The 137,426-nt window shown below is 44.2% G+C and overlaps 3 protein-coding genes across 3 annotated transcripts; all 3 read left to right on the top strand.

Moving 5' to 3' along the window:
- Positions 1-17,939: 17,939 nt before the first annotated feature.
- On the top strand, positions 17,940-59,896 carry LOC110070440 (cytochrome P450 2C18-like). The gene is made up of 9 exons (XM_078384583.1): positions 17,940-18,166; positions 21,368-21,530; positions 31,559-31,708; positions 33,945-34,105; positions 50,701-50,877; positions 55,886-56,027; positions 56,818-57,005; positions 57,798-57,939; positions 59,041-59,896. The coding sequence occupies exons 1-9, from the start codon at positions 17,984-17,986 to the stop codon at positions 59,220-59,222; spliced, it is 1,488 nt and encodes a 495-aa protein (XP_078240709.1). The 5' UTR covers positions 17,940-17,983; the 3' UTR covers positions 59,223-59,896.
- An 18,448-nt stretch (positions 59,897-78,344) lies between these two features.
- LOC110071190 (cytochrome P450 2C18-like) lies at positions 78,345-107,153 on the top strand. Its single transcript, XM_072986959.2, has 9 exons — positions 78,345-78,567; positions 80,602-80,764; positions 90,864-91,013; positions 92,329-92,489; positions 94,698-94,874; positions 97,506-97,647; positions 98,348-98,535; positions 99,445-99,586; positions 100,799-107,153. Exons 1-9 carry the CDS (start codon positions 78,385-78,387, stop codon positions 100,978-100,980), a joined length of 1,488 nt encoding a protein of 495 aa, XP_072843060.2. The 5' UTR covers positions 78,345-78,384; the 3' UTR covers positions 100,981-107,153.
- A 9,342-nt stretch (positions 107,154-116,495) lies between these two features.
- Positions 116,496-133,922, top strand: LOC110071381 (cytochrome P450 2C18-like). Its single transcript, XM_078384607.1, has 9 exons — positions 116,496-116,722; positions 117,933-118,095; positions 120,225-120,374; positions 121,447-121,607; positions 122,221-122,397; positions 125,186-125,327; positions 126,051-126,238; positions 127,624-127,765; positions 131,987-133,922. The coding sequence occupies exons 1-9, from the start codon at positions 116,540-116,542 to the stop codon at positions 132,166-132,168; spliced, it is 1,488 nt and encodes a 495-aa protein (XP_078240733.1). The 5' UTR covers positions 116,496-116,539; the 3' UTR covers positions 132,169-133,922.
- Positions 133,923-137,426: the final 3,504 nt, after the last annotated feature.

Here is a 137,426-nt window from a genome sequence, read left to right as displayed (position 1 = left end):
TGGAAAGATGTTATAGCCCAAACTTGGGCCAGTTACAGACAGACAGAGGATCTGAGTTAATGTCTGGAAGGTTCCAGATGTGGCTGACAAAGACAGGGAAACATCGTAGAAAAACAATTTTCTATTCTCCATTTCAGTATGGTGTTGCAGAACACAAGAATGGAGTTCTGCAAACCATGAAAGAGGCCCTGTTAGCGGATGCTAACGAGTAATTTATACTGGTGGGAGGGAGTTCAAACGGGTAAATATATAATTAATCAGAAGTGTTCATATCTGTAAACAATGGTGAAAAATGGTTGTTGTGGATTTTTCGGGCTCTTTGGCCATGTTCTGAAGGTTGTTCTTCCTGATGTTTCGCTAGTCTCTGTGGCCGGCATCTTCAGAGGACTGGAGTAGGAACTCTGTCCATGCTCTGTGTGTACATGGTGAAAAACCTCAGGGAATAGAGTTGGTTTCAAGGCAAGAGGCTGAAAGATGCTCAAGTCCCAGCAGCTCACAAGTGGATGATGGGGAATGTAGTGAGGCACAGAAGCAGCCTATCATCAAAGAAGAACCAGAGGTTCTCAGAAGGTCATAAAGATCTAACAAAGGAGTACCTCCATCAAGGTTTGTTGTGTGTGTTGAGGGGGAATAAGAGTTTGTCACTGTTACATACAGCACTGATGTTACCTGTCTGTCATGGGTTTGGAGGGAAAGTTCCATCCTATGGGGAGTGGAAGGCGGGACATCAGGAGGAGGGGCTGTACTGTATATATATGTGGAGCGTGTGTGGAGAAGAGGAGAAGAAGGAGAAGAGCTGAGAGAAGAAGCTTGAGTGGGAGTCTGTGTGTCAGACAGGGTACTACTGTGTGTCAGTCAGTACCAACCTGATAGGTTCAGGTGTCTGTATGGTTAGCCAGAACTGATAGGTTCAGGGTCTGTGCTTCAAGTTAAGTGTTCTGTGTGAACCAAACTGGGTGTATGTATGATTGAGACTAAGCCACGTTACTGTATCTTATTCATTTGATCATTTTATTTTCCCTGTGTGTTATGTAAATAAACCTTGTTCTTTTATTTGTTAAAAATCCATCCCTGGTCTGTGTGACTTCTTATAGGGAATGGTTGGTGGCAGCTTAGTGAGACTGTGGCATCCTCCAGTAGGTCTGGGTTTGTTACAGTCACGTGTTCCATGAACCCAATAATTATTAACAGGTGTTGCTTCTGCCTGAGGCAGGGCAAATGAAATGGCAACAAGCCATGAAAGAAGAGTTACAATCCATGGATGACCATGGAGTGTTTACAGAAACCACATTGCCACCAGAACACAAAGCAATTGGGAGCAAATGGGTCTACAAAAGAAAAATGCAACTCAATGGGAAATATAGATACAAAGCCAGACTTTTGGCTCAGGGATACACACAAAGAAAAAATGTACACTATGATGAAGTTTTTTATCCAATAGTAAAGGCAGAATCTTTGAGGCTAGCATTAACTCTGGTTGCCTCAAGAAATTACCTAGTTAGTCATTTTGACATAACTACAGCATACTGAAATGCAGATCTGCAAGAAGAGATATACATGCCTCAGGCACCTGAGTTTGAGATTTCTCAACTAGGGATGGTGTATAGATTAAACAAGGCAATTTACAGACTTAAACAGTCTGCTCAAAACTGGAACAAGTGTCTAGATTTAGTATTGAAAAGATTGAAGTTTAAGGGTAGCCTCGCAGATCCATGTGTTTATGTTCAAGAAAATGGAAAAGAGCAAAATATTTTGCTAGGATAAGTTGATGACATATGCTTAATGTCAAAAGAACATGCTTAAATTGATCTGTTCAAAAAACATTTGAAAAAAGAGTTCAAACTAAAGAACCTAGGCCAGATACAGAATTATTTGGGGGTTCAAGTTCAGAAAAAAAAGACTATTTATTTATTTATTTATTTATTTATTTATTTATTTATTTATTTATTTATTTATTTATTTATTTATTTATTTATTTATACCCCACCCATCTGGCCTAAAAGGCCACTCATAACAATGGTTATGTCCTAAATCAGAAATTGAAGACAGAGGAAATGCTAATAAAATACCACATGCAAGACTGCAAAAGTATATAAACGCCCATGGCAGTAGATTTTCAAAAGTCAGAGGATGAAAGCAAAGAGTGTGAGGAACAAGAAGTGTACCAGTCAGCAATTGGGAGTTCACAATAGCTAGCAAACTGGAAAAGGCTAGATATTGCTGCAGGAGTTTGTATTCTGAGTAGGCATACTGCAAAATCAGCACAGAAACACTTATTGGGGGTGAAAAGAATATTTGGATACCTAAAAGGTACCCTTTATACATGTTTGGTAATACAAGCCTCCAGTGAGAACCTTTACCTATGGAATAGTGGCAGCATGGGTGGCAAATGAAATGTTAGTTATTTAATATACTGAAATCATATACATAGCCTTCTGCAGAGACTGTGACATCATTACATCCATTGTGACTGGGACAGTGAAGCTGACCCCTGAAAGTTTGGGATGAAATGCCCCCATTCCAGTCCACAAGCCATTAATGTACTGTGGGATGTCATCTCTCATTCTGACTTGGGACCTCTCATTCCTTTTGTCTTCTTCCTCCAACAATCTGCCTGTCAGATACTCCAGGGTTAAGTTCCTCTCTGGCATGGATTCAAGGCTTGTTACTAGCATATTGCAGTCTTCTGGGGAGTGGAAGGCGGGACATCAGGAGGAGGGGCTGTACTGTATATATATGTGGAGCGTGTGTGGAGAAGAGGAGAAGAAGGAGAAGAGCTGAGAGAAGAAGCTTGAGTGGGAGTCTGTGTGTCAGACAGGGTACTACTGTGTGTCAGTCAGTACCAACCTGATAGGTTCAGGTGTCTGTATGGTTAGCCAGAACTGATAGGTTCAGGGTCTGTGCTTCAAGTTAAGTGTTCTGTGTGAACCAAACTGGGTGTATGTATGATTGAGACTAAGCCACGTTACTGTATCTTATTCATTTGATCATTTTATTTTCCCTGTGTGTTATGTAAATAAACCTTGTTCTTTTATTTGTTAAAAATCCATCCCTGGTCTGTGTGACTTCTTATAGGGAATGGTTGGTGGCAGCTTAGTGAGACTGTGGCATCCTCCAGTAGGTCTGGGTTTGTTACAGTCACGTGTTCCATGAACCCAATAATTATTAACAGGTGTTGCTTCTGCCTGAGGCAGGGCAAATGAAATGGCAACAAGCCATGAAAGAAGAGTTACAATCCATGGAATATACTGAAATCATATAGATAGCCTTCTGCAGAGACTGTGACATCATTACATCCATTGTGACTGGGACAGTGAAGCTGAATGGTTGGTGGCAGCTTAGTGAAACTGTGGCATATCCCAGTAGGTCTGGGTTTGTCACATTGATTGGTGTCCAGCGTGTGGGATACGACTGGTCCAGTTGTCCAGTGGTCCAGCAAAGCCTTGGCAAGTGTGCCCAGAGCAAGGGGGGTCTAGTCAGGGACAATTTGAGGGCGCGTAGGTAATCTTCTAGGCGTACCTCACGGGGAGGTGCGCTAGTGGAGGAACGTGCCAACTGGGGAGACTAGATTAGGGAGCTCTGAGGCAACCTGTTTTGGCGGGAAAAAAGCTGAGGCAAAACTGTGTGAAGTAGCAGTGATCTAGCCTGCCTGCTGAGAGGCCTAGCAGAGGGGGGTAGACTCTGGCTGGCTACAGTTGCAAGTTGGTGCTGAAGAACAGCAGCAATCTATAGAAGGCTGGTTCTGAGGCAAAAGAAAGAAAGAAAGAAAAAAGTGGTCGCTTTATTTTGAGGCTTGACTTTTGAAGGCAGCCTGTTCTGGGGGGGGGGATTATGCCCTTGACTCGAAGCCAAATGGCAGAAATGGGTGAAGTGAAAGACCCCCAGGTAGACCAAGGTTCTGAGGATGAATTTGGCTCAGTGCAGGGTGACAGCACGGGAGAACAGAACCCAGAACTCAGAAGATTGCTCATAGCCCAACAGCATGAACTGAGGATGAGGCAATTTGAAGTGGAGGAAAGATTAGAGAGAGAAAAAATGCAGGAAAGGGAAAGGCAAAGACAATTTGAAATAGAGAGAATGGAGAAAGAAGAAAGATTAGAGAGAGAGAAAATTGCTCTGGAAAAAGAAAGGATGGCGTTTGAGTTGAGAAAATTGGAAATGATGAACCAGAACAATAATAACAATAGGGATTCTGAGGGAGGCCAATTGTCTAAAACTGACCTGAAGAAATTCCCTGTATACCACAAGGGAGATTGCCCAGAGGTGTTCTTTTCCCTAGTGGAAAGAGCGTTTGTGGACTTCTCAGTAAGGGAAACTGAGAAGATGACCATCATGCGATCTTTAATCAGTGGCAGCCTGGCAGAAGTCTATGCAGAGATGCCAGAGGAACTGCTAAAAGATTTCGCAGAGTTTAAAAAACTGGTGTTTGCCAGACATGGGATAAATGCGGAACAGCTGAGGCAGAGGTTCAGGTCACTCACAAAGAAACCAGAACAGACTTTTACCCAAGTGGGGGCCCAACTGGTGAGGCTGCTAGAGAAATGGCTATCTCAGGAGGGAACAGAGACCTACCAGCAGCTCAAAGACCTGATAGCGCTGGAACAGTTCTATTCAGTCCTGCATGGGGAACTGAAGTTCCAGGTGAGGGAAAGGAAACCGAAATCTGTGGCCGAAGCAGCAGAGATCGCAGATTTTATTTATCAAATAAGAAAACCCTTAGGTGCTGAGTGGAAATCTGTAGATAAACCCAAAGAAACCTACAGCAAGTACTCTCAGGGACCAGGAAAAAACCAGCAAGTGGGAGGGGCCCATGGTGAAGGGAAGCCCTCAGACATGAAACCAAGACCTCAGATTTTGGAGGGAAAACCAAAACAAGATGAGAAAGACTCAAAATATAGCAGAAAATGTTATTTCTGTCAAGGAAAGGGCCATCTAATCTCAGAGTGTGAGAAATTAAAGCAGTTAAAAGGAAATGTGCCTCATGATTCGAGTGGAACCAAGCCAAAAGCTGTGTTCTGTGTCCAGAAAGAGCAAAGCTCCTTGTCACTGAGGGAGCCTGTTGCCATGGCTACTCAATCTGGAACAGTTACATCTGCTGATCAGGCTGAGGAAAATGGTCCTCTTGTGGAGGTCAGGCGCTGCTTACTTGTGAGAACAGATTCACAGTTGTTTGAAACCGCAGGGGTGGACGTAGGAATACTTGACCATCAGTATAGGGGGCTAAGGGATACTTGTTCCCAGGTGACCCTGTGCCATCCAGACATTATTCCTAGGGAGTATGTAATCCCAAATGAGAGCATAAAGGTGGCAGGGATTGAGGGACAGGTGATCTCGCTGCCAGTAGCTGAGGTACCTATGAACTTTCAAGGCTGGAGGGGAGTTTGGCGGCTAGCAATTTCATCGACTCTGCCAGCAGCCGTGGTCGTGGGAAATGACCTGGCTGAACATGTGAAACGGGTGCTAGTGATTACACGCTCACAAGCCACCACGGGGACAGTTCAGGGGGGTACTGAAGTGCCCGAGGTTGAAGCAGAGGGGAGTTCCGAGGCTGTGGTGGAAACCTTGACCACAGACCACAAATTTGGCCAAGAGCAAAAGGCAGGCGCCACTCTCCAAGAGTGTTTTGAACAGGTGACAGACGCCCAGCTAACACCTGAAACCCCAGTGAGATTTCTAGAGAAAAAGGGAATTTTATATAGAGAGACCCTGAGGAATATCTCAAAAGGGGGAGATGGGATCAGAAGTCAGCTAGTGGTACCTGAAAAGTATCGCCCCATGATCTTACAAAGGGGGCACTCTGACATGTTTGCTGCACACTTAGGGGTGAACAAGACACAGCAGAGAATCACACAGAATTTTTACTGGCCTGACATAGGGAAGCAGATCAGGGAGTTCTGTAAAAAATGTGATGTGTGTCAGCGGCAGGGGAATAATCGTGACAGGACCAAAGCAAAGTTGTGCCTTTTGCCTGTGATTGACACTCCGTTCAAATGCATAGGGGTGGATATTGTGGGACCTTTGCCCAAGGCCACAAAGAGGGGGAACAGGTTCATTCTCACCATTGTGGACCATGCCACGAGGTACCCTGAAGCCATACCCTTGACTAACATTGAAACTAACACAGTGGCAGATGCCTTGGTGGGGTATATGTCCAGGATGGGATTTGCCTCAGAAATAATCACAGATTTGGGCGCGTCGTTTACATCGAAGCTCATGAAACGGTTATGGCAAATCTGTGGAATTAAACCCAAGGAAACCACTGCCTATCACCCTGAAAGTAATGGGTTAACGGAGAAGTTCAATGGGACTCTGATGCGCATGATTAGGGCTTACTTGGCAAAGAATCCAAACAATTGGGACCAGAAGCTGCAATCCCTTTTGTTTGCTTATCGATCAGTGCCACAAGCCAGTACCGGGTTCAGTCCGTTTGAACTTTTATTTGGGAGAAGGGTGAAAGGGCCCCTTGATTTGATCAAACAAAATTGGGAGCAGATCACCCAGGATGACCCACAAGATGTTGTGACATATATAGACTCTTTAAGGAATGACCTAAAGAGAAACCTAGAGCTAGCAGCAGAGACCCTGCAAGCTCAAAAGGTCAGAAAGAAAGTTTGGGATGACCAGGAAGGCAGGGAGAGGCGCTTTAATCCAGGGGAGGAAGTGCTTTGGCCTAGGCTCTGCAAAGAGAACAAACTGCAGCTGGGTAGCCCAGAAATAAAATACTGGGGTCACATAGTAGGGGGAGGAGTGATCAAACCCCTAGAGGCCAAGATAGAAGCAGTTCGTGATTGGCCTAGACCCAACACCAAGAAAAAGGTCAAATCATTTCTTGGGTTGGTGGGCTACTACAGAAAGTTCATCCCGAGGTTTAGCGAGATTGCGGCTCCGCTGACCGATCTGACGCGGAAGAAGACTGATGACCGCATCCCGTGGACCAGCGACTGTGAGGAGGCGTTCCAGAGGTTGAAGGAGGCCCTCATCAACTATCCAGTGCTCCGTGCTCCAGACTTCGATCGGGAGTTCATCATCTACACCGATGCGTCTAACAGCGGGGTAGGAGCAGTTCTTTGCCAGGAGGATGAAAATGGTGACCAGCATCCAGTGTCCTACCTGAGTAGGAAACTCCAGAAAGGTGAGAGACATTTGGCAACCGTGGAGAAGGAGTGCCTGGCCATAGTCTACGTGATCCAGAAGGCCAAGCCTTACATCTGGGGAAGACATTTTATTCTGTGCACTGACCATTCACCACTGCAATGGTTAAAGACAATGAAAACCCACAATAGTAAACTTATGAGGTGGGCTTTAAACCTGCAAGACTATGACTTTGAAGTGAAGGTGGTCAGAGGGTCAGTGAACTGTGTTGCTGACGCCTTGTCAAGAAGACCCGAAGAATGAAGACGGCGAAAGAAACATGGACTATGTATATAATTTTGATGACCCAAGGTTAAAAGTGTGTGTTTATTAAACATGTTGGTTTGTATGAATAAAGGTAACTTGATGTATTGTAAATGGTAAATGTTTAACTTAGAGTGTAAGTATAAGTAAGTATGATATTGTATGTATAACTGTTTTTGTGTGTTTTATCCAGGTTGTTTTTTGGTGAAAAGCACCTTAGCTTTCCCCCTACAAAACAACTTATAAAGAGGGGAGGTGTTACATACAGCACTGATGTTACCTGCCTGTCATGGGTTTGGAGGGAAAGTTCCATCCTATGGGGAGTGGAAGGCAGGACATCAGGAGGAGGGGCTGTACTGTATATATATGTGGAGCGTGTGTGGAGAAGAGGAGAAGAAGGAGAAGAGCTGAGAGAAGAAGCTTGAGTGGGAGTCTGTGTGTCAGACAGGGTACTACTGTGTGTCAGTCAGTACCAACCTGATAGGTTCAGGTGTCTGTATGGTTAGCCAGAACTGATAGGTTCAGGGTCTGTGCTTCAAGTTAAGTGTTCTGTGTGAACCAAACTGGGTGTATGTATGATTGAGACTAAGCCACGTTACTGTATCTTATTCATTTGATCATTTTATTTTCCCTGTGTGTTATGTAAATAAACCTTGTTCTTTTATTTGTTAAAAATCCATCCCTGGTCTGTGTGACTTCTTATAGGGAATGGTTGGTGGCAGCTTAGTGAGACTGTGGCATCCTCCAGTAGGTCTGGGTTTGTTACAGTCACGTGTTCCATGAACCCAATAATTATTAACAGGTGTTGCTTCTGCCTGAGGCAGGGCAAATGAAATGGCAACAAGCCATGAAAGAAGAGTTACAATCCATGGATGACCATGGAGTGTTTACAGAAACCACATTGCCACCAGAACACAAAGCAATTGGGAGCAAATGGGTCTACAAAAGAAAAATGCAACTCAATGGGAAATATAGATACAAAGCCAGACTTTTGGCTCAGGGATACACACAAAGAAAAAATGTACACTATGATGAAGTTTTTTATCCAATAGTAAAGGCAGAATCTTTGAGGCTAGCATTAACTCTGGTTGCCTCAAGAAATTACCTAGTTAGTCATTTTGACATAACTACAGCATACTGAAATGCAGATCTGCAAGAAGAGATATACATGCCTCAGGCACCTGAGTTTGAGATTTCTCAACTAGGGATGGTGTATAGATTAAACAAGGCAATTTACAGACTTAAACAGTCTGCTCAAAACTGGAACAAGTGTCTAGATTTAGTATTGAAAAGATTGAAGTTTAAGGGTAGCCTCGCAGATCCATGTGTTTATGTTCAAGAAAATGGAAAAGAGCAAAATATTTTGCTAGGATAAGTTGATGACATATGCTTAATGTCAAAAGAACATGCTTAAATTGATCTGTTCAAAAAACATTTGAAAAAAGAGTTCAAACTAAAGAACCTAGGCCAGATACAGAATTATTTGGGGGTTCAAGTTCAGAAAAAAAAGACTATTTATTTATTTATTTATTTATTTATTTATTTATTTATTTATTTATTTATTTATTTATTTATTTATACCCCACCCATCTGGCCTAAAAGGCCACTCATAACAATGGTTATGTCCTAAATCAGAAATTGAAGACAGAGGAAATGCTAATAAAATACCACATGCAAGACTGCAAAAGTATATAAACGCCCATGGCAGTAGATTTTCAAAAGTCAGAGGATGAAAGCAAAGAGTGTGAGGAACAAGAAGTGTACCAGTCAGCAATTGGGAGTTCACAATAGCTAGCAAACTGGAAAAGGCTAGATATTGCTGCAGGAGTTTGTATTCTGAGTAGGCATACTGCAAAATCAGCACAGAAACACTTATTGGGGGTGAAAAGAATATTTGGATACCTAAAAGGTACCCTTTATACATGTTTGGTAATACAAGCCTCCAGTGAGAACCTTTACCTATGGAATAGTGGCAGCATGGGTGGCAAATGAAATGTTAGTTATTTAATATACTGAAATCATATAGATAGCCTTCTGCAGAGACTGTGACATCATTACATCCATTGTGACTGGGACAGTGAAGCTGACCCCTGAAAGTTTGGGATGAAATGCCCCCATTCCAGTCCACAAGCCATTAATGTACTGTGGGATGTCATCTCTCATTCTGACTTGGGACCTCTCATTCCTTTTGTCTTCTTCCTCCAACAATCTGCCTGTCAGATACTCCAGGGTTAAGTTCCTCTCTGGCATGGATTCAAGGCTTGTTACTAGCATATTGCAGTCTTCTGGAAGACTGCTCAGGATCACATATACTTTGTGATTCTCTGTGAACTCCATGCCACTCTGCTCTGATATGCTTCCATTATGGTCATGCCTTGCTCTGTATAATTTATGTATCAGAGCAACCTTCCTGCCAGCAAAGTCCAGAACATAGACATGGCGCAAAGCTTGCCAGCACTGTGTAGCTGAGGTCAGCCCATGCACGTGTATTAATTGGCTGTCCTCTAAGCACAGAACCATTGTTGTTAAAGCCTTGTCATTTAGTTTCATCTGTTCCTCATTCAGGACAGTGTGTGTGTGTGTGTGTGTGTGTGTGTGTGTGTGTGTGTGTGTGTGTGTGTGTAAACAATCTTCCAAAAATTCTCCATTCTCATCACCATTTCCACTTTAACTGACCAAGTCAGATAGTTCCATTCATTTAGCTTTGTGAGAGGGAATCCTCCCATTCCTGCTGTCCCAACTGACTGCATTTTGTTGCCTTTTCATCTCTGTCCTCCATCCTCTACCCCTCCTGGGCTCTAAATGGCAGGACGCTCACCTTACTGGGCTTTCTCAACTTCTGGTCTTTGTGATACCCTCTGGCACTCACCGGCTTCTCTGGCACAAGGAAGACATCTCCGGGTCCATAACCCCTTGCTGTAAATTTGCAGAGTTTTGTCCCAATCCAGGCAGTTCAGTTGAACCACACATACAAAGACAGCTTCTTCCAACACCAAGTATATTTACAATATATACAGAAGTTTTTGGCAGTACAAACCAGCAGCATGACAGCACGACATTCGGAAGAGTTCCTACATCTTCTCCACGTGTCCACACAGTTATACACATGCACAATTTACATATAGCCAATAAGTGAAGACATTGCATCACCCCAGACACTACTTCATTTAATACACATTCTCCATGATTCAGCATTTGCTGAATCAAATATGGTTTGATTCAAATATGGCTGTCAAATATGGCTGATAATTATTATAGGCCTTGTTCTGCCTTAGTGTGGAAATTATCCTTGACAGGATTCCCACCCTTACTGGAGTTGTAGATAGAAGTCACCTTCCTGGGCAATGCCCAAGGGACCAGGCAGAGGGGAGTTGGAACAAGACGTACTTCTACTTTGTGATCCAACAAGGGACCGCAGACCACACAGGCAAGATTTTTAGCACACATGTAGGATATTCAGGAAATGAACATAGTGTGCATGTTTTGGAAACATCTTCCTTGAGGGGGAGGATGGACAACGGTATATTCGTTCCCTTAGCTGGTAGGGCTTTAAGTTTTAAAAAAATTAATTCTTTTTGGAGCTTATTTTTGGCTCTTGTTCAGCCACAGTGGGGGGGGGGAATTTGTGTGGATGGATTGGAATCCGTTTTCCTAATTTACATTACACTTGTTGTTGTTTGGTCGCTTCGTTGTGTCCGACTCTTCATGACCCCATGGACCAGAGCACTCCAGGCCCTCCTGTCTTCCACTCCCTCCTGGAGTTGGGTCAAATTCATGTTGGTCACTTCGATGACCCCGTCCAACCATCTCTTCCTCTGTCGTCCCCTTCTCCTCTTCCCCTCGCACTTTCTTAACATCAGGGTCTTTTCCAGGGAGTCTTCTCTTCTCCTGAGGTGGCCAAAGTATTGGAGCCTACATTGCACGGGGGGGGGGGGGCGCTTTGTTTAGGCAAGTCACATTTTAGTAAAATAATTAGTTCACCACTCCCCACCATCATTTAAAAAACAAAATTCACACTCTCTCTGACTCTCTATTAGGTTCCTTCCCCAATCCCCATTGCTTTATTATTTGTTTAGTTGGTTTGGCAGGCAGTAGAAAATGAAGAGAGTTCTCCATCATGGGGAATCAAAGGGGAAGAAGGCTGTGAAGCTACGTGGGCTAGGCAGTGGCACCACCACATCCACCACCACCACCACCATTCCTCCTCCGGTGGCCTTGCAGGCAAGCATGGAAGCAAAGCTTCCAGAGGTGCCCAAAGAGCTGCCACTCCTCTTCCTAGAGGACTCTAAGGAGTTACTGGTTTCTGAAGATCCCCTGTCCAATTTGGAACCAGTAATGGCAGAGCAGGTTTCACAGCCCCTCACCCCTGTCCCCGGAGTAATCTGTTCCCTCCTCCCAGACTAGCAGCACCCCTGGGACACAGAGTTCTTTCCAGGCCAGTGGTCAGGGGCAAGAAGTGGGTCATCATTAGGGCAAACATGGCAGAGGGGCCATGCGGGATCATTTCACAGTGGTCAGTGATGACCCACAGTTGGCATGCTGCAATGCCTGCCTTGTGGTAGTCCGGAGAGGGTCAGACCCCAGGGATCTGTCCTCCACCGCCCTCCACCAACATCTGGAGAGGCAGCACCCAAGGCTCCTGTCCGGGGAAGGCACTTCATCAGCACCATCTGGGGAAGGGAAGAGAGAAGCTCCAGGGAGAGATGTCAGGAGATGTAAGGAGGCACCTCTTTCCAAAGGGGCAGCCACAGGGGGTTCTGGGTCCGGGAGCACGAGGCAGGCCAAGCTCCACAAAGTGGCACCCGTTGGGTCTGCCATGACACTCAGCCAGTGGTCGAAGGGGGAGGCCCAGCAGGTGGCCACTCATCTTGTCACCGAGACAACTGCCCTGCTTGAACTTCCACTGTCCACCATGGAAGCCTCAGCCATCCACCAGTTGCACTCCACCTACACCATGGTGTCCTGCCTGGTGGAGCATAAGGCCATTTTGGAGGACATCATGTACCTCATGCCAAATCTGCCCGGGGGGAAGAGAGGTAGGCATCAGTGCCACAGATTGGCTAGCCCTCTCCCAAATCCATTCATCAGTTCATCAAAGGATATTCCTAAATTCGTATTCATTAACCTCATGAATCAAAATGAATCACTGTTTTTTGGATTCATCTCCATCTCTACTCTACATCCATGGTGAATGTGTGTGTGTGTGTGTGTGTGTTTAGTCGTTTAGTCGTGTCCGACTCTTCGTGACCCCATGGACCAGAGCACGCCAGGCCCTCCTGTCTTCTACTGCCTCCCGGAGTTGTGTCAGGTTCATGTTGGTTGCTTCGCAGACACTGTCCAGCCATCTCATCCTCGGTCATCCCCTTCTTCTCTTGCCATCACACTTTCCCAACATCAGGGTCTTTTCCAGGGAGTCTTTTCTTCTCATTAGATGGCCAAAGTACTGGAGCCTCAGCTTCAGGATCTGTCCTTCCAGTGAGCACTCAGGGTTGATTTCCTTTAGAACTGATAGGTTTGTTCTCCTTGCAGTCCAGGGGATTCTCAAGAGCCTCCTCCAGCACCACAATTCAAAGGCATCAATTCTTCGGCGGTCTGCTTTCTTTATGGTCCAGCTCTCACTTCCATACATCACAACAGGAAAAACCATAGCTTTGACTATTCGGACTTTTGTTGGCAAGGTGATGTCTCTGCTTTTCAAGATGCTGTCCAGATTTGTCATCGCTTTCCTCCCAAGAAGAAGGCGCCTTTTAATTTCAGGGCTGCTGTCTCCATCTGCAGTGATCATGGAGCCCAGGAAGATAAAATTTGACACTGCCTCCATATCTTCCCCTTCTATTTCCCAGGAGGTGATGGGACCAGTGGCCATGATCTTAGTTTTTTTGATGTTGAGTTTCAGACCGTTTTTTGCACTCTCCTCTTTCACTCTCATTACAAGGTTCTTTAATTCCTCCTCACTTTCTGCCATCAGAGTGGTATCATCTGCATATCGGAGGTTGTTGATATTTCTTCCGGCAATCTTAATTCCGGCTTGGGTTTCTTCCAGTCCAGCCTTCCGCATGATGTATTCTGCATATAAGTTAAATAAGCTGGGGGACAATATACAGCCTTGTACCCTCTAATTTTCCACCCCGCTTAGTGGGGCTCCAACTATCGCACCTGCAACTTCACCCTGTCATGGGGACACTATATGTCACCTAATGGTTAGTATCTCCGTTTCTGAATGAATGTTGCTGCAGTGCCTATTAACTGGTGCTGTTGATTGTTTCCATAGAAAACCTTTTCCAATAGAATTGCAATAAATACAATTCTTTGTTGGTCAGCAAAAATGGTATTCATAGAGTTGCTGTATTTTTCTGATACTTTAATAAGAATGTAAACACTATATGGTGGTTCCATTGACACATTCTGAAAAAAAATATTGATTAAAAAGTTCTGTGGCATGGGCAAAATACTGTTTCCATAAACTACTTTCACTGCTAGGCACTTACCAATTTTGCAAAATATATAGTTGTTTTCCAATTTGGTTTCAAAGGTAAGTATATAAGTATTTCTAAAGAAATAAATGCATGGTGCAATAAGCCCCATTGCAAGATTTCCCCCACTGTTGACTTTTACACACAAAATGTGCCTCCATTGGGGCAGAGGAGCTACCTTAATAATACTGCCCCTTCTTTCTCTGGGCGTTATTCATTCAATGCTTCTGAGGACTTCACTTGGTTTGCCATCTGTTGTGTGCACTCTGCTGAATGATAATTACACAAATAGCAAAATAGAGAGTTTGGCTATTGTAAGGGGCTCTGGACACATTCTTAGCTTTAACCTAGAGATGTAAATAACCAGCTGGATGCGTGCCATTGAAGAGTACCATTCCCAGCATCCTGTGACTGCAACAGTTCCCTATGCACCTCCTAATGTGCAACATAGCTCCTCTTCCACCTCCATGACAGGTGGTGAAAGGCTAGGGTGGATCCTTGTTAGCGGATTCCCAAATGAAAGAATGTTGGAGAAGTCCCCACGGCCAAGTCAGGGACAGGAAGACAGCACTTCTTAAACCCACATACATTTCCTGGAGAAAGCAATGTGATGCCAAGAGAACATCATTTTTCTGGTTAGCATACATGGGCGACGCCTATTCCTACACAGTGTTCCATCGACATGATGGCAACATTATGCCATATTTTATTCTGTGCCATAGCACCTGTCTTCTTTAGTAATTGACGGGTTGTGCATGGGTTTGGCTACTATTGCAGCCAGCATAACCCCTCTCTTATTACAAAACCAACATGTAAAACATTAAAACAGCCACAACAGTTTTCCTTGGTTATTGTACAGAGCCAGCATCATTGCATTCCATTGTAGGATGCTTGGATAGAATAATTGTCCGTTAAAGCCTACGTTGACAACATGAAAAGATCCATTAGCATGGCCATGGGAACGGCTGGCAAAGCCAAATGGAAGTTGTTAGTTTACTATCACTGCTGTCAAGATCCCAGATCAACAAAGTGTGATTAAAAGACCATGTATCATCTGGAAGAGAGGAATGAGCCCAAGAAGGATGATCCTTCCGCCAACCAACTACCCAAAGAATATAGCTTGTTTTCTGGATGTGGTCAACAGAATACACCAGGGACTTAGAAAAATGTCCCTATTGAACTTTGGCTTCTTAATCCGAGGGGTCCAGAAACAGTAGCAACAGTCGGCAAAGCAGAATGGAATTGTCCCAAAAGGACTACCCTCAAACAAACTCCACCCCCAAACCTCCTCATTAAATGTGGTGTTGCTCTTAATTTGATTTCTAATTGGGACTCGTAAAAAGGAAGTTTCTGCCTAAAGGGAAAGACGTTTGGGCTGCATGAAAGAACCTAACAGCTTGCAGTACGGAGCGCTTTTATTGTGGAAGAGCCCTTGTCCCAAACCAGGCAGAGAGAAATTGCTCCCTTTCACTGCCCCTCCTGCATGTGTACCCTAAGTGCCATTGCTGAAATCCAGGAGGGTATCAGCACCTCCTTCCTACTTCGGGGACAGCCTCCTTCCCTCTCCAGTCCCCCCCCCCTCTCTGGGAGCATCACAAGGATCCACTCCCACCCACTGGGTTGGCCGGCATGGTCCCCAAAATGGCCCTTGCGCCTTGCATTTGCACCCTGCATGCAGCTCCTCCTTTCTGACTGCCCCCTTCTGTTCCTCTGGTGGATCAGGACCCCTGACTCTTTACCCTCTGCACTCAAACAAGAACTAAGATACACATACACTGGGTTGACCCTGAACTTGATATATCTTTTGTTGTTCTTTAGTCGTTTAGTTGTGTCCCATTCTTCGTGACCCCATGGACCAGAGGACACCAGGCCCTCCTGTCTTTCATTGCCTCCCGAAGATGGGTCAAATTCATTCTGGTAGCTTCGATGACATTGTCCAACCATCTCATCCTCGGTCGTCCCCTTCTCCTCTTGCCTTCACACTTTCCTAACATCAGGGTATTTTCCAGGGAGTCTTTTCTTCTCATCAGATGGCCAAAATATTGGAGCCTCAGTTTCAGGATCTGTCCTTCCAGTGAGCACTCAGGGTTGATTTCTTTCAGAATGGATAGGTTTGTTCTCTTTGCAGTCCAGGGGACTCTCAAGAGTCTCCTCCAGCACCACAATTCAAAGGCATCAATCCTTTGGTGGTCAGCTTTCTTTATGGTCCAGCTCTCACTTCCGTACATCACTACATGAAATACCATAGCTTTAACTACGCGGACCTTTGATTTATCTTTGCTCATCCATTAAACTGGCAGGATCCTCCCATTGTGGAAACTGCTGAACAGAGTTGGCTTAAGTAACCGGAAGAACGGGCAGGAGGCCCAGAGTGGCTGAACTCTGGTGAACTGCACAGAGGCTTTGATGGCAAGGTTGCCTTGCTAAGATTTCTTTTATAATTAGTTATATAACATAGGTTTTATTTATTTATTTATTTATTTATTTATTTATTTATTTATTTATTTATTTATTTATTTATTTATTTATTAAATTGATACCCTGGCAATTTAGAGCCAAGTCTACTCTGGGTGGCATATATAGTTGAAACATTACCCTAAGTTGGTCTTCGGTGGACACAGGATGACGAAAGCACCTCTAATTCACACCAATGGGTGTTTCTCTTGCCCCAGGGGAGTCATCAGCACTTCCAACAAAGAACCCAGAGAGACAGTCCAGCCACTTGATGTCAGATGATGGTCTGTGGAGATGATTAAAAGTGCAGCACTGGCTGGAGAGCTCAGTGGTTTAGGGGCCTGGCTGCAGAGCCAGTGGTTGGGAGTTGGAGGGGAGGGGAAGAGACACCCCCTTGTTCCCCTTGACCCCACCCAATTAAAAACAACAACAGATTATAAGGATGCTCTGCCACCTGTCTAGGCCAGGTATCCATCAAGACGTGCCCGTGGTGTCCATGAGCCGCCCCTGATACAGCTGTTGGTCTGACAACTAACGTCAGAAACCCCCAGCACAATCCGTTGGGAGGAACTCAGCGCCACCTCTGGCCCCTCTGCAAGCTCAGGCTGAGGAGATCCTTGGGCAGCAGGGGGTGGGGGTGCACCAAGAGGGCCCCAAGGTGGTCTCATCACCAGTCACCACCTCTTCACCCGGGGTCAAATTCTGGACCACGCAACTCTTTCTGGCATTAAAAGAAGAAGAAGCCAGAGTTTTGTGACTGGCCGGTGTCAAGGATGCCCTGGTCCCTCTGCTGGAAGGCTTTCCTTCTCTTTCCCTTCTTTTCTTGCCCAAGGTCTGCTTTCCTGCCACCATCCGGGGACCCTGAGGACATCCCCCAAATTCTGAACAATGCTTTGCTTGTTGGATGACATGGACTTTTGTCCAGGGAAGGCCAAGCTACCCTACGCAGATTGATCTTTTCCTTTTCAAACATTGCAGCAAGAATCTCTCTTGGTTTTGCTGCCACAGAGGACCCCGGCTGCCCCTTTGGCAAAAGTCACAAGAACACAGCCACCTTCTTGCCTAATAAAGGTAAAGGTAAAGGTTCCCCTTGACAATTCTTGTCCAGTCGTGTTTGACTCTAGGGGGCGGTGCTCATCCCCGTTTCCAAGCCATAAAGCCAGCGTTTTGTCCAAAGACAATCTTCCATGGTCACATGGCCAGTGTGACTTAGACACGGAATGCTGTTACCTTCCCACCGAGTTGGTCCCTATTTATCTACTTGCATTTGCATGCTTTCGAACCGCTAGGTTGGCGGGAGCTGGGACAAGTGGCGGGACCTCAGTCCGTCGCGTGGATTCGATCTTACGACTGCTGGTCTTCTGACCCTGCAGCACAGGCTTCTGCGGTTTAGCCCACAGCACCACCACGTCCCTTCTTGCCTAATAAACCAGTATTAAATAAAAGAGAACACTTTGAGAACACTCAGGTTCAGAGAAGTTGATCATGAACAAGGCAGAATACCTACTGGCTTACCGTAATTTGGCAATTAAACCAGGAATCACTAATGATTAACTTGATGGTGCCCCAGAACATCAGATGTGCAAAGTCCAGGCTGTGGAGCATAAATAAGGTTCCCCTCCTGGCCGCTGGAGATCCTGCTGCGCCCACTGCCAGCCACCATGGAGCCTCTGGGGACGGTCACCCTTTTCCTGGGAGTTTGTCTCTCTTGCCTTCTCCTCTTGGCCGTCGTGAGGAGCAGGACGCAGGGCAAGGGAAGGCGGCCGCCGGGCCCAACGCCTTTGCCCCTTCTGGGGAACATCTTGCAGCTGAAGACCACCTTCCTCAGTAAGGCTCTCCAACAGGTGAGTCTGAGGAGGAAGGCCTCCCACCACCAGGCTCTCTCTAAGGGGTTGTGGTTTCATGGATGGCTCATTTGCTGACTCTCCAGATTTGGTTTGTTCAGCAGCTGAAACAAGCCTGAGCAAAGTTAGTTTGCAGACAGATCATGACAGCAAGGAACTTGCAGTCAGTCCAGAGCAGAGAGCAGAAGAAGGATAAGGGAGAAAAGGCAGGGAGGGTGGGGGGCATAGAAAGGCTGGGTTTGAAGGAAGGGCCAAAGAACGCAAAATTATCTTAGAATGGTGTTAGATGAGGAGGATGCATCTAGCTAGAATTATGCTAGATGCATCTTCCGCATCTGGTTATTGCCCAGACTGCTGTGCAAGAAAAATGTAGTCTTGATTGCCAAGTGCAACTCATGAGAAAATGTTTCACTTCAGGAACATCGTAGCGAAGGGGTCAACAACCCAACTGAATCATTGCTAATTGCTGAAAATAGTTGTGTATCTCCATGAGAAGATAGACGGGCAGGCGCTTCTGATTTTAGACATTGCAGCCATAGACGATCAGGTTGTGCTGCCTCCAAACTATTTCCCCCTGATTCTTCACTCAAGAGATTCTTCTCTTTCCTTCACTTCCTCTCCTCTTTTGCGTAATCAGCTGTAACAATTTGTGTGAGAGAGATACAGAGAAGGAAAACTGATATGCATGGAACACCTTTGCCAAATGCTCTTTTATTTCCTAGTATTGCTTCCCCAACCTGATGATGTGGGTTGTTTTTTTTTTTTTTGAAAAGTGATACCCACGTACCTCTGCTCACTAAGACATAATTAGCTCCTTCTTTCCCCAAGAGCTTCTTTTTTATTTAAAACTGTGTTCACAGGTTCTGAACACAGTTTTTGGTTCTGCCATTCCTCTCCTGCATGCACACGCACATGAGCGCGCGCACACACACACACACACACACACACACACACAAACGCAAACGCAAACACAAACACAAACACAATCACATACCATGCTGATAAGAATAAATACACTTGTATTCGCAAAGGCTTTCATGGCCAGGATCTAATGGTTGTTGTGAGTTTTTCAGGCTCTTTGGCCGTGTTCTGAAGGTTGTTCTTCCTAACGTTTCGCCAGTCTCTGTGGCTGGCTTCTTCAGAGGACAGCAGTCTGTGCTCTGGTGTAGTTGGTTTGGGAGTGGACTATTTATGGCTGTGAGATAGGCTTTTGTCTTTTTTCTGTAGGTGGGTGATTAGTGTGTCTTGTTGTGGGTGTATTGTTGTGATAAGGAGGAGCGATTATCTGTTACTGTGGTTGATGGGTGTCATTAGCTGGTCTTTTGTATATAGTGATCCCCAGTCCTTGTGGCTGGGTAGAGTTCGTTGACCTTTTGCATGCTGTATTTTTGAGAGCTGGGAGCCAAGTTTTGTTGAGTTTCAAACTTTCCTCTTTTTTGTTGAAGTTCTGCTGGTGCTTGTGGATTTCTATGGCTTCCCTGTGCAGTCTGACATAATGATTGCTGGTGTTGTCCAGTATTTCAGTATTTTAAAATAGAATTTTGTGTCCAGATTGTTTTAGGGCATGTTCAGCTACTGCAGATTTTTCTGGTTGTTTTAGTCTGCAGTGTCTCTCATGTTCTTTGATTCTGGTGTGGATGTTTCATTTTGTGGTTCCAATAAATACCTGGCCACAACTCCAAGGTATCCGGTATACTCCTGCGGTGGTGAGGGGGTCCCTTCTGTCCTTTGCTGACCGTAACATTTGTTGTATTTTTGTGGTGGGCTTGAATACTGTTTGTAGGTTGTTTTTTTTTCAAAAGTTTCCCCATTCAGTCTGTGACCCCTTTGATGTATGGTCCATTAATGGTTCCATCTCCAACTGGGAGGAGGTAACTCGTGGAATACCCCAAGTCCTGGATCCACTGCTCTTCAACATGTTTATTAAGGACATGGGGTGCAGGGAATGCAAACCAGATTTGCAGATGACACAAGATTGGGTGAAACAGCTAACATCCTGAATAACACTTTAAGAAGTATGCTAATAAATTGAAACCTTCAAAAGCCTTCAATAATAAATTGAAACAAATTCAGAAGAGGGTAACAAAGATGATCAAGGGCCTGGAAACCAAGCCATATGAGGAAAGACTGAAAGAACTGTGCATGTATAGTCTTGGAAAAAAAAGACTTACAGGAGATAATATGATAGCACTTTTCAAAGACTTGAAAGGCTGTCATTCAGAGGAGGGGCAGGATCTGTTCTCAATCATCCCAGAATGCAGGGCACGCAACAAGGGGCTCAAGTTACAGGAAGACAGATTTTGGTTGAATATCAAGAAAAATGTCCTAACTATTAGAGCAGTACCATAATGGAATCAATAAATTTGAGAGATGGTGGGTGCTCCAACACTGGAGGAATTCAAGAGAAATTGAGACAACCACTTGGCAGATATCCTCTGATGTGTATTCCTGCATTGAGCAAGGGGTTCAACTTGGCCTTGGAGGTCCTTTCCAACTTCACAATTCTGCGGTTTTATGATTCTATGAAACTGTCTGTGGAAAACTCAGCAAGTCAGAGTCCAAAATTAACTTTGCCAGGAACAGTTTATTCATTTATTTTATTTTATTTGACTTTTATACCACCCATGAGCCCAAAAGCCCCTCTGGACAGTTTACAAAATTGAATATAATAGTAGCAATACTACTACTACTACAACATAGCTAAAATTCAAAATGTAAACCAAATAGACAATACATTTAAATACTTTTAAAACATATTAAAAAGTAGGTGGTAATTAACACAAGTTAGTGGCCACTAGAATCAGTGGTCTCCTTAGAGGACATGTTTTGGAAAGCCTGTTGCTACAACAGAGATTTTAGTGATTTCTCAAAAATTTCCAGAGAAGTAGCCAGGTGGATTTCAGGTGGAAGTCTGTTCCATAGCCAAAGAACAACCACAAAGGTTTAGTATCTTCAGCCACCTTGCCTGGGATGAGTGGATGGTAGGCCTGGATGGATGGGTCATTGTGTAGCACAGGGGAGACCCCTGTAGAAGTAGGTGTTCTGCCACATGTTGAGGTTCAATCCAAAGGGTGATTAAGGTCCTATTAATCAGTACCCCATCATCTGTTGAATGGAAATGAATGGACCAACTTCTGGTCACCAACACTAGGGCTGGTTTTTGACTAAGTGCAGGCATAACGTTCCCTGGTCTTTCTCCAGCTCAGTGAGAAGTACGGCCCCGTGTTCACCGTGCATTTCGGAGGGGACCCTGTCGTGGTTCTCCATGGCTATGATGTCATAAAAGAAGCACTGATTGATCGTGGAGATGAGTTTGCACCCAGAGGACCCCTACCGTTGCTTGACAAAATCAACAAAGGGAAAGGTAGGTTATCCTAGTTGCCGGCTCCCATATGATAGTTGGGACCATAACCTCTACCCAGAAGGAGGGGAGAGTCGTTGAGATAAAAACCTGGAATCAAAATCAGCTCACATGCACTGATGTTCAAGGAGATAGTTTATTATTCACAATCAGGGTGTGAAGGATGTCAGTCCCAATTTGGTTGCATTTGTTCAAATTCCACATGCATTTTCTCCTTGCCCTTGTTGCACTTGATGCTGCGAGATGCTGGTCTTGATCTCACACAGGAACTCATAGACACTTTTTGCACGTTCCCCTCAAACGTGCAGATTTATTTACATGTTTTTCCCATCAACTAAAGTAATTTTATTAATAACTTGAATGAGGGAGTGCAGGGAATGCTTGTCAAATTTGCAGATGATACCAAATTCGGTGGAACAGGTAATACCCCAGAAGACAGAAACAAAATTCAAAATGACCTTGATAGGATGGAGCCCTGGGCCGAAAGCAACAGAATGAAATTCAACAGGGAGAACTGTAAAGTCCTGCACCTCAGAAAAAGCAAGCAATTGCACAGTTACAAGATGGGGGATGCCTGGCACAGCAAAACTATGAGCGAGAAGGATCTTGGAATTGACATAGATCAGAAGCTAAATATGAGCCAACCATGTGATGTGGCTACAAAAAGGGCCAATGCTATTTTAGGCTGCATTAATAGAAGTATAGTTCCTAAAATCCCACAGGGTGCTAGTCCCTCTCTATTCAGCACTGGTTAGGCCTCACCTTGAGTCTTGTGTCCAGTTCTGGATACCACACTTCAAGAAGGATGCTAACAAAGTGGAACCAGTTCAGAGGAGGGTGACAAGGAGGATCAATGGGCTGGAAACCAGGCCTTATGAGGAAAGGCTGAAAGAATTCGCCATGTTTAGCCTTGAGAAAAGAAAAATGCGGGGTGTTAGGATAGCACTTTTCAAATATTTAAAAGGCTGTCCTACAGAGGAGGGGCAAAACACTGGAGGCATTCAAGAAAAACGTAATCACCTGGCAGATGAGCTTTGATTGTATTCCTGCGTTGAGCAGGGGGTTGGACATGATGACCTTGTAGGCCCCTTCCAATTTCACTTTTATATGATTCTATGAATCTTCTTCACTCATTTTCTTCTAAAAATAATTCAATCTAAGACTGATAAGATTTGAATAAGATGGTCAAATCATGGCAAAAGAAAAGCACAAACAAATGGCAATACCCAGATTGTACCAAAAAGATCCACCAAGGTTGAAACTTATTCAGTTCTTTAAAAACCTCTGGTTCATGAATGCGATATATTGTTTTTCTGTACCCATGATTCAAAATGCCACTAAATGGCATAATCTTGCTGCAAAATTCCATGCCCATGTAGCCAACAGGAAAAAGGATGCCAAGTTTTACATAGCTAAGGGCAACTTGAATGTTGATAAGGCCAATGGCAGCAATCAAGATGGTTTACAGGATCCCTTCTTATGCTTGCTGACATTCATAAAGAGACACCATGCAAGGGAAAATCCCAACATCTGGCTTCTTTTTCAGTTAACCACTTCTCATCCAAAGACAAAGCTATTGCGAAGGATCTGGAAGTTGAGTCATGGCAACTGGACTTCTTTCTTATTAGGTTGAAATATTTCACTACTCATCCAAGTAGCTTCTTCAGTCTGAGGAGAGTTAGTAGGAGACCCTGGATATATCCTCCCCATTTGTTTCACTTCGCCCTGGTCTGAATATGCTTGTTAGATGAACAAAGGATGGGGAGTGACTGAAAATCTCACCTCTGCAATCTTTCTGCACCCATTGTCATGGGTCATTAACAGTCCTTATTAATAGTGGTCTCCCTAGATGTCGAGCTGGATAAACGCATTGGGAAAGCAGCTACCATGTTCTCTAGACTCACAAAGAGAGTATGGCTTAATAAGAAGTTGACGGCATACACCAAAATACAGGTCTATAGAGCCTGTGTCCTGAGCACACTCCTATATGCAGCGAGTCCTGGACCCTTTGTGCACGGCAGGAGAGAAAGCTGAACACCTTCCATATGCGTTGTCTCCGACGCATTTTTGGTATCACCTGGCAGGACAAAGTTCCAAATAGAGTAGTCCTAGAACGAGCTGGAATTTTCAGCATGTATACAATATTGAAACAGCGCCGTCTACGTTGGCTTGGGCACGTCATGAGAATGGCTGATGGTCGGATTCCAAAAGATCTCCTGTATGGAGAATTAGTGAAGGGAAGCCGCCCCCGAGGGAGACCACAGCTGTGTTACAAGGACATCTGCAAGCAGGATCTGAAGGCCCTAGGAATGGACCGCAACAGATGGGAAACCTTGACGTCTGAGCGTTCAGCCTGGAGGCAGGCGGTGCATCATGGCCTCTCCCAATTTGAAGAGACACTTGTACAGCAGACCGAGGCAAAGAGGCAGTCCCGAAACAAGCAAAATCAGGGAGCTGGACAGGGGACAGATTGGATTTGTCTCCAGTGTGGAAGGGATTGTCACTCTCGAATTGGCCTTCTCAGCCAAACAAGACACTGTTCCAAGACCTCCATACAGAGCACGATACCATAGTCTCTCGAGACTGAAGGATGCCTACAAGATTTTGGTCCTGATTGTTCTGGGGATGGATGAAAGGAGACAGACTGTACCTAAGGCTGTGAGGGTTTAGGTCGAGAATCATGCCTGCTCTCTTCCTCCTGGGGTTTTACTTCCTCAGACATGGTGACAAATTCAAGTTCTAACGTATTAACATTTATTTTAGGAACATCAATAAAACTGTTCGTATAAAAATGAACATTTTCTCTCTCCTTTCCTTCCAATGGGACTGTGAAGGGGTTCCATTCTTCTTTAACAAACAGATTCCCATAACTAATGTTCCAAGGTCCTGGTTGATGGACCAGGTGCAGTCTTTTACTGTATTCCCCATCAATAATGGCAATAAGGGCACGATGGTGTCTCCCATGTATTCTCCCCACCTCGTTCTTTCCTCAGGTTCCATGAACTCCCAGATTTCCAAATCCCTGCCTTCTTCCTCACCTCCCATGCTCACCATTCAATTTTTTTCTCTCTCCTCCTGTTCTGCCCTTGCCTTTTCCTCTCTCAGTTTGTGCCTGAGGGGTGTTGTGAGAGAGACCAGATAGTTTACATCCCAGGTACTAAAAGAATTGGCCTATGTGATCTCGGAACCACTGAATTTATTCATTTAATTTATACCCCACCTATCTGGCCCACCGGACCACTCTAGGCGGCTTCCAAATATAAAATCCAATAATAAAACATAGACAAATACATAATAATAAAACAAGAACGGCAGTAAAAATAAAAAGGAAAGGTAAGAAAAAAATCAAGAGTTGGCTGGAGGGAAGGCCTGAGTAAACAACCATGTTTTTAATTGGGTTTTAAAGGTGTCCAGCGTCGGGGCCGCGTCAATCGCTGGAGGGAGATTGTTCCAGAGGCGAGGAGCCACCGCCGAGAAGGACCAGTTTCGTGTCTTCTCCTTCCGGGCCTCTCTCGGAGTCAGGCTCCTCAACCTCACCTCCTGACTCGCATGGGTGATCTAGGTAGACCTTGGTGGGAGGAGGCGTTCCACCAAATATCGAGGTCCTAAACCGTTTAGGGCAGGGGTGTCCAATCTTTCACCTTCCCTGGGCCACATTAGAAGATGAAAATTTGATTTGGGCCGCACATAAATTTGGTTTGGGCCGCATGGGGGGGCAGCCCTAGCCGTCCTCCACAGCCCCGCTCCAAGCGCACTTACCGGCAGCTGCGATCTCAGACAGCAGAGGCTGCCAGCTTCAACTCTGGCGGCTTTATGGGGCCGGGAGGGGGTCCACCTATTGATGGGGATGGCACAATGCAATCATGCAGCCCCCCTGTCCCCTCCCCTCCCACTGCTTTCTTCCCTCTCTCCCCCTCTACTGTTGTGATGTGCCCCGGCCGCAAGCACCGGCAGTGTAACTTGAAACTTTGGAATTTCTATAAAAATAAAAAATTGCACTGGGCCGCATTATGAGCTGACCTGGGCCGCATGCGGCCCTTGGGCCGCAGGTTGGACAAGCCTGGTTTAGGGCCTTATAAGTAAGCATTAAAACTTTGAAGTTGACACGGAAACAGATGGGCAGCCAATGCAATGCGGCCAGCGTTGGAGAGATGTGTTGATATTCTCTCACTCCTGTAAGGAGCCTGGCCGCCGCATACTGCACGACCTGAAGTTTCCATGTCAGCCTCAAAGGCAGCCCCACGTAGAGCGCATTACAGTGATCTAATCTTGAGATTATGAGCACCAAGGTAGTGAACGCCCCCATGTCGAGATAGGGTCGCAGCATGGCAATCCGCCAAAGATGGAAAAATGCGGTGCGGACTACCGACGCCACCTGAGTTTCCATGGTGAGCGTCGGGTCCAAATATATGCCTAGGCTGCGGACCCCACTCTTCGTGGCCAAGGTGGCCTCCCCAAATGTGAGAGAGCCACTCAAGCCACCTACCACGGGGGCACCCACCCTCAGAACTTCCGTCTTATCCGGGTTCAGCCTCAGCCCGTTCTCCTGCATCCATTGCAGTACGGCCCCCAGGCAACGCTGAAGGGAACGGACAGCATCACCTGCAGTTGGTGAAAAGGAGATGTAGAGCTGGGTGTCATCAGCATTTTAATGACACGACGCCCCGCATCCCCTAATGACCCCACCCAGCGGCCTCATATAGATGTTAAACAGCATTGGGGAGATAATCGACCCCTGTGGAACCCCACAATTGAGACTCCATGGGACCGAGACGCTCTTCCCAAGCTGAACTCTCTGGGGACGGTCCCCCAAGAAGGAACGGAGCCAGGCAAGTGCCGAGCCACCAATTCCCCACTCGGAGAGCCTCCCCAGGAGGATACCGTGGTCGACGGTATCAAAGGCCACCAAGATGTCGAGGAGGACCAGCAGGGAGATTTTGCCCCTGTCGGCCTCCCTCAACAGGTCATCGTACCGGGTGACCAATGCCATCTCAGTACCGTGGCGCAGCCTGAAGCCTGACTGAAATGGATCCAGGGCATCTGTTTCATCCAGGTGAGCCTGGAGCTGATCGGCCACCACCCTCTCGACCACTTTGCTCATGAAAGAAACATTGGCGACTGGCCTATAATTACCAATTTCGTCCGCCGCCAAACTAGGTTTCTTTCTTATGGGCCTAATGAGTGTCTCCTTGAGGGCGGATGGAAATCTAACCTCAAGGAAAGACTCATTTATTATTACTGTGGCCCATTCTGTTGTTATCAGCGTGGCTGCTTTGATTAGCCAGGCCAGGCAAGGGTCCAAGGAGGAGGTGGTGGCTCGGCAGCGGTCAAGCACCCTGGAGACAGAATCAGGCGTTACAGGCTGAAGAGTCGAAAGTCACCGGGCAAGACGGAACGCTGGACATCTCTGCTCGACTCACTGTTTTTAAAAACGGAGAGAGCTCCCGGCGGATGGCCTCCACTTTAGATTTTAAAAAGGCTGCAAACTGGTCAGGGGAAAAACTAGGGGGAGGCCTATCACCTGAACCAGTTCCGGATAGGTCGCGCACTATACGGAATAACTCCGCCTGCTGGTTGGATGCTTCGCTTTTCCGGTTAGCGAAGAATGATCTACATGCAGCCTTTACCTTAGTCAGGTAAAGGTTAGTTGTGACCCTGACAGCTATCCAATTGTAATCCGTTGGGTTCTTCCCCCACCTACGCTCTAGCCTTCTCCTATGTCGCTTCAGAGCTCGGAGCTCCTAGTTAAACCAGGCTGCAGGCCGAGCTCTGAGCCAGAGAGTGCGTTTAGGTGCGATCGTGTCTATAGCTCTAGTGGCAGTGATGGACCAGCTGTCAACCAGAGCCTCGACAGGAGCGCCAGCCAGGTCAGCCGGTACACCTCTCATGGCCTCCTGGAATCCAACAGGATCCAGTAGCCTTCGAGGTCAGACCATAGAAATAGGTCCTTGCTCCCTGCGAGGGGGGAGCACCACTGAGAGGTTGCATTTTATTAGGTGGTGATCTGACCATGACAAGGGGACTGACATGAGGTCCATGACCATCAGACCACACTCGCTCCAATTGGTGGAAAAAAACAGGTCTAACGTATGTCCACCCACGTTGGTGGGGCCGATGACATGTTGGGACATGTTCAAGGAAGCCATGGTTTCCAAGAACTCAAGAGCTGGCCCTGTGGTCTCTGCCCCCGCGTGCACGTTGAAATCACCCAAGACCAAAAGCCTCAGGGATCCCAACAATGCCGCGGAGACAAAGTCGGCCAGCTCTGGAAGGGAAGTGGCTGGGTCGCAGGGAGCGCGGTAACCCAGCAAAATCCCAATACCATCCCTAGCCCCCATCAACATGTGGAGTACCTCTAGACCTGGCTTTACCACCGAGGAGCGCCTAGTAACCTCTAGGTTGGATTTTTAGACAATGGCTACTCCCCCCCGCCCCTCCAGTCTACCCTGGTGCTGGACAGCATAACTGGGCGGGCAGATGAGGGCCAGGGGAGGACCCCCCCCCATTAATCCACGTCTCGGTTATGCATGCCAGGTCTGCATCCTCCTCCAGGATGAGGTCGTAAATCACCTGGGGTTTGTTGGCTACAGACCTGGCATTCAACAGTACCAGATTTAGAGTGGAGGGCTGGCTGAACTGCCTACCTCGATATTGGGGGTTGGTCAGTCTCAGAACAATGAACAGCTTTCAAACATCTGTCCATCGTTCTACTGACACGAGTAGGGACTGTGCCAATGCCATACCTCCCTCTACCCGTGATCACAGGGATGTTAAAAGACCCCCTGCTGGGCGAACAGGCCTTCCACTCCATATCCAAGAGAAAGAAAAAGAAAAAGAAAAATAGAGACCAATTAACCTAAATTAAGTAAACCAAACAAACTTAGATACAAAACAGATACATAAATCAAATATATGTGAAAGAACAGGAAAATTACAAAGAATAAAAATAGAAATCCCAAATTTATGAACCCCCTGTGTAACATTAAAATAATTGAGGAATCACATACTAAAGCCCCACATATAAATCTGATCCTCCCTCCTCCTTCACACAACCTTGTCCATTAAACAATATTTGTTTCAATGTTATTTTGAATATTGGTGTTAAAGATGATGTTGAAGGAGGTGATGTATTACTCGTGGAGGTGAGACAAGTTGTTTCAGTCAAGGGGCCCTTCCTGCCCCTTGTGTGGGGGCAGAGCGTCTTTGCAGATGGTCCAAGAAAGGGAGAGTGAGTGAAACAGTCTTAGAAAAAGTCCCGTCCCCTGGAGATCCAACATGGTGAGCAGCCAGGACAAACAACTCACTCTCACTCACCAACACCCAATATTCCCCCCCACAGCCTTCGACACTTAAGCCTTCACTCCCCCTAAGCCAGGTGGCTGATGATTGCGAGGGGTGAGGCAATCAGGAGTAGCAGGGCCTAGTCCTGGAAAACGGAGGGAGATAGAGCCAAGCTCTGGATGGCAGTTGGCAACAGCCCAGCCACAGTTCTTACTGTCTCTCACCCAGTGAGATTGTGGCAGGCTGAAGATCTTCCGCTCCCCCAAGGCAGGAATGCTGAATGAAATCTTTGAGAGTTCCTGGAGCAAAGGGCAAACGGCCAGAGGACTGGAAAAGAGCTGATGTGGTCCTAGTCTTCAAAAGGGGAGAAAAAGTGGATCCAGACCAATCTACAGACCAATCAGCATGACATCAATACTGGAAAAATCCCGAAAAAATAATCAAGCAGCATATTTGTGAGCACCAAGAAAACAGGGTGATTACTAGAAGCCAGCATGGCTGTGTTAAGAACAGGCCATGCCAAACAAATCTTATTGCCTTCTTTAATAATGTGACTGAATCAGTGGACCAAAGCAACACAGAGAATACAGTCTACATAGACGTCAGTAAGGCATTTGATAAAGTAGACCACAACCTGCTTCTGCATAAGATAGAACCAAGTGGGGTAGACAGTGCAGCTACCTGATGGATTTGCAGCTGGCTGATCAACTGCACTCAACTTGTGGTCCTAAGTAGAACCACATCTACGTAACAGTGTGCAGTGGAGTCCCTCAAGGTTCTGTCTTGGGCCCAGTGCTATTTAACATCTTCATAAATGACCTGGATGAGGAGACTGAAGGAGCACTCATCTTGCTGATGACACCAAGCTGGGGGGAATTACTAATACTTTGGAAGATAGACTTAACAGGCTCGACAGTAGTATCTGTGAGAGGGATTTAGGGGTCCTGGTGGACCACCGCCTGAGAATGAGTCAGTCATGCACTGCAGCTGCCAAGAAAGCCCACACAGTCCTAAGATGCACCAAGAGGGGGATAGCATCAAGATCACAGGAAGTGATGGTACCACTCTATACCACACTGGTGAGGCTGCACTTGGAGTCCCATGTCCATTTCTGGTCACCACAAGAGAAAAAAGATGCTGAGGCCCTGGAAGGGGTGCAGAGAAGAGCAACAAAGATGATAAGGGGATTGAAGGCTAAATCCTATGAAGAACAACTAAAAGAATGAGGTATGTTTAGCTCAACAAAGAGAAGACTGAGGGGAGACATGACATCAGTCTTCCAAGATCTGAAAGGTTGCCACAAGGACGAGGGCATTGATTTATTCTCTGTTGTGCCTGATGGTAGGAGAAGAACCAACGGGTGGAAACCGGTCTGAGGGAGATCTAACCTGGAAAAAAGAGGAATTTCCTGACAGTGAGAACCATGAAGCAGTGAAGCAACTTCATGCCTCTCGATATGGTGGGTGCCCCATCGCTGGAGGTTTTCAAGAAAAGATTGGACAGCCATCTGGCCAGGATGGTGTGAGGTCTCCTGCCTTGGGCAAGGGGTTGGACTAGAAGACCTCCAAGGTCCCTTCCTACCCTACAATGATTCCATGATTCTATGTAGATGTAGTCAACATGGGAGAGAAGCCCAAACCGGAAAATGTCTTGGCACAGCTAGGCCACCTAGAGTGGTCAGAAAATCAGATAGGTGGGAAATAAATAAATAAATAAATAAATAAATAAATAAATAAATAAATAAATAAATAAATAAATAAATAAATAAATACATACATACATACATACATACATACATACATACATACATACATACATACATACATACATACATACATACATACATACATACATACATACATACATAAGCCTAGCTGCCCAAGCCTCTGGTTGAGAAAGGCCTTTCTCCTACATGAGCCAAAGTCAAGGTATCTGTCCACTTGGTAGAACCCCCAGAATGAAGAATTCTGGAATCTGTAGTCCGAATTTTTTTCAAGGGCAAATCCCCATCAATAAGAATTTCCCTTTTGGGATAGGATTTTATTTTAAAGAAATTATACAATATTCAATCCCAGAAGCCTCCTAGAATTCTATTGGGAGACCTCCAGAACTGGGTGAGAAGAAACCGGAAGGGGAGAGAGGTGTTTCTACCTCCATATTGGGCTTGTCCCCTCCTTTGTATGGCTTCCTGGGAATTGCCCCCAGAGGTCTTGGGGTAAGGTAGCCTCACTACCCATAAGACTATGGGGGGGAGAGTAAAAACTACCTTTCTTTTGCTTCCCATCCAAACAACATGGAGTGAAGCAGAAAATGGTAGCAGGAGGCTCCAGCTTTTGCCATCCGGTTCGTCTTCTCCCAGTCCCCAAAGTCTGCCTGTTGGGTTTATGCGCTTTTTGGGACCAGAACCTCCAGAATTATGAATTAGACACAAATCCATTTCCCTCTGAGGCTACAAGCTTACAAGCTGTCAAAGACTGGTCATCCCTCGGATCCATTAGCTTAGGAAAAAAACGGGACTCTGAACTGTGTGTGTACCAGCTAGGAGAGCCTCACTGCCCATAAGACTCTATATGACACTGGTTCCCAGCCTTGTTTTCTCCGGATGTTCTTGGACTGCAACTCCCAGAAATCCTGGCCAGCCCAGGTAGCCAGGTGAAGGCCTCTGGGAGTTGTAGTCCAAGAAAATCTGGGGCTCTGGCTTTCCTTTATGTCTGTGTGTTCTCTATTCCCACATCCCCTTCCTCTTCCAGGGATTATCTTCAGCAATGGGGAAAGATGGAAGGTGCTCCGGCGTTTTGCCCTCACCACATTGCGCAACTTTGGGATGGGAAAGAAGAGCATCGAGGAGAGGATCCAGGAGGAAGCCCAGTATCTCCTGGAAAAGCTCCAGGACACTAAAGGTAGGTCAGGACCGTCCATCTCTCCTCCATCCACAGGCTTCTTTTGGGTAACAAGCTGCCAAAGGCACACCTAGCCCCCCCAGGCCATGCGCTAATCTCCAGTTCCATAAGGAACTGGAGATTAGCGCACCATCAAGGTTAACACCAGTGAGCTGGCAGGAACAACAAAAAGGATTTTGGGAACAGACTCATGCGGCTGGAAAGTTGGAACGGACTTCAAGAGTCATCAAGGCAAAGTCCCTGCTTTGGTAGGAATGGCAGCCTGATCCATGATATTGGACTCATCCCACCGCTGCCACCATGTCACAATCAGCCTCCTCTAAAGGAATGTTTGACCGGTCGGACAGAGAGTAATTAGAAGTCTGTGCACCCTTATGCAGCTGGGGTGAGTCCTAGATGCCCTCAGCCAAGGCCTGCCCCAAACATCTTCTTACATGTCTGCCCTAAAAAGAATACCTGTTCAACCTTAGGCAAAATCAAGAAAAAATTACACATGAGCTTTCTAGTCATTAAACCTACGTTGCCCAATAAAGTAGGACTCAGTAGCTTAATGTGGCCTTGCTTCCCCCTCAGGGTATTGCTAAGACAGCTACACTGTTCAAGAAGCGAAGAGATTTTATATTTATTATTTTATTGAAAAAATATAGATTTACAGAATGAAGTCAGTTTGATGCAAAAGCAAAGCATATTACCATTTCCAAGGTTTGTTACAAAATAGAAATGAGGCAAATAATTCTCTTTAATTACAAAAACACTAAAATCCCTAAAAATCTCTAAAAACTCTCTTAGGGTAGGCAAAAGGCAAAAAGACCCCTTTCTTTCTTTCTGGTCTCCCTACATCTTCCTCAGTCTTTTACCTGCACTGAGCAGCAGGCATACAGACCAAGAAAAACTATAATGGAAAAGTAGTCCAAAAATTGTAGAACAAGGAAAAGTATTATCATCTCTGCACATAGTAAAAGTTCCTTTTTCAAGCTTTGCTGGAACCACCCTTCTCCTCCGTCTCTCAAGCTCTCATCCAATCACGGCATGATGTCCTGGAAACAATTCCTCTTTTTCTTCTCATGGGAAAAAGGTGTTGTTTTTCTTAGTTCATCTCCTTTCACACCATAACAAGTGTCTGGTCTTCTTATCTTGGAATGGCTCGTCCTGGACTAAAGGAAAAACATTCCCACAGCCCTCTGGAAAATACACTGCCAGCATGCAAAATCATTTATACAGAGAACCAATATGGAATCCATTTTGCATTGTTCACAACTACATATCCCATCTTCAATACAAGAATTAAACCACATAAATCAATCCATGACAGGAAGAGTTCCCTTTTTTTTAAGACTGAAGTTCCTATAAAGTCTCAGGCAGTATTCACTCCCTTGGCATCACAGCTTTAGAGGTACCTTCTGCAGATTTTGTGGCACTTAACCAGTGGAGGAAGGCTTCTTAGGCTATATGGCCCTGGTGAAATCATGTGATAGTGTGGATGGCTTCATTTCCAGGCCGGCATCACATTGTTCCTGCCACGTAATGAACCAAGACCGTGGGCAGATCTCCAGATCCGTAAGGGGTGGAGACTCATTGGCTGAAATCCCGCTGAGAGAATGAAAACTGAGTGAAGGCATGGATGGCACTGGCCAGGGAAGATGATTAAGGAGCTCCTGCTTTGATCCCAGGGCCCACACCACGTGCCAGGAAACCTGCCTACCAAATCATTGTGGGTGAGCTGGGTGAGCCCTGAGAGTTTAGCAGGATCTTCCTGTGTCCCAGCAATCTCCCCCTCACCCTAATAATGATCTCACCAGCAGCAACTGGTTCCGGGCAATGATGGGGTTCTGGCTTTGATGTCAGGACTTGCCTGACTCACTTGTAATGAGACTGCTTGGGGCAGTCTTCCTCTGATGGCCACCTCATTGTCCTTACACAAAGGAACTCTCACTCCAAGCAGTCAGAAAATGGTGATGCAGAAACCTTGTCGAGGCTGTTCTGCCAAAAGGGGAAGCACAGCACCCTCCCCTTCATGGTCCTCATTGTGATGGGGCTGCAAAGAAGCCATTTGTGCTTCTATGGAGGCTCTTGTTCATGCGGAGAGCCTGGGCAGGAACAGGGAGCCTCTCCTCCGCTCTCCCATCAGATCATGGATGGTGCAAAGTGAGCAGCTCTGACTCCAGCTACATCTATCACTGTTGCTATTGGGATTGGCATGACTGATGACATTGGATGAATCTTTTTGCACTTCCAGGAAAGCCCTTCGACCCCACCTTCTTGCTCAGCTGTGCTACGTCAAACATCATCTGCTCCATCGTCTTTGGAACCCACTTTGATTACCACGATGAGAGGTTTCTAGCAATGATGAAAGTGATGAACGACAACTTCTGGATTATTAGCTCTCCCTGGGGACAGGTACGCCCTTTGCACATGGTCAACAAATCATTTTCGTTCAATATTTTAATTTCATTCTGCAAAGACAGCTCCCCTGTGTGCACAAATCCTAGAATCGTAGAATCACTGAGTTGGAAGGGGCCTCTAAGACCATCGAGTCCAATCCCCTTGCTCATGGCAGGAATCCACATCAAATCAGATCTGACAGATCGTTGTCTAATTTTCTCTTGAATGCCTCCAGCATTGGAGTACTCTGCACCTCCCAGGGTAATAGATTCTTAAGAGCCTCGTGGCGCAGTGGTTAAAACGCTGTACTGCAGCTAAAACTGTGCTCACGACCTGGGGTTCAAATCCCAGGTAGCCGGCTCAAGGTTGACTCAGCCTTCCATCCTTCCGAGGTCGGTAAAATGAGTACCCAGCTTGCTGGGGGGGCAATGTGTAGCCTGTATAATTAAAATTGTACACCGCCCGGAGAGTGCTTGTAGCGCTATGGGGCGATATATAAGTCCAATAAATAAATAAATAAATAAATAAATAAATAAATATTGTTGTTAAGACATTTTTCCTGATATTCAGTAAAGATGATCACAAATTTAAAAAGGAATCATCAAATGTGTTCAAAGATTCCTAATGCATTTATTCATATTCATACGAATCAATGCCCCAAGGCATCCAAATCAATGAATTTGATTTTTGATTCATCAATTTGTTGGGCTATAAAATGGCTCAACAAGCACCAAGAGATACCAAAATTTCCAAGAAGCTTCCTCAGACACTCCTCTGCAAACTACCCAAGTTTGGTGATGATTGGTTTTCCTGAAGCCAGATGTTAAAGGGCACTTTCCTGGGGGGAACCACTTTGTGGATGTATTACTCAGATGAGACCAAATCTTCATCAAACTTGGAAAGATTATAGAGGGTAGTCAGGAGAAACTTCGCTGTGATACTGGTGTCTCTAGGTGCCTGGGTGGAACTTTCCTGGAGGGATCAAAGTTGTGGGTTGTACAAATCAGGTCTGACACTTAATCATCAATAAACTAGGAGAGATTGTAGAGGGGAGGCAGGGGAAGCTTCTCTGCAATTTTGGTGAATTTAACTTTTGAGGGGGGTTATAGGGTCTTAAATGCCAAAATGAATAAAAAAATCATAAATTCATAATTTGTGATTTGTTGAAATTGACAAATGATGAATCAAGACGAATCACCATTTTTCTGATTTGTGTCCATTTCTAATATGTTTCCACTATATTGGAAGCCGCCTAGAGTGGTCTTTTAGACCAGATGGGCAGGGTATAAATCAAATAAATAAATAAATAAAAATAAATGTTCAGACTAATCTGGTTTCCTGTACTGTAACTTTAACCCATAATTGCTTGTCCTACACTCTGAGTTAACTGAGAACAGATACTGCTCCTCCTTTGTAGGATGACCTTTCAAGTATTTGAAAAGTGCTATCCTATTCTCTGCAGCCAAAGATGGAGAAGCTCTATACAGTCAGCAAAAACAATTTGTAAGGCCTTGTTGAAAGCCACTTTGTTTTCTTGCATTTCCTTTTCTTTGGGATGGTTTTTGTTGCTGCCTCCTGGACAATGTTACGAGCCTCCATCCAGAGATCTTCTGGCACTCTGTCCACCAACTCTAGTTCCTTAAATATGTTCTTCACTTTCACTGTATATTCAAAAGGGATTTGGTTTAGATTATACCTGGGTAGCCCAGTGGTTTTTCCTACTTTCTTCATTTTAGGCTTGAATTTTGTTATAAGAAGCTGATGATCAGAGCCACAATTAGCTCCAGGTCTTTTTTTTTGCTGACTGTATAGAGCTTCTCCATCTTTGGCTGCAGAGAATGTAATCAATTTGATTTCAGTATTGCCCATCTGGTGGTCTATGTGTAGAGTCGCTTCTTGTGTTGTTGGAAAAGAGTGTTGGTGATGACCAGCTTGTTCTCTTGGCAAAACTCTATTAGCCTTTGCCCTGCTTCGTTCTGAACTCCAAGGCCAAACTTCCCTGTTGTTCCTTTTATCTCTTGGCTCCCTACTTTAGCATTCCAGTCCCCTAGAATGAGAAGAACATCTTTCTTTGGTGTCAGTTCTAGAAGGTGTTGTAAATCTTCAAAGAATTGTTCAATTTCAGTCTCCTCAGCAATGCTGGTTGGTGCATAAACTTGGATTATTGTGATGTTGAAAGGTCTACCTTGGATTCGTATTGACATCATTCTATCATTTTTGAGATTGTATCCCATTACAGGTTTTCCCACTCTTTTGTTGACTATGAGGGCCACTCCATTCCTTCTACGGGATTCTTGCCCACAATAGTAGATATGATAATCATCTGAGCTGAATTCGCCCATTCCTGTCCATTTTAGTTCACTGATGCCCAGGATGTCGATGTTTATTCTTGCCATCTCCTGTTTGACCACCTCCAGCTTCCTACGGTCCATAGATCTTACATTCCAGATTCCTATGCAGTATTTTTCTTTGCAGCATCGGACTTTCCTTTCACTTCCAGGCATGTCCACAGCTGAGCATCCTTTCGGTTTTGGCCCAACCACTTCATGAGCTCTGGAGCTACTTGTCCTTGTCCTCCGCTCTTCCTCAGTAGCATGTTGGATGCCTTCTGACCTGAGGGGCTCATCTTCCAGTGTCATATCTTTTAGCCTTTTGTTTCTGTTCATAGGGTATTCTTGGCAAAGATACTGGAGTGGCTTGCCAATTCTTGCTCCAGGTGGATTGTGTTTAGTCAGAACTCTCCACTATGACCTGTCTGTCTTGGGTGTCCCTGAATGGCATAGTCCATAGTTTCTCTGACTTACTCAAGCCCCTTCGCTACAACAAGACAGCAATCCATGAATGGGAGGAAAAATATATATTCCTGCATAGAAATGTGAAAAATACATATTCCTGAAGGATCATTATTTAGCCCCCTAAATAATGATCCTTCTTGCCCTCCTCTGAACATGCTCCAGTTTGTCAGCATCCTTCTTGAAGTATGGTCTCCAGAATGGGACTCAAGATAAAGTTTAACCACTGCATTCCTGCCGCCGGGGGAGTTGCCTGTAATATCTGCCGTCCCCAGGCACTGGGTGAGTGACTGTGTCTGGGAGTATTTCTGGCCTGCACTCCCTTGGCCTTCAGGACTGGAACCCTGCTGCTGCTGCTGCTTCGGGCTACCCCACCCCTCCTGCAACACCAGCCACCTGGCTGGAGGGAAGGGAGGCTGTAAAAGCCAGAAGCCTGGCCCTGGGTGTCATTCTTGGTGGAGACCGTGTTGTATAGGAGCGCTGTGGGTCTCCGGTTGCTGTGCCGGAGAGGCAGATTACCCCAGGTGCCTGTGGAGAGCTGGCGGGAGGAAGATCTTCAGCGACCTAGGAGAGAGCTGACTCACTGGGCGGTCGCCATGTTGGGCTCCCTGCCGGCAGCTACTTTCCCAGAATCGGGTTGCTCATCCCGCTCTTCCTGGATTAATTATAAAAACACCTTGCCATCCTTTCAAGGAAGGGAAAAGGGGAAACCAGGGACTAACTATCTCCTTGCCTGGACTTTGCTGCTCTCGACGCTGCCTGTATTCTTTACCCTGATATACCTCATGAGTAACATCCTCACTTCGGCATTCTCCTTGGGTCTAACACCAACAACACTGTGTGTGTGTTTAGTCGTTTAGTCGTGTCCGACTCTTCGTGACCCCATGGACCAGAGCACGCCAGGCCCTCCTGTCTTCTACTGCCTCCCGGAGTTGTGTCAGGTTCATGTTGGTTGCTTCGCAGACACTGTCCAGCCATCTCATCCTCGGTCGTCCCCTTCTCCTCTTGCCATCACACCTTCCTAACATCAAGGTTTTTTCCAAGGACTCTTTTCTTCTCATGAGATGGCCAAAGTACTGGAGCCTCAGCTTCAGGATCTGTCCTTCCAGTGAGCACTCAGGGTTGATTTCCTTTAGAACTGATAGGTTTGTTCTCCTTGCAGTCCAGGGGATTCTCAAGAACCTCCTCCAGCACCACAATTCAAAGGCATCAATTCTTCGGCGGTCTGCTTTCTTTATGGTCCAGCTCTCACTTCCATACATCACGACAGGAAAAACCATAGCTTTGACTATTCGGACTTTTGTTGCCAAGGTGATGTCTCTGCTTTTCAAGATGCTGTCAAGATTTGTCATCGCTTTCCTCCCAAGAAGAAGGCGTCTTTTAATTTCAGGGCTGCTGTCTCCATCTGCAGTGATCATGGAGCCCAGGAAGATAAAATTTGACACTGCCTCCATATCTTCCCCTTCTATTTCCCAGGAGGTGATGGGACCAGTGGCCATGATCTTAGTTTTTTTGATGTTGAGTTTCAGACTGTTTTTTGCACTTTCCTCTTTCACTCTCATTACAAGGTTCTTTAATTCCTCCTCACTTTCTGCCATCAGAGTGGTATCATCTGCATATCGGAGGTTGTTGATATTTCTTCCGGCAATCTTAATTCCGGCTTCGGTTTCTTCCAGTCCAGCCTTCCGCTGATGTATTCTGCATATAAGTTAAATAAGCTGGGGGACAATATACAGCCTTGCCGTACTCCTTTCCCAATTTTGAACCACTCAGTTGTTCCATGACCAGTTCTAACTGTTGCTTCCTGTCCCACATATAGGTTTCTCAGGAGATGGATAAGGTGGTCAGGCACTCCCATTTCTTTAAGAACTTGCCATAGTTTGCTGTGGTCCACACAGTCAAAGGCTTTCGCATAGTCAATGAAGCAGAAGTAGATATTTTTCTGGAACTCTCTGGCTTTCTCCATAATCCAGCGCAAGTTAGCAATTTGGTCTCGAGTTCCTCTGCCTCTTCGGAATCCAGCTTGTACTTCTGGGAGTTCTCGGTCCACATACTGCTGAAGCCTACCTTGCAGGATTTTGAGCATAACCTTGCTAGCGTGCGAAATGAGTGCAATTGTACGGTAGTTGGAGCATTCTTTGGCACTGCCTTTCTTTGGGATTGGGATGTAGACTGATCTTTTCCAATCCTCTGGCCACTGTTGAGTTTTCCAGATTTGCTGGCATATTGAATGTAGCACGTTAACAGCATCATCTTTCAAGATTTTAAATAGTTCAACTGGAATGCCATCACCTCCACTGGCCTTGTTGTTAGCCAGGCTTTCTAAGGCCCACTTGACTTCGCTCTCCAGGATGTCTGGCTCAAGGTCAGCAACTACATTGTCTGGGCTGTACGGGATATCCAAATCTTTCTGATATAATTCCTCTGTGTATTCTTGCCACCTCTTCTTGACGTCTTCTGCTTCTGTTAGGTCCCTCCCATTTTTGTCTTTTATCATGTTCATCTTTGCGCAAAATGTTCCTCTAATATGTCCAATTTTCCTGAACAGATCTCTGGTCTTTCCTTTTCTGTTATCTTCCTCTATTTCTTTGCATTGTTCATTTAAGAAGGCCCTCTTGTCTCTCCTTGCTATTCTTTGGAAGTCTGCATTCAAGTTTCTGTAACTTTCCCAATCTCCCTTGCATTTTGCTTCCCTTCTCCTCTCTGCTATTTCTAAGGCCTCGTTGGACAGCCACTTTGCTTTCTTGCATTTCCTTTTCTTTGGGATGGTTTTCGTTGCTGCCTCCTGGACAATGTTACGAGCCTCTATCCAAAGTTCTTCAGGCACTCTGTCCACCAAATCTAGTTCCTTAAATCTGTTCTTTACTTCCACTGTGTATTCATAAGGGATTTGGTTTAGATTATACCTGAGTGGCCCAGTGGTTTTTCCTACTCTCTTCAGTCTAAGCTTGAATTTTGCTATGAGAAGCTGATGATCAGAACCGCAGTCAGCTCCAGGTCTTGTTTTTGCTGACTGTATAGAGCTTCTCCATCTTTGGCTGCAGAGAATATAATCAATCTGATTTCGATATTGCCCATCTGGTGATTTCCATGTATAGAGTCGCCTCTTGTGTTGTTGGAAAAGAGTGTTTGTGATGACCAGCTTATTCTCTTGACAAAACTCTATTAGCCTTTGTCCTGCTTCATTCTGAACTCCAAGGCCAAACTTCCCTGTTGTTCCTTTTATCTCTTGGCTCCCTACTTTAGCATTCCAGTCCCCTAGAATGAGAAGAACATCTTTCGTTGGTGTCAGTTCTAGAAGGTGTTGTAAATCTTCATAGAATTGTTCAATTTCAGTCTCCTCAGCAATGCTGGTTGGTGCATACACTTGGATTATTGTAATGTTGAATGGTCTGCCTTGGATTCGTATTGACAACACTAAGAATACCAATACCAGTAAATCTCAAAAGGACAAGGTTGCGAAGTGGTGGAGGATGGCCCTGGTCTAGATGGGGGGGATAACGTTTCTGGTATTTTATCTTATTTTTAAATTTAATTTAATTTAATTTTGTATTGTATTTTATCATTTGCATTCCAACGTATTTTTTGTATTTTGTTAAGTTGTTATATTATTTAGTGTTTGCTTTTCTGATTTATTTTTTTCTTTTCTCTCTTTTGTCTGGCATGGAGTGGGAGGTCATGGGTAGAGGGAGATATGGTGTTGGCACAGTCCCTGCTCATGTCAGTAGAATGATGAACAGATGTTTGAAGACTGTTCCCTGTTTTGAGACTGTGACCAACCCTCAGTATCGAGGTAGCCAGTTCAGCCAGCCTTCCACTCTAACCCTGGTGCTGTTGAATGCCAGGTCTGTATCCAATAAGCCCCAGGTGATTCAAAATCTTATCATGGAGGAGGATGCAGACCTGGCATGTATAACTGAGACCTGGCCTAATGGGGAGGGTGGCCCTCCCCTGGCCCTCATCTGCCCACCCGGTTATGATGTCCAGCACCAGGGTAGACTGGAGGGACAGGGGGAGTAGCCATTGTCTATAAATCCAGCCTGGAGGTTACCAGGCGCTCCTCGGTGGTAAGGCCAGGTCTAGAGGTAATCCACGTGTCGATAAGGGCCAGGGATGGAATTGGGATTTTGCTGGGTTACCGCGCCCCCTGCAGCCCAGCCACTTCCCTTCCGGAGTTGGCCAACTTTGTCTCTGCGGCACTGTTGGGATCCCCGAGGCTTCTGGTCTTGGGTGATTTCAACATGCATGCGGAGGTAGAGATTACTGGGCCAGCTCTTGAGTTCCTAGAAACCATGGCTTCCTTGAACATGTCCCAGCATGTCAGCAGCCACACCCACATGAGTGGTCATACGCTAGACCTTTTTTTCCCTCCAATTGTGGCGAGAGTGGTCTGATGGTCATGGACCTCATGTCAGTCCCCTTGTCATGGTCAGATCACCACCTGATAAAATGTAACCTCACAGTGGCCCTCCCCCCCTTCGCAGCGAGCAGGGGCCTATTTCTATGGTCCATCCTCGAAAACAGCTGGATCCGGTCGGATTCCAGGATGCCATGAAAGGGATTACTGCTGACTTGGTTAGCGCTCCTGTCGACGTCCTGGTTGACAGCTGGTCTACCACTGCCACCAGGGCTATAGACACAATCGTGCCCAAACGCCGTCTCTAACGCAGAACTCGCCCGGCGCCTTGGTTTAATCAGGAGCTTTGGGCGATGAAGCGAAGGAGAAGGCTAGAGTGTAGATGGAGGAAGAATCCGACGGATCATAATTGGATAGCTGTTAAGGTCACAACTAACCTTTACCTGAATAAGGTGAAGGCTGCATGTAGATCATTCTTCGCTAACGGATAAGTGAGGCGTCCAAACAGCAGGTGGAGTTATTCCGTATAGTGCGCGACCTATCCGGAACTGGCTCAGGTGATAGGCCTCCCCCTAGTCTCTCGCCGTACCAATTTGAAGCATTTTGTAAATCTAAAGTGGAGGCCATCTGCCGGGAGTTCTCTCCTTTTTTGAATGCAGCGAGTCAAGCTGAGATGTCCAGCGCTCCGTCCTGCCCGCTTATTTTCTGCTCCTTTCAGCCAGTAACGCCTGACTCTGTGGCCAGGGTGCTTGATCGCTGTCGGGCCTCCTCCTCCTCCTTGGACCCTTGCCCGGCATGGCTAATCAAAGCAGCCAGGCCAAAAACAACTGAATGGGCCACAGCAATAATAAATGGGTCTTTCCTTGAGGGCAGGTTCCCACCTGCCCTCAAGAGACACTGATAAGGCCCATAAGAAAGAAACCTAGTTTGGCGGCAGATGAAATTGGCAATTATAGGCCCGTCACCAATGTCTCTTTCATGAGCAAGGTGGTGGAGAGGGTGGTGGCAGATCAGCTTCAGGCACTCCTGGATGAAACAGATGCCCTAGATCCGTTCCAGTCAAGTTTCAGGCCGCGTCATGGTACAGAGACGGCATTGGTCACCCTGTATGATGACTGGTTGAGGGTGGCTGACAGGGGCAAAACAACCACGGTATCCTCCTGGGGAGGCTCTCCGAGCTGGGAATTGGTGGCTTGGCATTAGCCTGGCTCTGTTCCTTCTTGGAGGATCGCCCTCAGAGAGTGCAGCTTGGGGAGAGTGTCTAGGCCCCGTGGAGTTCCAATTGTGGGGTTCCACAGGGGTCGATTATCTCCCCAATGTTGTTTAACATCTACATGAGGCTGCTGGGCGGGGTCATCAGGGGGTGTGGAGTATCGTGTCATCAGTATGCGGATGACACTCAGCTCTACATCTCCTTTTCACCAACTGCAGGTGATGCCATCCTGTCCCTTCAGCGCTGCCTGGGGACTGTACTGGAATGGATGCAGGAGAATGGCTTGAGGCTGAACCAGGACAAGACGGAAGTTCTGATGGTGGGGGCACCCGTAGGTGGCGGTCTGGGTGGCTCCCTTTCATTTGGGGAAGTGGCCCTGGCTCCAGCAGCTTGGGCGTACATCTGGACACGACGCTCACCATGGAAACGCAGGTGGCGTCAGTAGTCCGCTCCGCCTTTTTCCACCTTTGGCAGATCGCCCGGTTGTGGCACTATCTTGACACGGGGGCGCTCACTACGTTAGTGCATGCGCTCGTAATCTCATGATTAGACCACTGCAACGTGCTTTTCATGGGGCTGCCTTTGAGGTTGATGTGGAAACTTCAGATGGTGCAGAATGCAGCGGCCAGGCTCCTTACTGGAGGGAGAAAATATCACCATGTTTCTCCTACCCTGTCCAGACTGCATTGGCTGCCCATTCGTTTCCGCATTGATTTCAAAGTTTTAATGCTTACTTATAAGGTCCTAAACGGTTTGGGACCTCGATACTTGGTGGAACGCCTGCTCCCACCAAGGTCTACCCGGATCACCCATGTGAGTCAGGAGGTGAGGCTGAGGAGCCTGACGCCGAGGGAGGCCCGGAAGGAAAAGACTCGAAACCAGGCCTTCTCGGCAGTGGTTCCTCGCCTTTGGAACAATCTCCCTCCTGAGATTCGCGCCACCCCATTGCTGGGTATATTTAAAACTCAATTAAAAACATGGCTTTATATCCAGGCCTTCCCTCCTGCCATCATTTAGTTCAGTTTTCTTTCTCTTGTCTATCTATCATTTATTATTTTCTGGAATGTATTTTTAGTAATGATGTTTTTGAATTTATATTATTTTAATTGTATTCATGTTTGCTGTTAGCCGCCCAGAGTGGTATAATATACCAGATGGGCGGGATATAAATCAAATCAAATCAAATCGAATCAAATCGAATCAAATCAAATCAAATCAAATCAAATCAAATCAAATCAAATCAAATCAAATCAATCAATCAATCAATCAATCAATCAGTCAATCAATCAATCAATCAATCAATAACAAGAACTTATCGGGATTTGGAGACTATATTTCTATTAATGCATCCTAAAATCTCATTTGCCTTTTTTTTTGTAGCCACATAGCACTGTTAGCTTATATTCAAGTTTTGATCTACGACAATTCCAAGATCCTTCTCACTTGAAGTCTTACTGAGCCAAGTATCCCTCATCTTGTAACTGTGCATTTGGTTTGTTTTTCCCTCTAGGTGTAGAACGTTGCACTTATCCTTGTTAAATCTCATCATGTTTTCAGCCCAATGCTCAAGCCTATATCTTCCATTTTTTGTAGGAGAAAATGATCAGCCACAAAAGCTTGGAATTTCCTGGCAAAATTTGTCCCCCAGCAAGTATCAGGATAATTGGAATCTCCAATTACTACTACACTGTATCACTTTGAAATTCTTGCAATTCCTTTTTCAAAGGTTTAAACCACATGTTCTTCTTGTTTGGGTGGTTAGTAGTAGACTCCAACTACTTTTGTTTTTCAACCCAGTTATATTAAATCATGGGACAAGCAAGCTCATCCTCCTGTATTTCTATGCAGGAACCTTGTTGCATGCGCTCACTACCTTGGTACATGCGCTCATAATCTCAAGATTAGATCACTGTAACGTGCTCTACGTGGGGCTGCCTTTGAGGCTGACAGGTCTCAAAGTCAACCTAGGGAATTGTTCATTGCAATTCAGTATATAAGTTGTTACAGGATCAGGATTTAGTAAAGCAGCATGTAACAAAGGAGCACAGCTGAGTTAATTGAGGCAGCTGTGTGACAACCACTTTGATTGGAGAATCCAAGAATAAAGCTAGCCAAGCTTGCAGACACAAACTGTTGGGTTGTTTGGGTAGTTGGGCTGTTGGATAGTTTGGGTGGTTGGTTGTATTGTTGCTGGTGATCGTGTTGCTGAGAACTGTATTTACTGCATCGTTGGATAAAGACTTACCATATTGCAAGGAGAAGATCCTGAGGAAGACTATCTCCGTGGTGAGAGGAGAAGACTTCGTGGATGCAGGACTATTTACATTGGTAACAATACTTGGTTACTGAAAACTGTAATTTACCATTGCTAACTGAAGAACTACTGTGAATGACCAGGACTGTATAAAGACCAAGAGAAGCTGTATTTACCCCTGTATATATGGACTTTAATGTAAATAATAACTTTCAACACTACAACAGTGTCTGTTTGGTTTCATCTCTGAGCAGTTCACTTCACTATTACGCCCCCTGGCGTAGTCTGGTAACGCAGCACCTCTGTCAATTGGTTATGGGCCCAGACAGCGCACCAGACTGCATCCAGGTATAAATTTAAGAAGTTATTGAAGAAACTGCTGACCAGAGAGAGCCAAAGTAGTGTGGCTACAGTCTGTGGTAAAAATGGCCAACGAAATGTCTATGGCTGGACTGTGCATAAAAAAGTTGAATGGGGAGAATTATGCAACTTGGCAGCAGAAGGTTCAGTTGCTATTACAAAAGGAAGCATTGTGGGACATTGTAGAAAATCCCCCAGCAGTCCTAAATGAGAGGAAAAAGAAACTAAATGCAAAAGCTCTGGCTATTATTGGGTTAACTCTAGAAGACCGTCTTCTTATCCACCTGAGAGGCCAAAACTCAGCAAAGAAGGCATGGGAGGATTTAAGGAGACTCTTTGTAAGAGATAACGTTGGAAGCCAGATTCAAATTGCCAGAAAACTTTTTCGAACTAGACTGAAGGCTGGAGGGTGTATGCTTCAACATTTAGAGGCACTGAAGTCAATGTTGATGGACTTAAGGGAAAAGAACATCACATTTACAGAAATACAAGAAGCATTTATTATCCTGTCTTCATTAGATGAGTCATATGATCAGCTGGTGACCAATTTAGAAATTCTTCCTCAAGCAGAGCTAACAGTAATTAATATAACGAGCAAACTTTTGGAAGAGGAACAAAAGAGGAAAGATAACAAACAGCTCCGAGACTCCAAACTCACTAATCACCGTGATAAGCTGAAAGAAAGTGAGGAGGAGGGGGACACAGCTGCAAGCATTCATTCTGGAAAACGCTGTTTTTCCTGTGGCTCAAGAAAACATCTGATGAAAGACTGTAAATTTAAGAAAGTAAAAGAAAAACAAACCAGACGCAAGAGAGAAACACTAAGCCTGACTGAGGAAATTTATAACTCTGAACAGGGAGAAGAGTGGATTGTCGACTCTGGAGCAACTGCCAGCATGTGTAAGAGCAAACAGCTAATATTTAACTACCAACCTGTATCCAACCAACAAGTATGCTTAGCAAATGGTGTTAGTGCTAAGGTACTGGAAAAAGGTAAAGTGAAATTGCCTTATATTGCTAGACCAATAGATGTTTTACATGTTCCAAATTTGAAGCATAATTTACTTTCTGTGAGTTCATTAGCAAAGAATGGGTTTGTTAGCACTTTCTATGAGGAGAGATGTATAATAACTAGCAAGAGCAATGAAAAAGTGAATTGCTATGCTAGAAACAATTTATATAGATTAAACTGTACTAAGGCTAACAATGTCTATGAAAACAAATGTATACACAAAGATTGTATTCATTTATGGCATCAAAGACTAGGACATGCAAACTACAAAACATTGAGAAAAACAATTGAAAACTCAGTAGGAGTTAATTTAAAGCAATGTAATGAATATGTGAATTGTCAAGCTTGCCAACTAGCCAAGAGTAAGAAAGCTCCTATAATGAAACATAGTGATGTACAAGTGAAAAATATATTAGATTTGGTGTCAGTTGATGTAATTGGACCCAAAAGGACATCATTAGGAGGAGCTAGATACATTCTCTCTATCCAAGACCAAAAGTCCAGGTTTGGATACTGCTATCTCATGAAAGATAAAAGTGCAGTGCATGTAGAGTTTGAAAAATGGCTCAAATTTGTAGAGCGCAAAACAGGGAAAAAGGTTAAGGTGGTACAAACTGACAATGGAACAGAGTTTACCAATGCCAAATTTCAAGCAATATTAAAGAAAAATGGTATTACTCACAGGAGAGCCGCTCCCTATACACCTACTCAGAATGCCTTTATTGAAAGAAGGGGCCAAACTCTGCAGAATATGGCTGAGGCAATGATTAGGGGGAGTAATCTATCAGAGAAATATTGGGGGGAAGTTACACTTTGTGCGAATTTTTATATTAATATTCTTTGGCACAGTGGAATAAACAACATACCCTACACAGTTTGGACTGGCAGAAAACCAAATTTAAAATTTTTACATGTATTTGGATCTCCTGCATGGGTTCACATCCCAAAAGAAATAAGGAGAAAGGGAGAGAAGAAAGCCAGGTTGATGTATTTCCCTGGATACCAACAAAATAGGAGAGCATTTAGGTTTGGGTTGCCAAATACCAACAAACTTGTAATAAGTAGCAGTGCTTCTTTTAATGAGCACAGTAACTGGGACAAAATATGTAAACCCCCAGAAACAATAATTAAATTGCCTGAAAGGAATGAAAGTAGTGAAGATAGTGGAGAGGATAGTGACTCACAACCAGAGCAAGAAATAAAGAGTGGTAGAACCTGAGGAAATGCAAACAGATAAAGAAATTCCATCCAACTCAGAAAGGAGGGAAACTCTCGAGGAGGACAGAGAATTACCTAGGAGGTCTAGCAGAGAGAGAAAAACTCCTGACAGGTACAAGCCTGAGACCTATTATTGTCTCAATGTGGCTGAACCAGAGACATATAATGACATATGTAATATGCCTGAGAAAGAACAAATAAAATGGAAAGAGGCAATGGAGAAGGAGTTAAATTCATTAAAACAACTGAAAGTTTATGAGGAGGTGAAACTGCCTGAAAAATCAAAAGTAATTGGTTCCAGATGGGTATTTAAAAGGAAGGTGGATGCCGATGGTAATGTGAGGTATAGAGCAAGGTTAGTGGCAAAAGGATATGCACAAACTTCAAACGACTATGATCAAGTTTTTGCCCCGGCTCTAAGACCAGAGACATTGAGATTTGCTTTAACCTATGCAGCCAAGCATAATCTCATGACCAGGCATGTTGATATAGAAACAGCCTATTTATATGCTGACCTGAAACACACAATTTATATGGAAATACCACCAGGAATTGAAAGTGAAGGTAAATGCTGGATATTAAAAAAAAATCTATATGGTCTCAGACAAAGTGGCCATGAATGGAACCAACATTTAACTAAAACTTTAAAGGATAATGGTTTTATGCAAGGAAAGGCTGACCCTTGTTTATTTATAAATGAGAAGACACAAGCTATAATATTAGTGTTTGTGGATGATTTAGCCATATTCACTAAAGATAAGAAAGAGGCTGAAGAAACAATCCAAATATTAAAGAGACACTACAAATTGAGAGATTTAGGAGAAATAAGTAACTACTTGGGAGTAGAAATAGAAAGAAGCGAGAAAGGATTTAAAATAGCCCAAAAGAGCAAAATATTAAAACTCCTAAAACAGTATAAAATGGAGGATTGTAAAGGTGCAGCAACTCCAATGAACATAGAGTTTGAGAAAGAAGATATGAATGGCCCAGATTGTGATATTGATGTATATAGATCACTGATAGGCAGCTTACTATATTTGAGCAGATGGTCAAGGCCAGACATCTCTATAGCTGTAAACTTGCTATCAAGGAATGTGAGCAAGCCGAATGAAAGGCACATGCAATCAGCAAAAAGAGTACTTAGGTATTTAAAGGAGACACAAAATAAAAAGCTAAATTTAGAACCAGTGGGAGAACTGTCTATTACTGCTTATGCCGATGCTAATTATGGTAGTGATTTGATAACCCGAAGATCAACATCAGGCATGACTGTGCATTTGGGAGGAAGTTTGATAAGCTGGAAGACAGCTAGACAGAAATTTATATCGTTGTCTTCTGCCGAATCTGAGTATGCAGCATTATCTGAATTGTGTACAGATCTAGTATTCTATAAACAATTAGCACAAGATCTGGGATTGAATATAAAAACACAAATAAAGGTTTTTGAAGATAATCAAGCTGTCATACAAATGGCAAACTCACCAAATGTAAAAAGCAGATCTAAACACACAGATATCAGGTACCAAAATGTAAAGCAAAGTATAGAAAATGGGTTAATTGAACTGGTATACTGTGGAACAGAAAACAATAAAGCTGATTGTTTGACAAAGGTATTGGGGCCAACTAAACATAATAAAGCATGTGAAATGTTGGGAATGATATAATGTATGTAAAAAAAAAAAACTCTGTATATGTTCAAAGCAATGTACTATGTAAGATACATATGTAACAGAATTGCTATAAACAATTGGAGGAGATTGACAGGTCTCAAAGTCAACCTAGGGAATTGTTCATTGCAATTCAGTATATAAGTTGTTACAGGATCAGGATTTAGTAAAGCAGCATGTAACAAAGGAGCACAGCTGAGTTAATTGAGGCAGCTGTGTGACAACCAATTTGATTGGAGAATCCAAGAATAAAGCTAGCCAAGCTTGCAGACACAAACTGTTGGGTTGTTTGGGTAGTTGGGCTGTTGGATAGTTTGGGTGGTTGGTTGTATTGTTGCTGGTGATCGTGTTGCTGAGAACTGTATTTACTGCATCGTTGGATAAAGACTTACCATATTGCAAGGAGAAGATCCTGAGGAAGACTATCTCTGTGGTGAGAGGAGAAGACTTCGTGGATGCAGGACTATTTACATTGGTAACAATACTTGGTTACTGAAAACTGTAATTTACCATTGCTAACTGAAGAACTACTGTGAATGACCAGGACTGTATAAAGACCAAGAGAAGCTGTATTTACCCCTGTATATATGGACTTTAATGTAAATAATAACTTTCAACACTACAACAGTGTCTGTTTGGTTTCATCTCTGAGCAGTTCACTTCACTATTACGCCCCCTGGCGTAGTCTGGTAACGCAGCACCTCTGTCAGAGGCTGACCCGGAAACTTCAGGTGGTGCAGAATGCCGCAGCCAGGCTCCTCACAGGAGTGAGAAAATATCAACACATCTCTCCAACGCTGGCTGCATTGCATTGGCTGCCAATCTGTTTCCGTGTCAACTTCAAAGTTTTAATGCTTACTTATAAGGCCCTAAACGGTTTAGGACCTCGATATTTGGCGGAACACCTCCTCCCAACAAGGTCTACCCGGATCACCCGCGTGAGTCAGGAGGTGAGGCTGAGGAGCCTGACGCCGAGAGAGGCCCGGAAGGAGAAGACACGAAACCGGGCCTTCTCGGCAGTGGCTCCTCGCCTCTGGAACAATCTCCCTCCGGAGATTCACACGGCCCCCATGCTGGGCACCTTTAAAACCCAATTAAAAACATGGCTGTTTATTCAGGCCTTCCCTCCAGCCAACTCTTGATTTTTTCTTATTTTCCTTTTTATTTTTACTGCTGTTCTTGATTGATTATTATGTATTTGTCTATGTTTTATTATTTGCTTTTATATTTGGAAGCCGCCTAGAGTGATCCGGTGGGCCAGATAGGCGGGGTATAAATTAAATAAATAAATAAATAAATAAATAAATAAATAAATAAATAAATATGTATTTTTCACATATACTTCACTTCCACTTCTACCTCCATTTCATTTCATTTTCAACAATTTCTTTCCTTCAATTGCTGTATTCCAGTCATTCATATGTAGACATCATGGTACTCAGTGATGGGGATAGGACAAATTCCTGGGTTTTAAGAGTTGACAATCTGCCTGTAGACTAAGGAAGGAACATTTCAGAGATGAAGATCCAAGGAACTATTTGGAGACCAAGAGCCTTATGTCGTTATTAGTAATCGCCAACTGCCAGGCCCCCACAAAGTTTCTGCAGTTCAGGATGGAACCTCGGTTTCGAGCTACACAAGGGCCGATCCTCCATGCCTATTCAGGCATCCAAGAAAAAAAAGGAACTGTTGACATCATGTATGACATATATGTGTCTCTTCTGCTTTTTCCTTTAGCTCAGCAATATCTTCCCGACTTTCATGAGCCTCATTCCTGGGCCTCACCATAGACTATCAACAAACAAACAAAAGTTGGAAGAATTTGCTTTGGAGGCATCTAAGCAGAATAAGGATACACTTGATCGCAGTGCTCCACGGGATTTCCTTGACTGCTTTCTTCTTAAAATGGAGCAGGTGGGTGAAAACTGACCACCAATGTAGTACTCTGCACAGAGTGTTGGGCGAAGACACAGGAGATCTGGGTTCAAATTCCTCCCTGACATTGGAAACTCATGGGGAATTTGTGCGGAGGAGTCACATTAAGAGCCCACGTCTCACATCTCTTGAAGATCCTTTTGGCTGTGCCATAAGTAGGAAGCGACTTGATGCAGGAGTATGGCAAAAAAAGCCAGAACGGATGAAGCCTGAAGGCAGAATGTGCTAGAGATGGACCACCTTGTAAGAAAAGTTGAACAGTTGGTTAACAGTCATGGGGCTATTGTTGAGAATTATACTGAGCTCCCTCGTGGTCGATGCCACTGTTCCCACCTTCCTGTTACCTTTCCCATCCCTGGAACATTCTTTTCCCTGAGACATCCACAACGACACCCAATACACATAGGTCTGCAGCCTAAGTGACACCAACAACACCTGACCAGCGGCATGGTATTCAGGGGTAGGGAAATGCTGGTGGAGTAAACACATCTCACACATAGATATCATACATTTTCCTCCAATATTTGCCCTGGCTACTATGGTACAGAAAAAGCAAAATATTTTTAAAATCTTTCTATTACTATTTTTCTGAGCTTCGGGGGACGGGTTATGTCTAAATAGGCATTGTTAGAGCTGGCTGGATCATGTTAAATAGGATCGTCTAGGGTCAGGTAGAGGTCTGATATGCCATCCTCACATCCAAATGGCATATAGACCCTAAGAAACCCCATTTGGTCCAGTTCCTTCCACTGTCAACTTGCCATAGCATGTAGTGGCTTAAAACTATATGGAGTATCTGGACTGCCCTAATGCAGTCTAAAAAAAATAGTGTTACTTCCTCTGCCCCTCCATGGAAGAAGTGTTTAATTTGCCAACGTCCTGAAGTGGCTCTTTTTCAGCCACTTCACAGTATGAGAAACTGACTGCAGATTGAGCCTTGCTAGCCAAAAGCTCACTTTGGCTTGCTTCCAGTGATTACCCGCAAAGGAAATGAACCAAAATGTAAGAGTAATTCTACTTACAACAAAAAAGTAGAAGCGGTGGGAGGGGACCACAGCACAAACACTCTGGCCATGCCCATCCTTTGCTTAGTACAATCAAGTATTAAAAGTCCTGACTCTTGCTGAGTAGGTCATTTTGAACAAAATAAAACTTCATTATGCAAACACTTTAAAAGTTTCTTTTTTAAAAAAATTAAAAGGTAGAAAAAGGAACCCAGAAAGGTTCAGGCAGGGGTGCTCTTGGGAAGGCCTGTGGTTCGCTCCAGCAATTATGTTGTGTGATTGCCAGACAAAGCAGTGACCCAACTCATTCCTGCAGCAGAGCAAACAGCAGGCTAAGCGCCATTCTGATTTCTGCGCATTTGATTTTCATCTATTCGTTTTGTTTCATTTAGTCGTTTAGTCGTGTCCGACTCTTCGTGACCCTATGGACCAGATCACGCCTATCTTCCACTGCCTCCCAGAGTTGGGTCAGATTCATGTTGGTTGCTTCGGTGACGCTGTCCAACCATCTCATCCTCCGTCATCCCCTTCTCCTCTTGCCTTCGCACTTTCCCAACATTAAGGTCTTCTCCAGGGAGTCCTCTCTTCTCATGAGATGGCCAAAGTACTGGAGCCTCAGCTTCAGGATCTGTCCTTCCAGTGAGCACTCAGGGTTGATTTCCTTTAGAATTGATAGGTTTGTTCTCTTTGCAGTCCAGGGGACTCTCAAGAGCCTCCTCCAGCACCACAATTCAAAGGCATCAATTCTTTGGCAGTCACCTTTCTTTATGGTCCAGCTCTCACTTCCATACATCACTACAGGAAAAACCATAGCTTTGACTATTCGGACTTTTGTTGGCAAGGTGATATCTCTGCTTTTTAAGATGCTGTCAAGATTTGTCATCGCTTTCCTCCCAAGAAGCAGGCGTCTTTTAATTTTGTGGCTGCTGTCTCCATCTGCAGTGATTATGGAGCCCAAGAAGGTAAAATCTGTCACTGCCTCCACATCTTCCCCTTCTATTTGCCAGGACGTGATGGGGCCAGTGGCCATAATCTTAGTTTTTTTGATGTTGAGTTTCAGACCATTTTTTGCACTTTCCTCTTTCACCCTCATTACAGGGTTCTTTAGTTCTTCCTCACTTTCTGCCATTAGAGTGGTATCATCTGCATATCGGAGGTTGTTGACATTTCTTCCGGCAATCTTAATTCTGGCTTAGGATTCCTCCAGTCCAGCCTTCCGCATGATGTATTCTGCATATAAATTAAATAAGCCGGGGGACAATATACAGCCTTGTCGTACTCCTTTCTCAATTTTGAACCAGGAGATGGATAAGGTGGTCAGGCACGCCCATTTCTTTAAGGACTTGCCATAGTTTGCTATGGTCCACACAGTCAAATGCTTTTGCATAATCAATGAAGCAGAAGTAGATATTTTTCTGGAACTCTCTGGCTTTCTCCATAATCCAGTGCATGTTAGCAATTTGGTCTCGAGTTCCTCTGCCCCTTCGGAATCCCGCTTGTACTTCTGGGAGTTCTCGGTCCACATATTGCTGAAGCCTACCTTGGAGGTTTTTGAGCAGAACCTTGAGCAGAACCTTGCTAGCGTGTGAAATGAGTGCAATTGTACGGTAGTTGGAGCATTCTTTCGCACTGCCCTTCTTTGGTATTGGGATGTAGAATGATCTTTTCAAGTCCTCTGGCCACTGTTGGGTTTTCCAAACTTGCTGGCATATTGAATGTAGCACCTTAACAGCGTCATCTTTTAAGATTTTAAATAGTTCAGCTGGAATGCCATCACCTCCACTGGGCTTATACTTAGCCATTCTTTCTAAGGCCCACTTGACTTCACTCTCCAGGATGTCTGGCTCTAGGTCAGCAACTACATTGTCTGGGTTGTCCGGGATATCCAAATCTTTCTGATATAATTCCTCTGTGTATTCTTGTCACCTCTTCTTGATGTCTTCTGCTTCTGTGAGGTCCCTTCCATTTTTGTCCTTTGTCATGTCCATCCTTGCACCAAAGGTTCCTCTGATATCTCCAATTTTCCTGAACAGATCTCTGGTTTTTCCTTTTCTGTTATTTTCCTCTATTTCTTTGCATTGTTCATTTAAGAAGGCTGTCTTGTTTCTCCTTGCTATTCTTTGGAAGTCTGCATTCAATTTTCTGTAACTTTCCCTATCTCCCCTGCATTTTGTTTCCCTTCTCTTCTCTGCTATTTGTAAGGCCTCGTTGGACAGCCACTTTGCTTTCTTGCCTTTCCTTTTCTTTGGGATGGTTTTTGTTGCTGCCTCCTGGACAATGTTACGAGCCTCTGTCCAAAGTTCTTCAGGCACTCTGTCCACCAAATCGAGTTCCTTAAATCTGTTCTTCACTTCCACTGTGTATTCATAAGGGATTTGATTTAGATTACACCTGAGTAGCCCAGTGGTTTTTCCTACTCTCTTCAGTCTAAGCTTGAATTTTGCTATGAGAAGCTGATGATCAGAGCCACAATCTGTTTTTGCTGACTATATAGAGCTTCTCCATCTTTGGCTGCAGAGAATATAATCAATCTGATTTCGATGTTGCCCAGCTGGTGATTTCCATGTATAGAGTCGCCTCTTGTGTTGTTGGAAAAGGGTGTGTAAGAAAGTCTTTCTCCAGCGGGGGGGGCGCTTGTGGTGAAGGCGGGAAAAAGGCAAGGAGGCTCGTCTGAATTTTCATTAACGATATTTTTATTACAAATAGTTCTGAACTCGCAAGGATCAAAAGGATCTTGTAACAGGTGATCCGGTAACAGGTTATATTTCTTGGAATGAACAATTGGGGGGACGTCCTGATCCCCTAATAGGGAGCCGGCCCAAACTTCTCTCGATCCGTCATTTGTCGTATGGGCGCGCTCTTCACTGCGCACACTGTGCCGCAGCACGGGTGGAGGGCCCAATCGCCCTCCAAGGGCTTCTTCTGAAACTCTGGGCCAGGACGAATCATCCGCCGCCCACCTCCAGGGTAGTTCAGGGGGAAAACAGATACCTTCCATTTTAGAGGCTCGATAACTTTACCTCTAGCCCCCATGGTTAATGGATCTCCTGTCATTAGATTGGGAAATCCCAGAGTCACGTCAGCCCCTTGAATCTGGCCAAGAATGGGTTCCGTTTCCATCCCTCTGTGCCTTGGTCGGTCTGGGTTCAGATCCGTCCACGTTCTAAAATCCCGCGTGCCCTTTTCCTCTTTTATATCCTCCCACACAATTAAATCCAACTCCTCCCCTCCTTCCTCCACAAGACACACCTCCGCAGCTCTTTCAGTCACTATGTCAGTTTGATCCAGTTCTATTAATACCCCTTCCACACATCCTCCTTCCTCTACATCTTCTTTCCCAACAGAGGATGGCACACTGCCTTGAGCTCCTTCACAGAGTGTTTGTGATGACCAGCATGTTCTCTTGGCAAAACTCTATTAGCCTTTGCCCTGCTTCATTTTGAACTCCAAGGCCAAACTTCCCTGTTGTTCCTTTTATCTCTTGACTCCCTGCTTTGGCATTCCAGTCCCCCAGAATGAGAAGAACATCTTTCTTTGGTGTCAGTTCTAGAAGGTGTTGTAAATCTTCAAAAAATTGTTCAATTTCAGTCTCCTCAGCAATGGAGGTTGGTGCATAAACTTGGATTATTGTGATGTTGAAAGGTCTGCCTTGGATTCGTATTGACATCATTCTATCATTTTTGAGATTGTATCCCATTACAGCTTTTCCCACTATTTTGTTGACTATGAGGGCCACTCCATTCCTTCTATGGGATTCGTGCCCACAATAGTAGACATGATAATCATCTGAGTTGAATTCACCCATTCCTCTCCATTTTAGTTCACTGACGCCCAGGATATCAATGTTTATTCTTGCCATCTCCTGTTTGAGCACCTCCAGCTTCCCAAGGTTCATAGATCTTTCATCTATTAGTTACATTGTTTTTACATTTTAGCCAGCACAATGAAGTTAATGCCACTGTTTATCTTGTACGTTTCTACAGGAAAAAAAGAACGGAGCATCAGAGTTCACCACTGAAAACATGCTGACCTCTGTAGCTGATTTGTTTTCAGCTGGAACAGAAACAAACAGCACAACCCTCAGATACGGGCTCTTGATTCTCCAGAAATACCCGGAGGTAGAAGGTAAAACAGCCCCTTCAACTACCTGCCAGGAGCTCCACTCCATTCCCTCCCCTCTGTGGTTTCCCCTTTCAGGTTCTCCATGTCTCATCACAGCTCCATGGAATTCCTGCCTTGCTCCCTGGGTGATTCCAGGCTGAACTGCAGGGCAGGATTTTGGGTGATCATGAAATTTAGCTTGGGTGCCATTGGGTAAAGAAGGACAGTAAAAACGGAAGCGAAACCAGGAAGGATTCACCAGAACCACCACCAGAAAAAAAGGTGGGAACCGAGACGCTGTTGTCTTTCAGCCAAAAGGATTTCTTCACAGGAACTGTCCAGAAATAATCTCGGAGAGAGCTCTGCTTCTAGGATTCAAAAGCAGAGAGCATGTGTTTCGGACAAAGGGCATTATTCATGAGAGCTAACTGCCCAGAAATACTCTTCCAGAATACTTGAAAATTGCTCTGCTTCTAGGATTCAAAAGCAGAGAGCATGTATATGTTTTCCCTTCAATAAAAGTAGGCACCCAACTCCTCTGAAGAACACCTGTCATCTGAAATACGTTGGACCATGAAGAAATGATGGCCTGCATCTCGGAGTGCAGCCTCTTTGTAGAGGGTGATCAGGGAATAGAGCTAGACAATGGGGACTTATCAGAAGAAGAAAAAAGTTACATAAAATAGGCCAAGCCACCCAATCCATCATCCAGCCTGTAGGGCAATCAGCCACCAGGTCAACCCTCCTGGCCAGATTTCAGGGCTTCTGGGGAATGTCAGGGAATTGGTGCTGACCCTTTCCCATCCCTTTCCAGAGAAAGTGCATGAAGAGATTGACCGCGTGGTCGGCCGAGCCAGGGCACCGTGCATAGCTGACCGTGGGCAGATGCCTTACACAGACGCCGTCATCCACGAAATCCAGAGGTTCATCTCTCTCATCCCACTGGCTCTCCCCCACTCAGTGGCCAAAGACACCCCCTTCCGACAATTCGTCATCCCAAAGGTACCGGCTCTGCTTCTAGGCCAAAACAGGAGCTCCCAGGTGACCGAGAGACTCTCCCTCTGTTTCTCCCTCCCTCCCTCATTCCCTCCCTTTCTGTTCCCATTTGCCAATCTGTCATCAGCCACCTTTGTCTGAATCCTGATATGTCCCCCGTACTCAACAGGCACTTACCCCACCAGCTTCATTTGATGTTCCAGAAGCCATGGACTCCCTCCTCATTTCAATACGTCATTGAGCAATACATCAATCAGTTCACACAAATCGGTCACATTAAAAACCGTGGGAGAGATTTGGAGGACCATTAATATAATGTTTGGTCATACACATCTAGACTTTTCAGAATTTTGGAATCAGAATCAGACATCACCTAAAATCTGGGGCCCAACCAGTGAGGCCAGGAGAGGGATGGGAAGAGCCACTGCCTGACAAAACAACACTGAATCAGGAGTCAGGCCAACGTCCATGCACTCGTCCAAAGGAACGGCAAACATAAAGGCTTGAATGCAACCGTTGTCCTCGGGAAGGTTAGATTCCTTGCACCAGAGAGGAAACCAATAAGTCCCAACCGAGCTCAGTTTCACTGATTTTAAGAGGTCCACCTTTGTTTAAAACATTGGATTTGGACAGAAAAGCCAAGAGGAATGAGAAGGAAAGGCAAAGGTGTTAAGAAGGGGGCTTGGAAACCTGGCTCCTGGTCGGGTGAATGGGGGAGAATCACAAGCTACATCAGAAGCATCTCAGCTCAAACACAGACAGCAAACGGCATAACTCACTTCTTCTTCCTCTCCTCAGGGCACCACCATCATCCCTGTCCTGACCTCTGCGCTGTACGACAGCAAAGAGTTTCCAAACCCCACAGAATTTGACCCACAGCATTTCTTGAACAAAGACGGGACCTTCAGGAAGAGTGACTACTTCATGCCCTTCTCGGCAGGTAAAAAGGGCCCATTTCCCCCTCCCCAATTGTCCACCTCTTTGGGGGTCATCCTCATCTCCTATCTTTGGGGCAAGGAGGCAATACCAGTGGGAGTCAATGTCAAATCTGATTTATCCTGGAAAAGCCTGAGCCCTCCATGGAGGTCTCAACAGGACCTGAAGACAAAAGCTGCACATACATAAAGGGAAACTGCAGAAAGAGCCAGTTGTACAAAATGATAACAGTGGCTGCTTTCTGGCATTCACTTTGAAGGATGTCAAGTATTTTGAACATCAGCCCATTCCCTCCAGGCTTTCTTTGTTTGTGTGTGCAAATTTGATGTTGCTCAATACCCCTCAGTGTAGACTAAATACACAGTGTAAACCCAAATAGTACAGTAGTTATAAAATGTTCAATGGTTTAAAAATGTATTTTGGAAATGAAGACAGAGGTCACTTAGGGTTCTTCAGCAATGTAGCACTATGCCACTTAGCAAAAACTAATTTTAGAAATGTAGAAAACACAAGGTTGAAACATGGCACCTGCCCCCCATTTGTGCAATCAAACAGCATTAATGGCTACTGGCTGACAGCTCTTGCAACAGAGAAGGCAGGAAGTTGGGAGTTAGAAAGGGAGGGCCACATGTCAACCAAAGGGACTGAAACTGAGTGATCCAACATCAACATGTAGTTGACTTGAGGGCAACTGCAGGGGCTCCAGGAATTCTGTCCGTGTGTACAGAAGTAGTAAATGAATTAAGCGCAATTGTACCAAACCATTCCAAATTGATTCAGGCTGGATCCTTCTCTGTCCTTATTACAGCTTCAGCTTCAAATTCGGTTCCTCAGTGGACCAGAATGAAGAAATGAGCCAATAGTCTTTGTTATCCCTCTACTCTTCTGCCATGCCCAGGACAGTCCCTTGCCCTTCCCCTTCCACACCACAATAAGTGGGAAAGAAGCTGAACATGCCCTGGGAACAGATAATCTTCTCAGGAGATGTTCCTGAAGGGCCACATTCCCTGCATTTGAGCCCCTTGACCTTGTTGTGAGGTGTTCCCCCCAGCTGTTAAGGAAGCCCCTCCTCGTGCTTACCTTCCCGCCTTGGTTTCCCTTACAGGTAAACGGATCTGCGCAGGGGAGGGCCTCGCCCGCATGGAGCTGTTCCTCTTCTTGACCACCATCCTGCAACACTTCAAACTGAAGCCCCTCCAGGATCCCAAGGACATCGACATCAGTCCCCTCATGAGCAGCACCAACAACTTCCCTCGGCCGTATCGGCTCGCCGTTCTCCCTCGCTGAGAAGGTGGACTCCGAGCACCAGAAACCGCCCAGCAGTGGGCGTTTTATTTCAGCCTGTTTACATTTTCCAGCTGAGCAGCAAAACTGTACATTTATGAACATAAGAGGGACCTTTATTTGGACAGAGGCAATCTATTTTCAAAACATGTATCAATTGTTTCCCCAAAAAACACATTTTGATTCCCTCCCCTCTTTCTTGCTCAACACAAACTTCATTCCCCCTTAATAAGTTTCCAAACCACTGCTTCCGAAAGCAGCAGGACATTTGGGGGAGTGGACTGTATTACATAACTGGAAGCCAGAAAATAAAATGAACCCATGAAAAAAGGGGTATCTGGAATATGTTTGGAGGGGAGGGTAGGATTCTAACAGAAATTCGAAAAAGTGACAAGTAACGTTTACATACATATCAATTCCAAGCATTAATCCATAGGATTACCTTTTTTCACCAATCTTTCTCTTTTGCTCTACAAATTCTATCAGATTCACCTCATTGTCTGCTCTTCCCTCTGGAAAACCACACAACTTTACATTTTCCCCATCCTCCGTCTTCAAAATCAATCAGGATCTTATCAATCTCGCTCAATGTATTTGCATGCCAATTATGTTTTTCCACATTCATTTTAGCCATTTTTTCCTCTCTCCTCAACTTTGGAACCCAGTGCTTTCAGATGCTTCTCAACTGCTGAAAGTGATTTATTCATCTCAGCCTTTAACTGTGATTAGCCAGGCAGGGCAAGGGTCAACGGAGAGGTGGTGGCTCAGCAGCGATGAAGGACCTTGACCACCTCCGCGGACATCACAGGTTGAAACTGAGTAATTCTGAATGGACAAGGTACTGCGCTGGATGTCTCACCTCAATCCACTGTTTTAAGTATGGTGCAAGATCCCGGTGGATGTCCTACACTTTTGATTTTAAAAATGCTTCAAATTGGTCACAAGAAATACTAGATGTAGGCCAATTGTTGTGGCCAATTCTGGATAGTTTGGTGTGACGTGTAACACGTGGCCCCTGCTTGTTTCCCCAAACAAAGAGTTCACACTATGTCATCCCACCAGCTGACACCAATTGTGACGTCCACTCCTTTGATGCACCTAGGTGTTGTGCATTCACAAAGGATTCAGTCTTCTCTTTCCCTCACTGCCACCAGTGGATTTCCTTTATCCATAATATAGAAGACTTTAGTCTTAACACTTGTCTGGTAACTGCCAGCAGAACTTACTTATTGAAGTGCATCAGACTTAATCATAATCACAGATGATCCTCAGATATTCATTGTACACAATCAAATCATTAAAATACCATATATCTTGCCACATAACCAATCGCCACCTGCCCTATCTATTTATCTTGACCAGCTTATCTCTATTAGTACCTGTTCCTTCTCTCTCTCTTCTCTCACTGTCTCTCTGACTATCTGACTATCTCTCTGCAAATTCTATCTCTCTTCTCTTTCTCTCTTCTCTTTCTCTTCTCTTTCTCTTCCTGCCGAACCTTTATATATCCACTGACTCTGCCCCTCCAATGCTCTCATAGGCTCTTGCAAATGAGATCCTGACTATGAGTGACAGGAGTGACATTGGGCAATCGTCACAGTTGTGTACTATATGGAAAAGTTCCAACTGCGGATTCCTATGCTTCGCTTATCTGGACAGTGAAGTAGGCTTTTCTAGCAGCCTCCACCTTAGCAATATAGAGGTTAGACGCAACCTTGGCAGCTTTTAAGTTATTTTCCATTGGGTACCACCTTCAGAGGCTCTCTAGTCCTCTCCTATTCTGTTTCATAGCCCACAGCTGCTGGTAAAATCAAGGTGCTGGTCGGGCTCTGCAGCAAAGAGGCCATTTTTGAACAATCATGTCTACAGCCCTGGTGGCAGTGGAATACCGGCCATCCACCAGAGCCTCAATAGGAGCGACAGACAGATCAGTTGGAATCCCACACATGGAATCCTGGAATCCATTAGGATCCAGTAGCCTGCGAGGCCGGACCATGAAAATAGGTCTCTGCTCCCTACAGGAAGGGAGTACCACCGTGAGGTTGCATTTTATCAGGTGGTGGTCCCACCACGACAAGGGGACCAACAAAGGTAAATCACTATCAAGCCACACTCTCTCTACTCAGCGGAGAAAACCAGGTCCAAATTGTGGCCACCCATGTGTGTGGGGTTGTTGGGACATGTCCAAGGAAACCATGGTTTCCAAGAACCCAAGAGCCAGACCGGTAACCTCCGCCTCTGGATGGATGTTGAAATCACCCAAGACAATCAGTCTCGGGTATCCCAACAGAACCACGGAGACAAAGTCAGTTAGCTCTTGTGGTTGTTGTGGGTTTTTCAGGCTCTTTGGCCATGTTCTGAAGGTTGTTCTTCCTAACGTTTTGCCAGTCTCTGTGGCCGGCATCTTCAGATGCCAGCAACCTGTGCTCTGGTGTGACTATTTCAGTTAGCTCTGGTAGGAAGATGGGAGGAGCACGGGGAGCACGGTGTGCCAGCAGGATTCCATTGCTGTCCCTGGCCCCCATCGACACGTGGAGTGCCTCTAGGCCTGGCATTGCCACAGAAAAGAGCCTGTCAACCACAACAGTGTCCTTGTAAACAATGGCAATTCCATCCCCCTACCCTCTGGTCTACCCTGGTGCTGGACAGCACAACTGGGGGAGACAAGCAGGAGACAGGGGCACACCCCCTTCACTACCCATCCACATCTCCGCTATGCAAGCCAGATCTGCATCATTTTCCAGAATAAGATCTTGTATTAGCTGGGCTTTATTGCATACAGACCTGGCATTCAACACCACCAAAGTTAGAGCGGAGGGATGAGCGAGCTGGCTACCTGGAACCTGGCATCTGATCACTGTTCTTTTGGAATGACTAGCAGCTGCACCAATGCCATATCTTTCCATGCCCATCATCACCTGTATATTTTTGAAGCCCCCACTGGAAGGCAGCCCTTGCAGTACGGAGCTCTTTTGTTGTGGAAGAGCCCTTGTCCCAAACCAGGTAAAGAGCCATTGTTTCCTTTCACTTCCCCTCCTGCATGCGTACCCTGAAGTGCCATTGCTGAAACCAGGGGATGATGAGCACCTCCTTCCTACTCCCAGGAGAGCCTCCTTCCCTCTCCCGTCCTCTTTCTCTTTCTCTCTCTCTCTCTCTCTCTCTCTCTCTCTCTCTCTCTCTCTCAAGGGGAACATCACAAGGAGAGCCCCTTCCTAAGGATCCCACCCACCCACTGGGTTGGCCCACATGGTCCCCAAAGTGGCCCTTGCGCCTTGCATTTGCACCCTGCGCACAGCTCCTCCTTTCTAACTGACCCCTTCTGTTCCTCTGTTGGATCAGGACCCCTGACCATCTACCCTGTGCACTCAAACAAGAAGAAAGATACACACACACTGGGGTTGGTCCTTGATTTATCTTGATTTATCTTCCCTCCCCTGTTAATCAGGCAGGATCCTCCCTTTGTGGAAACTGAACTCTAGTGAACAAAGTTGGCTTGTATACCTGGAAGAGCAGGCAGGAGACCCAGAGCAGCTGAACTCTGGTGAACTGCACAGAGATTTGATGATAAAGTTCCTTTCTTAGGCTTTGTTTTGTAGTTTGTTATATAACATAGGTTTTGTGGGTTTATATATAGTGACAGAGTTAGTGGTATTACCAGGGTTACCCCAGGAGGTGAGAACCAGAAGAGCTTCCCAGTGATGTGAAGACACAAGCACCAAACAGTCTTGATAGCAGAATACTTGTATTATATACAGGATATGTACAGGTATATACACAGCGTAGTCCTTGTTCCAGTTCCAATTGTCATACACGGCACTTCCACAGAGTACAGAGCATAAATCATTATTATTATTTATTTATTTATTTTATTTATATCCCGCCTATCTGATCAATAGACCACTCTAGGCGGCTTACAACAGGGATAAAACAGTAACTAAGGCAACTTATATAAAAACACATTCAACAATTAGATTGAACGCAAGGAGGGAAAAAAGAGGGGAATCAGAAATTGGCTGGGGGGGGGAAGGCCTGCCGGAACAGCAATGTTTTTAGTTGTTTTTTGAAAATACCCAAAATCAATGTCAGAGTCCAGTAATGTCAATATACCATGCAGTCAGTCCGATCCGCCAGAGTTCCACTTCTCCCAAGCTCGCAGATACGGCTTCCACAGGATTCACCAGCATGACGACAGCACTCCACAACCAACAGCAACACCCACAACAACCCACAATGGTGTACGCTTGGTCTCCCAGCTATATCCCAGTGATTAGCCAATCCTGGGATTGTTCATACTGCTGATACTATTCCCACAGCTGTATTAACTCTAGCTTAGCTTTACTTTACAGCTCTGATTCTTTACAAAACTTATGCTTGTTTGCCAAACTGCATTTAACAATTTCTCTCCAGGTTTAGCCCAAACCTGTCATATAGTTTGTTTTCAATATTATTATTATTAAGGTACAGGGTACAAAGAGTAAAGGGGGAAAGAAAAAAACGAGGGAGAAGAGAAACACAAAATGTACTGACATCCAATCTATTCATGTTGCAATATCAAATTAACTTTCCGCATTTCTACAATTTGATTGCCCTCCAGATTTCAACTTACAGTTACATCTTAGTTTAATTCTATGTTATTCAAGCACTATCTGGTAACTCAAGCCATTTGTGTAATAAATCCCATCGTCCAGTAGCCTTCTGTATTTGACAGTCTTTCAACACTTCTGATAAAATATCCATTTCTGCCGCTTCCCGTATTTTCTCAGTAAGTTCCTCTTAGTACGGTATCACTGGTTTCTTCCAATTCTTGGCATAAAGATTTCTGGCTGCACTGACTATATATCTAACTAAGTAGTTATTTGTATTATCTATATTGTCTGGTATAATACTCAGTAGAAACAGTTCTGGGGTTAGTGGAACCTTGCAAACCAATATTTTTTCTAACAGAGTATGTACTCCTATGCAATACTGATTTGCTACTCTGCAAGTCCATCACATATGGTAAGAGCTTCCCTCGTGCGCTTCATACTTCCAACACATTTTGGACACCTCTGTGTAAATCTTTGACTCTTTGACAATTTTACTGGAGTCGTATACCACCTGTAAAATATCTTGTATATATTCTCCTTGAAATTAACCCATTTTTTGAGTTTTGTTATTTTTCCATATTTGCAACCATTGATCAATATCAATATTATGTCCTATATTTTATGCCCACCTAATTATACATTCTTTGCCCATCTCATCTTGCATTTTAATTTTTAACAAATAATCATACATTTTCTTAATTACTTTATATTTTGAGCCCAGCAGAAGTTTATCAAATATTGTTTGTTCTGGGTAAACACCCTCTAATTTATCTTTTCTATACCTACATCCCACTTGTGCTCTAGACCACTGGTTCTCAACCTTGACTTACTCAGGAGTTGTGGACTGCAACTCCCAGAAGCCTTCACCATCAACTGTGCTGGCTGGGGTTTCTGGGAGTTGCAGTTCAAAAACATCTGAGTAACAAAGGTTGGGAATCTAGGCTCTAGACCAGTGGTCCCCAACCTTGGGCCTCCAGATGTTCTTGGACTACAACTCCCAGAAACCTTCACCACCACCTCTGCTGGCCAGGATTTCTGGGAGTTGAAGTCCAATAACCTCTGGAGGCCCAAGGTTGGGGACCACTGCTCTAGACCATCACAATCCTTTTAAAATAAATCTTGATAAATCAGATCTACCCAAGTCACCCGACATAGCCAGCAGGGGCGGCTGAGGGGACTTACGCCGAGGGAGGCCCGGAAGGAGAAAACAAGAAACCGGGCTTTCTCGGTGGTTGCCCCTCGGCTGTGGAACACACTCCCCACTGAAATCCGGCTGGCACCCTCGCTGGGGGTTTTCAAAAGCCAATTAAAAACTTGGTTGTTTAAACAGGCCTACCCCCCAGTCAATTAAGTCATTTTCCTTTTCTCTTTCTCTATATTTTTTTATACCACCATCTTGGAAACCTTTAATTTAGAACTAATTAGTATAAATGCATTTTATATGTTTTTAACTTGTTTTAACTGATGAAAGCCGCCCCGAGTAGACATTGTCTAGAGGGGCGGGGTAAAACTTGAATAAATAAATAAATAAATAAATAAATAAATAAATAAATAAATAAATAAACAAATAAATAAATAAATAAATAAATAAATAAATAAATAAATAAATAAATAAATATCCTAAAAGGTTCACTTCCATCATGAGATTTGGATGTGTAAAGGCTTCTATAGGTGATACCCAGACTGTTTTTGGTTTTTTTTGGTAAATCTGTTGGATGATCTTTTTCCAAGTCCCTAGTAGAGTTCTTATTATATATGAGTTAAAATGTTCCTGCTCTTTACCTTTTTTGTACCATAGAAAAGCATGCCAACCAAACTGCAAACTGACCTTCCAAACTGAGTACAGTGATGCCCCGCATAGCAACGATAACTCATTCCGAAAAAATCATCACTATACGGATTCGTCGCTATGTGGAACAAAGAAGCCCATAGGAATGCATTAAAACATGTTTAATGCATTCCTATGGGCAAAAAACTCACAGTTCTGCGAAAATCCTCCATGCGGCCACCATTTTCGCTGCCCAGTAAGCGAGGAAAGGGCGTGAAAACACTGCGGACGGCCATTTTATTTAGCCAGCAGCCATGTTGGAACCACCGATCAGCTGTTCTTAAAACATTGCTATGCGAAAATCGGTAAGCGAAACACATCGATATGTGGATTCGTTGTTAAATGAAACACTCGTTATGCGGGGCACCACTGTAATCTATTATTTTCTAAGGTAATCATTCCTTTATCCAGTCTAATACAGCGGATCTATAGTAGAAAACCCAACCTGGGAGACCAAAACCCGCTCTTTGTTTGGCATCTTGCATTGCTTTAATTTTAATTCTTGGTTTGTTACCTTGCCAGACAAATCTCATAATTATCTTGTTAATTTCTTGGGGAAAAGACCGTCTTAATATCATGGGAATTGTCTGAAATGAAAATAGAATTTTAGGTAGCACATTCATTTTAATGGTTGCTATTCTTCCCATCAATGATAGCTGTTACTTGTCCCATCTCTCCAAACTGGTCTGTATCTCTTTAATCAACTTCATATAATTGTCTTTAAATAATGTACTCATTTTCTTTGTGATTTGGATCCCTAAATATCTAACTCTCTTTTCTTCTTCAAAGTGAGTATTTTCTAATAGCTCCTGTCAATCTTCTTCTCTCATATTTTTAACAAGTATTTTTCTTTTCTTTTGATTTATTTTCATTCCTGCCATATCACCAACATTTTTCAACATCTCCTTCTGATCTTCCATTGAGCCCATTGGATCTTCCAGTATAACTAAATCATCTATAAAAGCTTGAAGCTTATATGTATGATCTCTTACTTTCAATCCTTTTATTTCTTTTTTATCTTTAATTTGTTCAGTTAATATTTCTAGAGTAAGAATGAATAATAATGGAAAGAGAGAGGACACCCCTGTCTAGTACCTTTCTGTATTTGTATTTGTTTTCTTCTCCATTAATTCTAACTTTTGCCTTTTGCTGAGTATAGATTGCTCTAATTAATTGCAAAAAACTTTCTCCAACTTGTAACACTTCCAATTGATATATCATAAAGTTCCAATTCAGATTATCGAAAGCTTTCTCAGCATCCAAGAATATCATAGATATTTGCTTTTTTGGGTGAGCTTCATAATATTCCAGAATATTAAATATTGTCCTTATATTATTTTTCATCTGCCTTTTTGGAAGAAAGCCCGACTGGTCTTGATGTATTATTTGTATTAAAATTCTTTGCAATCTAGTTTCCCACATGGTTGCACGTATTTTATAATCCACATACAACAATGAGATCAGCCTTAGTTTTTGATTTCTTTACCCTCCATGTTTTCCTTATGTATGAGAGAAATTATTGTTTCAGGCCACTTCTCCCTTTTCTTCTGGCAATTCTCCCTTTTCTTCTACAAATTCCAAGAGTTTCTTATATGGTTTGAGCAATACATTTTCTAATTCTTTATTATATTCTGCTGGTAGACCATCCAGCCCTGGTGATTTCCCTTTTTTTTTTTTTCTTGTTGAGGGCTTCTATAATTTCTGCATATGTTAAAGGCTCATTTAAGGACTATGTTTGGTCTTTAGTCAATTTCATTTTGTTGTATTTCAGTACTTATTCTTTCTGTGCTTCTTTGTCTACTTCCTTTCTATTGTATAAATTCTAGTAGAAGTCCTCAACAATCTTTTTTATTTCTTCTTGTTTAAATTTCTCAGTCCCTGTTTCATCTTTCAATGTTTGTATTATTTTTTTCTTCTTCTCTTTCCTTAATTTATATGCTTGTTTGCATTTTCAAAAAAAATTGCTTTGCAAATTTAAGCTTCTTTGCAGTTTCCTCAGAACTTTATGTTCTCTTTCAGTTCTGTATTTGTTGGGTTTGCTTCAGCTGTAGTTCATCTGAGACTAATCTATTTTCCAAAATCGTATATTTCTTTCTGTCTTTCTCTTTTTTGTTTTGATGCAAATCTTATGGCTGCTCCCCTAAAAATACCTTGCTTGCCTCCCAAACCATTGTAATTGGTGTTTCTGGCTTCATATTCTGTTTGAAGAAGAAATCCATATCTTCTTTTATTTGCTTAATAAATTCCTCATTTTTTAAATGTGAAGTATTCAGCTTCCCATTAAATTCTCTTGATTTACTACTCAATTGTAATGAAATTGTACTACTCAATTGTAATGAAATTTACTACTCAATTGTAATGTAACAAAACCCACAAAAATACAACAAATGTTATGGTCAGCAAAGGGCAAAAGGGACCCCCCCCTCACCACTGCAGGAGTATACCAGATACCTAGCAGTTGTAGACAAATATATATTGGAACCACAAAAAAACAGCATTCAAACCAGTATCAAAGAACATGAGAGACACTACAGACTAAAACAACTGGAAAAATCAGTAATAGCTGAACATGCCCTAAAACAAGCTGGACATGAAATTCTATTTCAAAATACTGAAGTACTGGACAACACCAGCAATCATTATGTTAGACTGCACAAGGAAGCCATTGAAATTCATAAACATCAACAGAACTTCAACAAAAAAGAAGAAGGCCTAAAACTAAACAAGACCTGGCTTCCAATGCTGAATAATGCAGCAAGGTCAACAAACTCTACCCAGTCAAAAGGATCAGGGACCATTGTACAAAAAGATCAGCTAACAACACTCATCAATTACAGTGACAGATAATCTCTTACCCCCTTATCACAACAAAAACACACTGATCACCCTATCTCCTGAAAAGGACAAAAGCTGTTCCCACAGCTATAAATACTCAACTATCCAACAAACAGCAACAGAGCATGGACAGAGTTCCTACTCCAGTCCTCTGAAGATGCTGGCCACAGAGACTGGTGAAACATTAGGAAGAACAACCTTCAGAACAAAAGAGCTCAAAAAGCCCACAACAACCATCAAATTGGACTGTGATCTACAAATGTATAAGGTAAAATGTCTATTTGCTCCACTTCTTTCATTAGGCTTGTTAAGATCCAGCATGCATCAATTCTTGGCCATGATTTATGTATGTTAGAATAAAAGATATAGTCTCTTGTCTTTGGGTTACATGTCCTCCAGGCATCTATGATATTTTCTTCATCCACTAGTTGTAGAACATGGTCTAGAGGGGCGGGGTAAAAATCCAATAAATAAATAAATAAATAAATAAATAAATAAATAAATAAATAAATAAATAAATAAATAAATAAATAAATAAATTAATTAATTAATTAATTAATTAATTAATTAATTAATTAATTAATTAATTAATTAATTAATTAATTAATTAATTAATATTTATTTATTTATTTATTTATTTATTTATTTATTTATTTATTTATTTATTTATTTATTTATTTATTTGATTTTTACCCCGCCCCTCTAGACCATGTCTACTCGGGGCGGCTTACAAAATAAAACAAAACAGTATAAAAATATATAAAATCATAAAATTACAAATTTCAATTTAAAACAATTAATTTAAAGAAAGGATTACCAAGATGGAATAGTTTTTTCCTTCCGGGCCTCTCTCGGCATCAGACCTCTCAGCCGCCCCTGCTGGCTATATCGGGTGATCCGGGTAGATCTGGGTGGGAGAAGACGATCTGCCAAATATTGAGGTCCCAAACCGTTTAGGGCTTTATAAGTGATCATTAGCACTTTGAAGTCAACGCGGAAACGGATGGGCAACCAATGCAAAGCAGCCAGGGTGGGGGAGATATGCTGGTGTTTTCTCACCCCACTAAGGAGCCTGGCTGCTGCATTCTGGACCATCTGAAGTTTCCGTATCAGCCTCAAAGGCAGCCCCACGTAGAGTGCATTACAATGGTCTAATCTCGAGATTACGAGCGCATGGACTAGAGTAGTGAGGGGCCTCCGATCAAGATATGGTCGCAGCTGGGCAATCCGCCATAGATGAAAATAGGCAGAGCGGACCACGGACGCCGCCTGGGTTTCCATGGTAAGCGCCGGGTCCAGATGTATTCCCAAGCTTCGGACCTCGCTCTTTGCGGCAAGGGTCATCCCTCCAAAGAAGAGGGAGTCACCTATGCCGCTGACGGAAGGGCCGCCCACCCTCAAGACCTCCGTCTTGTCCGGGTTCAGCCTCAATCCATTTGACTGCATCCATTCCAGTACAGTCTCCAGGCAGCGCTGGAGGGACCGGACGGCATCCACTGAAGTTGGTGTAAAGGAAATGTAGAGCTGTGTGTCATCAGCGTACTGATGACACGATGCCCCACACCCCCTGATGACCCCGCCCAGTGGCCTCATATAGATATTAAACAGCATTGGGGAGATGATCGACCCCTGTGGAACCCCACAATTGAAATTCCACGGGACTGAGACCCTCTCCCCAAGCTGTACTCTCTGGGGGTGGTCCTCCAGGAAGGAGCGGAGCCAGGCAAGTGCCAGGCCACCAACTCCCAACTCAGAGAGCCTCCCCAGGAGGATACCGTGGTCGACGGTATCAAAGGCAGCTGAATAAACAAATAAATAAATAGAACATTTCTTAAGATTGTTCCTCTTCTTTTTTTAGCTATTTTATCTGATTTTGTATCTAATTCTTTGTCAAAAACAGCATTACCTATCACACAATAATAGTCATAAGCTTTATTTGATAGTTCTAGTTGTAGTTGTTTAAATTTTTTCTTGATTTCCATTTGGAGGATAAATATTGACAATTAGCATTTTCTTTGATTCTCTTTGGATTTCCACCATTAATATCCTTTCTGAGGAGAAAATTAGTTTTGGTTCCAATTCTTTCTTTATGTACATAGCCACAGCTTTCTTCTTTTTACTTGTATTCAAAGCTACAAACAATTTTTCCTAGGCTTGTACATTCCAGCAATTTCTGATTTGCTCTTTTCACATGGGTTTCTTGAGTGCAAATTACATCAGATTTCTGTTTCTGCTGTTGTAGAAAGATCTTTTCCGTTTTTGAGGTGAATTCAGGCCATTTATATTGACTGAAAAAAAATCTTCATTTGTTTTCTAGTCATCTTGTTGTTGAATGCTACCTTTTTGTTCTCTCCTCATCATACCTCTGGTACGTCTTGGCTCCGCTACTTCCTGTTCTCCTAGCTCTGTGTCGGATTCTGATTGTGATGAGTGATCTGATTTCTCTTGAGGTCTTGCTTCTGGTTTCCCCTCCTCCTTTCTTTCTCCCTGTATTTTCAGATTCTTTTCCCTTTTTTCCATAAAATCTTGCACTTCCATCAGCGATGTTATATTATATCTCTGTGTCGATTCGAAAAAATAAACCTTCTGGTGTTAGCCATCTATATGAAATTACATTTTGTTAGAGTAACGATACCAGGGAGGAGTATTTCTTCCTGGCCTCATTTGCCAGGGAATTTGTTTTAAGACAGTAATTAGATCTTAATGGGGTCCATCTGTATATTGTGATCCCGCTCTTCAAATTTATGAATACTGTGATCTTTGACCTCTATTATTTCTCTAAACCTGGATTGAGTTTGTGTGGACTTAATACTTGCGGGCCTTCATAAGAAGGCTGATCAGTCATAGTTTGGGTTGTAAATAAGAATTTAGCATGAAGCAGTAGGGGGAAATGGTCACTCTCTAAGTAGGGCAATACCTGGAAGCTGGTTATGAGTGGGATTAGAGAAGCACAAAGTAGCATATAATCAATAGTACTAGATCCTTGGCCTGACACATAGGTGAACTCTGTCGGATGATCCTCCGGAAAGGTTCCATTCAAAAGGTACAGATCCAATTTGGTGGCTACTTTGGCCAGATACAATCCTGCAAGGTTTGAGGTTGAGCCTTTAAAAAGCCTTGGGAAAGGGAGAAATTTATAAGAGTTATCTGGATCATTAAAAAAATTCCTTGTACTTAAATTCAAGGCTGGTATCATCAGGGCCAAGACGTGCATTAAAACACCACCTGGGATTCCATGGTGAGCACCGGGTCCAGATGGATCCCCAGGCTGCAGACCCCATCCTTGGCAGGGAGGGTCACCCCCCCAAAAGTGAGGGAGTTTCCCAAACCCCCGACTGTGGGGGCGCCCACCCTCAATAACTCCATCTTGTCCGGGTTCAGCCTCAGCCCGTTCTCCTGCATCCATTGCAGTACGGTCCCCAGGTAGCGCTGGAGGGACAGAATGGCATCTCCTGTGGTAGGTGGAAAGGAGATGTACAGCTGAGTATCATCAGCATACTGATGACACCGAGCTCCACATCCCCTGATGACCCCACCCAGTGGCCTCATATAGATGTTAAACAGCATTGGGGAGATAATAGACCCCTGTGGAACCCCACCGTTGAGGCTCCATATATTTATAACAGTTAAAACTATTTTAGATAGGGAGCGTAGCTCACTACAGACTCTCCCTTCTCCCTCACCAGAAGCGGAACTCTCCAGTTTCCCAGGAGGAAATTACATCCCATATTGCCAGACTGAAAATAGGCAAAGCACCAGGGTCGGATGGCTTGCCTCCGGAACTGTTCAAAGAAAATATTGACTGGTGGGCACCTTTTTTAGCAGCATTATTCACATACATCGACTCCACAGGCCTCTTTCCTGTAGAATGGAATACAGCAATAGTAGTACCTTTATTTAAAAAAGGACTAAGAGATGAGCCGGCAAACTATCGCCCTATTAGTCTCTTAAATATATGCAGTAAACTATATGCTAGGCATCTGCAGGACAAATTCGAGACCTGGTTGATCGAAGAAAATAGGATTGCTGTAGAGCAAGCTGGTTTTAGAGAGGGTAGATCCACTATGGACCAATGTCTTATTATTCAACATCTTATAGAGAAATATGCGACAAAAGGTCCAACCTCATTATATGCTGCATTCGTCGACATGAAAATGGCTTTCGATTCAATCTCGAGACAGCAACTATGGGACAGTTTAGAAGCCACCTCAATAGATAAACGTTTACTTCTATTGTTGCTTGTGCTACACAATAATACCAATCTTAAGGTCAGGCTCAACAGGAAAGGGAATTTAACAGAACCGATTAATACCTATAGAGGAGTCAGACAGGGCTGCTTACTGGCCCCCTCATTGTTTAATTTATATATAAATGACATAGTAGAACATCTGAATTCTCCTAGTCTTCATTCTCCGAAATTACACCAAAGACATATTTATATCCGTCTCTATGCGGATGAGGCCGTGCTTCTAGCAAGAACGCCAGTTGGCCTAAAGAGAGCCCTTAAGAAATTTGCAGACTTCTGCAGAAAGAAGGAATTAGAAATAAATTATAAAAAGACAAAAATCATGGCCTTTGGTAGAAGATAAAAGAGAAGATCTTGGATTATAAATGGGCAACCTCTTGAACAGGTCTCTTGCTTTAAATACCTAGGTATGGCCCTGCAATCCACTGGGGACAGGAATGCCCATATCCAATATGCAGCCACCCAAGGGGAAAAAACAGCAAACACCATCCTAAGGTTCTACCATTCAAAAGGGGGTCGTTATATTCCAGCAGCCCAAAAACTTTTTCAAGCAAAGGTGGTCAGCCAGATGCTCTATGGCACCTTTATGGGGCCTTCACCCAGTAGTTTTGACCCGATAGAGCGGGTTCAGTCAAAATTCCTTAGAGAAATACTTGAAGTCCCTAGATGCGTAATGAATGCACAAATCCGATTAGAGACCAGCTCACTAAAAATGGTAGCCAAAATTGTACTAGCCTCCCTTCAGTACTGGCTTAAAATAAACTTTCAATCACAGGGATTAACACACCTACTCCTAGAAGACAACTTCCAATCGAGCTGGTTAAAAGCGGTCCTAAATAAATTGCAAGTAATGGGATTTTCTCCACAAACAATATTAAGCATGCAATGGGATGAAGCAAAATCAGCCCTTAAACAGAGATTAATGGATATGGAGAGACAGGTAGATATCAGTAGATGCCCCAATTTTAGAGCAACAGACATGCATAAATATCGTCCACTCCCTATGGCCTACCTATCACAGTTGGAAACGTATACGTTTAGGAAAGCCTTTATTCTGGCTGGATGCGAGGCTTTCCCTTCCGCAATGCTGGAAGGCAGTTTTAAGAAAATCCTGAGGGAACAGAGATTCTGTCCTTGTGGCTCTGGCGAGATAGAATCTATCGAGCACATGATGCTCAGGTGTAACAGGCATAATAAGATCCGAGGAAAATATATTGCAGGCCAATCGGATTCAGACTACAGTAATCAATTGTTAACCAACCAAAATCGGACTACTACAGAACTGGTAGCGAAATTTTGGGTGGCATGCTATCGCAGACAGACTAGACAGCTAAACCCTTAGACCTTGGCCTTACATTGCTATATTTGCTGTTTTAGATATTTTACCTTTTGTATGATTTTGTAGTGCATGCCAGTCTTTGAAGTTTTGTATTCAATTTTGTATGGCTTGATGCCGTAACAATAAAGTATAAGACATTAATTTTCTTATCTTCTACTATCAATTGTTTATCTTGTGAAGCTTTTAAAGCCTTGCCTCTAATTGATTTCTTCGTAAATCTCACATGTATTTCTTTGGATACCTTTTTTCTTCCTGTGTATGCTGTGTTCAACCTGTAAGTTGTTTCCAAACAATGATAGCGATCAGCTGCTTCCATCCCTATTTCTGCAGCCAAGGCTTTACTCATTGATATCTCTAGGTCCTTCCCTTCCTTTTCTGGCACATTTTGAAATCTCAGCATCATCGATGCTCTCTCCAGCTCTAGCATTATTAATCTGTTGTCATTTTGTTTTTGATTCTTCTGTACTGCCTCTAGTGTTTCTTCAGTTTCATTCACTCTAGCATCTGTACCTCTCACTTTTTCCTCAAGATCTTGTGTTTTTGTTTTCATTTCAGTTATATGTTGTTTGGCTTCCGATATCTCAGTTTTTATCTCTTTCATCTGATCCGCTATTTGGCTGAGACGTTTATTTACTTGTTGATATCCTGCTGTTAGCAAATTTTGCATGGTCGCCTGCCATTCTTTGTCTGGTTGTTGTGTCACTAGTTTTCCCAGACTTTGAGACTGGGCAGGAGAAGTTCCAGGCCTTTGGGGCTTTGGTTTTTGGAGGCCATTTCATTCTTTTCAATAATATCTCAGTATTCCTCCTACTATCTCTAAATAGGGATTTTATGAATTTTACTATACCCTTCCCAAAATGTCCAAACCTCAAACGCACCACTTCCTCTTTCAGAAATTTCCACTATTTAACCAACAAACAAAGCTCACAACCAAGAACCTCCCCTAGGATCTTCCTCCAATTCTTTTTTTTGTTTGTTTAGTCATTAAGTCGTGTCCGACTCTTTGTGACCCCATGGACGAGAGCACGCCAGGCCCTCCTGTCTTCCACTGCCTCCCAAAGTTGGGTCAAAGTCATGTTGAAAGCTTTGATGACACTGTCCAACCATCTCGTCCTCTCTCGTCCCCTTCTCCTCTTGCCTTCACACTTTCCCAACATCAGGATCTTTTCCAGGGAGTCTTCTCTTCTCATGAGATAGCCAAAGTACTGGAGCCTCAGCTTCAGGATCTGTCCTTCCAATGAGCACTCAGGGTTGATTTCCTTCAGAACGGATAGGTTTGTTCTCCTTGCAGTCCAAGGGACTCTCAAGAGCCTCCTCCAGCACTTTCTTTATGGTCCAGCTCTCACTTCCGTATGTCACTAGAGGGAAAACCATAGCTTTGACTATTTGGACTTTTGTTGGCAAGGTGATGTCTCTGCTTTTTAAGATGCTGTCGAGGTTTGTCATCACTTTCTTTTAATAGCTTTGACTATGCGGACCTTTGATCTATCTTTACTCATCCATTAATCTGGCAGGATCCTCCCCTTGTGGAAACTGGTGAACCGGGTTGGCTTGCGTAGCTGGAAGAGCGGGCAGGAGGCCCAGAGTGGCTGAACGCTGGTGAACTGCACAGAGACTTTGATGCTAGGCTTTGTTTTATAATTAATTATGTAACATAGGTTTTATGTGTTTAGTATATACAGTTCATGCATTACGCTCAGGTGGACTTTGGTAGGCTGGGAAGCAGCAAGGAGTTTTGTTTTATTTTTATTTTATTAGATTTATACCCCGCCCATCTAGACAGATAGTCTACTCTGGGCGGCAAGATTGGATGCAGAAGACGCAGCCTCAGATCCCACTTTGAAATCAGTGGCGGCCAGACGTATGTATCAGCCTCCTATTCTGCATTGGACCCAACTCCACTTTAATGGGGGAAACAATCCAATTCATCCTTTAACATTAAAAATTACAGTAGGAAGCCCCTTGGGATCAGTATCCACGGATTCACTCATCTGCAGTCTAAAAATATTACAAGAAAAGCATAAAGCCATTTCTTTTCGAGTTCAGTTTATAAATGGGAAAGACAGTGTGTTGTAAAAGATGAAGTGCTCAGCTAGAGTTCCGGTTTGCATCCCCACTCCAAACATGGATGAAACATGGGTTTAGTCTGTGCCTGCGCTGACGTCTCAGAGCATTCTAGAGCTAAAAGTAACAATTTTATGGGATGATCCCCCATGAGGCACAAGCTCCTCCCATCCAAGATTCCCCTCAGTTCCTGCAATTTGTCCGCCGGGCATGAGAGTTATACAGCAATAAGATGCCTGTGACAGACAGAGGGGAGGATGAGCGGGTAGTGTGAATTCACAGAGGTCCCTCAAAGAACCATGGTCACAGGTAAGTAACCTTTCTTTCTTCTTCGTGGCCTCTGTGAATACACATATGGGTGACTAGCAAGCTTACTTATTGGCAGGTGGGACGTCACGGTAGGAAGGATGCCAAAACATTTCTGCCAAATCCAGTGGTATTGCATGTACCTACGTGTAGCCAGTACTGCTCCGCAAAGGTAGATGGCATGGATCATATTGGTGCACGGTAGATGTCAAGAGTCTCGATTCTACTCTGGATAGAAGGTAGACAGCACTCCATGGTTCAAGACCATTTCTTGAACATCTAACCTACTTCAAAAACTCTGTTACAGCAGCCCTAAGTCAGGGGTCCCTTGACAGCATGTACAGGTGTAAATAGAATTAGGAAAAACCAACCACGATTTCTTCAGGTACACAGATGCATTTCTAGACAAGCCAGACATGACCCTAGTGAATCCTTCTATGATGGGAAAGGAAAATTCAATCACGGGGAGGTTTATTAAAAAGATACAAAAGGGGATTCCAGGCTTTCCAGGGAATGAGGAAAAAAAGATATACTAACAATAGGACCTCTGAATCTATACCAATCTGTTTTGCGGAAAACACGGAGGGGTGCTTTTGACTCTGCAAAGGACACCACGCTGTTCCACTCATTTCACACCAATGGGTGTTTCTCTTGCCCCAGGTGAGTCATCAGCACTTCCAACAAAGAATCCAGAGAAACAGTCCAACCACTTGTCCAGCCACTTCATGTCAGATGATGGTCTGTGGAGATGATTAGCACTGGCTGGAGAGCTCAGTGGTTTAGGGATCTGGCTGTAGAGCCAGAGGTTGGGAGTTTGAGGGGAGGGGAGGGGACAACCCCTTGTTCCCCTTGACCCTACCCAGTAAAAAAAAGCAGGTTATGAGGATGCTCTGCCATGTGTCTAGGCCAGGTATCCATCAAGACATGCCCATGGTGTCATTGAGCTGCCATGATATGGCTTGTGGGTTGACAACCAACATCAGAAACCCCCAGCACAATCCGTTGGGGGGAACTCAGTGCCCCCTCTGGTGACTCTGGAAGCTCAGGCTGAGGAGATCCTTGGGTGGCAGGAGGAGGGTTGGACCAAGAGGACTCCAGAGCTGTCTCGTCCACCAGTCACGGGACAGGCATGCTTGCACAAAACGTGCTTGGAAATGTTACTTTTTTGGCATGCCAATTCCCAACATTGCTTATCTATCCCAAGTAAAGTTTCTAAGCCAAGGACTTTGGAGATTGCTGGGCAGAGGACAGGATACATGATGGGTCACGATGATCACCAGATCATGCCAGCTGCGTCTTCCAGGCACCTGCTGGGCCCAGCTGCATATAAAACTGACACCAAATCAGCCTCCAGTTACACCAGTCACAGCCTCTTCACCCGGGGTCAAATTCTGGACCATGCTGCTCTTTCTGGCATTAAAAGAAGAAGAAGCCAGAGTTTTGGGACTGGCCAGTGTCAAGAATGCCCTGGTCCCTCTGCTGGAAGGCTTTCCTTCTTTTTCTTTTCTTTTCTTGCCCAGGGCCTGCTTTCCTGCCACCATCCAGGGACCCAAGTTCTGAGCAATGCTTTGCATGGCGGATGACGTGGACTTTTGTCCAGGGAAGGCCAAGCTAACCTACGCAGGTTGATCTCTCCCTTTTCAAATATTGCAGCAAGAATCTCTCTTGGTTTTGCTGCCACAGAGGAACCCAGCTACCCCTTTGGCAAAAGTCACAAGAAGACAGCCGCCTTCTTGCCTAATACATCAATATTTTAAGTTCAGAGAATTTCATTTCCAGCTGATAACAAACAAGTTGGAGAACCGACTGGCTCACCATGATTTGGCAATTAAACCAGGAATCACTAATGATTAACTTGATGGTGCCCCAGACCATCAGTTGTGCAAAGTCCAGGCTGTGGAGCATAAATAAGGTTCCCCTCCTGGCCTCTGGAGATCCTGCTGCGCCCACTGCCAGCCACCATGGAGCCTCTGGGGACGGTCACCCTTTTCCTGGGAGTTTGTCTCTCTTGCCTTCTCCTCTTGGCCGCCGTGAGGAGCAGGACGCAGGGCAAGGGAAGGCTTCCGCCGGGCCCAACGCCTTTGCCCCTTGTGGGGAACATCTTGCAGCTGAAGACCAGCTTCCTCAGTAAGGCTCTCCAACAGGTGAGCAGCAGAAGGAAGGCCTCCCACTGCCAGGCTCTCTAAGTCTAGGGGGTTGTGTTTTCATGGCTGGCTCTTGTTTCCTGGTTCTCCATGTTTGTTTTGTTCAGCAGCTGAAACAAGCCCGAGTGAAGTTAGTTTGCAGACAGACCATGACAGGAGAATCAAAAGGGAGAAAAGGCAGGGAGGGTGGGGGCATAGAAAGGCTGGGTTTGAAAGAAGCACCAAAGAATGCAAAATGATGCTAGAAGTTTTCCTTTAACACATCTTCTGCATCTGGTTATTGCCCAGACAGCCGTGCAAAAAGAATGTAGACTTGATTGCCCAAACTTGATTTTTCATGAGAACATTTTTCCAAAGAGGTCACTCTGTTAGCCTCTTTCAGCAAAAACAAAAGACAAACTGAGACAAAAGCCTTGGGGAACCTCTGAGCCCCCAAATTGTGTTCCTTCTGGACAAAAATCCATTTCAGGAACATCATGGCAAAGTGGTCAACGATCCAACTGAATCCTTGGCAATTGCTGAATATATTTGTGTCTCTCCATAAGAAGACAGCCGGGCAGGCTCTTCTGATTTTAGACACCCGTCGGGTTGTGCTGCCTCCAAACCAGTTTCCCAGATTCTTCACTCAAGAGATTCTTCTCTTTCCTTCGTTTCCTCTCCTCTTTTGAGTAATCAGCTGTAACAATTTGTGAGAGAGAGATACAGAGAAGGAAAACTGATATGCGTGGAACACCTTTGCCAAATGCTCTTTTATTTCCTAGTATTGCTTCCCAAACCTGATGATGTGGGTTTTTTTTTAAAGTGATACCCACGTACCTCTGCTCACTAAGACACACTTAGCTTCTTATTTATTTAAAACTGTGTTCATAGGTCCTGAACACAGTTTTGGGTTCTGCTATTCCAACCCTGCATGCGTGCGCGCACGCGCACGCACGCACACACACACACACACACACCTACACACACACACACACACACACACACACACACACACACACACACAATGGAGGCAAAAAGGAAGAACCTGGGAACTACAGACCAGTCAGCCTGACATCAAGTCAAGGGGAAAAAATCTGGTACAGATTATAAAGCAGGCATTATGCAAAGATCTAGAAAAGAAGGCAGCAATAACTAGAAGCCAATATGGATTTGCGAAGAACAAATCCTTCCAGACTATTCTGATCTCATGTTTTGATCAGGTCACTTCCCTAATAGACAAAGGGAATGTCGCAGACGTAATGTATCTTGACTGCAGCAAAACTTTTGACAAAGTGCCCCATGACATCCTGATGAGCAACCTAACTAGGTGTGGGCTGGATAGATCAAGTGTCAGGTGAATCGGGCCTTCTCGGCGGTGGCTCCTCGCCTCTGGAACAACTTATCTCCTGAGATTCGCGCGGCTCCCTCGCTGGGCATTTTTAAGAAACAATTGAAAACACTGATGTATAGGCAGGCTTTCCCAACAGATAATCCCTGACGATTTTTCTTTTATATTCTTTGATTTCCATTTTTGTCTATTTGTAATGTTTTTAATAATTTTATTGTTGCTCCAATTGTAAGCCGCCTAGAGTGGTCTAGTATGACCAGATAGGCGGGATAGAAATAAAATAAATAAATAAATAAATAAAATACACAGCTGGCTACAGAATTGTACTCAGGAGGTGATGGCTAATGGCTCCATCTCCAACTGGGAGGAGGTAACCAGTGGGATACCCCATGGCTCAGTCCTGGATCCACTGCTCTTCAACATTTTTATTAAGGACATGGATCAAGGGGTGCAGGGAATGCAAACCAGATTTGCAATGACACAAGATGGGGTGAAACAGCTAACATCCCAAATCACACTTTAAGAAGGATGCTAATAAATTGAAACGAATTCCACATGTTGAGGTTCAAACCAAAGGGTGATTGAGGTCCTATTAATCAGTACCCCATCATCTGTTGAATGGAAATGAATGGACCACCTTCTGGTCACCAACATTAGGGCTGGTTTTTGACTAAGTGCAGGCATAACTTTCCCTGGTCTTTCTCCAGCTCAGTGAGAAGTACGGCCCCGTGTTCACCGTGTATTTCGGAGGGGACCCTGTCGTGGTTCTCCATGGCTACGACGCCATAAAAGAAGCACTGATTGATCGTGGAGATGAGTTTGCACCCAGAGGACCCCTACCGTTGCTTGACAAAATCAACAAAGGGAGAGGTAGGTTATCCTAGTTGCCGGCTCCCATATGATAGTTGGGAGCATAACCTCTACCCAGAAGGAGGGGAGAGTCGTTGAGATAAAAACCAGGAGTCAAAATCAGCTCACATGCACTGATGTTCAAGGAGATAGTTTAGTATTCACAACCAGGGTGTGGAGGGCTGTCGGTTCCAATTTGGTTGCATTTGTTCAAATTCCACATGCATTTTCTCCCTGCCCTTGTTTCACTTGATGCTGCTAGATGCTGGTCTTGATCTCACACTGGAACTCACAGACACTTTCTGCACGTTCCCCCCAAATGTGCAGATTTATTTACATGTTTTTCCCATCAACTAAAGTAATTTTATTAATAACTTGGATGAGGGAGTGCAGGGAATGCTTGTCAAATTTGCAGATGATACCAAATTGGGCAGAACAGATAATACCCTAGAAGACAGAAACAAAATTCAAAATGACCTTGATAGGAAGGATCACTGGGCCGAAAGCAACAGAATGAAACTCAACAGGGAGACCTGAGAAGTCCTGCACCTCGGAAAAAGGACACCATTTGCACATTTATAAGATTCGGGATACCTAGCTCAGCAAAACTACGAGCGAGAAGGATCTTGGAATTTTTGTAGATCACAAGTTGAATATGAGCCAACAGTGTGATGTGGCTACAAAAAAGGGCAAATGCTATTTTAGGCTGCATTAATAGAAGTATAATTTTAAAATCTTGTGAGGTGTTAGTCCCCCTCAATTCAGCATTGGTTAGGCCTCACCTTGAGTCTTGTGTCCGTTTCTGAACACCACACTTCAAGAAGGATGATGACAAATTGGAACAAGCTCAGAGGAGGGTGACAAGGCTAATCAGGGAGCTAGAAACCAAGCCTTTTGAGGAAAGGCTGAAAGAACTGGGCATGTTTAGCCTTGAGAAAAGAAGGTGGAGGGGTGATAGAATAGCACTTCTCAAATATTAGAAAGGCTGTCATCCAGAGGAGGGGCAAGATCTGTTCTCAATCATCCTAGAGTGCAAGACATGCAACAAAGGAAGCCAAACTTCTCAGAAAAAAGTTCGTAACTGTTAGAGCAGTACAACAGTGGAACCAGTGACCTTGGGAGTGGGTGAGTGCTCCAACACTGGAGGCATTCAAGAAAAACCTACATAATCACCTGGCAGATATGCTTTGATTGTATTCCTGCATTGACCAGAGAGTTGGACTTGATGGCCTTGTAGGCCCCTTCCAACTTCACTTTCTATGAATCTTATTCACTCATTTTCTTCTAAAAATAATGCATTCTAAGACTGAAAAGATTTGAATAAGACTGTCAAATCATGGCAAAAGAAAAGCACAAACAAATGGCAATACCCAGATTGTACCAAAAAGATCCACCGAGGTTGAAACTTATTCAGTTCTTTAAAAACCTCTGGTTTATGAATGCAGTATATTGTTTTTCTGTACCCATGATTCAAAATGCCACTAAATGGCATAATCCTGCTGCAAAATACCATGCCCATGTTGCCAGCAAGAAAAAGGATGCCAAGTTTTTTATAGCTAAGGGCAACATGAATGTTGACAAGGCCAATGGCAGCAGTCAAGATGGTCTACAGGATCCCTTCTTATGCTTGCTGCCATTCGTAAAGAGACAACATGCAAGGGAAAATCCCAACATCTGGCTTCTTTTTCAGTTAAACATTTCTCATCCAAAGACAAAGCTATTGAGAAGGATCTGGAAGTTGAGTCATGGCAACCGGACTTCGTTCTTATTAGGTTGAAATGTTTCACTACTCATCCAAGTAGCTTCTTCAGTCTGAGGAGAGTTAGTAGGAGACCCTGGATATATCCTCCCCATTTGTTTCACTTCCCCCTGGTCTGAATATGCTTGTTAGATGAACAAAGGATGGGGAGTGACTGAAAATCTCATCTCTGCAGTCCTTCTGCACCCATTGTCATGGGTCATTAACAGTCTTTATTAACAGTGGTCTTTTTGGTATGTGGTCCTGATTGTTCTGGGGACGGATGAAAGGAGACAAATTGTACCTAAGGCTGTGAGGGTTTAGGTTGAGAATCATGTCTGCTCTCTTCCTCCTGGGGTTTTACTTCCTCAGACATGGTGACAAATTCAAGTTCTAACGTATTAACATTTATTTTAGGAACATCAATAAAACTGTTCGTATAAAAATGAACATTTTCTCTCTCCTTTCCTTCCAATGGGACTGAGAAGGGGTTCCATTCTTCTTTAACAGATTCCCATAACTAATGTTCCAAGGTCCTGGTTGATGGACCAGCTGCCAGTCTTTTATTGTATTCCCCATCAATAACGGCGATAAGGGCACGGTGTCTCCCATGTATTCTTCCCGCCTCGCTCTTTCCCCAGGTTCCATGAACTTCCAGGTTTCCAAATCCCTATCTTCTTCCTCACCTCCCATGCTCACCATTCCATTTTTTTCTCTCTCCTCCTGTTCTGCCCTTGCCTTTTCCTCTTTCAGTTTGTGCCTGAGGGGTGTTGTGAGAGAGGCTTCTACATCTAGATGATCAGTCACACTCATGAATTAACTGGCTGTTGAATGGATTGCAGACGTGTAAGGAGAGAGGTGGCTTTGACTTCCCATTTCAGATCTGAGCTTCTGCAGGTTCAGAGGATAGAGGTCTCTCCATTTTTCTCTCTTCTGCATCAGAGATCTTCGTTTTCTTTGCTGAAGCATGGTACCAGCTGAACTTGATCTTTGCCCTTGGTTTTGAATCTGGACGCTTCTGATGTTTCAAACACAAAATCATGATTCATAAATAACTAGCATAAAGAAAATGGCTGAGAAAAGAATTAACAATATTTGCAGCGCCATTCATCTTGATGTATGGCAGCAGCAGAGCAAATACAGAAAGGATTCTGGGATGTCAACTAACACTGGCAAACACCTAGATATGGCTTGTGTATTTATGCAAACGGAAAGATTGGTCCACCCAATCAAAAGCAGCACTGTGGGAGATAGGAGAGGGACGCAGGTCAAAATAGGTAAGGAAGTGGTAAAAGAACACCCAGCTGCTTTGAATGAGTTCACGTCTCCTGGACCAAATGGTTTAGATCCCAGGGTACTAAAAGAACTGGCCGATGTGATCTTGGAACCACTGAATGAAATATTTGAAGGTCCTGGAGCAAAGGGCAAATGGCCAGAGGACTGGAAAAAAGCTGATGTGGTTCCAATCCTCAGAGAGAGGGAAAAAGTAGATTCAGGAAACTATGGACCAATCAGGTTGACATCAATACCTGGGAAAGTCCTGGAAAAAATAATCAAGCAGCAGATTTGTGAGCATCTAGAAAACAACAAGGTGATTACTAGAAGCCAGCATGGCTGTGTTAAGAACAGGTCATGGCAAACAAATCTTCTTACCTTCTTTGATAAAGTGAATGAATCAGTGGACCAAGGCAACGCAGACGATACAGTCTACTTAGACGTCAGTAAGGCATTTGATAAAGTAGACCACAACCTGCTTCTGCATAAGATAGAACCGTGGGGTAGACAGTGTAGCTACCAGATGGATTTACAGCTGGCTAACCAACTGCACTCAATGTGTGGTCCTCAGTAGAACCACATCTACGTGGAGGGAAGTGTGCAGTGGAGTCCCTCAAGGTTCTATCTTGGGCCCAGTGCTATTTAACATCTTCATAAATGACCTGGGTGAGAGGACTGAAGGAACAACCCTACAATGATTCTATGATTCTATGTAGACACATAGGTGTAGCCAAAATGTTTTGGCCCACCTAGGCCTAGCTGCCCAAGCCTCTGGTTGAGAAAGGCCTTTCTCCTACATGAGCCAAAGTCAAGGTATCTGTCCACTTGGTACAACCCCCAGAATGAAGAATTCTGGGATCTGTAGTCCAAAATTTTTCAATGGCAAATCCCCATCAATAAGAATTTCCCTTTTGGGATAGGATTTTCTTTTAAAGAGATTATACAATATTCGGTCCCAGAAGCCCCCTAGAATTCCACTGGGAGACCTCCAGGACTGGGTGAGAAGAAGGGGAAAGAGAGGTCTTTCTACCTCCATATTGGGCTTGTCCCCTCCTTTGTATGGCTTCCTGGGAATTGCCCCAGAGGTCTTTGTTACGGTTTTGGTGACAGTAGAAAACGCAGAGTTATTCTTTTGTTGCAAGACGGATGTATTTACAAGTATTTACAGTTATATACAGGCAGGTATCTTAACAGCACAGCAGGAACTCTTTGTACAGTCTTGACAGCATGCGTGGCAGCAAGTGATAGTGGAGGAAGAGAGAGAAGCAAAGACACAATCCACTTATATACATGTACATGGCTCATTCAGTCCAATCAGAATACAGATGACTTCATCCTCTTGCACCTGGTCTTCTTCTGATTTCAAGTCATTGCATCAGCTCCAGAGTGATTCAGCACTCTCACATCTGTGCACAATAGCAGCTCATTAATGAAACACATATACAGGTTCAGGCTTATAAAATTTCTATACTCTGACACCCCTCCTAATTTTTATGCCTGAACATAACACAATCCCAACACATTTACACATTTCTCATGCTTCTGTGTTTCACTCTTTCTCTTTCAGCCATGTAGTGTTGTCTTGCATTACCTTTTATTGCACCATTTGTTTTATTCAAAACCCATATATTTTCTAACTTTCATTTAAACACACATTTGTTACCTGTAACCTCTGTGTTCTGTATGTAGCTTTATTTCTGTAAACACCTTGTGTTTTTCCATGTACTCCATTTTCTCATCCAAGGCACCTAGCCATTTTCTCTTTTCAAAAGCAGGAAGTTTCAAAACCTCTTTGTTATTTCTGGGTTCTACATAAACATGACAGACTCTCACTCCACCCACTCCAAATCTCTTGGGTGGCACACACTTATTTGTCCTTTCAGACCTTCTAGGACCTTGTGTTTCTGTCTCTATCTCTGGCTCACTAATCTCACTAATGTGTTTTTCTTCGTGTTCTTCATGTCCTTCATCATCTTCTTCATCTTCACCAGCAGAGGACTTCGTGTCTTGCTCATGTGTTTCTGTCTGTCTAAACTGACTTCTTCTTCTGTCATTTAATGGGATATATATTTGTGAATTTGCATGTACCTTGTCCCAGTTCTCTCCCTCATTGAAACTGGCAGACCTGGAAATTACAATGTTTCTGTCACCATCCACAAATCTATACACTTTTGATCCAGGCTCATAACCCAGGAACCTCATTTTCTTTGTTTTCTCTTTACCTTTTCTCCTTAGCTGCTTTGGCACATGTACCCAAGGGGTACATCAAAACACTCTTAAGTGCTTTAAAGAAGGTTCCTTGCCAAACAACATGAAATATGGGGTCTGATCTATGGCAGATGACCAAATTCTGTTCACCAAAAAATTCGATGTCTTCAACGCCTCCGCCCAAAAGCCATGATGCATCCCTGCGTCCGCTAGCAATTCATCCTTCATTTCCTGGAGCACCCCATTTCTCCTTTAGGCCACACCATTCTGAAATGGACTATATGGGCTTGTTTTTCTGTGTCTGATTCCTGTGCATTCTAGCCACCTTTGGAATTGTGTATTCATGAACTCTGGACCTCTGTTGGACTGCAATTGTGCCACCTGGTGGCCAAAGCGCCATTCAACTGATTTCAGCCAATTCCTAAATGTCTGGAAGACCTCTGTTTTTGACTTCAGTGTGAAACAATATGAAAAACGTGTATAATCATCCACAATCACCAGTGCAAATTTTTCCCCTCCTAATGAGGGTGGAAATGGCCCTATCAGATCAGCATGTACCAACCCAAATGGCCTGCTTGTCTCTCTGACACTCTGTCTCCCTTTTGGAGCCACATGCGCTTTGCTCTGTTTACAAACTTGGCAATCCAAGTAATTTTTACAATCCTTTATGCTCACACCTCTAGCCATGTTCTCCATTCTCTGCACAGTTTTTAAATTTACATGACCCAGTCTCCTGTGTAGTAAGTGGGTGCAACTGTCATGCTGGGGCTTGTTCTTGTGTACCATGTGCGTGTCTCTATGTGTTCTGTTTTTTAACACATATAAATTGTCTTCTTGCTTTGCTCTTGCAACTACTCTGTTATTTTTCTTAATTATGCATTCCCCTTTTTCAAACATCACACAAAACCCCTGTCTGTCGAGGGCTGAGACGCTTAAAATGTGATAATCGATTGTGGGTGTCAGTAAAACATTACTTATCTCTTCCTTCAGACTGGGAACATACACTTTCCCTTCTGCTTCAACGTCGGCTTTCTGTCCATTTGCCAGCGTCACGCTCCTCAGCTCCGTCTTTCCTAGAAAAGAAAACATCTCTACATCATTAGTGAGGTGATTTGCGGCTCCTGAGTCAATTAACCACTCAGCTGTGCTTGCGACCTTGGACACCTTATCTCTTGTTTTGCTAACAAGAGAAATTCCACTCCTGCTCCTGCTTTCTTCAGAGCGTCTGTAATCTGTTGCTTTTCTGCTGCTCGAAGGCGTCTCTTCTTTCAAACAATCTCTCTGAAGATGATTCCTTGATCCACATCGGTAACAGGCTTTAATCATCATGGCACGCCCACGCTGCTCTCTGTCTGTAGCCGGCGTCCTGCTTCTCATGCTGCCGTCTGGACTCTGTCTCCGTCTCTCCCGGTCAGCTCCCACGTGGCTTCCTTCAGCAGTTTGGAATCTCTCCTTCCAGTGTTCCTCCTGCTGCAAAATTCTGCTTGTAACATACTCAAGAGTTAGTTGTGTATCGGGCAGACTTTCCAAACTTGTAATAAGCATACTAAATTCAGGACACAAACTACTCAAAATCAGGTAGACTTTCTGCTCCTCTGGGAAAATGTGTGTCTGTTTAGTCGTTTAGTCGTGTCCGACTCTTTGTGACCCCATGGACCAGAGCACGCCAGGCCCTCCTGTCTTCTACTGCCTCCCGGAGTTGTGTCAGGTTCATGTTGGTTGCTTCGCAGACACTGTCCAGCCATCTCATCCTTGGTCGTCCCCTTCTCCTCTTGCCATCACACCTTCCTAACATCAAGGTTTTTTCCAAGGACTCTTTTCTTCTCATGAGATGGCCAAAGTACTGGAGCCTCAGCTTCAGGATCTGTCCTTCAAGTGAGCATTCAGGGTTGATTTCCTTTAGAACTGATAGGTTTGTTCTCCTTGCAGTCCAGGGGATTCTCAAGAGCCTCCTCCAGCACCACAATTCAAAGGCATCAATTCTTCGGCGCTCTGCTTTCTTTATGGTCCAGCTCTCACTTCCATACATCACGACAGGAAAAACCATAGCTTTGACTATTCGGACTTTTGTTGGCAAGGTGATGTCTCTGCTTTTCAAGATGCTGTCAAGATTTGTCATCGCTTTCCTCCCAAGAAGAAGGCGCCTTTTAATTTCAGGGCTGCTGTCTCCATCTGAAGTAATCATGGAGCCCAGGAAGATAAAATTTGACACTGCCTCCATATCTTCCCCTTCTATTTCCCAGGAGGTGATGGGACCAGTGGCCATGATCTTAGTTTTTTTGATGTTGAGTTTCAGACCGTTTTTTGCACTCTCCTCTTTCACTCTCATTACAAGGTTCTTTAATTCCTCCTCACTTTCTGCCATCAGAGTGGTATCATCTGCATATCGGAGGTTGTTGATATTTCTTCCGGCAATCTTAATTCCGGCTTGGGTTTCTTCCAGTCCAGCCTTCCGCATGATGTATTCTGCATATAAGTTAAATAAGCTGGGGGACAGTATACAGCCTTGCCGTACTCCTTTCCCAATTTTGAACCACTCAGTTGTTCCATGACCAGTTCTAACTGTTGCTTCCTGTCCCACATATAGGTTTCTCAGGAGACAGATAAAGTGGTCAGGCACTCCCATTTCTTTAAGAACTTGCCATAGTTTGCTGTGGTCCACACAGTCAAAGGCTTTCGCATAGTCAATGAAGCAGAAGTAGATATTTTTCTGGAACTCTCTGGCTTTCTCCATAATCCAGCGCAAGTTAGCAATTTGGTCTCGAGTTCCTCTGCCTCTTCGGAATCCAGCTTGTACTTCTGGGAGTTCTCGGTCCACATACTGCTGAAGCCTACCTTGGAGGATTTTGAGCATAACCTTGCTAGCGTGCGAAATGAGTGCAATTGTATGGTAGTTGGAGCATTCTTTGGCACTGCCTTTCTTTGGGATTGGGATGTAGACTGATCTTTTCCAATCCTCTGGCCACTGTTGAGTTTTCCAAACTTGCTGGCATATTGAATGTAGCACCTTAACAGCATCATCTTTCAAGATTTTAAATAGTTCAACTGGAATGCCATCACCTCCACTGGCCTTGTTGTTAGCCAGGCTTTCTAAGGCCCACTTGACTTCGCTCTCCAGGATGTCTGGCTCAAGGTCAGCAACTACATTGTCTGGGTTGTCCGGGATATCCAAATCTTTCTGATATAATTCCTCTGTGTATTCTTGCCACCTCTTCTTGACGTCTTCTGCTTCTGTTAGGTCCCTCCCATTTTTGTCTTTTATCATGTTCATCTTTGCGCAAAATGTTCCTCTAATATGTCCAATTTTCCTGAACAGATCTCTGGTCTTTCCTCTGGGAAAATAACATTCATTAACTGCAGTTCATTGAACAGTCCCTTCATGGTTTGTAGATGCTTTGAGGCACTCTCCAAAGACTTCATCTGACACTTATACAGCCTTCTGGTTAGGGAAATCTTCGTGCCTGCTGTTTCTCTCAAGTAAATGCCTCTCAATCTGTCCCAGACTGCCTTGGCTGTGGTCAGTCCTTGTATATGCACTAACTCTTGGTCTTCAAGGGACAAAATAAGGGTACTCAGAGCCCTCTCATGCTCTTCCTCTTGCTCCCTTGTTAACTGGGCTGGAGGATTATTCACATAAGACCACAGAGATGCTCTACGTAACAGCATCTCCGCTTTGACTGCCCATGTTCTATAGTTTCTGTCATTCAGCCTGTTTATAGCCAATCCTCCTATGCTTCCTGTGCTGTGTGCCATCCTGCCTTCTCTTGCAGTTCTCTGTTTCCTTTCCCCTCCTGGGCTAACAGACAAACTGTCTTCTCCCAAATCTTCTACTTCACTGTCACTTTCGCTCTCCTCCTTCATTAATATACTTCACCCACATTACTCACCACCGTCTTGACTTTATCTGGCTTGCGCAGCACACGTTGCTGGGCCCATGACCTCTGTTACGGTTTTGGCGACAGTAGAAAATGCAGAGTTATTCTTTTGTTGCAAGACGGATGTATTTACAAGTATTTACAGTTATATACAGGCAGGTATCTTAACAGCACAGCAGGAACTCTTTGTACAGTCTTGACAGCATGCGTGGCAGCAAGTGATAGTGGAGGAAGAGAGAGAAGCAAAGACACAATCCACTTATATACATGTACATGGCTCATTCAGTCCAATCAGAATACAGATGACTTCATCCTCTTGCACCTGGTCTTCTTCTGATTTCAAGTCATTGCATCAGCTCCAGAGTGATTCAGCATTCTCACATCTGTGCACAATGGCAGCTCGTTAATGAAACACATATACAGGTTCAGGCTTATAAAATTTCTATATTCTGACAGTCTTGGGGTAAGGTAGCCTCACTACCCATAAGACTATGGGGGGGGAGAGAGTAAAAACTACCTTTCTTTTGCTTCCCATCCAAACAACATGGAGTGAAGCAGATAATGGCGGCAGGAGGCTCCGGGTTTTGCCATCCAGTTCGTCTTCTTCCAGTCCCCAAAGTCTGCCTGTTGTGTTTACGCGCTTTTTGGGACCGGAACCCACCGAATTATGAATTACACACAAACCCATTTCCCTCTGAGACTACAAGCTTACAAGCTGTCAGACTGGTCATCCCTCGGATCCATCAGCCTAGTAAAAAATGTGAACTGAGTGTGTACCAGCTAGGAGAGCCTCACTGCCCATAAGACTCTATATGGCACTGGTTCCCAGCCTTGGGTTCACCGGATGTCCAGGTTTTCCCCAGCTGGTTCTTTTAGGATCCAGAATGGGACCCTCCCGCTCTCCCATGCTCCTCCCCTGATCCTCTCTTGCTTCTCTTCCTCTTCTTCTGCTGTTGCTCAGTTCAACCCTGGCTTTCTTTTATGTCTGTGTGGTCTCTCTTCCCACATCCCCTTCCTCTTCCAGGGATTATCTTCAGCAATGGGGAAAGATGGAAAGTGCTCCGGCGCTTTGCCCTCACCACCCTGCGCAACTTTGGGATGGGGAAGAAGAGCATCGAGGAGAGGATCCAGGAGGAAGCCCGGTATCTGCTGGAAAAGCTCCGGGACACCAAAGGTAGGTCAGGACCATCCATCTCTCCTCCGTCTATGGGCTTCTTTTGGGTAACAAGCTTCTGAAGGCACACCTAGCCCCCAGATCAAGAGCTAATCCATAAGGAACTGGAGATTAGCACACCATCAAGATTAACACCAGCTGAGTTGGCAGGAACAACTACTAGGATTTTGGGAAGGGACTCATGTGTCTGTACAGCTGGAACGGACTTCAAGAGTCATCAAGGCAAAGTCCCTGCCGAGGTAGGAACGGCAGCAAGATCCATAACATTGGAAGTTGGAAACGTTCCCTTTTTTAAAGATTGCAGCTTCTGTAAAATCTCAAGCAGTATTCACTCCCCTGGCATCACAGCTTTAGAGGTAACTTTTGCAGCTTTTGTGTCATTAACCATTGGAGGAAGGCTTCTTAGCCTATACGGCCTTGGTGAAATCATGTGGATGGCTTCATTTCCTGTCCGCATCACAGTGTTTATACCATATCAGGGGCCAAGACCATGCGCTGATCTCCCAATCCATAAGGGGTGGAGACTCATTGACTGAAATCCCACTGAGAGAAGGCCTGGATGGCACTGGCCGGGGAAGACAATTAAGGAGCTCCTGCTTTGATTCCAGGGTTCACACCACTTGTTTGTTTGTTTGTTTGTTTGTTTGTTTGTTTGTTTGTTTGTTTGTTTGTTTGTTTGTTTGTTTGTTTGTTTGTTTGTTTGTTTGTTTGTTTGTATCCCGCCTATTTGGTTGGGCGAGGACCACTCTAGGACCACTTGCCAGGAAATCTGCCCACCAACTCCTTGTGGGTGAGTTGGGTGATCCCTGAGAATCTAGCGAGATCATGCTATGTCCCAGAGATCTCCCCCCTCACCCTGATAGTGATATCACCTGCAGCCACCGGTTCCAGGCAATGACAAGTTGCTTGGTTTGATCTCGGGACTTGCCTGGCTCACTTGCAATGAGACTGCTTGGGGCAGTCTTCCCCTGACGGCCACCTCATCGCCCTTACACAGAGGTGCTCTCACTCTGAGCAGTCAGAAAATGGTGATGCAGAAACCTTGTCCAGGCTGTTCTGACGAAAGGGGAAGCCCAACACTCTCCCCTTCACGGTCCTCACTGTGATGGGGCTGCAAAGAAGCCATTTGTGCTTCTATGGAGGGTCTTACTCATGTGGAGAGCCTAGGCACAAGCAAGGAGCCTCTCCTCTGCTCTCCCATCAGATTATGGATGGTGCAAGGTGAGCAGCTCTGTCTTCAGCTACCTCTGTCACTGTTGCTATTGGGATGAGCATGATTGATGACATTGTTAGAGGAGTCTTTTTGCACTTCCAGGAAAGCCCTTCGACCCCACCTTCCTGCTCAGCTGTGCTGCATCCAACATCATCTGCTCCATCGTCTTTGGAACCCGCTTTGATTACCATGATGAGAGGTTTCTAGACCTCCTGAACAGGAATACCGACAACTTCAGGATTATTAGCTCTCCATGGGGACAGGTACGCCCTTTGCAGATGGTCAACAAATCATTTTTGTTCAATATTTTATTTTCATTATGTATAGAGAGCTCCCCTGTGTACATAAATGATGTAGAATCACTGAGTTGGAAGGGGCCTCTAAGGGCATCAAGTTCAACCCCCTTGCTCATGGCAGGAATCCATATCAAATCAATCTGACGGATTGTTGTCTAATTTTCTCTTGAATGCCTCCAACATTGGAGTACTCTGCACCTCCCAGGGTAATAGATTCTATTGTTCTTAAGACATTTTTCCTGATATTCAGTAGAGACGGGCACAAATTAAAAAATGAATAATCAGATTTGTTCGAAGATTGCTAATGCATTTATTTGTCTTTATTCGCATTTATTTCTATTATTTTCCTCTGTGTCTTTGCATTGTTCATTGCTATTCGTTGGAAGTCTGCATTCAGTTTTCTGTAACTTTCCCTGTCTCCCTTGCATTTTGTTTCCCTTCTCCTCTCTGCTATTTCTAAGGCCTCATTATACAGCCACTTTGCTTTTTTGAATTTCCTTTTCTTTGGGATAGTTTTTGTTGCTGCTTCCTGTACAATGTTACAAGCCTCCATCCATAGTTCTTCAGGCACTCCCTGTCCACCACATTTAGTTCCTTAAATCTGTTCTTCAGTTCCACTGTGTATTCATAAGGGATTTGGTTTAGCTTATACCTGACTAGCCCAGTGGTTTTTCCTACTTTCTTCAGTTTGAGGTTGAATTTTGCTATGAGAAGCAGATGATCAGAGCCACAATCAGCTCCAGGTCTTGTTTTCCCTGACTGTATAGAGCTTCCTCATCTTTGGCTGCAGAGAATATAATCAATCTGATTTCGGTATTGCCCATCTGGTGATGTCCATGTGTAGAGTCGCCTCTTGTGTTCTTGGAAAAGAGTGTTTGTGATGACCAGCTTGTTCTCTTGACAAAGGTCTATTAGTTTTTGCCCTGCTTCATTTTGAATTACAAGGAGAAACTTACCTCTTAGTTCCCTACTTTAGCATTCCAATCTCCTATAGTGAGAAGAACATCTTTCTTTCTTTCTTTCTTTCTTTCTTTCTTTCTTTCTTTCTTTCTTTCTTTCTTTTTTTTTTTTTTTTTTTTTTTTAGTGTCAGTTCTAGAAGATATTGTAAGTCTTCATAGAATCGGTCAACATCTCCTCAGCATTGGTGGCTGGTGCATAAACTTGGATTATTGTGATGTTGAAAGGTTTGCCTTGGATTCAAATGAACACAATCTCATTTTTGAGATTGTATCCCAGTACAGCTTCTCCTACTCTTTTGTTGACTATGAAGGCTATTCCAGGGATGTCAATATTAATTCTTGCCATCTCCTGTTTGACCACATCTAGCTTACCAAATTCATAGATCTCACATTCCAGGTTCCTATGCAGTAATTTTCATTGCAACATCATACTTTCACTTCCAGGCGCGTCCGCAGCTGAGCATTCTTTCAGTTTCAGCCCAACAACTTCATTAGCTCTGGAGCTACTTGTACTTGTCCTCCGCTCTTCCTCAGTAGCATGTTGGATGCCCTCCGACCTGAGGGGCTCATCTTCCAGTGTCATATCTTTTAGCCTTTTGTTTCTGATCATGGGGCATTCGTGGCAAAGACACTGGAGTGGCATTGCCAGTTCCTACTCCAGGTGGATCATGTTTACTCAGAGCTCTCCACTATGACCTGTGCATTTTGGGTGTGCCTGCATGGCATAGCCCATAGCTTCTCTGAATTACTCAAGCTCCTTCGCCACGACAAGGCAGCAATCCATCAATGGGAGGAAAAATATATATTCCTGCATAGAAATGTGAAAAATACATATTCCTGAAGGATAATGATCCTTCTTCCCCTCCTATGAACATGCTCCAATTTGTCAGCATCCTTCTTGAAGTATGGTCTCCAGAATGGGACACAATATTCAAGATACGGCTTAACCACTGCAATGAGTACCTCTCAGAATTTGGAAACTATACTTCTTTTAATGCATCCTAAAATCTCATTTGCCTTTTTTTGCAGCCACATAGCACTGTTAGCTCATATTCAAGTTTTAATCTACGGCAAAGTTTCTGCAGTTCAGGAGGGAACCTCAGTTTCTAGCTACCCCGGGGCCAATCCTCCATGCCTATCCAGGCATCCAGGGAAAAAAGGGAACCGTTGACATCATGCATGACATATATGTGTCTCTTCTGCTTTCCCCTTTAGCTCAGCAATATCTTCCCAACTTTAATGGACTTCATTCCTGGGCCTCACCATAGACTGTCAACAAACAAACAAAAGTTGAAAGAATTTGTTTTGGAGGCATCTAAGCAGAATAAGGATACACTTGATCCCAACGATCCACGGGATTTCCTTGACTGCTTTCTTCTTAAAATGGAGCAGGTGGGTGAAAACTGACAACCAATGTAGTATTCTGCAGAGAGTGTTGGGTGAAGACTCAGGAGATCTGGGTTCAAATTCCTCCCTGATACTGGAAACTCATGGGGAAGTTGTTGGGAGGAGGCACAGTAAGAGCCCACGTCTTCACATCTCTTGGAGACCCTGTTGGCCTTGCCATAAGTAGGAAGCAACTTGATTCAGGAGAATGGCAAAAAAAGCCAGAACGGATGAAGCCTGAAGGCAGAATGTGCTAGAGGTGGACCACCTTGTAAGAAAAGTTGAACAGTTGGTAAACAGTTACGGGGCTATTACTGAGAATGGTACTGAGCTCCCTCGTGGTCGATGCCACTGTTTCCACCTTCCTGTTACCTTTCCCATCCCTGGAACATTCTTTTCCCTGAGACATCCACAAGGACACCCAATACACATAGGTCTGCAGCCTAAGTGACACCACCAACACCTCTGACCACTGACCAGCGGCATGGTATGCAGGGGGTGGTGGCATGATGGTGGAGTAAACACATCTCACACATAGATATCATACATTTTCCTCCAATATTGCCTCAATTGCGGGGTTCCACAGGGGTCGATTATCTCCCCAATGCTGTTCAACATCTATATGAGGCTGATGGGTGGGGTCATCAGGGGGTGTGGAGCCCGGTGTCACCAGTATGCTGATGACACCGAACTCTACATCTCTTTTCCACCCACCACAGGAGATGCCATTCTGTCCCTTCAGCGCTGCCTGGCGACCGTACTGCAATGGATGCAGGAGAAAGGGCTGAGGCTGAACCCGGACAAGAGGGAGGTGCTGAGGGTGGGCGCCCCCACAGTTGGGGGGTTGGGAAACTCCCTCACTTTTGGGGGGGTGACTCTTCCCGCCAAGGATGGGGTCCGCAGCTTGGGGATCCATCTGGACCCGGCGCTCACTATGGAATCCCAGGTGGCATCAGTGGTCCGCACTGCCTTTTTTCACCTCAGGCGGATAGCCCAGCTGTGGTCCTACCTTGATGTGGGGGTAATCACTACCTTGGTGCATGCGCTCGTAATCTCAAGATTAGACAACTGTAATGCACTCTACATGGGGCTCCCTTTGAGGCTGCTGCGGAAATCAGGCCTTCTCGGCGGTGGCTCCTTGCCTCTGGAACAACTTACCTCCTGAGATTCACGGGGCTCCCTCGCTGGGTACTTTTAAGAAGCAATTAAAAACTTGGATGTTTCGGCAGGCCTTCCCATCACATAACTCATAACTTTTTTCTTTCTTTCCCCCTTGCTGTTCTATATTTTTGTGTTTGTGCATCACAATTCAGTGTTGTTATGATTTAGAACTGTTTATTTACATTTTTAATGTATTATTTTAAGATTGTTAGCCACCTAGAGTGGTCCTTGCTTAACCAGATAGGCGGGATATAAATAAAATAAAATAAAATAAAATAAAATAAAATAAAATAAAATAAAATAAAATAAATAAATAAATAAATAAATAAATAAATAAATAAATAAATAAATAAATAAATAAATAAATAAATAAATAAATAAATAAATAAATAAATAAATAAATATTTGCCCTGGCTACTATGGTACAGAAAAAACAAAATATTTTTAAAATATTTCTATTACTATTTTTCTGAGCCTTGGGGTGGGGTATGTCTAAATAGGCAGAATTAGAGCTGGCTGGATCACATTAAATAGGGTTGTCTAAGGTCAGATAGAGTTCTGATCTGCCATCCTCACATCCAAATGGCATATAGACCTTAAGAAACCCCATTTGATCCAGTTCAACTTGACATAGCATGTAGTGGCTTAAGAAGAGAGCCACTTCAGGATACTGGAAAATTAAGCTTCCTCCTATAAGTGGGAGAAGACAAGGGGCTTTTTTTTTACTTGTCTTAATCATCCAGTCAAGGACCTGCCCACAGCTGAATCCACCACTGAATTTTCAATTAAAAACAAAATTTTAATAAACTATATGGAGTATCTGGACTGCCCTAATGCAGGCTAAAAAAATAGTGTTACTTCCTCTGACCCTCCATGGAAGAAGTGTTTAATTTGCCAACGTCCTGAAGTGGCTCTCTTTTTCAGCCACTTCACAATATGAGAAACTGACTGCAGATTGAGCCTTGCTAGCCAAAAGCTCACTTTGGTTTGCTTCCAGTGATTACCCGCAAAGGAAATGAACCAAAATGTAAGAGTAATTCTACTTAAAACAAAAAAGTAGAAGCGGTGGGAGGGGACCACGGCACAAACACTCTGGCCATGCCTATCCTTTGCTTAGTACAATCAAGTATTAAAAGTCCTGACTCTTGCTGAGTAGGTCATTTTGAACAAAATAAAACTTCATTATGCAAATACTTTAAAAGTTTCTTTTTTTAAAAAATTAAAAGGTAGAAAAAGGAACCCGGAAAGGTTCAGGCAGGGATGTTCTTGGGAAGGCCTGTGGTTCGCTCCAGCAATTAGGTTGTGTAATTGCCAGAAAAAGGAGTGACCCAACTCGTGCCTGCAGCAGAGCAAACAGCAGGCTAAACACCATTCTGATTTCTGCCCATTTGATTTTCATCTATTAGTTACATTGTTCTTATATTTTAGCCAGCACAATGAAGTTAATGCCACTGTTTATCCTGTATGTTTCTCCAGGAAAAAAAGAACAGTGCATCAGAGTTCACCACTGAAAACATGCTGACCTCTGTAGCTGATTTGTTTTCAGCTGGAACAGAAACAACCAGCACGACCATCAGATACGGGCTCTTGATTCTCCAGAAATACCCGGAGGTAGAAGGTAAACAGAGACTTTAGCTACGGTACCTGCCGGCATGTCAACTACATTCCCTTCCCTCCGTGGTCTCCCCTTTCAGGTTCTCCATGTCTCATCACAGCCCCATGGAATTCCTGCCTTGCTGCCTGGGTGACTCCCAGAAATGGCAGGATTTGGGGGTGATCATGGAAGTTAGCTTGGGTGCCAGAGGGTAAAGAAGGACAGTGAAACACAAGCCAAACCAGGAAGGGTCCACCAGAACCACCATCAGAAAATGAGGTGGGAACCGAGACGCTGTTGTCTTTCAGCCAAAAGGCTTTCTTCACGGGAGCTAACTGCCCAGAAATACTCTTCCAGAATATTGAAAATTGCTCTGCTTCTAGGATTCAAAAGCAGAAAGCATGTATCTGTTTTCCCCTTGAATAAAAGTAGGCACCCAACTCCTCTGAAGAACACCTGTCATCTGAAATATGTTGTTGGGCCATGAAGAAATAATGGCCTGCATCTCGGAGTGCAGCCTCTTTGCAGGGGGTGATCAGGGAATAAAGCTAGACAATGGGGACTTATCAGAAAAAGAATAAAGTCACATAGAGGAGGCCAAGCCACCCAATCCATCATCCAGCCTGTAGGGCAATCGGCCACCAGGTCAGCCCTCCTGGCCAGATTTCAGGGCTTCTGGGGAATGTCAGGTAATTGGTGCTGACCCTTTCCCATCCCTTTCCAGAGAAAGTGCATGAAGAGATTGACCGCGTGGTCGGCCGAGCCAGGGCGCCGTGCATAGCTGACCGCGGCCAGATGCCTTACACAGACGCCGTCATCCACGAAATCCAGAGGTTCATCTCTCTCGTCCCACTGAGTATCCCCCACTCAGTGGCCAAAGACACCCCCTTCCGACAATACGTCATCCCAAAGGTACCGGCTCTGCTTCTAGGGCAAAACAGGGGCTCCCGTGTGACCGAGAGACTCCCTCTGTTTCTCCCTCCCTCCCTCATTCCCTCCCTTTCTGCTCCCATTTGCCAATCTGTCATCAGCCACCTTTGTCTGAATCCTGATACGTCCCCCGTACTCAACAGGCACTTACCCCACCAGCTTCATTTGATGTTCCAGAAGCCATGGCCTCCCTCCTCATTTCAATACGTCATTGAGCAATACATCAATCAGTTCACACAAATCGGTCACATTAAAAACCGTGGGAGAGATTTGGAGGACCATTAAGGTACTCCGAATATTCTTGTTTGAGGCTATGCATGCCTGAAAGTTGGAGACCTGGAACTACCCTTTGAGGGACTCCCTCTTGCCAAGTTTCAAAATCAGATCCAGGGTATCTGTATGAATATAATGTTTGGTCATACACATCTAGACTTTTCAGAATTTTGGAATCAGAATCAGACCTCACCTAAAATCTGGGGCTCAACCGGTGAGGACAGGAGAGGGATGGGAAGAGCCACTGCCTGACAGAACAACAATGAATCAGGACTCAGGCCAACATCCGTGCACTTGTCCAAAGGAACGGCAAACATAAAGGCTTGAATGCAACCGTTGGCCCTGGGAAGGTTAGATTCCTTGCACCAGAGGGGAAACCGATAAGTCCCAACCGAGCTCAATTTCACTGATTTTAAGAGGTCCACCTTTGTTTAAACCATTGGATTTGGACAGAAAAGCCAAGAGGAACGAGAAGGAAAGGCAAAGGTGTTAAGAAGGGGGCTTGGAAACCTGGCTCCTGGTCGGGGAAATGGGGGAGAATCACAAGCTACATCAGAAGCATCTCAGCTCAAACACAGACAGCAAAAGGCATAACCTGCTTCTTTTTCCTCTCCTCAGGGCACCACCATCATCCCTGTCCTGACCTCTGTGCTGTACAACAGTAAAGAATTTCCAAACCCCACAGAATTTGACCCACAGCATTTCTTGAACAAAGACGGGACCTTCAGGAAGAGTGACTACTTCATGCCCTTCTCCGCAGGTAAAATGGCCCATCTCCCCCTCCCCCAATTGTCCAGCTCCTTGGAGTCATCCTCATCTCCCACCTTTGGGACAAGGAGGCGATGCCAATGTCAATGTCAAATCACTTCTGATTTATCCTGGAAAAACTTGAACCCTCCATGAAGGTCTCAACAGGAGCTGAAGACAAAAGCTACACATACACAAAGGAAAACTGCACAAAGAGCCAGTTGCACAAAATGATAACAGTGTCTGCTTTCTGGCATTGACTTTGAAGGATGTCAAGCATTTTGAACATCAGTCCTCTGGGGTTGCTCTGTGTGTGTGTGTGTGTGTGTGTGTGTGTGTCTGTGTGTGTGTGTGTCTGTGTGTGTCTCTGTGTGTGTGTCTCTGTGTGTCTGTGTGTCTGTGTGTGTGTGTGTGTGTGTGTGTGCAAGGTTGATGTTGCTCAACACCCCTCAGTGTACACTAAATACACTGTAGACTCAATAGTACAGCAGTTATAAAATGTTCAATTTTTTAAAAAAACCAGAAACGTATTTTGGAAATGAAGGCAGGCAAGAGGTCACTTAAGGTTCTTCAGTAATGAAACAATGCAGCACTATTCCACTTAGCAAAAATTAATTATAGAAATGGAGAAAACACTGGGCTGAAACATGGCACCCTGTAACTGCCCCCATTTGTACATTAAAACAGCATTAATGGCTACTGGCTGACAGCTATTGCAACAGAGAAGGCAGGAAGTGGGGAGGGAGGAAGGGAGGGCCACATGGCGACCAAAGGAACAAAACAGAGCGATCTAACACCAGCATGTGGTTGACTAGATGACAACCAAAGGGTCTCTAGGAATTATGCCCATGTATACAGAAGAAGTAAATGAATCAAGTCCCACTGGACCAAACCATTCCAAAGGGACTCAGGCTGGATCCTTCCCTGTCCTTAATATAGCCATACCTTCATCTTCAGGTTCGATTCCTCAATGGACCAGAATGAAGAAATGAGCCAATAGCCTTTGCTATACCTCTACTCTTCCGCCATGCCCTGCAGAGTCCCTTCCCCTTCCACCAAAATAAGTGGAAAGGAGGCTGCAACTAATGTTCCCAGGAGGTGTTCCTGGAGGGCCACTTTCCCTGCATTTGAGCCCCTTCAACTTGTCATGGGTTTTCCCCCAGCCATTGAAGAAACAGCAGTAACCTTCCTCGTGCTTCCCTTCCCGCCTTGGTTTCTCTTGCAGGTAAACGGATCTGCGCAGGGGAGGGCCTCGCCCGCATGGAGCTGTTCCTCTTCCTGACCACCATCCTGCAGCACTTCAAACTGAATCCCCTAAAGGATCCCAAGGACATCGACCTCTCTCCCCTCATGAGCAGCACCGGCAACTTCCCTCGGCCTTATCAGCTCTCCATTCTCCCCCGCTGAGGAGAAGGAGGCCTCTGGCCCACCAGAAACCATCTGGCAGCCCTTTACTTAGACAAAGACAATCTGTCAAGGGGGCACTCATCATCAAAACATGTAGCAATTGTTTCCCCCAAAAACACATTTTGATTCCCCCCCCCTTTCTTGCTCAGCACAAACCTCATTCCCCCTTAAGAAGTTTCCAAACCACTCCTTCCCAAAACAGCAGGACATTTCCGGGGGGGGGGGGGAGGGAAGACTGTATTGCATAACTGGATGCCTGAAAATAAAATGAACCCATGAAAAAGGGGGTATCTGGAATCTGTTTGGAAGGCAGGCCACAATTTTAACTGAAATCTGAAAAAATAGCAAATAAAACTTACATATATATTAACATTATTTACTCGTTAAGTTGTGTCCAACTCTCCATGACCCCATGGACCAGAGCACGCCAGGCCCTCTTGTCTTCCACGGCCTCCCGGAGTTGGGTCAAATCCATGCTGGTCACTTCGGTGGACCCTGTCCAACCATCTCGTCCTCTGTCGTCCCCTTCTCTCCTCTTGCCTTCACACTTTCCCAACATCAGGGTCTTTTCCAAGGAGTCTTCTCATGAGATGGCCAAAGGACTGGAGCCTCAGCTTCAGGATCTGTCCTTCCAGTGAGCACTCAGGGTTGATTTCCTTCAAAACGGATAGGTTTGTTTTCCTTGCCATCCAGGGAGGTCTCAAGAGTCTCCTCCAGCACCACAATTCAAAAGCATCAATTCTTTGGCGGTCAGCCTTCTATATGGTCCAGCTCTCACTTCCATATATCGCTACTGGAAAAACCATAGCTTTGACTATGTGGACCTTTGTTGGCAAGGTGATGTCTCTGCTTTTTAAGATGCTGTCTAGGTTTGTCATCACTTTCCTCCCAAAAAGCAGGCATCTTTTGATATCAGGGCTGCTGTCATCATCTACAGTGATCATGGATCAGATTTTACTTTTACAGAAATTAAAATCTGTCACTGCCTCCATATCTTCCCCTTCTATTTGCCAGGAGGTGATGGGGCCAGTGGCCATGATCTTAGTTTTTTTTTATGTTGAACTTCAGACCATTTTGGCGCTCTCTTCTTTCACCCTCATTAAGAGGTTCTTTAATTCCTTATAACTGGACATCTCCTTCTTGCCGAAGGTGGTATTGGACCTTCACGTCAACCAACCCATTGTGCTTCCAACACTGTTTCCTTCTCCGTCCACACCATTAGAGCATAAACTCCATACCTTCGATGTCAGAAGAGCTCTTGCCTTCTACCTTCATCGTACCAAACACATTAGGTGCTCCCTGCATCTCCTCCTGTGTTACCATGGACCACATAAAGGTGCTCCTGCTTCCCCACAATCAATATCCAGATGGATTATTCCACTCATGCAGCTCCCTTACCAATAAACCTGTACTGGACGGATTGAAGGCCCATTCTACCAGACCGGTCTCCACTTCAACAGCTCTATTCAAGGGTGTTAAAATACAGAACGTATGCAAGGCGGCTACCTGGGTCTGACATTCGCCAGACACTACCGCCTGGATGTCAGAGCTAAAAATGATAAGTTTTGTTGTATAATCTTTTTCCACGTTCCCAATAAAGCTCTTCTTATCATATGTAAATTAAAATGCTTTTGCTCTTTATCATTTTTATACCATAAATAAGCGTGCCAGCCTAGCTGTAAATCATGTCCTTCCAAGTTGAGTAATCTATCATTTTCCAAAGTTATCCATTCTTTTATCCAATCTAAAATACAGGATCAATAATACAGAACCCAGTCTGGAAGACCAAAACCAGCTCTCTGTTTGGCATCTTGCATTGCTTTAATTTTAATTTTTGGTTTTTTACCTTGCCATACAAATCTCATGATTATCTTATTAAGTTCTTGGGAAAAGATGTGTTTTAATATGATAGGGATTGTCTGAAATAAGAATAAAAATTTTGGCAAGACACTCATTTTAATTGTCGCAATCCTTCCCAGCAGTGATAATTGTAGTTTATCCCATTTCTCCAAATGGTTCTGTATCACCTTAATCAATTTCATATAATTATCTTTAAATAGTGTACTCGTCTTCTTTGTAATTTGGATCCCTAAATATCTAATTCTTTTTTCCTCTTGGAAGTTCGTCTTCTCCACTAACTTCTGCCACTCTTGTTCTCTTATGTTTTTAATAAGTATTTTTGTTTTCTTTTGGTTTATTCTCATTCCTGCCATATCACCAAAGTTTTTCAACATCTCCATCAGGTCTTCTATTGAATGCAATGGATCTTCCAGTATAATGACTAAATCGTCTGCAAAAGCCTGAAGTTTATAAGTTTGGCCTTTTACTTTCAATCCTTTCAGTTCCTTTTTATCTCTGATTTGTTTGGTTAATATTTCTAGAATCAAAATAAATAGTAGTGGGGAGAGTGGACACCCCTGTCTGGTACCTTTCTGTATTTGTATTTCTTTCGACAGCTCGCTGTTAATTCTTACTTTTGCCTTTTGCTGAGTATAAATTGCTTTAATTAGCTTCAAAAATCTTTCTCCAACTTGCAGTGTTTCCAGCAAATACAACATAAAATTCCAATCGAGATTATCGAAGGCTTTCTCTGCATCCAAGAATATCATGGTCATCTGTTTCTCCAGGTGTGCTTCATAATATTCCAGGGAGATTAGGACTATCCTTATATTATTTTTCATCTGCCTTTTTGGAAGAAACCCTGACTGATCTTGATGTATTAACTGAATTAAAATTCTTTTCATTTTAGTTGCCAGAATGGTTGCATATATTTTATAATCCACATTCAATATTGAAATCAGTCTATAATTTTGAATTTCTTTGCCCTCCCTATTTTCCTTGTGGATAAGCGAGATTGTCGCTTCAGTCCATGTTGTTGGTATTTCCCCCCTCTTCTTCGATGCATTCTAAAAGCTTCTTAAATGGCTTAAGTAATACCTCTTCCAATTCTTTATAATATTCCGCTGGTAACCCATCTGGGCCTGGTGCTTTCCCATTTTTTGTTTTTTGAGAGCTTCTGTAATTTCTGTGTATGTTAAGGGCTCATTTAGGGACTGAACTTGTTTTTTAGTCAATTTCATTTTGTTGTGTTTCCATATATATTATTTCTGAGCTTTTTTGTCAACTTCTTTTTTCTTGTATAGCTCCCAATAGAAATCCTCAGCAATCTTTCTTATTTCTTCCTGTTTATATTTGTCCACTCCTTTTTCATCTTTCAAAGTTTGTATTATTGTCTTCTCCTTCTCTTTCCTTAATTTATATGCTAGCCATCTTCCCGGTTTATTTGCGTTCTCAAAAAAAAATTTACTTTGCAAATTTAAAGTTCCTTGCAGTCTCTTTGGTGAGTAATATATTTATCTGGTGTTGTATACATTTTATCCTCTCTTTCAATTCTGTATTTGTTGGGTTTTGTTTCAACTGCCTCTCGTCTGAAGCTAATCTGTTTTCCAAAACCTCATATTTTTCTGTCTTTCTCTTTTTTGTTTTGCTGCAAATCTTATAGCTATTCCTCTAAAGAATGCCTTACTTGCCTCCCAGACCACAGACACTGAAGTATCTGGTCTCATATTCTGTTTTAAAAAGAAATCCATTTCTTCTTGTGCTTGTTTCTTAAAATCTTCATTTTTTAAGTGAAGTGTATTAAGCTTGCAGTTAAACTCTCTTGATCTACTACCTACTTGTAATGAGATTGGGTTATGGTCTGCAAACGTGTTAGGTAAAATACTTATTTGTTCCATTTCCTTCATTAAACTTGTTGATATCCAGCATGTATCAATTCTTGACCACGATTTGTGTCTATTAGAGTAAAAAGTATAATCTCTTGTCCTTGGATTACATGTTCTCCACGCATCTATAATATTTATTTCTTCTGCCAGTTGTAAATTTTTTTTGAAATTGTGCTTCTCTTCTTTTTACTTATTTTTTATGATTTTTGTCTAGTTCTTTATCAAAGGCAGCATTAAAATCTCCAATTACACAGTAGTGTATCAAAAACCACCTGTATGGGTATCACCTACAGAGGCCTTTACACAACCTAATCTCATGACAAAAGCAAAACTTTTAAGATATCAAGATTTATTTTTAAAAGGATAGTGAATTAAGGTCCAAAGAAGAGCTAGAGACACTGAATATTTACATAGACTGGTGGTCCAGAGCACAGCTGGAATCTAGATACAGAAAAGACAAAATAGAAGGTTTTTACTCAGAACAAATGATGTTTGAAAAGCTTTTATTGGGTTCAAAAGATAAAATAATTAAGAAAATGTATAACTATCTGTTAGAAATCAAAATGCAAGATGAAATGGTTAAAGAATGTATGATTAAGTGGGCACAAACCATAGGGCATAATATTGATATTGATCAATGGTTGAAAATATGGCAAAATAATATAAAGCTTACAAGATTGATTAATTTTAAGGAGAATATATACTGTATAAGATGTTTTACAGGTGCCACATGACTCCAGAAAAATTGTCGAAGATGTATATAGGTGTATCAAATGTGTGTTGGAAATGTGAAGCACATGTGGGAAGTTATTATCATATGTGGTGGTCATGTAGAGTAGCGAAACAGTATTGGAAAAGAGTACATGCGGTGTGAAGGATGCCTTGCTAGCAGATGCTAAAATGGGCCATGGCTTTTGGGCAGAGTCTTTACAGACTTTGAATTATTTGATTAACAGAATTTGGTCATCAGCAATTGATCAGACACCCTATTATATGTTATATGGCAAGGAGCGATTGTGATGAAGTGAAGTGATCCCGGACGAGCCCCCAGTGTGATGAAGTGTATTCTTCTAATTAGAGATGGGTTATGTAGTCATGTCTTAACCATAGAGGAATCCATTTTGAGTCTGACACAGGCTAAGTTCTGAAAATAACTACTAGTAATTTTCCAGAACTTAGCCTGTGTCAGACTCAAAATGGATTCCTCTATGGTTAAGACATGACTACATAACCCATCTCTAATTAGAAGAATACACTTCATCACAGCGATCATTAAAGCATTTAAGAGTATTTGGGTGTACTGCATGGGTACATGTTCCAAAACAATTAAGAAGAAAGGGTAAAGCCAAAGCAAAGAAAATGATATTTCTTGGTTATGTACCAGGTTCAAAGGCATACAGGTTTCTAAATGGAAGTAGAAACATTGTAATTTTGAGATCAGCAAGTTTCAATGAAAATTAAAATTGGGATAGGATTCATGCTAATTCTCAAGTTTTTATCCCAATATCTGATACAAAAAGGAACCAGTATAGACAGACAGAAACAGAGAAAGAGGAAACTGAAGAAGACACAAGTAAATCCACAAAAGAAGAAGAAGAAGAAGAAGAAGAAGAAGAAGAAGAAGAAGAAGAAGAAGAAGAACAACAACAACAACAACAACAACAACAACAACAACAACAACAACAACAACATAAAATAGGTAGTGAGTCAGGGAATGAACCAGAATCACAAGTTCCTAGGAGATCAGAGAGGGCAAACAAGGAAATTCCACCCAAAAGGTTTGGAGTGGGGGAAGTTAGAGTTTGCCATGTGTATCAGGAACCAAAGAATTATGAGGAAATGATGGCACTTCCTGATTTAGAAAAAAGAAAGTAGCAAGATGCCATGGAAGAAGAAATGAAGTCCATAGAAGAACATAAAGTATTTACAGAGACCAAGTTGCCTGCAGAACATAAAGTAATAGGTAGCAAATGGGGATTCAAAAGAAAGTTACAAAATGATGAAGAATTTAGATATAAGGCAAGATTAGTAGCCCAAGGTTTTACACAGAAGAAAAATATTCATTATGATGAAGTTTTTTCTCCCACAGTGAGGGCTGAGACAATGAGAGTAGCATTAACTCTAGCAGCTACAAGAAATTATTTAATTCACCATTATGACATCACCACTGCATATCTGAATGCTGATTTAAAGGAAGAATTATATATGGCCAAAGCACCAGGCTTTGAGGGTTCAAAACCATAACTGGTTTACAAATTAAACAAGGCTATTGATGGGCTGAAACAATCAGCCTGAAATTGGAATCAATGTTTACATACAGTTTTGATAAAAATGGGATACAAAAACAGTATACCAGATCCTTGTCTTTTTGCTAAAGAAAATGGAAAAGAATTAGATGTGTTATTAGCATATGTGGATGATATCTGCTTTATGACAAAAAATCAAAAACAAGTGGAATTATTTGAAAAACAATTAAAGAAGGACTTTAAATTGAAAAGTTTAGGACCAATAAAAAATTATTTAGGAATACAAATACAGAAAACATACCAAGGTTTTGTATTGAGTCAAAAGTTAAAAATTAAACAAAGGTTAGAGAAATATGGTATGCAAGAATGCAAAAGTGTAAATACTCCCATGATTGTAGATTTTCAGAAATGTGATGAAAATAGTAAAGATTTTGAGGACCAAGAATTGTATCTTTCTGCAATAGGAAGTTTAATGTATTTGGCAAACTGGACACATCCAGATATAGCAGCTTCAGTAAATATTTTAAGCAGACATGCATCAAAACCTAGCATAAAACATTGGCAAGGGGTGGAAAGAATTTTCAGATCCTTGAAAGGAACATGTGATTATCATTTAATGATAAAACCATCAAAGGAATTAAGTTTAACTACTTCTGTTGACAGTGATTGGGCCAATAATGAGGTTGACAGAAAATCAATGTCTGGTTTTGTGATAACGCTTGGAAATACTTTGGTTGGTTGAAAATCCAGGAAACAAAATTCTGTAGCTATCTCAACTGCAGAAGCAGAATTTGCGGCCTTATCAGAATTATGTTCGGAAATAATTTGGTATACCGTAGGCATCTTCAGTCTCGAGAGACTATGGTAACGTGCTCTGAATGGAGGTCTTGGAACAGTGTCCTGTGTGGCTGAGAAGGCCAATTCGAGAGTGACAATCTCTTCCAGATTGAAGACAAATAAAATCTGTCCCCTGTCCAGCTCTCTGGTTTTGCTTGTTTTGGGACTGCCTCTTTGCCTCGGCCTGCTGTACAAGTGTCTCTTCAAATTGGGAGAGACCATGATGCACCGCCTGCCTCCTGGCTGAACGCTCAGATGTCAAGGTTTCCCATCTGTTGAGGTCCATTCCTAAGGCCTTCAGATCCCGCTTGCAGATGTCCTTGTAACGCAGCTGTGGTCTCCCTCGGGGGCGGCTTCCCTTCACTAATTCTCCATACAGGAGATCTTTTGGAATCCGGCCGTCAGCCATTCTCACGACGTGCCCAAGCCAACGTAGACGGCGCTGTTTCAATATTGTATACATGCTGAAAATTCCAGCTTGTTCTAGGACTACTCTATTTGGAACTTTGTCCTGCCAGGTGATAACAAAAAATGTGTTGGGGACAACGCATATTGAAGGTGTTCAACTTCCTCTCCTGCCATGCACAAAGGGTCCAGGACTCGCTGCGGTACAGGAGTGTGCTCAGGACACAAGCTCTATAGACCTGGATTTTGGTTTATGCAGTCAACTTCTTATTACACCATACTCTCTTTGTGAGTCTAGAGAACATGGTAGCTGCTTTCCCAATGTGTTTATCCAGCTTGACATCTAGGGAGAGAGTGTCAGAGATTGTTGAGCCAAGATACACAAATTCATAAACAATCTCCAATTCTTGCATGGAGATAGTAATAGAGTGAGGTGAGTCCACATCCTGGCACATGACTTGTGTTTTCTTTAGGCTGATAGTCCAAAGTCTTGGCAGGCCTTGCTAAAATGATTTATGAGTTGTTGGAGGTCTTCAGCAGAGTGGGCAACAATGGCTGCATCATCGACGAAGTCCCGCATGCATTTCGGTTGGACTTTGGTCTTTGCCCTCAATCTAGAGAGATTAAAGAGCTTTCCATCTGATCTAGTCCGGAGATAGATGCTTTCTGTTGCAGTTCCAAAGGCCTGTTTCAGCATGACAGCAAAAAAGATCCCAAACAGAGTCAGCATGAGGACACAGCCCTGTTTCACTCCACTTCGGATGTCAAAGGGATCTGATGTTGAGCCATCAAAAACTATAGTGTCCTTCATTCCTTCATGAAAGGACCTGATGATGTTAAGGAGTCGAGGTGGACATCCAATCTTGGGAAGTATTTTAAAAAGGCCATCCCTGCTAACCAAGTCAAATGCTTTTGTAAGGTCTATGAAGGCCACTAAGAGTGGCTGTTGTTGTTCTCTGCATTTCTCCTGCAACTGTCGGAGGGAGAATACCATGTCAGTGGTGGATCTATTTGCTCGAAATCCACACTGTGATTCGGGATAGACTATGTCTGCAAGCACCTGGAGCCTCTTTAACACAACATGGGCAAGCAGCTTCCCTACAACGCTAAGAAGAGAGATACCACGGTAGTTATTGCAGTCGCCCCTGTCTTCTTTGTTCTTATACAACATGACGTTTGCATCCTTCATGTCCTGTGGTACTCCTTCGCTCCAGCAAAGATGAAAGATTTCATACAGTTCGGTGGTGATGGTCTCTTTACAGCACTTCAGCAGGGATGTTATCCTTTCCAGGTGCCTTGCCAGAGGCAAGGGAATCCAAGGCTGCTTTTATTTCTGCTAAAGTTGGTTCACTGTCCAGCTCTTCCAAGAGAGGCAGGCACTCAATGTTATTTAGTGCCTCTTCCGTTACTACATTCTCTTTAGAATATAGCTCAGAGTAGTGCTGCACCCAGCGTTCCATCTGTTGTGCTCGGTCCTGGATGATCATGCCTGTAGTAGACTTCAAGGGAGCAGATTTCTTCTGTATTGGACCTAAAGCCTGCTTGATACCATCATACATTCCCTTGATGTTACCTGTGTCCGCTGCTATCTGCATATGAGAGCAAAGCTGAAGCCAATAATCGCTGGAACATCTCCTGGCAGCCTGTTGGACCTGGCTACGAACAGCTCAAAGAGCCTGCGAGTTGTACTCGCTAGGACAGGCTTTGTATGCTGCTAGAGCTCTCCTCTAATCCTCGATGGCTGGAATCAACTCCTCCGAATGAGCTGCGAACATGCAGTTACCAGAGTAGTAATTGTGATACTGATCACTCCCTGGTGTGTAGCAGAATAAAACTGCAAACAAAGATATTGTATCACACTAAAAAGGAAGAAAGACCACGTATAGACATCAACAAGATTCACTATCAAAGAAAAGTGGAGGAATTTGCCCAAGCACTTCAGGAATTTGGTATAAACAATTTGTAAAAGATTTGAAAATTGAGACATGTGGTGCAATAAAAGTTTTGGAATGTATGCACCACATGCATACATATGGCCTTAACAGAAAGAGTAAAAAATAGAAGCAAACATGTAGATATCAAATACCACAATGTAAGAAAAGCAATAAAAGAAAAATTAATTGAATTGGAATATTGTAAAACAGAAGAAAATGTAGCAAATATCTCAACAAAACCTTTAAATGCTCAGAAGAATAGTGAAATAATTAAAGAAATGGGATTCTGTTCTGTTCAGGCATAAAATTAGGAGGGGTGTCAGAATACTGAGAATTTTATAGGCCTGAACAGATACAGACTGTAATATTAATGAGCTGCCATGATGATCACCTGTGCAAGTGCTGAGTCACAGTGACTATAAAGAAGATGATGCAACATCTGTGTATGATGCAACACTCATGTATAGAGATGATGCAACACATGACATGATCGGACAGAAGCATCAGCTCAAGTGTATATAAGTGAAAATTGTGAATGTGGATGTATCTTCTTTCCTCTGTGCTGCTATCCTCTATGCACTTTGCCTCTATTTTGCTACCACGCCGAAGGACTGCTGCTTTGTATATTTGTATATAATTTTTGTAAATATACGTGTCTTTGTAGAAGAAGAGTGTGTGTGTTTTTTTTTCCTTCAATCAGAACTCTGCACATTACCAGCAAGAAGCTGACACAGCTAATCTGTAAAGAAAGGAAGAAGTAAAGGGAAAGAGGTTTTGGCTGCATGAAAGAACCTAACAGCTTGCAGTACGGAGCTCTTTTATTGTGGAATAGCCCTTCCCTCTCCACTCCTCTCTCTCTCTCTCTCTCTCTCTCTCTCTCTCTCTCTCTCTCTCTCTCTCTAAAGGGGAACATCACAAGGACAGCCCCTTCCTAAGGATCCCACCCACCCACTGGTTTGGACCTCATGGTCCCCAAGGTGGCCCTTGCGCCTTGCATTTGCACCCTGCGAGCAGCTCCTCCTTTCTAACTGCCCCCTTCTGTTCCTCTGGTGGATCAGGACCCCTGACCCTTTGCCCTGTGCACTCAAACAGGAACAAAGATACACACACACTGGGTTGACCCTTGATTTATCTAGTTTTATCTTCCCTCCCCCATTAATCAGGCAGAATCCTCCCTGTGTTGAAACTGACCTCTGGTGAACTGGGTAGGCTTGTGTACCTGGAAGAGTGGGCAGGAGGCCCAGAATGGCCGAACTCTGGTGAACTGCACAGAACATTTGGTGACAAAGTTGCCTTGCTAGGCTTTCTTTTACAGTTCATTATATAACAGAGATTTTCTGGGTTTAGTATACTGTATATAGTTGATGCATTGCCCTAATCTGGTCTTTGTTCGGCTGGGAAGCAGGACAGGAAGACGGACCTGCTCATTTCACACCAAGGGGCGTTTCTCTTGCCCCAGGTGAGGCATCAGCACTTCAAACAAAAAATGCAGAGAAATAGTCCAAGCACTTGTCCAGCCACTTGATATCAGATGATGGTCTGCTGTGGCTGGACAGCTCAGTGGTTTAGGGATCTGGCTGCACAGCCAGAGGTTGGAAGTTTGAAGGGAGGGGATGGGACACCCCCTTGTTCCCCTTGACCCCAACCAGTTAAAAAAAACATCATGAGGATGCTCTGCCACCTGTCTAGGCGAGGTAACCATCAAGACGTGCCCGTGGTGTCCATGGGCTGCCCCTGATATGGCTTTTGGGCAGAGAAGCAACGTCAGAAACCTCCAGCGCAATCCGTTGGGGGGAAATCGGTGCCACCTCTGGCCGCTCTGCAAGCTCCGGCCGAGGAGATCCTTGGGCCGCAGGTGGTCATGGTGCATCAAGAGGACCCTGAGGCTTTCTCGTCCTCTGATCACAGGACAGGCATGCCTGCACTTTGGAGATTGCTAGGCAGGGGAGGGGATACACGACAGGTCAAGATGATCATCAGATTATGCCAGCTGTGGCTCCCGGGCATCTGGTGGGCCCGTCGTCGTTTAGTCGTTTAGTCGCGTCCGACTCTTCGTGACCCCGTGGACCAGAGCACGCCAGGCCCTCCTGTCTTCTACTGCCTCCCGGAGTTGTGTCAGATTCATGTTGGTTGCTTCGGTGACACTGTCCAACCATCTCATCCTCTGTTGTCCCCTTCTCCTCTTGCCTTCACACTTTCCCAACATCAAAGTCTTTTCCAAGGAGTCTTCTCTTCTCATGAGATGGCCAAAGTACTGGAGCCTCAGCTTCAGGATCTGTCCTTCCAGTGAGCACTCAGGGTTGATTTCCTTTAGAATTGATAGGTTTGTTCTCCTTGCAGTCCAGGGGACTCTCAAGAGTCTCCTCCAGCACCACAATTCAAAGGCATCAATTCTTCGGCGGTCTGCTTTCTTTATGGTCCAGCTCTCACATCCATACATCACGACAGGAAAAACCATACCTTTGACTATTCGGACTTTTGTTGGCAAGGTGATATCTCTGCTTTTTAAGATGCTGTCAAGGTTTGTCATTGCTTTCCTCCCAAGAAGCAGGTGTCTTTTAATTTCGTGGCTGCTGTCTCCATCTGCAGTGATTATGGATCCCAAGAAGGTAAAATCTGTCACTGCCTCCATATCTTCCCCTTCTATTTCCCAGGAGGTGATGGGACCAGTGGCCATGATCTTAGTTTTTTTGATGTTGAGTTTAAGACCGTTTTTTGCACTCTCCTCTTTCACCCTCATTACAAGGTTCTTTAGTTCCTCCTCGCTTTCTGCCATGGTGTCATCTGCATATCGGAGGTTGTTGATATTTCTTCCGGCAATCTTAATTCCAGCTTGGGATTCCTCCAGTCCAGCCTTCCGCATGATGTACTCTGCATATAAGTTAAATAAGCAGGGAGACAATATACAGCCTTGTCGTACTCCTTTCCCAATTTTGAACCAATCAGTTGTTCCATATCCACTTCTAACTGTTGCTTCCTGTCCCACATATAGGTTTCTCAGGAGATGGATAAGGTGGTCAGGCACGCCCATTTCTTTAAGGACTTGCCATAGTTTGCTGTGGTCCAGACAGTCAAAGGCTTTTGCATAATCAATGAAGCAGAAGTAGATGTTTTTCTGGAACTCTCTGGCTTTCTCCATAATCCAGCGCATGTTAGCAATTTGGTCTCTAGTTCCTCTGCCCCTTCGGAATCCAGCTTGTACATCTGGGAGTTCTCGGTCCACATATTGCTGAAGCCTACCTTGGAGGATTTTGAGCATAACCTTGCTAGTGTGAAATGAGTGCAATTGTGCGGCAGTTGGAGCATTCTTTGGCACTTCCCTTCTTTGGTATTGGGATGTAGACTGATCTTTTCCAGTCCTCTGGCCACTGTTGAGTATTCCAAACTTGCTGGCATATTGAGTGTAGCACCTTAACAGCATCATCTTTTAAGATTTTAAATAGTTCAGCTGGAATGCCATCACCTCCACTGGGCTTGTTAGCCAGGCTTTCTAAGGCCCACTTGACTTCACTCTCCAGGATGTCTGGCTCTAGGTCAGCAACTACATTGCCTGGGTTGTCCGAGATATCCAAATCTTTCTGATATAATTCCTCTGTGTATTCTTGCTACCTCTTCTTGATGTCTTCTGCTTCTGTGAGGTCCCTTCCATTTTTGTCCTTTATCATGTCCATCCTTGCACCAAAGGTTCCTCTGATATCTCCAATTTTCCTGAACAGATCTCTGGTTTTTCCTTTTCTGTTATTTTCCTCTATTTCTTTGCATTGTTCATTTAAGAAGGCTCTCTTGTCTCTCCTTGCTATTCTTTGGAAGTCTGCATTCAATTTTCTGTAACTTTCCCTATCACCCCTGCATTTTGTTTCCCTTCTCCTCTCTGCTATTTGTAAGGCTTCCTTGGACAGCCACTTTGTTTTCTTGCATTTCCTTTTCTCTGGGATGGTTTTTGTTGCTGCCTTCTGTACAATGTTACGAGCCTCCATCCATAGTTCTTCAGGCACTCTGTCCACCAAATCAAGTTCCTTAAATCTGTTCTTCACTTCCACTGTGTATTCATGAGGGATTTGATTTAGATTATACCTGAGTAGCCCAGTGGTTTTTCCTACCCTCTTCAGTTTAAGCTTGAATTTTGCTATGAGAAGCTGATGATCAGCTCCAGGTCTTGTTTTTGCTGACTATATTGAGCTTCTCCATCTTTGGCTGCAGAGAATATAATCAATCTGATTTCGATATTTCCCATCTGGTGATTTCCATGTGTAGAGTCGCCTCTTGTGTTGTTGGAAAAGAGTGTTTGTGATGACCAGCTTGTTCTCTTGGCAAAACTCTATTAGCCTTTGCCCTGCTTCATTTTGAACTCCAAGGCCAAACTTCCCTGTTGTTCCTTTTATCTCTTGACTCCCTACTTTGGCATTCCAGTCCCCTAGAATGAGAAGAACATCTTTCTTTGGTGTCAGTTCTAGAAGGTGTTGTAAATCTTCAAAAAATTGTTCAATTTCAGTCTCCTCAGCAATGGAGGTTGGTGCATAACTTGGATTATTGTGATGTTGAAAGGTCTGCCTTGGATTCGTATTGACATCATTGCCCAACTGGATATAAAACTGACACCCAAGCAGGCTTCGGTTACACCAACTGCAACTCCTAGGGTCAAATTCTGGAACACACAGCTCTTCCCGGGAATTGGCCTGGCTTTAAAAAGAAACTGGGCTTTTGTGACTAGGCGAAGTCAAGAATGCCCTGGTCCCTCTGCTGGAAGGATTTTTTCTCTTTCCCTTCTATTCTTGCCCAGGGCCTTCTTTCCTGCCACCATCCAGAGACCCTGAGGACATCCCCCAAATTCTGAACAATGCTTTGCTTGTTGGATGACGAGGACTTTTGTCCAGGGAAGGCCAAGCTACCCTAAGCAGGTTGATCTTTCCCTTTTCATCACAGCAAGAATGTCTCTTGATTTTGCTGCCACAGAGGAACCCAGTTGCCTCTTTGGCAAAGGTCACCAGAAGACAGCCGCCTTCTTGCCTAATAAAACAATATTTTAAGTTCAGGGAAGTTCATTTCCAGCTGATAACAAACAAGTCAGAGTACTGACTGCCTCACCATAATTTGGCAATTAAACCTGGAATTCCTACTGATTAACTTGAAGGTGGCCCAGAGCATCAGATGTGCAAAGTTTAAACTGTGGAGCACAAATAAGGTTCCCCTCCTGGCCTCTGGAGATCCTGCTGTCAGAGGTTTTGTGGGTTTAGTATATACAGTTGATGCACTGCCCTGAGGTGGTCTTTGGTCGGCTGGGAAGCAGGACAGGAAGACGGACCTGCTCATTTCACACCAACGGGTGTTTCTCTTGCCCCAGGGGAGGCATCAGCACTTCCAACAAAGAATCCAGAGAGACAGTCCAACCACTTGATGTCAGATGATGGTCTGTGGAGATGATTAGCAGTGCAGCACTGGCTGGAGAGCTCAGTGGTTTAGGGATCTGGCTGCAGAGCCAGACATTAAGAGTTTGAAGCGAGGAGAAGGAACACCCCTTGTTCCCCTTGACACCACATGGTAAAAAAATTAGATTATGTGGATGCTCTGCTACATGTCTAGGCCAGATATCCATCAAGATGTCTCTGTGGTGTCCGTGAGCTGCCCTGATACACCTGTTCAGCAGATAGGTAACATCAGAAACCCCTGGAATTATCTGTTGGGGGAACTCAGCGCCCCTCTGGACACTCTGCAAGCCCAAGCTGAGGAGATCCTTGGGCGGCAGGGGGTGGTGGTGCTGTCTCATCCTCTGGTCATGGGACAGGCACGCTTGCACTTTGGAGATTGCTGGGCAGGGGAGAGGGTACACGGCGGGTCAAGATGACCATCAGATCATGCCAGCTGTGGCTCCCGGGCACCTGGTGGGCCCAGCTGGATATAAAACTGACACCCAAGCAGGCTTCAGTTACACCAGTCACAGCCTCTTCACCCGAGGTAGAATTCTGCACCACGCAACTCTTTCTGGCATTAAAAAAAAGAAGCTGCCTCCAGGCTGAACACTTTGCGTGGCGGATCTCATGGCTTTTTTTCTAAGGAAGGCTAAGCTAACCTACACAGATTGATCTTTACCTTTTCAAACATCACAGCAGGAATCTCTTCCGGTTTTGCTGCCACAGAGAAACCCGGCTGCCCCTTTGGCAAAGGTCACCAGTAAACAACCGCCTCCTTGCCAAATGCATCAATATTTTAAGTTCAGAGAAGTTCATTTCCAGCTGATAACAAACAAGTCAGAGTACTGACTGCCTCACCATAATTTGGCAATTAAACCAGGAATCACTAATAATTAACTTGATGGTGCCCCGGAGCATCAGATGTGCAAAGTCCAGGCTGTGGAGCATAAATAAGGTTCCCCTCCTGGCCTCTGGAGATCCTGCTGCGCCCACTGCCAGCCACCATGGAGCCTCTGGGGACGGTCACCCTTTTCCTGGGAGTTTGTCTCTCTTGCCTTCTCCTCTTGGCCGCCGTGAGGAGCAGGACGCAGGGCAAGGGAAGGCTGCCGCCGGGCCCAACGCCTTTGCCCCTTGTGGGGAACATCTTGCAGCTGAAGACCAACTTCCTCAGTAAGGCTCTCCAACAGGTGAGTCTGAGGAGGAAGGCCTCCCACCACCAGGCTCTCTCTAAGGGGTTGTGGTTTCATGGATGGCTCATTTGCTGACTCTCCAGATTTGGTTTGTTCAGCAGCTGAAACAAGCCCGGGCAAAGTTAGTTTACAGACAGACCATGACAGCAAGGGGCAAGGCAGTCTGAGGAGTGCAAGAGGGTGTAGCATCCCTGCCCCAAGGAGCTTACAGTAGGCCATTCAGTCCAGAGCAGAAGAAGGATAAGGGAGAAAAGGCAGGGAGGGAGGGTGGAGGGCATAGAAAGGCTGGGTTTGAAGGAAGACCCCCAAAATGCAACATTATGCTAGAACGGTGCCTTTAACACATCTTCCACATCTGGTTATTGCCCAGACAGCCCTGCATGAAAAAGGCAGGCTTTTGTGTGATTTCGGAGAAAATATTTGCCGAAAGGTCGCTGTGTTAGTCTCTTTTAGCAAAAACAAGAGAGAGAGAGAGAGACAAAAGCCTCGGTGAACCTCTGAGCCCCCAAATTGTGTTCCTTTTGGACGAAAATCCTCTTCAGGAACATCGTGGCGAAATGGTCAATGACCCAACGGAATCATTGCCAATCGCTGAAAATATTTGTGTCTCCCCATGAGTAGACAGATGGGGAGGCAGAGTCCCTCGGCTCTTCTGATTTTAGGCACTGCTGCAGTCGTTGACGATCAGGTTGTGCTGCCTCCAAACCAGTTTGCCAGATTCTTCACTCAAAATATTCTTCTCTTTCCCTCACTTCCTCTCCTCTTTTGAGTGTTCAGCTGCAACAATTTGTGAGATAGAAAGAGAGAGATAAGGAAAGCCAAATGTGTGCATGGAACACCTTTGCCAAACTCTTTCTTATTCCCTGACCCTGCCTCCCAAACTTGATGAAGTGGCTTGCTAGGCCAAGTTCCGCTCCATCTTTTCCCCCAAGAGATCCTTCTTTATTTAATATTGCATTCAGAGGTGAAGCAAGGTCTATGGAAAACTCAGAGAGTTGGAGTCCAAAAGCTGATTTTGCCAGGCTCTGAGGACAGGCAGGGTTGGACAGCATCAAAGTTCAGTTCCCTTTTGAATGGGTGAGTAAGGTCCTTTTAGTCATTTCCCTGGTTGAATGGAAACGAACAGACCACTTTCAAACTATTAACACTTGGGCAATTTTTTGGAGTTATTGCAAGCATAACTGGTCTTTCCTTGGTCTTTCTCCAGCTCAGTGAGAAATACGGCCCCGTGTTCACCGTGCATTTCGGGCGCTCACCTGTCGTGGTTCTCCATGGCTACGATGTCATAAAAGAAGCTCTGATTGACCATGCAGATGATTTTGCACCAAGAGGAAGCCTACCGTTTTTTGACAAAATCAACAAAGGGGAAGGTAAGTTGTGCTGGTTGCTAATCCTCATAGGAGGTGAAGCTATATCCTCTACCCAGGAGACGGAAGAGGCACTAAAAAAGCAATGGGGGTAGGGGTAATCAGCTCACATGGAGGGCTGTTGCAGGAGGTCTTTTAGCCATCACAACCAAAGGTGCGAAGGTTGTCAGTCCCAATTTGGTTGCATTTGGTGAAATTCTGCATGTATTTTCTCCCTGCTCTTGTTTCCCATTGTGCTGTGAGGTGCTGGTCTTGATCTCACACTGGAATCCATATATACTTTTTGCACATATCCTCCAGATGTGCAGGTTTATTTACATGTTTTTTAACTAAAATAAACTTCACTTGTTTTTTTCTTAAAATGATCCAGTCTAAGACTGATAACATTTGAGTAAGATAGTCACATTATGCAAACAAATCAGGTGTCAGTACACAGATTGTAACAAAAATCCTCTGAAGTTGGAACTTATTCCACTGCCTTCCTCATGGAAAAACTGTGTCAGACAAAGTATAGATCTTCTATGCTGCTGAGACCTTGAGCGTCCCTTTATGGCAGGAGGATGGAACATAAATTTAATAAATAAAACAGACGTTTAATTGCACTGAAGTTAGTGTAGCCAGCTCCAACTTTCAATGTGTTAAGATAGCTAACTTAGTCACCTATATTAATATTTATCTGATAAATATCTCTTTTCCACTGAAGAACTCCAAATATAATTTTGGTGACACTGGGGAGATCTGGACAAATTTATTGAACGACTTCAACTTATAAGTCATGGAGCATCTATAATTTTAATGGGAAACTTAAATCCCCATATTAGTCCAAACAAAGAGTGTATTATGAGTAATCTTAGTGTGTATATTTGGCTCCCTGTATCTCACAGTGGCCCCAACAGATGCTTCTGGGAGCACAGGAGACAACTAGATACCTGTCTCCTGATCCCCCTCCCCTGCATCTGGCATTTGGAGGGAACTTCCTTCGAAGCCTGGATATTATACATCCCCATCATGGCTTATAACCTGCGATGGACTTTTCCTCCAGGAATCTGCCCAATGCCCTTTTCAAGGCATCTACTCAGATGCCATCACCACATCCTGTGGCAAGGGGTTCCACAGACTAACAACACGTTGGGTCAAGAAATGTTTTCTTTAGTCGGTTCTCACTCTCCCTACACTCCATTTGAATGGATGTCCCCTGGATCTATCAATTCTAAAGGAAATCAACCCTGAGTGCTCACTGGAAGGACAGATCCTGAAGCTGAGGCTCCAGTACTTTGGCCATCTCATGAGAAGAGAGGACTACCTGGAAAAGACCTTAATGTTGGGAAAGTGTGAAGGCAAGAGGAGAAGGGGACGACCGAGGATGAGATGGCTGGACAGTATCTGCGAAGCAACCAACATGAATTTGACACAACTCCAGGTGGCAGTAGAAGATAGACGGGCCTGGCGTGCTCTGGTCCATGGGGTCACGAAGAGTTGGACACGGCTTAACGACTAAACGAAACCCCTGGATCTAGTATTGTGTGAGAGGGAAAAGAGCTTCCTTCTAGCCATTTGATCCATCCCCTGCATCATTTTATATGTCTCCATAATGCCCCCCTCAGGTGCCTTTTGTCTAGACCCAAGAGCCCCCAAAGGCTGTTGCCTTTCCTCATCAGGGAGGTGCCCCAGCCCAGTCATCGTTTGAGTCGCTTCCTTCTGTACCTTTTCTACCATGTCTTTTTTTAGGAGCTGCGACCGGAACTGTATGCAATACTCTAGTTGCAGCCTTACCATTGTTTTGTACAATGGCATTATAATGCTGGCTGTTTTATTTTCAGTCACCTTTTTAATGATTTTCTGGATATAACCAGAAAAGATCACATTGAAATATGAACTAGTCTGTAAGGTGCGACTGTGTCTTATTTTTGTTGTTGTTTGGTCTACAGATGGTTGCATGATTAACGTGGTATTGCCTTTGATCATTCTGGGGAATTCTGGCACAGTAGGAGAGCAGGTTCTCCGTAGAGTCACTTTTAGGGAAATATGGCCTTCCAAGATAAAAGGAGTGACCCTGTTGGCAAATAATATAGGAAATGGGATTCGGACATTCAGATCCGCATGCTTAGTATGGTCTTTCTCCCTGGTTCCAGGGATTATCTTCAGCAATGGGGAAAGATGGAAGCTGCTCCGGCGCTTTGCCCTCACCACCCTGCGCAACTTTGGGATGGGGAAGAAGAGCATCGAGGAGAGGATCCAGGAGGAAGCCCAGTATCTGCTGGAAAAGCTCCGGGACACGAAAGGTAGGTCAGGACCATTGACCCCCCCCCTTCAGTCATTTTCTTGAGAAGGGGGCTGCCTAAAACCTAAGAGATCAGTGCTGCTTTGAAAGGTTCTTTAAAGTCCTGTCGAAGCATCACTGATGCGCTGTGTCAGTCAGCAACCATGAAAAAGAAATGGAGAGCTGTGTCTCCCCTTCCCATCCGAAAGAAAGCAGAGCAGACATTTTTCATTTATGTTCAATGGAATCTCCAAAGGACCAACTGGCTGGCCACCCACCCACTGAATGATCTTGACAAATCTTTACCTTTAGAAAGGAAAGAAGCTCTTGATTGTGCTAAGCAAAGTCTCTTGATGTGCAGTGTGGTTTTCGGACCTGAAACCACGCAATCTCTGCTTGTGGTATCTAAGCAACTGTAAGGGACCTTCTTCGCACAGCATCTGCCATCTCCAACTCAGCGATCTAGCCAAGCCCTTAGTTGGCAGGAAGGTTTATTATTGGTTGATCTCTCTTTCTTCAGTGGTGTGTTCTGTGACCATAGTGGAATGTGCAACAATTCAGAGAATGTTGACTGCCAAAGAGTAAACTGCTAAGGGAATCGAATGAATATTATTCCTATAATATACAGAGAGTATATATACAAAGTAACCCTAACCCTAACCCTAACTCTAATCCTAAACAATTTAGGTTTGAAATTATGCCATAAACATGCTTGCTAATATTTATTTTAGGGGTACCTCTAGGTACTGGGAAATGTTAATAGCCATTCTCCATCTTTTAGAGTCTTTATACTCTTTTTTAATCTCAATCTCCATTGATATCAAAGCATGATCTGTTATTTTTATGGAATTAATCTCAGTATTAACTATCTTAGGAATTAAATCTTGAAATGTGAATATAAAATCGGCTCCAGCATTTTACTGATATCTATGTCATGGTAGTACTGTTTCTCTAATACATTGTATTAACTTCTTTTAACATTTGCAATGATCTGCTAATAATGCAACAAAGATTTACTTACCATTTCAAGGGAGGAGCAGGCTGTAGTTTCTGGCTGGCTGGGCGAGGCTAGTGGAGTCTTTTTCTTCTTCCAGGGAAGCCCTTCGACCCCACCTTCCTGCTCAGCTGTGCTACGTCCAACGTCATCTGCTCCATCGTCTTTGGTGCCCACTTTGATTACGACGACGAGAGGTTTCTAGCCCTCTTGGACAAATTCAATGACAACTTCAAGATTGCAAGCTCTCCTTGGGGACAGGTAAGACCCTCATCCACGTGGTCGAAAAGGCACTGCCGCGTGACCTTTTATTGGCCTTGCGCCTAGAGGGCTCCCCTGTGGACCCACACACAGGTGGTCCTGAGCGATGGGGAGGGGAGGGGCTCCTGCCCCCAAAGGGTTGATGGTCTACCTGGACATCATGAGAAGAATGGCAGAGAAGACAACGGAAGAGTCTTCTGTTGGAGGCCAAGGGTCTTCTGTTGCGATCCGACGTCTCCAGCTGCCAGGCCCCTCAGAAAGGCCAGGCACACGGGAAGAGGCCGGCAAGTTCCCTGTCAAGCAGGGTTTGAGTTTTCACCACCCGGTTTTTGAGTTCAAGATATATTGGGTAGATCTGTGTGCTTTCCCGCTGGACCAAGGAGACTTTGTGGAACTTCCTCCCCTGTCCCTTCCATGAGACCTAGAAAAGTTGTAGCCATTCTTATGAGGGCCACCGAAATGGGCCCAAAGCCACCGGACCTTGTTAAGCCTTGGGATGTTCCAGTCAGTTTCTCAGTGAGCTGAAGCAGGTGCTCTCTTGCAAGCACCCTGGAGGTAAAAGGAACGGTTGACACCAATAACCAGGATGTGTCTCTTCTGCCCTGCCTTTCAGATGGCCAACATCCTCCCATCTTTCATGGACCTCATTCCTGGGCCTCACCAGAGAGTAAGCAAAAATGCTGAAAAATTAAAAGAGTTTGTTTCCAAAGTGGTGAAACAGCACAAGGAGACTCTGGATCCGAGTGCCACCCGGGATTTTATCGACTGCTTCCTTATTAGAATGGAGCAGGTAAGTTCAAAGGCAGAGCCTGCGGTCCAAGGGAGTGAGAAGCTAAGCCGTGGGCTCACGTGTCAGAGGGGAGCTCCTTGGCGTGGGGGGGAAGCTAAGAGGACTGGTCGTCAGTGGACCGAGTGCCCAGGGTGAGAGGCTGGCCCTGCAGCCTCGGTGGCACCACCAAACACTCGGAATGCGGCTGACCAGCCTTGGCACAAGGGAGGGAAATGCCATGGGCTGGTGGGCTAAATGCACATCACACACAGAAACCCAGCCTCTTTCTCCACCGACTTAGCTTGCCCTGACCTTTGGGAGGCCTGGAGAAACTTCCTGAGGCATCACCTGGTGCCTTGAGAACCAGGCAATCCTATTTGCCAGCCTGGCACACATCTCTACTCACCGGGCGTCCCTGGGAGAAAGAAAAGGAGACATTCATTCCGGTTCATAGATTGCCAGGATTTGTCTGCTTCCTCTCGCCTGAATCTGAGGGTAGCCCCGGATGCCATTTTCAGTCAGGAACACATATGTTTATGCTTGTGTACACTCACCACATGAGGAGGAAGCAGGAGAGTATGTGTTGTGGTGGATCAGTAGGTGGGGAATCTCTCGGGAAACAGGAACAGAAGTCAGAATGACGATGAGACTGATGGGCCGACTCTGAAAATGTCAGTCTAGCAACACATGCAAGAAGGAAGTAGAGGTCAGACGATCAAAGTGGTAGACTAGCCTTTGCTGACCTCTCCTTCCCAAGCCTTCTTCTGGTCATTTGGGTTTTTGAGCTGCTAGGAGGGGAGGCTTGGCCTATGCCACCTTTGGAAGCTTACAGCCTGACTTGTGCACTTAAAATATATTTGATAGTTTGAAGTGTTTAATGAATCGGCCATATGTTGTTGTGACACGCCATCAAGTCGCCTGTGACCCAAGGTGACCCTATGAAGGAGCCATCACTCAGCTCTTGCAGACTCAAGCCTGTGGCTTCCTTTAGGGAGTTGGTCCATTTCGCATATGGTCTTCCTCTTTTCCCACTGCCTCTCATATTTCCTAGCATTATTGGGAACATGGTCATAAAAATGTGTTCCCAAAAGCAGTAGGAAGGAAAGGGTGGCTTCAAGGACCCCAAGGTGTGTGGGGAGGATGTCTCTAGGTCAGTAGCAGGGGTGGAGCAACTGCTCTCCACAGACTCCCAATTTTACAAAGCTGTATTTTTCCAGCATGGCTTTCCATAATAGCACTCAGTCCCGTTTGCACCGACCTTGGAATGAGTTTTGAAGGAGAATCATCACAGTAGATGAGCTGGAGGTCACAGAGTCCAGGCCCCCTGCCAAGGCAGGGAGTCCACACCAGAGGCAACCCCAACACACGGACAGCCTTTCAATCTCTGCTTCTATAGAGATTCCTGGCACAGTGGCTAAACAGCTGCACTGCAGCCAAAACTGTGCTCACTAGGGTTCAATCCCAGGTAGCCGGCTCAAGGTTGACTCAGCCTTCTGTTCTTCTGAGGTTGGCAAAATGAGGACCCAGCTTGCTGGGGGTGTCTGTGTGCAATGTGTTGTTGTTGTTTAGTTGTTGAATCATGTCCGACTCTTCATGACATGTGATTAGATGACATGATAGAGATGATAGGCAAATGTCCCTTTATTTCAAGTTTAGATTTAACCCGGGGGGATTGGCAAATGCCAATGAACCCAAAAGATCAAGAGAAAAGTGCATTCTGTAGTCCCCTAGGATTATATGAATTCAAAGTCATGGAGTTCGGGTTGAAACATGCCCCGGCTACTTTTCAGTGCCTGGTGGACAGAACCTTGGCTTAAGGGGATTTACAATGGCCTATATGGATTTTGGAATTTTCAGCCAGACCTGGGCAGAGCATGTGTCACACCTAGAGATAGTGCTGCAAAGAATACTGCAGGCAGGATTAACTAATCTTGTTTTTGAGTTTTTTGGAAAGCCATGTGATATAGCTTGCTATGGTCCATATTGTACTATACGCTGTCACAAATTATCACTGCAATAATTAGGCCAGTTAGCAAGATCAGTGTAATCCAAGCTGGGCACAACATTATCTTCTTTTACAGTCATTGCGGTCTCACTTTCCTTGAAATCCTCTTTTTGTGACAGTATGTTTTACTGAAAGGCCTACAAATTGTGGAAGTTCATTCTTAGAGTTTATATTGCTTGTAGAAAGAGCACTGTGTACATCTTCCTCGGTGGTAGTTTCAACAAGTGTATTAGTCCAAGCCGAGCAAAACAAGGATAAAGCTGGGTTTAAGGTGAAATACTCAATTTCTGAGCAATGTACAGATTTCAGAGTAGCAGCCCACCTGGATGATATTCTATTAGTGAGTACAAGCACATCTTCAGGCCATTCAGAACAGTGCCCATGGCCATGACTCCATGCTTAAAAACTCTAACTGAAAAACAGATTCAGAACAAATTATTATTTTAAAAATAACATAATTAAATTTATGGGAAATGACTACCAGGCCACCATGGTAGGAACTGGCCTCATAAGAAAATAGAAGAAGCCATGCTGGATCAGGCCAATGACCCATTTAGTCCAACACACTCTGTCACAAAGTGGCCACACAGTGGTGTAGAACATGACTAAAGGTAAAGGTAAAGGTTCCCCTTGACAATTTGTCCAGTCGTATCCGACTCTAGGGGGCAGTGCTCATCATTGGACAAGTTCCATGCTGCTTTTCTGCCAATTTGAACCTCTCCTATTTGTTATATAGTTCATATATTATATTCTTATCAAGCTCATTTAAGTTGGCGGCACTGATTATGCCTCATGTTTCTTCAGGAAAAAAAGAACGGTGCGTCAGAGTTCACCCCTGAAAACCTGGTGGCCTCAGTAATTAATTTGTTTGTAGCTGGAACAGAAACAACCAGCACGACCCTCAGATACGGGCTCCTGATTCTCCAGAAATACCCAGAGGTAGAAGGTAAAACAGACCCTTCAACTACCTGCCAGAATCTCCACTCCATTCCCTCCCCTCTGTGGTTTCCCCTTTCAGGTTCTCCATGTCTCATCACAGCCCCATGGAATTCCTGCCTTGCTCCCTGGGTGATTCCAGGCTGAACTGTATGGCAGGATTTGGGGTGATCATGGAAGTTAGCTTGGGTGCCAGTGGGTAAAGAAGGACAGTAAAAACGGAAGCCAAACAAGAAAGGATCCACCAGAACCATCATCAGAAAAAGAGGTGGGAACTGGGAAGCTGTTGTGTTTTGGAGAAAGGCCTTTCTCCAGGGGATCTAATTGTCCAGAAATACTCTTCCAGTATACTTGAAAATTGCTCTGCTTCCAGGATTCAAAAGCAGAGAGCATGTATCTGTTTTCCCCTTCAATAGAAGAACACCTGTCATCTGAAACATGTTGTTGGGCCATGAAGAAATAATGGCCTGCATCTCGGGGTGCAGCCTCTTTGTAGGGGTTGATCAGGGAATAGAGCTGGAGAATGGAGACTCATCAGAAGGGGAAAAAAGTCACATAGAGGACCCCCAAGCCCCCATACACCATACATCCTGTACTGCCGTATTTATTTATTTATTTAAACTATTTTACCCTGCCTTTTAACTTTTAAAAGGTTTAAATCCATAAAAGACAATATTAAAGCTTCCATAGCATGTCAGGGCACTAGTGCTGAGCCTTTCCCATCCCTTTCCAGAGAAAGTGCATGAAGAGATTGACCGTGTGGTCGGCCGAGCCAGGGCGCCGTGCATTGCTGACCGTGGGCAGATGCCTTACACGGACGCCGTCATCCACGAAATCCAGAGGTTCATCTCTCTCGTCCCACTGAGTCTCCCCCACTCCGTGGCCAAAGACACCCCTTTCCGACAATACGTCATCCCAAAGGTACCGGAACTGCTTCTAGGGCAAAACAGGAGCTCCTGTGTGACCGAGGGGACTGATGTAGGCGCATGGATCTTGGCATGGCTCGGGGCTGTGTTTCTGTCTTCCCAGGAGCCAAAAAGCTGAGCTTCAAAGGTGCAAGTCCTTTAGACGTGGCCAAGGAAATCGGGGTGCATATTAAATTTTGTTCACCATGGTTCATATTTGTACAGGTCGTGAGAATAGAATCATGGAATCATAGAATCATAGAAATCATAGAAAAGTGAAGTTGGAAGTGACCCTACAAGGGCATCCAGTCCAACCCCCCCCCTTTGCTCAAGGCAGGAATACCATCAAAGCCAGGTGATTATCTACGTTTTTCTTGAATATTTCCAGTTTTGGAAGACCTCCCCTTGAAGTAACTGGTTCCACTATCACTCTGTGATAACAGTTAGGGTGTTTGTCATTTTAATTTCCTGAAAAATGGGTTGAAATGTAATATTTTGGGTTTTTTAAATTGTGTTTTTAAGAAATTTTGGGTTGTTTTTTTTTAAGTAAAGCTTTTTGTTTAAGTAAGGGGAAAAAGGAGGAGGGACTACATTCCTCTACGTCTTGCAAAGATTTTAAAGGAATTTTTCTGAAAAACAGTGAAGGAGAGATATGTTCTTTTAAATCCTCAAATATTTGAGAGGGTGATAAGGGTTGGTTGGTAGGGCAACAGTGCTGGAGGAAACAAAATGTTGTTGGGGGGGCTGCATTTTGCCCACCCTTGATATAACCCATCTCTCAAAGTCAGTTGAGATAAATCAGCAATGAAGCATCCCTGAGACACTCCGTCTGTTTCTCCCTCCCTCCTTCATTCCCTCCATCTCCGCCCCCATCTGCCAATTTGTCATTAGTCACCATTGTCTGAATCCTAATACTTCACCCGTACACAGCAGGCACTTACCCCACCAGCTTCATTTGAAGTTCTAGGAGCCGTGGCGTCCCTTGTTGTTGCAATACGTCATTGAGTAATACGTCAATCAGTTCACACAAATCGGTCAAAATAACAACCGTGGGAGAGCTTTGGAGGACCCTAAGTACCTACACTCATCCAAAGGAATGGCAAATATAAAGGCTTGAATGCAATAGTTGGTCCCAGGGAGAGCAGATTCCCTGCACAAGAGGGGAAACTCCTGACTGAGCTCACTTTCACTGATTTTAAGAGGTCCAAACTCATTTAAAACATTGGATTTGGACAGAAAAGCCAAGAGGAATGAGAAGGAAAGGGAAAAGGGTTAAGAAGGGGGCTTGGAAACCTGGCTCTTGGTCAGGTGAAGGGAGGAGAAGCACAAGCGACATCCAAAGCATCCCTACTCAAACACGAACAGCCAATGGCATAAACTGCTTCTTTTCCTTCTCCTCAGGGCACCACCATCTTCCCTGTCCTGACGTCTGTGCTGTACGACAGCAAAGAGTTTCCAAACCCCACAGAATTTGACCCACAGCATTTCTTGAACAAAGACGGGACCTTCAGGAAGAGTGACCACTTCATGCCCTTCTCGGCAGGTAAAAGGGCCCATCTCCCCCTCCCCCAATTGTCCAGCTCCTTGGGGTCATCTTCATCTCCCACCCTTGGGGCAAGGAGGGGATATGGGTGGGAGTCAATGTCAAGTCCCTTCCGAATTATCCTGGAAAAGCTTGAGCCCTACATGGGGGTCTCAACAGGAGCTGAAGCCAAAAGCTACACATACATAAAGGGAAACTGCACCAAAAGCTAGTTGCACAAAATGATAACAGTGTCTGCTTTCCAGCATTGACTCCGAAGGATGTCAATCATTTTGAACATCAGCCCGTTCCCTCTGGGCTTGTTGTCTGCATGGGTGCAAAGGTAACGTTGCTCAACATCGCTCAGTGTAGACTAAATAGTCCACTAGTACATTAGTTATTAATTATTAATTATTTAAAAAACAGAAATGTATTTTGGAGATGCCCCTTCATGGATTGCTGCCTTGTCGTGGCGAAGGGGCTTGAGTAACTCAGAAAAGTTATGGGCAATGCCGTGCAGGGACACCCAAGACGGACAGGACATAGTGGAGAGTTCCGACTAAACGCAGTCCACCTGGAGTAGGAACTGGCAATGCCACTCCAGTATCTTTGCCAAGAACACCCTATGATCAGAAACAAAAGGCTAAAAGATATGACGCTGGAAGATGGGACCCTCAGGTCGGAAGGCGTCCAACATGCTACTGAGGAAGAGCGGAGGACAAGTACAAGTAGCTCCAGAGCTAATGAAGTGGTTGGGCCAAAGCCGAAAGGACACTTAGCTGTGGACGCGCCTGGAAGTGAAAGGAAAATCCAATGCTGCAAAGAAAAATACTGCATAGGAACCTGGAATGTAAGATCTATGAACCTTGGGAAGCTGGAGGTGGTCAAACAGGAGATGGCAAGAATAAACATCGACATCCTGGGCATCAGTGAACTAAAATGGACAGGAATGGGCGAATTCAGCTCAGATGATTATCATATCTACTACTGTGGGCAAGAATCCCGTAGAAGGAATGGAGTAGCCCTCATAGTCAACAAAAGAGTGGGAAAAGCTGTAATGGGATACAATCTCAAAAATGATAGAATGATGTCAATAAGAATCCAAGGCAGACCTTTCAACATCACAATAATCCAAGTTTATGCACCAACCAGCATTGCTGAGGAGACTGAAATTGAACAGTTTTATGAAGATTTACAACACCTTCTAGAACTGACACCAAAGAAAGATGTTCATCTCATTCTAGGGGACTGGAATGCTAAAGTAGGGAGCCAAGAGATAAAAGGAACAACAGGGAAGTTTGGCCTTGGAGTTCAGAACGAAGCAGGACAAAGGCTAATAGAGTTTTGTCAAGAGAATAAGCTGGTCATCACAAACACTCTTTTCCAACAACACAAGAGGCGACTCTATACATGGAAATCACCAGATGGGCAATATCGAAATCAGATTGATTATATTCTCTGCAGCCAAAGATGGAGAAGCTCTATACAGTCAGCAAAAACAAGACCTGGAGCTGACTGCGGTTCTGATCATCAGCTTCTCATAGCAAAATTCAAGCTTAGACTGAAGAGAGTAGGAAAAACCACTGGGCCACTCAGGTATAATCTAAACCAAATCCCTTATGAATACACAGTGGAAGTAAAGAACAAGGAACTAGATCTGGTGGACAGAGTGCCTGAAGAACTTTGGATAGAGGCTCGTAACATTGTCCAGGAGGCAGCAACAAAAACCATCCCAAAGAAAGGAAATGCAAGAAAGCAAAATGGCTGTCCAACAAGGCCTTAGAAATAGCAGAGAGGAGAAGGGAAGCAAAAGGCAAGGGAGATAGGGAAAGTTACAGAAAATTGAATGCAGACTTCCAAAGAATAGCAAGGAGAGACAAGAGGACCTTCTTAAATGAACAATGAAAAGAAATAGAGGAAAATAACAGAAAAGGAAAAACCAGAGATCTGTTCAGGATATCCCGGACAACCCAGACAATGTAGTTGCTGACCTTGAGCCAGACATCCTGGAGAGCGAAGTCAAGTGGGCCTTAGAAAGCCTGGCTAAGAACAAGGTCAGTGGAGGTGATGGCATTCCAGTTGAACTCTTTAAAATCTTGAAAGATGATGCTGTTAAGGTGCTACATTCAATATGCCAGCAAGTTTGGAAAACCCAACAGTGGCCAGAGGATTGGAAAAGGTCAGTCTACATCCCAATCCCAAAGAAAGGCAGTGCCAAAGAATGCTCCAACTACCGGACAATTGCACTCATTTCACATGCTAGCAAGATTATGCTCAAAATCCTACAAGGTAGGCTTCAGCAGTATGTGGACCGAGAACTCCCAGAAGTACAAGCTGGATTCCGAAGAGGCAGAGGAACTCAAGACCAAATTGCTAACTTGCGCTGGATTATGGAGAAAGCCAGAGAGTTCCAGAAAAATATCTACTTCTGCTTCATTGATTATGCAAAAACCTTTGACTGTGTGGACCACAACAAACTATGGCAAGTTCTTAAAGAAATGGGAGTGCCTGACCACCTTATCTATCTACTGAGAAACCTATATGTGGGACAGGAAGCAACAGTTAGAACTGGACATGGAACAACTGATTGGTTCAAAATTGGGAAAGGAGTACAACAAGGCTGTATATTGTCCCCCAGCTTATTCAACTCATATGCAGAATACATCATGCGGAAGGCTGTACTGGAGGAATCCCAAAATGGAATTAAGATTGCCGGAAGAAATATCAACAACCTCCGATATGCAGATGACACCACTCTGATGGCAGAAAGTGAGGAGGAATTAAAAAACCTTGTAATGAGGGTGAAAGAGGAGAGTGCAAAAAACGGTCTGAAACTCAACATCAAAAAAACTAAGATTATAGCCACTGGTCCCATCACCTCCTGGGAAATAGAAGGGGAAGATATGGAGGCAGTGACAGATTTTATTTTCCTGGGCTCCATGATCACTGCAGATGGAGACAGCAGCCACAAAATTAAAAGACGCCTGCTTCTTGAGTGGAAAGCGTTGACAAATCTTGACAGCATCTTAAAAAGCAGAGACATCACCTTGCCAACAAAGGTCTGCATAGTCAAAGCTGTGGTTTTCCAGTAGCGATGTATGGAAGTGAGAGCTGGACCACAAAGAAAGCTGACTGCCGAATAATGGATGCTTTTGAATTGTGGTGCTGGAGGAGACTCTTGAGAATCCCCTGGACTGCAAGGAGAACAAACCTATCAATTCTAAAGGAAATCAACCCTGAGTGCTCACTGGAAGGACAGATCCTGAAGCTGAGGCTCCAGTACTTTGGCCATCTAATGAGAAGAAAAGACTCCCTGGAAAAGATTCTGATGTTGGGAAAGTGTGAGGGGAAGAGGAGAAGGGGACGACCGAGGATGAGATGGCTGGACAGTGTCTGCAAAGCAACCAACATGAATTTGACACAACTCCGGGAGGCAGTAGAAGATAGGAGGGCCTGGCGTGCTCTGATCCATGGGGTCACGAAGACGATTTTGGAGATGAGGGCAGGCAATGGGTCACTTAGGGTTCTTCAGCAATGAAACAATGCAGCGCTATGCCACTTAGCAATAATTAATTTTTAAAAAATATATTTTTATTTATTTGATTTATATCCCGCCCATCTGGTATATCGTACCACTTTAATGAGAAAACAAGAGGCTGAAATATGGCACCCTGTACCTGCCCCCCCCCCCCATTTGTGAATAAAAACAGCATTAATGGCTACTGGCTAATAGCTATTGCAACAGGGAAGGCAGGAAGTGGAGAGTAAGAAAGGGAGGGTCACATGGCAACCTAAGGGACTCAAACCGAGCGATCTAACATCAACATGTGGTTGACTAGATGACAACCAAAGCGGCCCTGGGGATTATGTCCATGTGTACAGTAGGAGTAAACGAATCAAGGCCCACTGTACCAAACCATTCCAAAGTGACTCAGGGTGGATCTTTCCCTGTCCTTAATACAGAGGCTTGAAATTTGGTTCCTCAAAGGACCAGAATGAAGAAATGAGCCAATAGTCTTTGTTATGCCTCTACTCTTCTGCCATGCCCTGGAGAGTCCCTTGCCCTTCCCTTTCACCACAACAAAAAGTGGAAAAGAGGCGGCAGATAATGTTCCCAGGAGATGTTCCTGAAGGGCCACATTCCATGCAAATTTGAGCCCTTTGACCTGGTTGTGAGGTTTCCCCCAGCTGTTGAGGAAGCCCCTCCTCATGCTTACCTTCCCTCCTTGGTTTCCCTTGCAGGTAAACGGATCTGCGCAGGGGAGGGCCTCGCCCGCATGGAGCTTTTCCTCTTCCTGACCACCATCCTGCAGCACTTCAAACTGAAGCCCCTCCAGGATCCCAAGGACATCGACATCTCTCCTCTCATGAGCAGCACCGGCAACTTCCCTCGGCCTTATCAGCTCTCCGTTCTCCCTCGCTGAGGAGAAGGAGGACTCCGACCACCGGAAACCAACTGGCAGTGGGCGTTTTATTTCAGCCTGATGACATTTTCCAGCTGTTCATTTATGAACCTCAGAGAGCCCTTTACTTAGAAAAAGATAATCTGTTTTCACAGAGAGGGTGCTTGGCTTCAAAACATGCAGCAATTGTTTCCCCCCAAAAAACACATTTTGGTTTTCCCCCCTCTTTCTTGCTCAACACAAACTTCATTCCCCCTTAAGAAGTTTCCAAACCACTCCTTCCCAAAACAGCAGGACATGGGGGGGGGGGGAATGTATTGCATAACTGGAATCCTGAAAATAAAATGAACTCATGAAAAAGGGGGTATCTGGAATCTGTTTGGAGGGCAGGCCACGATTTTAAATGAAATCTGAAAAAGTGGCAAATAACGTTTACATACATATTAACTACAAACATAAATTACTGCAGTTCTTTAGCTGTGCTTTATTTGTGGGCATGCAATTTGGCTTCTTCTGCTATTGCGAATGGGTGTCATTTTGCGTGGTAGCAGGTTTAGAATAGATAACATTACTTTCATTTTCTGGACATAGAGAGAACTGCAAGTTTTCTTCTTTTTTTAAAGCAGCTACAGATCTCAATACAACCAATTGAATGCCTACGTGTGGGCTGTCTCTAGCTCTTCTCTGTTTTCTCTGCCTAAGGGTACTGAGGACAAACACTTTAACATTCTTTTAACATCACATTGCTCCTCTGCTTCTATTAAAATCTTATAAATTTAATTTATTACCCCTTTGGTTATCTTTTTTCACCTACCTTTCCATTCTGTTCTATCAATTCTGTCAGATTCATCTCGTCTTCTGCTCCTCCCTCTGGAAAGCCACACATTTTTCCCCATCCTGTCTTCAAAATCAACCGGTTTCTTATTCATCTCGGCCTTTAACTGTGATTATTTAGATCCAATTTTTTATCCAACAATGCATCCATATTGTCCTGATTAATATTTGTTTGCAATCACTTCCTGAATTCATTTATCATGCTGTGTTCCCTCATCATGCCTTTGTCAGGATACAGTGGGGTCTCAACTTACAAACTTAATCCGTATTGGAAGGCAGTTCTCAGGTCGAAAAGTTCTTAAGTCGAATCTGCATTTCCCATAGGAATGCATTGAAAACCATTTAATCCGTATCTGCTCTTTTCGTACATAGAAACTAATGGGAAGCCGCTATTCCGCCTTCTGCCACTAGAGGGGGATTTTTTTTCTTTTTTTCTTTTAACCTAAGATGACTTAGCTTTAAAAAAAAGGAAAAAAAGAGTTCGTAACTCGAATCTAAGTTCATAAGTCGAGTCCATATATTCCTATGAGAGCAGTTCGTAAGTCGAAACGTTCGTATGTCGAGCCATTTGTAAGTCGAGACCCCACTGTATAGAAATTTTGTAGGCCTGAACCTGAATAAATGTGTTATTAACGAGCTGCCATTGTGCACAGATGTGTGTATGCTGAGTCACTCTGACTACTGAGAAGATGATGCAATATCTGGAAATAAGAAAACACCCAGGTGCAGAAGATGAAGTCATGTGTCTTCTGATTGGACTAGATTGGACTTATATATGTATATAAGTGAACGGTGTCTTTGTATCTTTCTCTTCTCTCTACATCAAATGCTGCTGTACTCTATGCCGGTTTGTGTAATGATGTCCTGCCATGCTGATGTGATACCTGCCTGTACATACTTGTAAATACTGTAAATACAGCCGTCTTGCAAAAGAAGAAGAACTTGTGTCTTCAATAACTCTGTGTTTTTCCTGTCGCCAAATCCTTGACAGCCTTTTCTGTTAGTTGAAATCTCTTGAATGTTGTACATATTATCAGCTGTTTGTTCCTTAGAGCAGTGGTCCCCGACCCTGGGCCTCCAGATGTTCTTGGACTACAACTCCCAGAAGCCTTCACCACCAACTCTCCTGGGCAGAATTTCCACAAACATCTGGAGACCCTAAGGTTGGGGACCAGTGCCTTAGAGCACTGGTTCTTAACCTTGGGTTACTCAGGAGTCTTGGACTGCAACTCCCAGAAGCCTTCACCACCAACTGTGCTGGCTGGGGTTTCTGGGAGTTGCAGTTCAAAAACATCTGAGTAAAAAAGGTTAAGAACCTAGGCCTTAGAGGACTCTTCTCCTCGAAGTCCTGATATTCTTATGTCTGAGGGGCGTCATTTTTCAGGTTTCAGCCTTGGGTCCTCACTTCACTTTGACTGACATCTAAGCATCTTAATTATAGTAGTAGGCATCCTTCAGTCTCGAAAGACTATGGTAGCGTGCTCTGTATGGAGGACTTGGAACAGCGTCTAGTGTGGCTGAGGAGGCCAATTCGAGAGTGACAATCCCTTCCACACTGGAGACAAATCCAATCTGTCCCCTGTCCAGCTCTCTGGTTTTGCTTCCTTTGTGACTTCCTCTTTGCCTCAGCCTGCTGGACAAGGGTCTCTTCAAATTGGGAGAGGCCGTGATGTACTGCCTGCCTCCAGGCTGAACGATCAGATGTCAGAGTTTCCCATCTGTTGAGGTCTATTCCTAAGGCCTTCAGATCCCGCTTGCAGATATCCTTGTATCGCAGCTGTGGTCTCCCTCTGGGGCGATTTCCCTGCACTAATTCTCCATATAGGAGATCCTTTGGAATCCGACCATCAGCCATTCTCACAACGTGCCCAAGCCAGTGTAGACGTCGCTGTTTCAGTAATGTATGCATGCTGAAAATTCCAGCTCGTTCTAGGACTACTCTATTTGGAACTCTGTCCTGCCAGGTGATACCAAAAATCCGTCGTAGGCAACGCATATGGAAGGTGTTCAGCTTCCTCTCCTGCCGTGCACAAAGGGTCCAGGACTCGCTGCAGTACAGGAGTGTGCTCAGGACACAGGCTCTATAGACCTGGATCTTGGTCTATATTAAGCATCTTAATATGGCCAACCTATCCAACCAGGGAAGAGCCATGACAGTTTCTCCGTTGTTCCTCTGTTTGTGTTTGTGTGTTTGGGTTTTCAGGAACTTTCAAAGAACATTCTTTTTAATCTTCTTATATTATTACATATATGACAGCTTTTCCAGGGAATTCTTTTAAAAGCCATTATTGAGGAGCCAGGAACTTTCTCTGTTGCCCATATCTTCACTGCCAGCCCCTCCCCACTTCTCCATCCAGACAGATGTCATTCAAGCAGAGAGAGAGTCAAGAGGGGTCTTCAGCTGATGGTTCTGAGAGGGGCAGTTTTCTCTCTACCCTGGTCTTTCCTGATTGGCCTGAAATTGCTTTGCATGGGCTACACTTTTTATTACTAGGACAAATACACCTAAAAGCAAAGTGCAAGCCAAAACTGCCCATTGTTTCTTGCACAATATGAAGGGTTCTTAAATCTAACAAAGGAGGGATACCTGTTTCTTGGCTGCCGCACGATTTGCCCTTGGTAAATCATTTGCAAAGACAAATTGCTCCTTCTTTTGGATTGCAACAATAAATGTATAATGTATTTGCAAAGGCTTTCATGGCTGGGATCTAATGGTTGTTCTGGGTTTTTCGGGCTCTTTGGCCGAGCTCTGAAGGTTGTTCTTCCCGACGTTTCACCAGTCTCTGTGGCCATCAGAACATGGCCAAAGAGCCTGAAAAACCCACAACAACCAATAAACGTGTACCTCACCATCATTGGCCAGTGCTGGTATATCATGGGGGGGGGATTTTTGGCCACTTTGGGCATGCTCCAAGTTGTAAGAATGAGCTTGACGATGTAGAAACATGCCCCCAATAAACTTTGGCTATTCAATCTGCATAGAGCCTTGGGGGGCGAGGGTCTGGCAGCAGTCGGCCAAGGAGTCAAACAGGAACAAAGAGACACAGACTGGCTTGACCCTGAACTTGATTTATCTTTACTCATCCATTAATCTGGCAGAATCCTCCGCTTGTGGACACTGGCCAATTGGGTTGGGTTGTGTACCTAGACAAGCAGGAGGCCCAGAGTGGCTGAACTCTGGTGAACTGCACAGAGGCTTTGGTGACAACATCCGAAGTTGCCTTGATAGGCTTTGTTTGCTAAATAACATTGGTTTTGTGGGTTTATATATGGTTGATGTATAAGCTGTTCAGGGCGTGGTGGCGCTGCGAGCTAAACCGCAGAAGCCTGTGCTGCAGGGTCAGAAGACCAAGCAGTCATAAGATCGAATCCACGTGACGGAGTGAGCGCCCATCGCTTGTCCCAGCTCCCGCCGACCTAGCGGTTCGAAAGCATGCAAATGCAGGTAGATAAATAGGGACCACCTCGGTGGGAAAGTAACAGCGTTCCGTGTCTAAGTCGCACTGGCCATGTGACCACGGAAGATTGTCTTCGGACAAAACGCTGGCTCTATGGCTTGGAAATGGGGATGAGCACCGGCCCCTAGAGTCAAACACGACTGGACAAAAAATTGTCAAGGGGAACCTTTACCTTTTTTAAATGTTCTTTTATTATTGTGTAGGATCACTCATTAAAACTTCTTGTATTTGATCACACATTTGTTTATTCAGGTGTTCTATTTACTTATTCACGTTAACCAACTCACTAGTAATCTCTGACTATCTCTTTATCTTGACTATTCAGTTTATCTCTTTCACAACTCTCCTTCTCCTTCTCTCTCCACTCTCCAACTCTTCTATTCTCCTCTCTAATTCTCCATCAACTCCTCTCTCTTTCTTCTCTAACTGTCCCCTTCACTCCGCTCCTCCTGTCTTCTCATAGGCTTCTGCACTTGAGCTTCAGCTATGATAGACAGGAGTGACGTGGGCATTCCGCCACACCGATGTTGATGACGTTTCAGCGCCAGGTCAAAACCTTCCTGTTCCAGAAGGCTTTTAATTGAAATAATAACAACTGTGGGTCCTGATGGTAATTTTTAGAGAATATATTTTAATTGTATTTTAATTGTTTTTAATGTATTTAAATTGTTGTAAGCCGCCCAGAGACCCTTGGGTAGTGTGGGTGACATATAGGTTAAATCAATCAATCAATTAATCAATCAATTAATCAATCAATGCGGCTGGCGAAATGACAATATTTTGCCACCCACATTGCTTCCTCAGAATGTCATCCAGCAGAGTTATTTCAGGTGGTTCATGATCTCCTCCAACAGGGAGAACTGGCGGAGACACAGGACCACTTGGCAGCTCGCTGTGAGAAATTTGCGTTACATTTTGAGGAAAAAAATCGCTCAGATTCACAGGGAATTGGACTCCATCACTTATGCAGAATCGGAGGATGTGTCC

This window comes from Pogona vitticeps, chromosome 1 (assembly GCF_051106095.1).
Source record: "Pogona vitticeps strain Pit_001003342236 chromosome 1, PviZW2.1, whole genome shotgun sequence".
Lineage (NCBI taxonomy): Eukaryota > Metazoa > Chordata > Lepidosauria > Squamata > Agamidae > Pogona > Pogona vitticeps.
Note: the sequence above shows the minus strand (reverse complement) of the source record. Positions and strands in the feature narration are given on the sequence as shown.

Bases quoted from the DNA above. Each gene is read 5' to 3' on its own strand.
- LOC110070440 (XM_078384583.1), top strand. From the start codon at position 17,984: ATGGAGCCTCTGGGGACGGTCACCCTTTTCCTGGGAGTTTGTCTCTCT. The intron at 18,167-21,367 runs GTGAGTCTGAGG...GTCTTTCTCCAG, and splicing joins TCAGTAAGGCTCTCCAACAG to CTCAGTGAGAAGTACGGCCC. The intron at 34,106-50,700 runs GTACGCCCTTTG...TTTTTCCTTTAG, and splicing joins TTAGCTCTCCCTGGGGACAG to CTCAGCAATATCTTCCCGAC.
- LOC110071190 (XM_072986959.2), top strand. From the start codon at position 78,385: ATGGAGCCTCTGGGGACGGTCACCCTTTTCCTGGGAGTTTGTCTCTCT. The intron at 80,765-90,863 runs GTAGGTTATCCT...TTCCTCTTCCAG, and splicing joins CAAAATCAACAAAGGGAGAG to GGATTATCTTCAGCAATGGG. The intron at 94,875-97,505 runs GTGGGTGAAAAC...ATGTTTCTCCAG, and splicing joins TTCTTCTTAAAATGGAGCAG to GAAAAAAAGAACAGTGCATC.
- LOC110071381 (XM_078384607.1), top strand. From the start codon at position 116,540: ATGGAGCCTCTGGGGACGGTCACCCTTTTCCTGGGAGTTTGTCTCTCT. The intron at 122,398-125,185 runs GTAAGTTCAAAG...ATGTTTCTTCAG, and splicing joins TCCTTATTAGAATGGAGCAG to GAAAAAAAGAACGGTGCGTC. The intron at 125,328-126,050 runs GTAAAACAGACC...ATCCCTTTCCAG, and splicing joins GAAATACCCAGAGGTAGAAG to AGAAAGTGCATGAAGAGATT.